This window comes from Cupressus sempervirens, chromosome 10 (assembly GCF_028749045.1).
Source record: "Cupressus sempervirens isolate cs-2001-9-10 chromosome 10, ASM2874904v1, whole genome shotgun sequence".
Classification (NCBI taxonomy): domain Eukaryota; kingdom Viridiplantae; phylum Streptophyta; class Pinopsida; order Cupressales; family Cupressaceae; genus Cupressus; species Cupressus sempervirens.
Genome location: NC_143127.1, coordinates 789,224,209 through 789,368,387, shown reverse-complemented (window position 1 = coordinate 789,368,387; position 144,179 = coordinate 789,224,209). Strand labels below are relative to the sequence as shown.

The following is a 144,179-nucleotide window of genomic DNA, read 5'->3' as shown; positions in this document are numbered from 1 at the left end:
AGTATCTTCTTCATCTAAATTAATAGTAATAGAATCCAAAACATGAATATTCATCTCATTAGTATGATTAACTTCCTCAATAGGCATGGGCTGATGAGAAGCATTCATACAAGATTTCGCACAAGTCTAGTGGTTCTTTTGACATTCACAAGCATTTCAGTTACGCTTAGTTTTATTAGAGACTTTTTGAAAAAGGATCAACATCCATAGGTTCCTTACCTTTCAATAGCACAAGAGGAGTATTAACAAGAGGCTAAGAGGTAGAAGAAGGAATCACACTAGGAGAAGCAACCACACTAGGAGAAGGATCCTGAGTAGAAGGAACCATAATAGGATGATTAGTAGATGCAAGGGGTGCTTGACCATTGGAATTAGAATAATCAAAATATATAGGAGAAGAAGATATAGGTAAAAAACCACAAGAAATATCCCTACACATACTTAACTCAAAAATCTTTCGACATTTATGATCTTGATAAGTGCAAAAAATATAATTCAAATAAGTGGGGGATGTAGTATGAATAGTAGGCCAAAAGAATTTAAGAGTACCAAAATGTCAAGGTCTAGAAGGATGATAAAGACTTTGATTGATCATCTTAATCTCACTATCATAAGGAAATTGAATGCATTGATCAATAGGGGAAGAAATGTCTTGCATCGAAATCAACCAAGGTAAACTAGCTTCACTTGAAATTGATCAGAAGTAGGAATGACAAAAAAGGTACTATTCACCACTTTACGACATAGTTCAATAGGAAAATAAATAAAACCTTAAGGAGGGTGCAAGAAACCATTACAAGTTTGAATCCAAGCATTAGACGAGTCATAGAAATGATAATGTTTTTGCTTAGCATATAAATATTCCTCGGTAATAATATTAAACATGGAAGTAGGATCAAAAAGACACCCATAAGAAGGATATTTAGAAATCCAAGCAGTAATATAAAGAGGACCATCAGGAGACTTGATCTTATCAGCATTAGTGAATGGGATAACAAGGGATCTAGGATACTTATGATTCAATTTAGGTTTAGGTTTATCATGAGATGAAATGGAATGTCTTCCTTAAGTGGAGGTGGAGGTTGAACTACACATTCCACAATAAAAATAGTATTATCATTCTCTCGTCATAAGATATCATAACAAAAAATTAATTTAGGAGGAGAAGAAGGAGGATGTTGACCAATAGTAGTAGTAGCAGTATGTTGAGGTAAAGGATTAGTATAAATTTGAAATTTTTTATTAGGAGGTGCCATAGATTTATTCCCATTATCTTTACTATCAACACACAATGCATTAGAGTCAATCAAATCTCAAATATTATGTTTCAAAGAATAAGAGGCCTCAGTACCATATCTAGTCTGGTGATGAAATTGACAAAAGGATTTCCTATTAGAAGAAATAGTTTAACAAGAGGAAGTGTAAGCATATTAGCACTAACCAACCTACTCATAACAATATTATATAACTCGAAAAGAGGAGTAAGCTTATGACTCAATCAAAAAATAGAGGAACAAGTGGTGACACCTCGAGATGCAATAGCTACTTGATCATCTACTATATTTGTGGCTTTGTTAATCTTGATGTAGCTATTAGGTTTTTTATATTTGTTATGATTATGTGAAACATCACTCTTTTTAAATGGTACTGGAGCCATTAGAGTGGTTATCTCGACTAACTCACTTGTAATTGATAATGGTGAAGTGCTACACAAATTTGTGAAAATGAAGTAAACTTAGTATGTAGAATCTTACCTCTAATGCCTTTTTGTAAATTCACAATAAACATATGTTGAATATCAAGATCAAGCACCGGATAAGAAATCTAAGCATGTAAATGCCTAAAGCTACTAATAAAATTAATCACTTTCTCCTTCTCTAGTCATTCTTATTGACAAAAACAAGGAGGATAAAATGGATTTACTAAACAATGCTAGGAATAGTCTTTTGGATTATTTTAGGTCCATCAAGTGGTTGTTTCATTAGTTCATTTACTTTAAGGATAGGATGGGGACTATGGAAGGGAAAATTGATGCTGATAAGATTCAAGATGTTGCTGAGTAGGTGAAACCTCCTATGGGTTCTCTAATTGACATGACTACTTTCTATAGGTTGGAGGCCCAGGTACAATAAAGTGAATGGTATTGAGAGAACCCTTAGAAATATAGCAAATCAAAGCTGTAAAATCCTCAAATTCTCCAATGAGAATGTCAAATCCTCATTAGTAAATTGGAAGCTAGTCTGTGGGAGAAAGTCATTGTCGTTATTGTTGAAGATCAAAGTGTTTCTTTTGATAACAAGGAAGGGACCAGGAGGAGGACCAGAGAAAGCACTAGAAAAAAATGAGTGTTGGGGCCTCTTCAAATATTAGCCAAATTAAAGAAGTTGCAGAGAAGATGAACTACTTGGAGAAGCAGGCGGCTGAGTTGATCAAGAAAATGGGTTAAGTCCCATTTTTTGTCCTTCTTTCTTTTCCTTTGTGTCTTTTTGTTCCTACCTTTTGTTAGTCATGTTGTCTTTTTGCAGCTAGATTTGTTTGGGTGTCGAATCTGTCTCTTTTTTATATGTTGTATCTCTAGACTTAATGTTATGTCTTTAATATATTTTGTATAGGGTTTCAGGGCCCCTTCAAAACTTAATTTCCTAATAAAAACAAACGGACCAATATTATTATGAAATTGTTGTATAAAGGCATTAGCAAGTTTATGAAAAAAATCAATAGAATAAGGTGGAAAAGAGAAATACCATTGCAAAGCATTGTCATAGAACATGCAAGCAAACAACTTAGCTAGAATCTTATGGTCATGAGCATAATCACTACATAGAACTTGGAAAGTCTTAAGATGTGTCACATGATCACATTTACTATTATAAGTGCCAAGGAAGGGCATATCAGCTTATTGAGGAGGAGCGATATGAATAATGTCAAAAGATAAAGGACTAGCCATATCACATGTAGTAAAATTAAACTTAGATTGAGTGAAAGAAGCAAGTTGTTATTGTAAAGAAGACACGGGCAAGACTAAGGATAGTGGAATCATTAGAAGAAATGGATGGCATAAGTGTATTTGAAACACTAGGAAGGGTGTATGAATTGGCTAGAATAGAAGAAACTATGGGTGGAACACTAGGAACCATAGTAGGAGGATTATGATAAGTGAAAGGCACACTATTGTATGAAGGCTATGAAGCAAGCAATGAAACAAGTGGAACACTCATGGGCAAAGAAGGCATGTGAAGAATACTGAGAGGATTACACATGTGAATAGAAGTAGTCACAATAGGAGGAACATAAGTAGGAATACTAAAGATAGGTACATAAATAAGTAAAGTAGGCTCAAGAGTAGAAATAGGTGGAGTCATCCCCACTTCAGAAGCAACTTGAGTTAAAGGCTTAACATGTGTATGGACAAGGTGAGTAAGAACACACAAAATATTAACACTATGTTCATTATTATAGATCACCTTCTTATGAGAATAAAAGGCAACAATAGTTTCAGTATTGTGATTTTCTTATAAAAGTTAATCATGCATTTTATCAATCTTAGTAGCAAGTTTGTCAATTTATTTAGGAGGAACCATTAAAACCTCATCCTCATCATGAGATGAGTGGGAAGAGTCATGCTCCATAGAATTATTAGGGTAATGAGAAACCATAGGGCCACTAAGGCTTCCATGACGAGGATAAGAGGAATCCATATCAAAGATAGTCATGAGTCTACAACTTCTCCCAACATGGCAAGAAAACACAAATAAATCTAACATTATGATATGAATTCAAACTTAATGTAATGCAAAATAATATATAAAGCATGCAAAGATAGACCACAAGATAATGCAAAGATGTACCTTTGAATAAGAAATCTAACACGAAATCAAAAGTGAAAATGTTGTATGTTGGGTTCACCAATAAATGTGCGGGTGGAAATGTGAATCAAGTATAAGAGCCTAAGTTCATCACATAACCCCATACATATGCATATGCATATCCATAATAGAATTGGGGAAGTCAAGGAGATGTGTCCCTTCAATCCCAATTCTCAAGAACTAGGTCTAGAGAGATTAGTGCTACCCAAACAAGTTAGGAACACTATTGATAATTAGGTCTAGGAAGAATAAGGGAAAGATATCCAAATCCTTGAAAATATTAGAGAATGTAAGAAATTAGAGTTATGTGCGAGTAAATATATTGAAAGGACAAAGAAGGTAGACAACACACCTTTAGAATTTATTTTTAAGCTTGTTGTCTCGATCAAAATGAATGGAAATCATCAGATTTGGGCTTGAAACTGTACAATGGACAAAACTCATAATTATTTTGGTAAGTGTTTAGGGGTAAACTAGATCTTCAAGGATGAAATGGAGCTTCAGGGGTGCACTATGATGCTAACTCTGATTTTTTAGTTCTGAAGAAAGTTGAAAATGGTACTCAGATTTGTAACCTATTCATTGATTCAATATTCACAACTTGCAATAAAAAAGAGTTTTGTTGTTGATGGGGGTTTGACTCAGTCAAAATCCAATTTAGGAATTAACCTTGAATTGATATAATTGCAATAGTATGAATGCAAAGTAAATATATGAATTCACCTTATAGTAGCTAGATCTCTTGAATCGAATGCAATATGCCTACTTCTCCAATTTATTTGGATCAAGAAGATGCATATGAATGGATGTAGAAGATGAAATAATGGATCTTGAATAGATTAAATAAGATCTTGAAGATAAACTCCTTCAATTTCTTGAACAAATTCTTGAAGACTTGAAGGCTTGAAAAGTTGGATGCGTGAATGCTAGAATGCTAGAGTGCTTGAGCATGTAGATTGATGGATGCTTGATATGAGATGATATGGGAAATGGATCAAATGGAAGGGTTTATATAGAGCTTAGAATTTACTAACTCCTTCAAGTTGACCTACTTAGGAATTAACACCCCGAAGGTACTCGAACATGGCACTCAAAGAGGAGACCTAAAATAGGTCTTAATTAGGGGTGCATTGTGGCCCTAATTGGCCCATCATGGGTGCACTATACCCCTAATTAGTCAGGGGTGCATAGAATCCCTAACAACTAGGTTTTGAAACCTTTGGGATCACTTCAAAATCCCAAAATAGGTCTCAAATCTCCAAAATCAGTTACAAAATCTGAGATATAGCTATTACAGTGCAAAGAGAAAATTCCAAGTGTATAGATGAAGGGAAGAGAGGATCTAGGGGGATAGATCCTGCTTAGAGCTTAATGCAATAAAAATAGGAGCTTTAAAGAGGATCTATTAGGTTTTACCCCAATTCCACTTAGGAAGATGGACATAAGAGGGAAGACAAAAGGAAAGGTGTAAGGATATTGATAATCTCACATTAAATAGGTGCTAAATCTTCATTAAATTAGAGTGCATTCAATTTAAGATGACACAGTTACATATAGTGTTTAGTAGCTAAAATTTGATATTCACCATTTATAATGCCAAATAAATCCAATATGATCAAGCGACTATTCATACAGTGTGTGCTTTTGTCATAGCTTTAATGTACTATTTATTCCATTACAATCGATCAATTGAGTGGTATTGGAATCTCTGTAACATTCACTTACATTGTCACAAGAATTAAATAGATCATTAATGATAGGACCATGCAAAACTACTCATAAATAATGCCTTTAACTTTTAGAATTCATTTCTTCTCCTTTGTAAGTATTACTTGATAGCCTAGTGCTTGAATTTTGTACATAGTCAACACATGTTATACTTTTGAAACATACAACTTGTAGTTAAGAAGTTCAAAAATTGTCATTTGCCTTACTATTTAAAATGTTTGTTTATTCTTCCCTCCTTTGAATACTTTCCCTTTTGAACCATAAAATTGGGGCATTGATGAATAATTTTTCTTAGTTGTTTGAATTCTTTGCTAAATTCTTTGACTTTCCAATTTGTTGATTATTTTCCTAAGCACATGCATTGTGTGGTGCATTTAGTTAGGATTGTAATCACCCAAAAATGGTCATCTAGACTATGATCCCCCTTTCTAACATTTTTGCTTAATTTATCCATTGTTTATCTTTGATCAAACTATTGCTTTGCTATTTGTTTGATTATAACCTATGATTTGACCAACTTATCCCAAATCTTTTATTTAATTGAAAGAACTTGCTCCCTTTTAATTAAATAAAGTCCCAAAAAATCTCACTTATCCTAAGTGTGCACATGAAAAACATTATTCCTATTTAAAAATAAAATAAAAGAATTTTTTTCTCACATTAGGGGCACACTTTCCAAGGTGGGTGGAATCTTTATTCCCCTCCACACATCTTTTTCCTCTTAAACACATTCATTGATCTTGCTTAGATGAGATTCTTGTGCACATGGATCACTCAAGCCTCATTCCCCACCCTTGATTTTTCCTCTTAATTTCTATCTTCCATTATTCTTTAAAAGGAGGCTCTCTCCTCAGTCTCTCAATCTAAGATCTTTGAGACTCTCATGCTATTGTTTTGTTGTAGGTTTTCTTGGTTATTTTGGAGCACCTGGAGCATTCTTGCATTCTAGCTTAGTCTTCATTTTGCTTGCATCATGACATACTTTTTAGTTTAGATTTCCTTTATGCTCTAGCTTAGATCACATAGTTTAACTAGGGGCTTTGTAACTCTTCATACTTGTTAGATTACTCTTGCATTTCATTTAGAATTGCTTGTATTTGGATTGCACTTATTGATTATTGGATATTGGAATTCTTGTCTCTACTCTTTGAATCTTTCATTCTATGGTGCACCTTGCAAGGGTTCCTTAATCTAGGTTTATTTAGGAGCCACCATCTCATAGCTCTTACATGTCATAGGTATGAAGCTATAGGCCACCTCTTGAGATGCTCTTAATCATGGGCATTCTCAAGTATAATGATCTATAGAAATATGAGCATATTTTTGACATACAAGAATATGCATCATCAAGTAATTAAGGAATGTGATAGCCCTTCTATCTTTTCTTTTCTTATGGTTCGAAAGTTACAAGAGTTATTGGTTTCCCATCTCTAACTTTAATGTTACATTAGTCCCATATTGGATGTTGGGATGCAATGAAGAACTTAGTATTTTACAAATTTAAAAGTGCTGCTCGTTTATATTAATTTATATAATGAAATTCAAGATATTGTTGACTATAAATCTTTATAGAATTTGTGTTATTAAAGAACTCTCCCTTCCAAGAGTTGGGAAGTGTGGCTCATCACCAACAATCTTCTTGGAAGACAACATCAAAATGTACTTGTATGATTTTTTAAGACCAAAAATAATAGTTATTTTCACCAAAAATTGATTTCAAACCTCTTTTAAGATTTTATTTGTCATCAATTGATGAATCTTAATCATCATTACTGAAATTAATTTTTCATTAGTCTATTTTTTATCTTGTTTCTTTGGCATGGTTGTTCAAATTAATTTTTTTAAGAAAGAGTCCATTATCTCATTTATATGATTGTACATTTTCAAGCTTTATTTATGCCATTTGCAATTTTCAATAAATTTCAGCACAATCAAATTAGAATCCATCTAAAAAGTCTAACGGTTGTCTTTTTTAAATCACGACTTACATTCTTTGATAGGGAAACTACTTATCAAGAGAAAGCAAGTGTGATAACTTGGTATTTTTCAGTATAGTGTGATAAAAGAGTTAGAGTTGGTAATAATACTTCATCAACATCATGGTGAAGAATGAGGGCATTGATTTTGTTACGCTAATTATTGTGTTAGAATGCGGAAAATTGGAAAGAATCATATTGATGGAATGATTTAAGGTGAGAATAATTCAATTAGGGTTTCTAATTTGTATGATCCCAAGAGCCTCCTTCAATTAGATTAAAATGATATACAATGAAGTGAATGCTTCCTAAAAAGAGGAGAAAATGATCTCGCTTTTGTCTTCTTTTTGTTTGACGAATTTGACTTTTTCCCAAACATGGGCAACAAGTTTTGTTGCAACAAAAACATGTTGAAGAAGAAATCCATTGTGTGGATCAAAAAGGCCCAATCAAAACATTATTCCATGATAATAGGAGTGCAAAAAGAATGGGAGCTGTAAAGAATGCTCCATCAACATTGGGTAGAGGATAAAACAATTGCTAATAAGAATTGACACTGCATGTTTCAGTTGGTAATGAAAAATTTGATAAATGCTTCAAATACCATTAATTTAGGAAATGGTTTTAATGATAACCCAATAATTTTGTACATGTATTATTTCAGAGGTAGAGAAAGATTGGTTATAGTCAAAGTTACAACAGAAGTTTAGAAAGAATGTGAGGGTTGATATTATGCAATGCAAGGATTGATATGAATTGTTATTTATACAACAAAGGAAAGAGAATCGCGTTGGTTTTAAGAGCCTAATATTTTTTTCAAAAAGATGTTCCATGTGCAATTTAACATTGTAATTCATCATTAAAATCAAATGAGTAACTATCATTTAACAATGTTAATGCTCTTTTTTATTAATTTGTAACAAATAATTATCTTTATTGTGCATATTTCTAAAATATTTGAAGTTCTCCTTGATATAAGTAATTATTAGTGCTTGCAAATTTGAGTAAAAGCTTGTTTAGAGGTAGGCAACAACCTACAACACATTGATAAATTATGAACCTCTCATTAGGGAGGTCTTAGGTTTGAATCTACTCAAGATTAACACATAATAATAATTAATCATAACAATAATAATAAATGAATAATAATTAATATAGGCTCCAAACCACTACGTGTTAAAAAAAATGAGTTTGTTTAGAGGTAGTGCATTTTATTTTATAATTCTAGATTGTGTATGTAGAATGGGAAGAGAAAGTAAGATGTAAGAAATTATAGGTCAATGGTGATAAAATTATTTATATTTTATTATTTCCATTGCATTTGAATTTCCTCTTTGGAGCTTGTTTTCACTTTTTATTACCTTTCTATGTATTTATCGCTTCTTCCCATTTATTACTCTATGTTTCCCTCCAAAGGGAAAATAATCCTTTCTAGAATAGTTATATACAAGCAACTCAAATAAATTCTAAATCACTTTGGTTTTCTCATTGTCTATGTAGTGAAATAAATTTTGTGCAAAATTTGCATCATTACAGATCTTGGTTTGTTGTTTAGCTTAATACAAGGGATCATGCCCCATTCCAATTCACTTAATCAAATTCCAATGCTAAAAAGTATAGCTACGAAAATTTGGGAGGTAAGGCAATAGATAGTCAAATAAGAAAAATGATACTTTTTGGTGAATAGTATTTTTCATACTTAATCATTTCTTTTAAAATGTGAGACATTGATAGGGGGGATTATTTGACATGTTCTGCTTACAATATGGTAGACATTCATAGGAGTACTATATTACATGTTCTCTACCAATAAACTATGATAAGAGTAGGGGCAACAAGCATGTTCAATGATGCCCATAATCATATCAATAATTATACAGCCTCTATATGAATAGAAAGCATCTCAAGCCTCAATAATTAGTCCTATAAATGATCTATTGGATCTTGTAATAATCCAACAACAATTGCATCAACAAATAAGTCTCAATATACATGACCAAAGAAATTATAATACCCAATTGAAAAATGAATCTTATTAAAAATATTTAGATCATTAGATACATAACATGGTTCATACCAATAGATCCACCATTAAGGTCTATAGAAAAAGTGTAGCGTCTCTCGTGTTTGCATTTTGTACCTTGTTATATTTTGATTTTGAGAGATACTTTGGCACTTATGTCAGATGACATTTGAGATGACCTAATGGTTAGATACTATATTTTGATGATTACCAATATCATAGATGTTAGATGCTATGTTGTTCAGTTTGATCATATCTGCATGATAATGCATATTGATGTGACATAATGATTTATGATGATATTTGGTTATTTGTATTTAGACATATACTCTATTTATGTTTATATGATGGACTTATTGGATTTTGGATACTTGGATTTGATGCTATGGCTATTTACTTCATTCTTGCCTTGTGATATTTTATGCGGAAGTGAGTGATGTAAATGGATTACTTTAGTGCATTTAAATAAATGGTTATTTAAAGAGATTTAATGCATTATCACTTCAACTATATTATTGTATGCAATTGTTCTTGATCGTGTTGTTTAATGTGCATGATTTATGGCCCTAGCAGTGTCACTTGGAGTTAGTGATTCAGTTGTTCATATTTAACCAATGTTGTCCTTGTATGGTTGATGTATCCTATTTAATTGTTTAAATTAAACCCTTCAATGATTTAATAAATCCATACTCATTTGCATTATGTGATTTGACCCGTGAGTCTATGCATTTAGAACCTTTCACATTAGTTGTGAAAGTTATTAAGGAATTATGTGATTTTGGTTTAAGGGAATTTTGGGCTTTATCTTATTTAATTTAATTCCTAACAGCTTTGTTGTATTTGAATTCCAATTACTTGGAATAGCCTATTTCCGTTTGGGTTGATTTAGGGTTTAACTAGGTGACCTAGTTAATTACCCTAATCCTTTATGTTAGTTTGTGGTGACTGATTTTTTGAGCCCTATTTTATTAAGATTTTGGGCTAACATGTAATTATTAATTATAACCCTAAAACAATAAAAATGCTTGTATAAAAGGGCTTAGGGTTAAGGATTGTTTTATTGTTGTGATGCAAAAATTAGTTATCGCAGTGGTATTGAGTTGTAAGGGATTACGGATTGTAATCAAGTTGTAATCACTAGATCCTAATAATATCGGACTTTTTGTTTGGGTGATGTAGCCTAATAATATCGTGTTTTTTTCTCTGTGATCTATTATTTTCTAAAATTGTTTATATTTTCATGTAATTGTTATTTCTGTCTGTGGTTTAATTTCAACATGTGGTATCAAAGCAAGACTGTTCTTTCAGTTATCCTCTACAGGAAAGTCTCATGGTTGAATGGGAGTCTCACAGTTGAGTGGGAGCAATGATAGACAAGGGTAATTTGAGGTTTGACAGGTTTAATGGGCAGAACTTTCAGTTATAGAAGATGCAAATGGAAGACTATCTTTGTCAAAAGGATATGTGGAAGTCTTTGGAAGGCAAAAGCAAGAATCAGGGATCTATGTCAAATGATGACTAGGATCTTTTAGACAGAAAGGCACTTGGAAGCATTTGATTATGCCTAGCACCATTGCTAGCATTTAATATTATAAAAGCAAAGACAATAGAAGAGTTGATGCAATCCTAGAAAAACTGTACGAAAAGCCCTCTACTTCAAGTAAGGTATTTCTCATGAAGCATTTATTTAATATGAAAATGACAAAAGGTAGATCCATTGTAGATAATTTAAATGACTTTAACACTATTACTAGTCAGTTATCTTCTATGAGTATAAATTTTGATGAAGAAATGAGGGCTCTCTTGATTTTGTGTTCTTTGCCTGAAAGTTGGAATTGCTTGGTAATGGTTGTGAGTAATTTTGTTCCTAGATCTAGTACCCTAAATATGATGATGTGATTGGTTTTATTTTGAGTGAGGAAACTCGTAGGAAATCCTCCAATGGATCTACATTAGGAAGTACTTTGAATGCACAAAGCAGAGACAGAACAACTGAGAGAGGAAGTAATTATGGAAATGGTGTAAAATCAAGAGGAAAGTCAAAGGGGAGGAGGTCTTAATCGAGAGGACCGAACGACTACTCGTACAGTGGGAAATTGGGGCATAAAAAGAAAGATTGTTGGACTCAAAAGAAAAATGAAAGAGATAAACCAAATGGAGAAAAGGAGGCAAATGTGGTAAGTAACAAATCTGAAGAGGATGCTTTGCTTTTATCTTTAGAAAGTGTTGATGATTCATGGGTTTTAGATTCTAGTGCTTCATTTTATGCTACACCTCATAGAGATTATTTCATTGATTATGTCTAAGGGGATTTTGACTTGTTTATTTGGGGGATAATGAACCCTGTCAGATTGTTGGAAAGAGAAAATTTAAGATTAAGTTATAGAATGGGAATCATTGGCTACTATATGAGGTAAGACATTTTCCAAGGCTGAGTAAGAATTTAATTTCAGCAAGGAAACTCAATGATGAGGGTTGTGTAGTTACTTTTAATGATAAAAATTGGAAAGTTTCAAAAGGTTCCCTTGTAGTAGAAAAAGGTGTGAAAGTAGGCACCTTATATCTTTGTACAAGTCATATTGTTCCTTTTAATTTAATTGTTTCAAAGAAAAATGAATGTTCCAGAATAGTTGCTAGAGTTGAGTAGGGAGAACAAATAGCTATTGTAAATTCTAATACAGTGCTATGGTACAATAGACTTGGGCACATAAGTGAGAAAGGTATGCAAGTACTTCATTCAAAGAAAGTTTGAAATGTGTTAATATGGATTTCTATGAAAGTTGTGTGTATGAAAAATAAAAGAGAGTGAGTTTTGTGAAGACCGAGAAGGAAAATAAAAACAAGAAATTAAAGCTTGTGCATACCAATGTATGGGGACTGGCTCAGGTATCTTCCCTTGGTGGCTTTCACTATTATGTTACATTTATTGATGATGCAACTAGAAAAGTATGGATTTATTTCCTTAGAAATTTTTGATGTATTTCAAGCTTTCAAGAAATGAAAATGCTTGGTTGAAAATGAGACTGGTAAGAAATTAAAATGTATCATATCTGATAATAGTGGTGACTATTATAGTCATGAATTTGAAGATTATTGCTCTGCTAATGGTATTCGTAGACAAAAAATTGTTCCAAGGATTCCACAGGAAAATTGAGTGGTTGAATGCATGAATAGGACTATAATGGAGTGCGCAAGGAGCATGAGGTTGCATGTTAAGTTTCCCTTACACATGTGGGTGGAGGCTATCAATACTATTATATATTTGATTAATAGAGGTCCCTCTACTCCTTTCGGTTGTGGTATTCTAGAGGAAGAATGCACTCGTAAGAAGGTGAGTTATTCTTTTCTCAAAACCTTTGGTTACGAAGCATTTGCTCATATAGATTCTAAAAATAGAACCAAGCTGGAAGCTAAGTCAAAGAAATGTGTATATTTTGGATATGACATTAATAAATTTGGTTATAGGCTTTGGGATTTTGAAAATCATAAAATTGTAAGAAGCAGGGATGTCATATTCTATGAGAAAGTGTTGTACAAAGATCTGTTACAGCAATATGAGAAGAAAGAAGATGATTATGTAGTGTTGGATGATACTTTAAAAGATGATGTTCCAGCCATTCCTCATGATGTGCAACAATTGCAACAACAAATACCACACACACAAGTGAATATTAGATGGCCAACAAGGCAAATTAGACCTCCAAAAATATTTTCTCCCTCTTTGTATTCTATTTTAGTGACACATGCTAGTGAACCTGAATGTTATGATGAAGCTATGCAGGTGGATACTAAGATTTAGTGGGAGTCTAAAATGAAAGATAAAATGGACTCTTTGCTAAAAAATAAGACATGGGATTTATGCAAGTTTCCTATAGGTAAAAGGGTTTACAAAATAAGTGGGTTTATAGGTTAAAAGAAGAGGATGGAGATAAGAAAATATTAAAATCCAAGTTAGTTGTAAAAGGATTTGCATAGAAAAAAGGCAATTATTTTGATGAGATATTTTCTCTTGTTGTTAAAATGACTTCTATCCATACTATTTGAAGTATTATGGCTATTGAAGATTCGCATTTAGAGTAGCTTGATGTTAAAACAACCTTCCTTCATGGTGATTTAGATGAAGAGATATATATGGCTCAACCACAGGGATTTGAAGCCAAAGGTAAGGAGAACTTAGTGTGCAAATTGAAGAAAAGTTAATATGGCTTGAAGCAAGCATCTCGGCAATGGTATCTAAAATTTGATAGTTTTATGCATGAGCATGGATATAGTAGGTGCCATTCAGATTGTTGTGTTTATTTTAAAAGGTTGGATGATGATAGCTATATTATTTTATGTTTATATGTTGATGATATGCTTGTAGTTGGGTCTAACATGGATCAGATTAAGGGGCTAAAATGTCAATTAGCACATGCATTTGCTATGAAGGATTTGGGGGCAGCAAAAAAAATCCTTGGTATGAAGATTTGTAGAGATAGGAAGAATAGAAAATTGATGCTATCTCAGGCTAATTATGTTGAGAAGGTGTTGCAATATTTATCTATGGAGAATGCTAAACTTGTCAGCACACCTTTACCTAGTCATTTGAAGTTGACTCAGGAGATGTGTCCCAAGATACAAGAAGAGGAGGATAAGATGTCTAAGGTACCCTATGCTTCAGCTATAGGAGGCTTGATGTATGCTATGGTATGTACAACATCAGATATTGCACATGCAGTGGGAGTTGTTAGTAGGTATATGAGCCATCTAGGAATCGAGCATTGGAATGCAGTGAAATGGATTCTCAAATATTTGAGAGGAACATCTACTACTAATTTATAGGGCTATGTTGACTAAGATTTGGCAAGGGATATTGATTTTTGGCATAAAGGTATTTTCCATTAGTGACAACACTCATTATGCAGTCCAAACCGAGCGTCGAAGACACAGTTCAAACCGAGCGTTGAAGACATAGTTCAAACCGAGCATCAAAGACACAGTTCAAACCGAGTAAAGTTGCACTTAGTGTTAACCGAGTGGAGTGTTAACCAAGTAAAGATAGAAACAATGTTAACCAAGTAAAGATGGACACAATGTTAACCGAGTGAAGAAGGACTCGATGTTAACCGAGTAAAGTTAGAAGCAGTGTTAACCGAGTAAAGATGGACGCAGTGTTAATCGAGTGAAGATGTACTTAGTGTTAACCGAGTAAAGATGGACTCAGTATTGACCGAGTGAAGAAGGACTCAGTGTTAACCGAGCTCAGTCAGTTAACAAAGAAATTAGTTTTTACCGAGTGACACTATATCTACCGAGTCACCAATGGTTATCGAGTTCCAGGCAACGTTGTATGACTAGTATGAACCGAGCCCCTACCTCTACCGAGTGCATGACAATGCCATGTAACGTAGTGGATGCCGTGTATCAGAAGGTCATCAAGTCTATCTGAAGAACCTGAGTTTATTTTACTATTTGGCCGACTCAGTTATATTTTGTTTACTTGTGTTCAGCGGACCTTGCATCTATAATTACTGAAATGGTATATATATATGTGTATAATATAGAGTTGTAATTGTTATAATGGATAAGCGACATGTATGAATATGTACATATTGTGATACAAGAGACAGATGCGAATTCAGCAGCAGAGCAGTATATTAGCAAGGTTCACAAGGTACAGTAAAGATTTCATCAATCACAAGAGGTGATTATTGCAAAGGATCTAATCAAGGTATATGTAGATCTGATTGGTTCATCCTAACAGGTGAATCATCTAAAAATCCTCTAACAAGGTAGACTTAACTGTCTTTGTATAAATCTCCTAACAGAGTGCATACTTGTAAAGTATGTTTTAAATCCTTTAACAAGGTGGATCTAGCAATCCTCTTTGCTCCTAATAGGGCAGATCACCAGAAGTGATCATTATATGCCTTAACCGGCTAACTTCCTACTGTAGAAAAGAAGCTTTGTGGGTTTCATCCCCACCCCAGTTTTACTTTCTATTTTGGAAGGTTTCTGGGTCACCAAAATCTCTGTGCATATGTGTTATGAATATTTATTTATCTCTTGCATGCATCAGATTAGGTGAATGAATGATTTTCTAGTTTATGCTATATTAACTTAAAAGTTGTATTGTTACTGATTCACCCCTCCCCTCTTAGTAACTTGTTATATCTTGAATATTTCCAACAATTGGTATCAGAGCTATTTGGTTCTTAGGACAAAGCTTGACAGCTTGAGCAAAGATCAAAGTCAATGGAGATATTCAGACTAGAGAAAGTTATAGAAAATGAAAAGTTAGATCTAGAAATGGCCATGGTTCAACTCAAAGAAGCAAAGGAACATCTTTCTCAATCCATAAAAAGAAGAAAGGAACTTGCAAGACAAATGAATGACCATCTTTATGTTGAAGAAAGGATTGAAGATTTGTTACCATCAAGTAATTCAGAAGAAGCTGACAAAGCAATCAAAGAACTTCTAGAAAAGAATGGATCTCTGCAAGAAGAGGTAAGAAAGCTTAAAAGAGAGCAAGAAATACAGTCAATCAGGCTATGTGAAGTTTTGGAACAAAGAAACAAAGCACAAGAAGAATTGGAAGATAGAAGTCATGAAATTCATAATCAATCCCATCAGCATGAAGATCTTATAGACCAACTCTCTAATGCAAATGAAGAAATCAGGATTCTCAGAGCACAAAATGAAAGAATAAGGAATGATTTAAACATTGAAAAGCAAATCAATGAAAGTCTACAGAGTGACTTAAGAACTGAGAGAGAAATCAATGAAAGCTTGGAAAATGACCTAATCTCTGAAAGGCAAGTCAATGAAAGAATGATTAAATCCCAAATAGATATAAATCAATTAAATCAACAAAATGAGGAAAACCTTCATAGACAAAAGGGTAAAGCTGGTCTTGGATACAAGGAAGAAGGTGAATCCTCCAAACAAGGTGAACAAAGGAATAAAAGACCCACTTGTAATCACTGTGGAAGGTTAGGACATACATCAAACAAATGCTGGAGCAATGGGAAAGCAAAATTCAGTGGCAAATGCTTCAATTGCAATCAGCATGGTCATAAGGTAAATGAGTGTAAAGAAAAACCAAAATTTGAGGGCAACTGTCACAAATGCAAAAAGCATGGTCACAAAGCATTCCAATGCAAAACCAAATCATCCAATCCAACTAAACAGATTGTCAAAGCCATATTTGGATGGGACTACAACACCTGGTGTAGATGTCACTATTGTGGAGAATATGGACATTCTGGCATAAATTGTGCTAGACATCACCTAAGGAAAAACGACACTACAGTAAGATGCTATACATGTACAAAACTTGGTCATATAGCTAAAAATTGCATGAATATCAAAAGAATTGAAGATGAGAAGAAAATCAAAGCAGACAACATTCGGAAGCAAATGAAGCAACAGTGGATTCTGAAATCTACCGAGCAAAATAAATCAAGTAATGGAAATGTCACTCAAGAAATGGGTGATTCCACCATTTCCAATTAATATTCATAAAAGAAAGATTGGAACTGCATCCTCCAAGATTTATCCTAAGCAGCTCCAAAGGAAGAAGGATGATCAAATCAGTATTTCAGATACACTTTGACTTCAGGACGGTTCAAGACTTTACCGAGTTCGGTCGGGTGTAACAAAGCTTCATTAACCAAGTAGCAACTACCGAGTTAGGTCGGTAAGAGACTTTACCAAGTTCGTTTAGGTGCAACAAAGTTTCATTGACCGAGTTGTGTCAACCGAGTAAGGTCGATTCGTGACCTAACCGAGTTAGGTCGGTACTTCAATGTTTTCATTTGATCGCCGAGTTGATAATATCTACCGAGCTAGTGGACGACAACCTATCATTTCATCTACCATCATACCAAAACATTTATGGTGAATTTTTTGTCAAAAGGGGCAAAATTTGATCTCATTTTTCACTGCGAACAAAGAGCTAAGTTATCTTCTGCGATTCCAGAGCGAGCTTAAAGCATTTTCGAGCAATTTTTTTCAAAAGGGCAAAGAATCTGTTCAGAATTTTTCTACACCTACCGAGTAGCAATGGCATCCAAAAGTGGCAGCTCCAAGACAAAGAAAGGTTCAGAAATGCTAGTTAGAGGAGAGGAATGGAAGACCCTAAACTTCAAATTGGCATCGGCAATTGCAGAATCATTGGACCCTAACGGTGCTCAGTCACAAATCCCTCCAAAGGTACTTCTTATTAATGACATTCACTCTCATTTCAAGTGTTCCATTCAAGAACTTGGAAACCTAGAAATTGACAATGCCCTAGGTGAAATGAGCATAGATGGAACCTTGAAACTCGAACATAAACATCTTGAAACAAAAGGGTTAACCCATATTTCACATTTGCCAAGGAAATTTCAAGTGAAATGGGTTAGGTATGTACTCAGTCAGGTTCACAATGGCCAATTGTGGTTAGAGCAACCAGTACCTATCACTAAGAAAATGATTAGCAAAATTACTGGACTCCCCATGTTGAGCAAAGCCAAGACTACCAAAACCCTAGGTCGGGAAGAATTGCAGAGACTAACCCAAGTAGAATGGGATGGCAGAGGACTTAAGCTCAGTACAGTAACTGACGTTGAATTGAGATTTGGCATTCACGTCATTGCTCATAAAATCTACAGTTCAAGCCGACCAAACAGTGTATCCTGTGAAGCTGTGGATTTGGCATATAAAATAGTAAAGAAGAATGTAGAGTTTGATTTATCGGAATTGCTTTTTTCCCAATTCAATAAAAATATGGAAAGCATAAGGAATTCCAAGAACAACTCATGTAAATTTGGTTCACTTTTGATTTGTTTGTTTTTCTATGTTCTAAAGTCATTTCCATCTAAAGGATCAATAGTATGGGAAAAGGATATCCCAATTCTTTATCAAATTAATGAATTCATCGCCGAATTAGGTGAAAATTTTGACAGTGTTTTGGATAGTTATTTTGAAGAATTTAAGGAAAGAATGAACAATAGGTTCTGAATTCCTCCAAGACTTGTTGAAGAGTACAAGGAAGATGTATGTTTCATGGTAGACTGTGACAAGGTATACATACAGGCAGTTAGGCCTCGGGTAGCATGGGTGAAACCTCTTCCCTATGAGGTAAATATTGATGAAACCAGGGACATCATAGAAGCACTGGTAAATGAACTTGTAGACCCAAGGCAACCAATTTTTGGAACATATGATGAAGCTAAGGCCAGAATTGAGCTTCAAATTAAAATCCCTCAGGCCATTATCAAAGGAAAGAGGAGCATAGCCAAACTGAAAACAGATGTTGGCCCTCTCATGATAACAGAAGGGAGAGGAGAAGATGAAGAAGAGGAGGAAACCGAGTCTGAAAAATAAGAAAAGCCTCAACGAAAGAAAGGTAAGGTGACTATCACCAAACCTACAAAGCAAACTACTGCAGTGTTCTCCAGGAGAACAAGACAGGGAAAGAAGGAACTTGTACTTGTTAAGCCTTCACTCACCCTTGAGGCAAGACTGAAGCAATTAGATGCAAGAGCTAGCTTCACAAACTTCAAAGCATTGAAGTTTGAAACCAGAACAAAATAGGAGAAAATGCAGATTGAGGAACTGGTACTGAACAAAATGGGTAAATGGAAATACTCCTCGGACCAGATAGCTTCTCAGATCTCCAAAGAGCTATTGGAGAGGTTGCAACCAAGATGGGAAGCTGCAACCAAGACTGTCAAAGACATTTATGAGCAGACCCTGAGGAATCTCCTGCCGAGTCTCACTGATGCTGAAGTGAAGAAATCACTGAAAGACCACGAAGGTAACATGATGATTAGATTCCACACTTGTTTGATACTTGTCAAAGACATTGAGCATGTAGTAAATGATGCAACAAACATGTGGAAAAATATCTATCATCTACACAAACCTAGTGATGATACTGTTGAAATCAAGGACAATGACAACAGTGATGATAATGATGATGATGATGATGGTGATGACATTGAAGACATTCCAGAAGACCTGCAATCATTAATGTTAGAAGTTGAGGAAGAAGATCCACTAATAATTGCAGCTTAAGTCATTGCATCTCTTCCTCACTCTCCACCTAAAATAGGTACATCGACTGTGGAGATAGCTTCTACTGGTGAGATTGTGAGCTCAATAGCCTCATCAATTGATCAATCTTCACCTGTCTCCTCTCAGCTCCGGGTACCATCTATGCAAGTGTCTACCACTTCATTAACCGAGCTGTAGCCACCTTCTTTGACCGAGTTATCCTCAATCACAACAGTAAGTTTTTCAAGTATATCAACTTCTACTGCAGAGTGTACAGTAAGTATACCTACAGGTACTACAATTTTGACTTTTCCTCCAATTTTGGCAACTATTAGTTCTCCCACTCCATCCTGTACAGCAATGTTGGGAGCAACACCAATTTTTGATACTATTAGCACTTCTCTCAATCTTTCTCTAGTTAGTCCTATTCCAGTTTTGTCAGCTAGTCCAGCATCATCAACTATTGTTTCAATTTCAAAGGGCAAAGGTGCAGTCACTGCAGAAAAACCAAAGAGATACATGTTTTCCAGTAAGGCAGTGGATGAGGAAATAGATCTGGATAAGGACATTGTCATTCTTAAGATAGATCTAGATACTGCATCAGTTGATGAAATGAGAATTCTCAGTCAGCTATTAGAGCAGAAAGCTAGGCAAAAACAGCTGAGGCATGAGAGAGACTAGGAATATAGCATTATTGAGAATGCTAAGAATATCATAACAGATGCTATAGGTGTTGAAGTAGATTCTACTCAACACATTTTGATTCAGTTAGAAGAGGTTGTATATAAATTTAATGAGGACAGCTCCGGCCAAGAGAAATTGATTGAAAAGGCAGAGAAGAAATTTGACAATAAGGTGCTTGAGCACATTGCTTAGCATATTGCAGTAAAACAGGTAGAATTGTCTACAATTTTGAGTAATTTTGAACATTCTTTTAATAATGTAACTTCACTTTTTGGCAAACTCTGTGATGTTACCGAGTTTACTAAGGAAATAAGAGAAAAGTTGAATAAAATTGATGTGGATATGAAGGTCAATGCCCAAATGCTGCAATCTGACCACAGTGCAAGTTCATCCCATCATCTGAGAATAAGGTTTTTGTCAGAGAAACAGGCAGAATTGCTGAGAGAGGAAGCAAGGATCAGGTCTACTCTGATTAACATCCAGAATATGATCCTTCCTGTCATGGACACAATGTAGAAGCATATTGCTCATTCTAAAACATTGATCCATGACAACAACTTCTCTATTACAGATCACATGATTGAACTCTCTGCAGAAGTTCAAATTGCACTCTCCACCAGCAAAATTTTGCAAGAAAATTGGGATAAGACTTTGGCTCTTATTCTCAAGGTACATTCAGAATTTATCTCTCATTTTGGAATCTCCGTGTAAATATATACTATTTGGCATTATTGTCAAAAAGGGGGAGATAGACTTCAAGAGCTAACTGTGCAAAAGATATATGTATTGACTTATAAATATTGTACATATTGTATGGGGGAGATATATGTAAATGAAAGGATATGTGTTGCAAGATTTGCAAAAAGATCAATTTTGAATTGTATGTCATTTTTATTTTGCTCATAAACTTTGATTCATAATTGTTTTTGTCACTAATGCCAAAGGGGGAGATTGTTGGCATAAAGGTATTTGCCATTAGTGACAACACTCATTATACAGTTCAAACTGAGTGTCGAAGACACAGTTCAAACAGAGCGTCGAAGACACAGTTCAAACCAAGCGTCGAAGACACAGTTCAAATTGAGCGTCAAAGACACAGTTCAAACTGAGTAAAGTTGCACTTAGTGTTAACCGAGTGGAGTGTTAACCGAGTAAAGATAGAAGCAATGTTAACCGAGTAAAGATGGACGCAGTTTTAACCGAGTGAAGGACTCAGTGTTAACCAAGTAAAGTTAGAAGTAGTGTTAATCAAGTAAAGATGGATGCAGTGTTAACCGAGTGAAGATGTACTTAGTGTTAATTGAGTAAAGATGGACTCAGTATTGATCGAGTGAAGAAGGACTCAGTGTTAACCGAGCTCAGTCAGTTAACAAAGAAATTAGTTTTTACCAAGTGACACTATATCTACCGAGTCACCAATGGTTACCGAGTTCCAGGCAACGTTGTATGACTAGTATGAACTGAGCCCCTACCTCTACCGAGTGCATGACAATGTCATGTAACATAGTGGATGCCGTGTATCAGAAGGTCATCAAGTCTGTCTGAAGAACCCAAGTTTATTTTACTATTTGGCTGACTCAGTTATATTTTGTTTACTTGTGTTCAGCCAACCTTGCATCTATAATTACTGAAATGGTATATATATGTGTATAATACAAAGTTGTAATTGTTGTAATGGGTAAGCGACATGTATGAATATGTACATATTGTGATACAAGAGACAGATGCGAATTCAGCAGCAGAGCAGTATATTAGCAAGGTTCACAAGGTGCATTAAAGATTTCATCAATCACAAGAGGTGATTATTGCAAAGGATCTAATCAAGGTATATGTAGATTTGATTGATTTATCCTAACAGGTGAATCATCTAAAAATCCTCTAACAAGGTAGACTTAACTGTCTCTGTATAAATCTCCTAACAGAGTGCATACTTGTAAAGTATGTTTTAAATCCTTTAACAAGGTGGATCTAGCAATCCTCTTTGCTCCTAACAAGGCAGATCACCAGAAGTGATCATTGTATGCCTTAATCGGCTAACTTCCTACTGCAGAAAAGAAGCTTTGTGGGTTTCATCACCACCCCAGTTTTACTTTCTATTTTGGAAGGTTTCTGAGTCACCAAAATCTTTGTGCATATGTGGTATGAATATTTATTTATCTCTTGCATGCATCAGATTAGGTGAATGAATGATTTTCCATTTTATGTTGAATTAACTTAAAATTTGTATTGTTACTGATTCACCCCTCCCCTCTCAGTAACTTGTTATATCTTGAATATTTCCAACAATTGATATCAGGTGGAGTACTAAAAGTTATGTCTTTACTGTTGGTGGGGCAGTCATGAGCTGGGTTTCTAGGTTACCGAAGGTTAATGTTTTATCCACTACAAAGGCAGAATATGTTGATGCTACAAAGGTAGCCAAGGAGATGATATGGCTTCAGTTCCTCTTAGAAGAATTGGGATACCCTTAGAAGGATAATTGTTTGTTTATAGATAGTTAGAGTGCCATTCATCTTGCAAAGAATTCTACTCTGCATTCAAAGACCAAACACATATAGTAGCAATACCATTTTATTTAGTCAATTTTAGATGATGGACAATTAAAGTTGGACAAGATACATATAGATGACAATCCAGTAGATATGTTTACAAAAGTAGTAATCAAGGAGAAGTTGAACTCCTCTTCAACTTTGGTTGGTCTTCTAGACTAAATATGAATAAAAGAATAACAAAGTCTAGGGTGGTTTGATCTAGTGGGAGCCTCATGGAGCAACGACATAGCTACAGGATCAGTCTCCAAGTTAGAGATTGTTGTTTAGTGTGGAGCTTGATCAATCCCCAAGTGGGAGATTTTTAGTTTGTGGTGATTGATTAGGAAAGTACTGTACATACTTCACAAATTCTTTGGGGCTCAGGGCATTGCCCTAAAAAAAATTTGAGCCCTATTTTATTGGGATTTTGGGCCGACATGTAATTATTTAACCCTAAAAAGGTAAAAATACTTGTATAAAAGAGATTAGGGTTAGGGATTGTTCTGTTGTTGTGATGCAAAAATTGGTTCTTGTGGTGGTATTGAGTTGTAAGGGATTACAAATTGTAATTAGGTTGTAATCACTAGATCGTAATAATATCAAACTTGTTGTTTGGTGGACATAGCCCAAGAATTGGGTGAACCATGTTAAATCTTAGTGTATTGCGATCTTTTCTGTGTAATCTTTTCTATGTGGTCTATTATTTTCTGATATTGTTTATATTTTCATGTAATTGTTATTTATGTTTGTGGTTTAGTCCTAACACTTTATTCACTTGAAAAGTGAATAAATATCCAAAAAGGAATTTTATTCCTCACTTCTGACTTTTGGAAATATAAATTTGAGAGCAAATTTCTAAATCCTCTTCTATAGGATTGAGTGTTTGTTCACTATAGGAGCTACATGCATGAGATCATAATGGGATTGGTCTCATTAGATCCAACTTAGGGAGACCTTGGATTTCGTGATTTTCAACAACTTCTGAGAGATTTTTTATTTTGTTGTTCAAATTCCCATTTTTTCCATTTTGGCTATCAAGTAGGGCTCTCCTAGTTTTTTGTTTCAGCTTCCGTTTTTGGTAGTTGTATGTTAGGAGGTTGAGAACTATTGTTCCCCTTCATTTTTGAGTGCTAGCGCTACCTAGTTGGGCAGGTATGAGCATTTCCTTATTTTTCGAGATGAGGGTTTGGGGTTTTGCACTGTTATGTTGGTCATTTTTGCATATGGTATTCAAACCCAATTTTTATTGGATTTTTGTGGCTCATTTACCAAAGGGTGGAATGGGTTTTATTTTTGTTGATTTTTTTCAATGTTGAGTTTCTGAGGTTTTCACCTCGATTTGTCTACTGCCTACTTTTCTCGAGTTTTCTCGATATGGTGTTGGTCATGGATTTGGATTATCCCTAGGATGTCAATTTGATCACATTTTTTTTGCATTGGGATGTGTGTCACATATGTACTCCCGATCTTATATTTAGTTGAGTATTATTTTGCTTGTGTTCTCATCTAACCCTTGTTTGTATGATCTTTGTGTTGTTGGTGTGCCCACACACGATCATGTGTGCATGCATTTGTCAGGTTCTTATGAGGCTTGATCTCTCAATTATCATCAATGGAGTTATGTTCATTGGGGTTGGGTTGGGAATACGCATTGCCTATAGACACTCATCATGTGATGAGCATGGGTATATAAGGTAGAACCATGGAGGGGCTTCTCTCATAACCTCGGTGACTATTTCCTAGAGGGTTGACATGAAGAACTTTCTAAATAAGTGATAATTAAATAAATTACTAGCTAATAAATCTAAGATAATTAAAAATGTGAGCACCTAGAGTTGATCCAAGGACACTTAAAAATGTGAGCACCCGAAGTGATCTGAGGACACAGTGTGATGGCCTCCCTAGGGAGTTGATTACGCATGATATTTAGCTTGGGCTTCATGATGCCAATTGAATAACCCTCCATCGAGTCCCTACATAGTTGACCCATATAGTGTCTAACCAGGACCTATTGTACTTGCATTATCTCATGATCTTGGTTGCAGTCCTCCTTAATCTCTGGTGTGAGTGTTAGCCATGGTTGTTTATTTTATGTAATTTTTTGGTTGGATCATTATCTCCATCAGCACAATGAGAGTGGACCTAGGGGTTCCACATTTTTGGGAGGCATAGCTACCTATACCATTTATGGGGACTAGTGTACAGAGATAGTTTATTTCCAATTGAGACCAATTCTTGATGTTTCACTTGGTATTTTGATTTTTCAAAGTATGTTTCCTAATGCTTTATGCTTTAATTGGAATGCTTAGATATCATGTTTAAATGATGTTAGTTTCATTTGATGCATTCCTTTAGTATGATGTTATAGCATATTTTTGATGATGTGATTCACTACTAGTTGGAGTATCTATGCTTTGATGGATTAGTATCTTAGATCTTTTGTTCTTATGATGTTACTTACAGTGTAGTAGTAATGCCCTCATAAGGCAGCTCCAACTATCTGATGTTATACTCATGGGATGGCTAGGGCCTTTGAGGCCTCATGATGCCATTACGATGGGAGAAATCGAGCATGAATTTTAGATGTTTTGGATTATGAACCATGTATGCATATTTTGATGTTGTTTTCTACATGTTCTTTCATATATTTTTATGGATTAGATGGATAGATGTTTTCTCCTTCCTATTGCATGGTCTTGTATTTCTTTCATTTGAGTGTCCAAGCCTCGATTTTGTGGATCTAGTACTCCCCAGTGTAGAGGTTCTAACTCTTTTTCCCCTCTGATTGTTCGTCAGAATGTTTATATGCATTCCTAGGCGATAGTTTTTCAGCATTGGGCAATATTGGTAAAGTATCACACACCTTAAGGAGATATGTCATACAACACTGGAAAGTATCACATGACAGTTATAAGTTTTGTCGTACAATACTAGACAAGTATTGCTTGGTTGTATTAACGTATCGCCTGGCTATAGTAAAAGTGTCACTTGGGTCTATGAGTAGACCTACTCAAGTAACAAGTGGGCACTTTTTGACTTGACCAAAACTTTTCAAGAGGTGTTTTGGCTACCCTTTATGGAGTTCTTGAACTCTAGTGTTTGATTTTTTGAATTCGAGATCTTTTAGATTTGAATGTGTTTGTGACCTCTCTGTAGCATTGTCATTTTGGTTAGTAGTGTTGCTTGGAGATTTTTTGGTTGTCTGGATTGGTTGGTTAAGTATTCCATTGCAATCTTATTATTTATTACATGTTGATGTTATTTAATTCCATGATTGTTATAAAAAAAAATTGGCTTTTGTTTATCCTTGTTCTAAGGATCTCGGGGTGAGGCATTACATAGAGGGAAAAATAAGTAAGAAATTATGTATTGGTAGCATCGAAATTCTTTATATACCTTATGTGCTCATTCTCTATGCATCTCTTTTAGACCTTATTTCTACTTTTTATTACATCTCCTCTTTTATCTCTTTTGGCCATGGATTCTCATGTCTGTCTAGTTGTCACCAAAGAGAAAATGTGCTTTGTGGGAGAAGTTACAAGTGAGTCATCGAAAGCAATTTTTAATCACTCTAGTTTACTCATTGTCCATGTAATGATAATTTTTTGGTGAAATTTATATTGTGGTAGATAATACTTGTGTAAATTCAACATGGACATCATAACAATATTTTTTGCCATAATCATCTTAGTTGAGCATGCTAAGGTCTCTATAAGTTGAGAGTGAGTTTATGGGTGATTTTGTTGTTGTATTAATCAATGTTGACTAGAATTGTACAATTCCCTTGCCAAAAGACTATTTTTTCATTTGACAAGGGGATTAAGAAGTCATAAGGTTTCTTAAACTTTTTGATGAGCCCATGAACTTTTTTCAGAATCAATGCTTGAAGACTCTCGTAAGCTTATGATTTCTACAAAATCTTGTTGGTGTGAAGTTCACTAAAAATGGAATTTGATCAAGGTATACCTCCATGAAGAATTGTTTGACATAAAACTAGAGATGGAGCCCTTTGGCATTGTAATTGCAGGGGATATTCAAGCTAGGAAAGATAGGGAGGATGAGAATGTTGATGTTGGAAAAAGTGGAGATGTTGGAAATGATAATGTTGGTACAAGTAGGGCCACTGAGGGACTATTGATTCTTTCATTCTCAATGGCTCTACGTCCTCTACAATCATTTTTAAGTGTTCTTATTCTCTCTCTTGACATATTTCTACATTATAAATAAATAACTTTAATCTATGTCAAGTTTGAGTGGGATTTGGGTCATTTTGGAGAAATTTCCCATTTTACTAGCCTTGTTCTTAAAGAAATTGATGGGGTTTACTTTTTTCCATGGTCCTATAATATGGCAACTGTGTCAAAGGGAAAGTTTGCATTTTTCTTAGCTTCCATAAATTTGGTAGTTGGCATAAAGATATCATACCCTCTATAATTGAATGTATTTACATTTGATAATATTAAATATTTTTGGATCTAGATTGTAACTGTTCAAGCACTCTATATAAAGATGCACACAACTATGGATTGGGCTTATGTTAAGTTACTAAGGCACAAGGTGATAAAAGATCAAATGATGTAATCATGTAACTATTCTTTAAATTATCAATTTTATGTGTTCTAAATAAGTAACTTAAGGGAAATTCCCACAATGTGATTCAATGAAGTTATTATTGTGAGAGTAGTAGATTACTATTAAGTTATGACATGTTGCAAACTCTACAAATGACATGTTTTTGCAAATGACATGTTTTTGACATGTTGATGTTAGAAAAAGTGGAGATGTTGGAAATGATAATGTTGGTCCAAGTAGGGCCACTAAGGGACTATTGACTCTTTCATTCTCAATGGCTCTACGTCCTCTACAATCATTTTTAAGTGTTCTTATTCTCTCTCTTGACATATTTCTATATTGTAAATAAATAACTTCAATCTATGTCAAGTTTGAGTGGGATTTGGGTCATTTTGGAGCAATTTCCCATTTTACTAGCCTTGTTCTTAAAGAAATTGATGGAGTTTACTTTTTTTTCATGGTTCTATAATATGGCAGCTGTGTCAAAGGGAAAGTTTGCATTTTTCTTAGCTTCCATAAATTTGGTAGTTGGCATAAAGATATCATACCCTCTATAATTGAGTGTATTTACATTTGATAATATTAAATATTTTTGGATCTAGATTGTAACTGATCAAGCACTCTATAAAAAGATGCACACAACTATGGATTGGACTTATGTTAAGTTACTAAGGCACAAGGTGATAAAAGATAAAATGATGTAATCATATAACTATTCTTTAAATTATCAATTTTATGTTTTCTAAATAAGTAACTTAAGGGAAATTCCCACAATGTGATTCTATGAGGTTATCATTGTTAGAGTAGTAGATTACTATTAAGTTATGACATGTTGCAAACTCTACAAATGACATGTTTTTGAAAAAGAATACAAAATAAATTATTGTGCTTGAACAATGCTAGTGTTCTATGTTTACAAGCCAAAGAGGGTTCTAGAATAAATGGAAGTTACAAAGTGAGGGGATGCCCAATTCAATTGAATAGCTAATTGTGATGTCGACGTAGTATTTGAGGCCACAAATGCTCATATAGGGATTAAGAGGTGAGATGAATTATGTAATTGGAGGAGAAATATAGAAGCACATAGAAGTAAATACTTACCTCAAATTTGAGCAAGTTTGAAGGGATTATATGACCAATATTCAAATTTAGGTGTACATTTAGTGGAATTATGAAGTCATGTTATGTAATCTATAATGAGAACACAATAAAGTAGGTGATGAGAAATCACAATGTTATAGACCACTTAGGTGCTAATAATTTATGATGGTACATTTTCAACACAACCTTACAATCTCAATTCGTTTGCTAGTTCAGAAATTCAATAAATTTTTTATCACCTTATTGTGCTTACAACACAAGTTCCTACTATCAGTGGTCTATGGTGTTGATCTTCTTGTATTTTCCCATTCAATTGATATTAGAGATTGCATAATATTTTCTTTGGATGGTTCAAGTAGCCAACAAATGGCGAGCTACCTTTCTTTATTGAGTTCCCAATGTTTAGAAGTAGTCTTTTTTAGGACTTACAAATTAAGATTAATTAATTATTTTTCACTTGACAAAAAGAGTGGAAATGTACTTTTGTGATTTTTTTACATAAATAACTCATCTCACAAGCAAAAAATGATTGTACATGTTCAACCCTGATTGAGTTTAAATGGGGGGATTGGAAAGAATTGGAGTGGTGGAATAAGTTAGTTGGGAAGCCTTGCAATAGGGCTTCTGAAATTCATACGATGATGGGGTGGCTTACTTTCTGCATTATGTCTGCACTCTAATCAAATGCATTATTATTGAAAAAAGTAGATAATTCCACTTTACTTTTCTTAATATTTCACATATTGGATTTCATCAAAGATGTATGTGACAAATTTCTTGCAACAACAATTGGCTAAATAAGAAGGGCATTGTGCAACTGGCAAAACTAGAGTCATATCCATGGTATTGAACTTGTTACGATGCTTGTGGAAAATTTTGTGGTAGTAATAACACACTCAAGAATAATGATGCTTTCAAGATTTCGAAGTTGGAGTCAAAACTATATCAACCAATACTAAAACAAATTAATATATACACTGCAACATTGTAATTGATTATTAATACATAACAAATTATTTGATAATGTAGTTTGATTTCTCATTTTTTCTCTACATTTATATAATCTTTGAAGTTATATAATTATTGAAAATTCAATTACACATTCAAAATGTCTTCATTTTTTAAGCTTGCCATAATTATCCATTATCATCAAAATGTATATTAAGTTCCATATCTCTTTTTCCTTGGTTATGACTTATATTTGCTTTGCATCATTATTATTCTTTATATGTTGCCCTCTGACTATAACCTTGAAACTACATCTTGAATGGTTAAAGATTACAGATGACTAACACTTGAATGTAACCAGACTAATATAAGAAATGAACAAAAGAAAATATGAGGTGGTTTAAAAACTAAAAATTATTATACTTAATAGAGTTATAAGTCTTAACTTTGTTCTAAAACAACTATCTAATCCCAAAACATAGTTTTAAACTTCATCTCCTTATCAAAACTAAACTTCTAACTCCTTATCTTAGTGTAGCTTTTAAAATTTAAAAAAAAATTAAGGAGACGTGCTCCAAGTTTAGTGGATACTATCACACTCCATAGATTGAATGGAATCTAAGACTCTTCATTGGATACTCTCACACTGCATAAGATTGAATGCAAACTAAAACTTGCATATAAGTTATAAGTTAAAAAAAATGATGCAACTACTGTTTAAAACTAAATAACTATTTTAATTTTTTTATGTTTGTAAGTTAAAATAAAAATGATGCAAGTATCATTTTAAACCAAAGAAATATTTTAAAATTTTAAGTAATCTCAGAATAGCTAGTATACAAGGTCTAGTATTGGCTAATAGATCTTTGAAACATGATATACTATAAGAAAATTTCATGACAAATAATTGCATTGAAATTAACAAAGACCATAACTTTTCAACTATTCAAACTCAAGTTCTAAAAAGAATATTGAATACACTATCAAAGGGAGTACATTTAACTACAATCGCAACAGATTATAGGTTTAAACTATAATTTACACCATTAGATATTCAAATCTAAACATGTGTAATACTCATGTTAGGAACACAAGACTTGAGATTAAAACTGGGCATCCTTCCATGGAAAAGAGGGCACATTTAGGTGATTCCTATTAACAATTGTGAGAAAAAGTTAGGTTAAATATCAGGTAAATATGAGAATATAAAAAGAAAAGTATAAAAAGAGTTTACCCACCTAGTTGGCTAAATAACTACGTAGAAAAGGTTGTAGTATGTGGTACAATTGACATAAACAGTACAAGGGAAATTATTCCATCTTTCTCCAATTGCATTTTATTAGCTAATTAGATATATAAAAAGCTTAAAACCAATAAATTAAATATTAGAAGCAACATTCAATTTGGTTGGCAATGATGGGTTTGTGCAATTAAAACATCATTTATGTCCAATAGGCACCATCACGAGTACTAGCAGTCAAATGGATCATAATAGAGCTTTTTAATTCTCTATAAATATTTTTAGGAATTTATTATATAATGCACTGACATATTTCACTAAAAAAACTTCATCAGCATTACAACATAAATTGTGAACCTTAAGCATCATGTAGAAGGATATCAACAGAGTTTCTGAAAAAAGGCAAAAACTTAGTAGCATCCTTGTTCTTATATTAGGAACTATCATTCATAAAATTGAAATTTATCAATATTGAGAAGTTAGAATTTATCATCACACTTGAAATAGATCAACAAATACTGAGGAGAGTTGATCTCAATAAGCTAATAGCACTAATTATTTTAGGAGAATTTATGAAATGGACAATTAGGTTCCTATAAACAAATTCTACATTTTTTACAATAAAAAATAAGAAATCAAGTTAAAGACTTGTGAAATATGGTCCCAACAAAATTCATGAGCGTGGAACCCATATTATCAAACAACTATCCTACTCAACAATGGAAAATAAATTTTTAAAATTTCAATTCAAAATCATCACTTTTAATATAATAATATAAAACCTTAAAACTTAAATCTATCTAAGTGCAAATAGTAAAACTAAACTGTCAAACACACAAGGTTTTTGAAACTTGTCATTCCTCCATCCAAATGTTTCATACAACAAGTTGTTAAAAACAATTTATTTTTCATGGATAGCTAAAAAAATTAGTATGACCCTAAATATAATTATTCACAACAGAGATGAAAGCTATGAATTGAAAATTGAATGAAAGTTCTTTTATCAATTCAAATGGTAATTAATAATTTCCTAATTAGGGAATGTACTAGGATTTGTTGGAGCCAGGAAACAATAATTTGGAATATGAAGGTCATTTGATGATCTCTACCATTTTAGCATGGTTGTCAAAGTTTGGTTGGTGCACTTCTAAATATCTTCTAGTTATTGTGACAAACTATTGGAAATATAAGAGGAGTAATTGAGAGGGGAGGGGTGAATCAGTTCCTACTGTAATAAATCTCAGATCCCTTAGATGTTGGTACAAAAATACAATCTAAAAACTGAATACTGGTAATGCTCGGTAAACATACATACAATGTTGTAACTCTGTAATTACTTAATGTACTCGGTAAATGCTTAACATGCAAACTTTAGATGTTATCTGTAATTACCTTTACTTTAACTTAGTTGCAAACACATAAAGAAAATAGAATGAACACATTTGACACCAGGATTTAACATGGAAACTCAATTTGGGAAAAACCCACCAATTGCAATTAGTTACTATTTTCACTCTTCTAAAGTGAGCCCTGTTAGGAGCCAACCTTATTAAAGGTTGCAAAACACACTATTAGGTGTGACCTTGTTAAAGGATTTAATCACCCTATTAGGAGTGGCCTTGTTAGAGGTCTTGAGACAATTCAATAGAACTGCCACCTTGTTAGAGGATTTACAAATAGTTGTTAAGCCAACTCTGTTAGAAGATTTAGATCTCTACTACAATGGTTAGAGAGTAACAATGAGATTACCTGATTTGAAAGAAATTGAATTACTAATTACATATCTTTGTTCTAGCTTGTACTTGATCCTTCTTGATCGAATATAGATTTTCTACTCCACAAGGATATTCTACTTATCCTTCAAATTCTCTTCCTCTCTTCATCATTAAATCTTCAATACATTCATCGCATCTTCACTTGCACACTTTTTGAATCCACAACTTGACCTTGTACTTATATCTTTCATATTGTCAAGTCAACTCAAATACAAATTAGAATAATTAATATTCATCACCTCAGTCAACTAGAACCAATAGATAAATCAATTGAGCTTAATATGCCAAAATAAGAAAATCCTTCATTAGCCTACCCAACTTGCTAGAAACTAACTTAGAAGTGATTTCCTGTGTTAACCAACAAAAGCTTAGTTGACTCTACAAAATCACGAAGATCCTTTGGCAACTAAGTGAACTTAGTTAGCACTGGTTCCATCCAACTTTCCTTTGTTAACTGAGTGAGCTCGATTAATACTCATCTTTTGCAGACTTCCCTTTGATGCCTAAGTGTACTCAATAGACATTGCCTTCTGAACAAGCCAATGACAAGAATTCTCAATAGACACATAAAACTATCCTCACTACCCCAATGAGCTTGGCATATACTGACTAATAATGATATGACATTTGTGTAACATCAAAGACAATACAAAATTAATCAATTATATCCAACAATTTTCCTCTTTGGCATTGATGGCAACACAACATGTCATAACACAATAAAATTTTGGATTTATTCTTAAGAACTCCCTCTATTAGTATGAGCTCTTCCTTTCACTAGATTCTTCCTTTGTCTACAACAACTTCTGCCAAGTTCATTCACAAAACTTTCTCCCTCTTACAACAAACTTCTCATTCTTTGGAATGACAAAAATTTCTATGAGATATGACAATAAACTTCTCCCTCTTTGACAACACATGCCAAAGATAAAAACTTTGTTAATATCAATGTACCTTAAGTACTGATTCATTTGCAATATGCCATTTTCAATTTTGCACCAACTGATTGATCTTCAACTTAGCTATTGTTGATGCATCACTAAACTTTGTTTAGTGAACTTCACATAGGGGATTGACCCCTAGCTTACCTCTTAGATATAGAAATGCATCCATAGGTAATAGCTTGGTGAATATGTCTACAATCTATTTTTTTGTATTCAGATATTTCAATTTGACTTCTTTATCCTGCACCAACTCTCTTAAGAAGTGATATTTTATAGCAATGTGCTTTGTTTTGGTATGCATCACTACATTCTTTGATATATTGATTGCATTGGTGTTATCACAGTATATGACTATTGGATCCTTGATCTCTATCTTCATTCCTTCTGACAATTGTTTGAACCAAATAATGTTAGAACAATTAACTGTTGTTGCCACATATTATGCCTCTACTGTGGATTGAGAGATGCAATTTTGTATCTTTCTTGTCCAAGACACTAGTCCTTTACCAAGAAAGAATGCTCCACCACTAGTGCTTTTTTTTTGTCATCAAGACTTCCTATCCAATCAGCATTAGTAAATACTTTCAAGTTTAAATTGCCTCCAAGTTTATACCATAAGCCATAGTCTTCAGTACCTTTCAAATATCTCATGATTCTCTTGATTTTCATCATGTGATTTTCTCTAGGATTTGCTGAGAATATTGCCACCATTCCAACTGCTAGAGCAATATTAGGCCTTGTATGTACTACATACTACAAATTTTCAATCATTGATCTATATATGGTCTAATCTACTTCTTTGGAATCATCATTCTTGGAAAGGTTATGTCTAGTAGACATAGGGGTTCCAACTAGTCTTAAATCTTCTATTACAACCCTCTTCAATATCTATTTGATATACTTGGATTGAGTGATGTAGATACCATTTTTGTTCTGTTGTATCTGCAAGCCAACAAAGAATTTTATCTCACCAAACATGGACATCTCAAATATTTACTCATTTCTTCTGAAAATGCATTGCACAAGTCATCATTTCCTATAAATAGAGTATCGTCAAAAAATATTTCTACCAACACAATCTTCTTGTCTAATCCTTCTTTGATATACAAACTACTATTATCATTTGTTCTTTGAAAGCCAATTTGTACCAAGTAATTATGAAGTCTTTCATACCAAGCTCTGAGAGCTTGCTTGAGGCCATTTAATGCTTTGTGTAACTTGCAAACCATGTCTCTTTTGCTAGGATCTAAAAAACCTTCTAGTTGTTTAATGTAGATTTCATCATTAAGAATTATATTCAAGAATGCATATTTAACATCCATTTGATACACTTTAAATCATCTATGTGTTGCATATGCTAGTAAGTTCTAACACCTTCTAATCTTGCTATAGGAGAAAAAGTCTCACCTTAATCAATACCTTCTTCTTGAGAATAACCTTTACATACCAATTTTGCCTTGTTTCTTGAAACTTTTCCCTCTTGATTCAGCTTATTTTTGAACACCCACATTACATTCTTATCTTTGGATCTAGGAACAAGAGTCCAAGTTTTGTTCTTTTCTATCTGTTATATTTCTTCATTCATTGCTTCAATCCAACTTTCATTTTTCAAAGCATCTTTAACATTTCTAGATTCAAATTCAACAAGTACACATGTACCTTTCAATTTATTGTTTGTCATTGTTCCATCAGATTTATCTCCAATGATCTAATTAGGTGCATGATGCCTTCTAACATATCTTGCTAACATAGGGTCTTTGGGTTTTTAATGAGTTCCATTCTCTTCATCATGAACTTTAGTATCAAGCTTAGGTTCCACTGTCTGTGACTCGGTTCCATCAAACTCGATTTAAACTAGCTTGGTAGCCTTTGACTGTGACTTGGGTTGCAATATCTGCAACTCGATGACTGTTGGAGATTTTGGGGACTCAAGAGATGAAGCCTCCTTTCTTTCAGATAGGTTTGGTAGGGTATGAGGTTCATAGTAAACAAATCTTTTGTAATCTTCTAGTTCCTTGTTGCTTTCTTATTCACTCTTTTTTGTAAACTCGTCAATTATAACATGTGCACTTTCTATTATTTTATGAGTATACAAATTTAAACATTTGTATGCTTTACTTCTGTAGGAGTATCCTAGAAATATATCTTCAACACCTTTTACATCAAATTTTCCTTTTCTAGGTTCTTTCAAGATATAACATTTGCTACCAAATACTTTCAATTAACTTCCATTAGGTTTGCAGCCATACCATAGTATATAAGGAGTTTTGTTTGACTCTTTCTTCAACTATACTCTATTCAAGGTATGAACCAACAATGTCGATAGCTTCCTTCCAATATTTGAGAGCAACATTCTTTTCAATCATCAATGTTCTTGCACAATCCACGATAGATCTTCTTCTTCTTTCATCTATACCATTCTATTGTGGTGTACTAGGGGTTGATACTTGTCTTTTAATTCCTCTTTTAATGCAAAAATTATTAAATTCATTGGAGATAAATTCACCACCTCTATTTGATTTTAAACATTTCAACCTTTTACCAATTTCTTTTTCTACTCTTGTCAGATACCACTTGAAATTTTGAAAGGATTCTAATTTTTCTTTTAGATACATTACAATCATCATTCTAGAATAGTCATCAACAAAAATAATGAAATACTTTTCTCCATTGTAATTCTCTATTCCAATAGGTCGACATAAATTTGTATGAACAATTTCTAAGACTTCTTCTGACTGATAGTTTTTGCTTTTGAAATTAGTCTTTCCCATCTTACCAATTTGGCAATTCTTGCATAAACCCATATCAGGCTTCTTCAAACTAGGAATACCTCTTACTCTTTTATTTTTGCTTATCTTAACTAGATTAGTAAAGTTTACATGGCATAGCCTTTTGTGCCATAACCAACTTTCTTCTACTCGAGCAATAAAACATGAATAATCACAAAGATCAAGATAAAATAGATTACTTTTTCCATCCATAATTTGGCCTTTCCATTCATGAATTCTACCTTGAATCCAATGTTATTCAATTGTACCACACTCAATATATTATGCTTTGGTCCTTCAATTCAATACAGATTGTCACATACAAGTTCTTTAGCCAATAAAATACATCCTTTTCATTTTATGTTACAAGGTTCATTGTTTCCAAATCTTACACTACCTCCATCAAAATATTCCATGTGCTCAAATTTTGTTTTGTCTTTAGTCATATGATGTGAACATCCACTATCAATAATCCATATATCATTTTTGCTAACATGAGAGATAAGTGTCATCTTATCTTCATCATTAGATTCATCTTTTACAATAATATATACCATTTCATCTTCACTCTTATTAGAATCTTTAGCTATAAAACAAGATTTCTTACCTTTGTCCTTATAGTTCTTGTAGTTCTTAGAATCCTTCTTGCCTTTGTGCTTATTGCTTTTCTTTTCATCTTTGATCTCTTTATTTGGACACCTTGCAACAATGTGACCAACTTCTTCACGAGAAAAGCATATCAGAGGAACTTTACCTTTATACTTTCCTCTACCTTTGGAATACTTCCTTGTAAGTAGGGCTTCAAAAATTTAAAGATCATTGTCTAAAATTTCTTCTGATTCTTCTTCTTCACTTCCTGATTGATTGGACTTTGATTTCTTATCCTTTTCTTTGAGTCAGAGTTTAGTTTTAAAAGCAAACTCAGTAACCTTTGAACTAGGAAAATAGTTATCAAAGTTATCTAACTCAAAAGTTGTCAACCTTCCAACTAGAGCATCCAAAGATGTTTTATTATTTGGATCAGATCTCATCTCTTGAATAGCAGATACCCTAATTGCATAAATAGGAAGAAGAGTTTTAAGTACCTTTCGTACAACTATTTTCTCATCAATCTCCTACAGATGCTTTGGTTGCACTTACACTTGCTTTGATTCTTTCTATATATTTTGCAATGTTCTCATCTTCTTTCATTTTCATATGATCAAAATGACTGAGCTAACACTTTTAGCCTTAGTTCTTCTTACGTTGTCATCTCCTCCATATATGTCTTTTAGTTTGATCCACATCTCATAAGCTATCCTGCAGTCTTTGACTTCATCAAATTTAGCATAACTAAGAGTAGATGCAATATCAATCATCATGATGTTGTGATTCTTCTTTTCAGCAATATCTTCAATAGATAATGTTCTAGTGGGAGTCTTGTATTCAGTGTCAAGATATTTGCATCCGGAGTCATTGATAGTAGCCAAATGTAACCTCATAAGTCCTTGCCATGTTACAAAATTGTCTCTGTTCAACTTGAGGATCTCTCTTCTGTAAGAAATCTTGATCTTTAGCTTAGGTCCTTGAAACTTTCTTTGCAAGCACCAAAAGCTCTAATACCAATTTTTGGAAATATAAGAGGAGTAATTGAGAGGGGAAGGATTTATCAGTTACTACAAAAATAAATCCCATATATTGGTAATGCTCGGTAAACATACATAAAATGTTGTAACTTGGTAATTACTGAATGTACTTGGTAAATGCTTAACATGAAAACTTTAGATGTTATCTATGATTACCTTTACTTTAACTTAGTTTCAAACCCATAAAGAAAATAGCATGAACACATTTGACACTAGGATTTAATGTAGAAACCCCATTTGGGGAAAAAACACCAATTGCAACTAGTTACTATTTCACTCTTCTAAAGTGAGCCATGTTAGGAGCCAACCTTCTTAAAGGTTACAAAACACATTGTTAGGTGTGACCCTATTAAAGGATTTAATCACCTTGTTAGGAGTGGCCTTGTTAGAGGTCTTGAGACAATTCAATAGAACTACCACCTTGATAGAGGATTTACAAATAGTTGGTAAGTCAACTCTGTTAGGAGATTTAGATCACTGCTACAATGGTTAGAGATTAACAATGAGATGACCTAATCTAAATGCAACTGAATTGCTGATTACAGATCTCTGTTATGGCTTGTACTTGATCCCTCCTGATCAAATATAGCTTTTTGCTCCACAAGGATATTTTGCTTATCATTCAAATTTACTTCCTTTCTTCATCATTAAATCTTCAATACATTCATCACATCTTCACTTGCACACTTTTTGAATCCACAACTTGACCTTGTACTTATATCTTTTATATTGTCAAGTCGGCCCAAATACAACTTAGAATAATTAGTATTCATCACCTCAGTCAACTAGAACCAATAGATAAATCAATTGAGCTTGATATGCCAAAATAAGAAAATCCTTCGTTAGCTGACTCAACTTAGTAGAAACTAATTCAGAAGCAATTTCTTGTGTTAACCAACAAAACCTTGATTAATACTGCAAACTCACGAAGATCCTTTGGCAACCGAGTGAGCTCGATTAGCACTAGTTCCATCCAACTTTCCTTCATTAATCAAGTGATCTTGGTTAACACTCATCTTCTGCAGGCTTCCCTTTTATGCCTAAGTGAACTCGGTAGACACTACCTTCTGAATTAGGCAATCACAAGAACACTCAGTATACACAGAAAACTATCTTCACTGCTCGAGTGAGCTTAGCATATACTAACTAATAATGGTATGACATTTGTGTAACATCAAAGACAATACAGAATTAATCAATTATATCCAACACAAACAAGATAGTGCTTTGTCATTTCCTAATTAGGGTTTTTGAAAGAAATTGAGTTCAAAAAAAAAGACAACCACAAATACCATGCTACTAACCATAGGAAACATTTACATTGGGCCCCAATTTCCCATTTATATTGTAGGCACTACTATAATTTTTTGTGCACAAGGTTTCATCCACATTTGTTTCTTTATAGGCTTTTCAACTGCAACTTTTGTTTCATGCCAACTCTTGATGAGATTAGTGTTGAACAATAATTTGGAATATGAAGGTCATTTGATGATCTCTGCCATTTTATCATGGTTGTCAAAGTTTGGTTGGTGCACTTCTAAATATCTTCCAATTATTGTGACAAACAAGATAGTGCTTTGCCATTTCCTAATTAGGGCTTTTAAAAGAAATTGAGTTCAAAATAGAAAATGACCACAAATACTGTGCTACTAACCATAGAAAATATTTGTATTAAGCCCCAATTTCCCATTTATATTGTAGGCACTGCTATAATTTTTTATGCACAAGGTTTCATCCTTATTTTTTTTCTTTATAGGATTTTCAACTTCAACTTTTGTTTCATGCCAACTCTTGATGAGATTAGTGCTCAACATTGAGTTGCACAAATAGATTGACAGGAGGGTAAGGAGCAACACAACGAATGATGCTTTTGGTATATGATTTGATTCACAAGTCCATAGGCTCCCCCATCTTCACAACATGGTGTATTATGTTCTACATGCCTAGAGTGATGCTCAACTTGGGTCTATTCAGTACCACCATCACACTTGGATTTGCTTGGATAGAAGATCATGTTATTATGTAGCCAAGACAAGGACAAGGAATGAAGAATCTTGAACATTTGAGTCAATTATTTCTAATAAATCCACCTCTTACTTGTATGGAAAAAATGAACATTAAATTGTTGAATGTTCATCCATGCATTCTCTATAGGGACAATGAACTTCAAAAACTAGTAGACAATGTTTCCTGTGCAATTTTGTAGAGCTTGAGGCAATGTCTTAAAAGGAGTGTGTTCACTTCCATTGGGAACATATAAATCTTACTTGACATTCTGCAACCATTAATGCATCCAATAATAGTATATTATAAAACTTTAAATTAATATTGTTCTTAAAGAGCATGCAACTTCATCCAAGGAATAAGTAATTATAGAACAACTATAAGAAAGAGCTAAAATACAATTGGCTAGTGATATTTAGTTTAATCATCAATTAACATGAAAGCCTCCTGCCATAGTTCTTGGAACTAATAACAAGTAACTTAATTATTTATACCATAATTATTGACTTTCCTTCAAATATATAAAACCAATCACTATTTGTTAGGAACAAAAGCATAACTCCTAAGAAATAATTAGTTACTCTTTTATCATCATTATTATTAGTCCCTGTTGCCTAAAGGCAATGACTAATGTTTTCACCCAACTTCTTCCAATAAATCTTTGCTTAGAAATCGTGAAACTACAAAATCAATCCCATAAAAGTATGCTCTCTGGCTATTTTCTATTAAAATTTATTTTTTTCTTTAAAATTTCTTGTCCCATCATTGGTTCACTATCATTTTATGGGAAGTATTTTTTATTTTCTCTACCCAAAATTGGGAAAAAATAGTTTTCCAGGTGGCTACAAGCAATGGCAAGAAGTCCACATGCTCTTTGTGCAGCCCATATAGTAGGTGGATTCTGCATGTTGTATGTCTCAGAAGGTCGTGGCAAGTAGTGGCAACATATCTACTTGTTTTTTGCATGGCCCATAGTAGGTGTCTTCTGCATTTCCTTTTCTCATGTGATTATACCCTTGCAATGCACTACCCTGGCAACTTTTGAATTTATATTTCTTCAGCTGGTGCCTACTATTTACCTATAGTTTCTATTGCTCCATACCTCTATCAATGCCAAACATTACATATTTTTATAAATGTGATTTTCTATGACTTTGAATCAGTACATAACTGATGCCCTTTCCATTGCACAAATGCCCTTTTCACTTCATTTCTTTTATCTACAAAATGGACATCATTTCTTTTCAAGAAATTTAAGAAAACGAGTTACAAAATGCGTCATAAATTATCTTTCATTAAGAAGTATTTTTATTCTACTCAAACATTATATCTTTTTTTTTAAAAATAGACAAAATTATTTAGGCTAATAAACATTATTGGTATAAGATTGAATGCATGACTGGAACCAATTAGTAATATTGTTGTTGATGTAACAAAAATATATTAATTGTATTCAGAAACTATTAAATTTGGTGAACTATGCCAACAAATTTGATTACTAGGCTGAGAAATAACAGAATTCATCTTGTATGTATGATAATTAGTCATCTAAATTATCTAGATAATGGGGACTTTGAGCTTCATTTTGACACGTGAGGAAGAATAGGAGGGATTAGAGGCATTATAGAAATTGTAGCACAACTCACACATGGGAGAGAGACACATACTATCTTCTCATTTTCAGGTATTTATAGAAACTTAATTTATATTTTTCAATATATAAGAGAAAAGAAAAATTGGCATGAGAAGAATCTCATGCCTGGATTTTAGAGTACAGGTTTGTAGGATTTGATTTTCTTTTTGCAAAATTTAGTTTCTTAGCTAATTTTTATTTAATTTTTCTTGGTTAACCTTTGGGGAGGTTATAGGCTAGTTTGGGAGTCTGTTTTTGGTACATTTGAATGATTTGTACATTGTATATACAAACCATATTTTATTATTTATAAAAAGCAATACAAGAAAGCAAGACATTATTGTTAAACACAAGGGGCATTCCTATTGGTGTGAAATACTGTGTAACTTGTTACACAAATGAGAGGATTGGAACCTGGGTTATAATGACACAAGTAAAAGTAGACTTTGGGGGTCAAAGTGAGTTTATTTTCTATGTGGTGATTGCTGAAGTTGTTTTTATTGATTTTGATACTTCTTTGCATTTTTTTTACAAAGAGTATTTGTATGTTTAGAAACTATTTCAACTATGTATTTTATCATTAAGTTTTGTCTCATGCATGCTTTGACAAAATTTCAATGTTTGTAAACAATACTAGTACTTGAAACAAGTAAAAAATATGGATCAATGAAAAGTTTGAACCTCTTGAACCACTTAGCAGAATCTTGAGTTGTTGAGGTTTACCACAACATTTTGAGTTGTTGACTTTTACCTAGTATCCTCTTTTTGAGCTTCATTTTTCTCTCTGGTGTTATGTCTATTATTAATATTCTAGCTTCATTTTCCAATATAGGTTGAAATATAGATGTCATTAGAGTTTCCTTCTCATTATCACCAACTTAACTTACCATCCTGGCAACATTTTTTGTATATTGAGAATTTCAACAAAACTTGGGCTGGACATTTCACAAAGTCAATGAATCCATAAGACACAAAGTAATCAAAGCAACTTCCTAGAAGTTGAGAGTATAAGTTTGCTATGTTCCACCAGCAGAATACAAAAATCTTCATGAGGAGTAGCCAAACCGAAGTGTTCCAATGCATGTTTTGAATATTATAATGACAACAATTAGCTACACTAGAGGAGGATTCAGATAGTGGTAGTCTCGGTGAAATTCTATATTTTGAATTTCTTAGGTGTGCTTGTAAGGTAAATAATCATGTGAGCTTATATGATTGAGTTATCCATCTATGCAAAGGTTTCCAACTGAGTCTCATCCACATTTGTTGATGTTGATCTCAGATAGGTTTTGACTAATGAGTTTTTACACACTTAAGTCATTTACTTAGTTCATGTCGAACAAGTGGTACATGTCGAGCACAACATGTGTAAAATTGAGCATGTTGAGTCCATAGTGAGTGTCGAGTCACTCATGTGCCAAGTCACTCAAGTGTTGAGTGATACAAGAGTCGAGCAAGTAGTGCATGTCGAGTTATTTAGATGCTGAGTCATAGTGCAAAAATTAGTATATGTCCAATATCAAAGACTTTAGATGCCAAGTAACACAATTTTGTCATAGTTGTTTATAATGGCACAAACTACTATGTAAATCATTTTTGAGCTAACTTAAAGATTGAATTATGATATTTTGGTGATAAGGACAAATCTTAAGTTGGAATCCCTATGAAGGACATGCATCCAATCAAGTAAATGGAAGGTTGAAATGGAAAAATGGATGAAACACAGTCGTTGATTCACACCTAACCCTAAGTCACCAAGGTCTTCTTAAGGAGGACAAACCCTGACCTTCATATGTGTGTGGAAGGAGTGAAGAGAGAAGTTTGCATGTGCAAACAAAGCATTCATGGTGACTAAGGAATTGTGATTTGAAATTGCATTGTAGAATCATTTTAAACAAAAATAGAGAAATGGAAGAGTGAATAGAAGAGAAGCATCTGATCAAGAAGAATCAAGGATATATTAGTTTAGAGGTGATCTATCATCAAGCAATTGAGTGCTAACTGCAGGATCAATGTCGAGTCATTCTAATAGGTGAATCAGTTAAATCCCTTAACAAAGTAGTCCTAATAGGTTGTATTGAAATCCTCTAACAAGGTGCTCACTTAATTATGAGTTAAAGTCCTTTAGCAAGTCACACTTTTAACAAAGTGTTGAAATCCTTTAATAGGGTAAGCCTTGACAATCTTTGTAAGCCTTTAATGAGGTAGACCTTTCACAGGGTAGATCATGTATCATGATCAAACATGTAACCTCCATTGGATACACTTTGTTATTGTAGTAGTGAAGATTTGTGGGTGTCATCTCCACCCCATTTTTACCTTCTCATTGGAGGATTTCTGGGTAATCATATTTGGTGTCATATATGTGTGAATGCTTACTTTTTTACATGATTTAGATGTGCATCCTTTACATGGTATTTTAGTTTACTTATTGAATGTATGACATGGGTGTGTGGTAAATGTTTTATGGGTCAAAGTTTGAACTATTGATTCATCCCCCCTGGAAGTTTACCTTTCCTATTGTAATTCCAACAATTAGTATCAAAGTTCAGTTCTCTAAAAGAGAAGCTTTGCAACTTTGAGGAAGGATCTTAGAAATGGAAGTCTACAAGTTGGGAAAGATCATTGAGAATCAGGGAATTGAAATACAACTCATTCTACATCAACTAGATGAAGCAAGAGAAGACTTAAAGAAATGAAATGAAATTGCTATTGAGGAGAATGACACATAATACAAAGAGACAGACACTGCTAAGATATTTGCTAATGGAGACTCCAATGAATTTTTTGTAGTAGTTGCAGATCTAATGAGAAAGAACAAAACCCAAGTTGAAGAAATCATAAATCTCAAGTTAGAGCAAGAATCACAAGCTATACTACTGTGTGAGGTGACTAAACAGAAAAAGAAAGTTGTGGAAGGCAAAGTCATGATTGAAGATGACAAAAGATTTTTGACCAAAAAACTGGAAGAGAAATCATTAGAGCTAAGATTTCTAACATGCAATTGGATACTTTGAGTCAAATGATGAATGTAAACTATGAGTTGAATGTCAAGGACATTGAGATAACAACATTGAAGTTGTAGAATGAGCAATTGATTAACGACCTAAAAAAGGAAATGGAATTTGGCAAAAGTTTCAATAAACCAAGTGAAGCCATCAAATATTTTGAACAATTAATGAGATCCCCTAAACTTGATAATGATACATCTAGACTGGGATACACAAGTACTAAAGAAGGAGAGTCATTGAAAAGTGTGGAAGAAAGGAGTAAGAAAGGTAAGAACTCCAAACCTACTTGTCATAATTATGGTAAGAAAGGACACACTGCTAATGTGTGCAGGAGTAAGACTATAGATCAAAATTTTAAGCATAAGAACATGGTTCATTGTCATAAGTGCAACAAACAAGGTCATCAAGCACATGAATGCAAAACAAAGACCATGCACACGTAAAGACTTAAAGGATATTGTTATAATTGTCAGAAGTATGGACATAGAGCTTTTGAGTGCCGATCAAAATCTATGTGGCCATCAAATAGGCAAACAAAGGTAAAGAACTATGGCAACTCTTATAACTGGGATTATAATACAAGGTATAGTTGTCATTGTTTTCAAGAGTATGGACATGTTCCTGAGAATTGTATTAAAACGCACTTTAGAAGTGACTACAAAAGGTGGTTGAGTCAAACCACATGTTTTAGTTGTTTGAAGATTGGTCACATCAATCGATATTATCGAACAAGGTCAAAGGCACCAAGTTATGAGTTCAATAAAGGAAAAGGCAGGGCAAATTGTAATGCCCCGCCAAGGGACCCAAAAGAAATAACCTAAAGTTTTACTAAGTTTGGTGACATATTTTTTTAAACATGAAATATAAACCATTCACATCAAACACACAGTAGTGGAAGCAATAAAATACATCAACTATAAGCATACATAACAAGTTACATTCCTTAAGGATCCCATGACGTTGAATTACATATAAATCTAATTAACACTAAGTCTAACAACCACCACATCCACATGAAAGAATAATTATAGAGTCCAAAGTCCATATTATACATTTATTCCAAATGACTCTTGGAAAATTAATTTGGAATGCTCAATCATCCACTGTACATGTCACAGGGTATGAAGGGCTAAAAGAATATACATATGTAGAAATAAAGATACATCATCCTCCTCAAATCCATGTTACAAAGTATAGTAAAATAAATGAAACCATCCACTATACATGATACATCCATCTATCATAAAAGATATAACATCCAACATGAAATACAACTATCCATCATAAAACACAACTAACTAAGTGTGTGGTTCCTCCCAACTGTTAATAGCATCATTAGACCATCATTGGCCCTAGCCATTCCCTGTGCGTAACATCCCAAGCCATTAAATAGATTGTTGGTACTATAGTAATTAGGGACGTCACTCCTAAACATACTACAACATAAGCATAAGGAAATCTAACATACAAGAATACAACATAAGATGATCCTACAAGCACATGACATCACCTATCACATGCTATTCATCAATATGAAGAAATTCATCAATAAATAACATCACTTGAACATGATAAACAAGCATCCCAAGAAGCTCCAGTCATGGTGACTATGATGGATCTCAATGGTAAGAGTAAAAAGCACTATCGCCCGACTGTGTGGAACCTAAATGGCCCACTCCCACCGCATTGAGGAGTTAGTCCCAAGTCCCAAACATGATATCAAACCACATAACACAAGTACTCTCTAAGTCCAAGAAATCTTAAAAGCAATCTAACTCAAAGGTTCCAACATAGATCGACATCTAGACCCAGAGGCACACAAGACACATAGGAATCTACCATGTAAGCGGGCAATTGTCATCACATGAATCATGTAGAAGTTACCCTGGCAGTTAGCATAGGACTCCAGGGTCCTTAGTGATCCCTATGCGGCCATTAGTATCCTCTTGTACTGATAAGGCATACTATGAAATGCAAGGTCGCAACCAAGCATTCTCTCTACTCCCATCCTAGTTTATACTAGCACTTGAGGCATGGGCGAGAACATACAATTATCTTATTAGGTTCATTTTAATCCCCATTTAGTGTAATGCTTTCACTTATTAAAACAACTTACAATGAGTTACCCTAATAGCCACTTAGGGCCCCAACCCCCATTGCAAGCCACTTCCTGATGCTACAAGTAGATAACCTACCGTAGGCTCATTAAAGCACAAATCAATAATCATATAAATCACCTCAGTCCTATACAATTGACTAGAAAGCATCATAAAGAGAATCCATAATAATCACACCAATTCTCCGCGAGCAACTAGAAAGCACCAAAAGATAATCATAATAATCACAATAGTTCTTAATGAGCAACTGAAAGGCATCAAATGATTACTCACAATATCCATCGGTTCTCAATGAGCAACCATAAAGTATCCCAAAATAATACTGATCGAAGACTCCAAAATGGTCAAGTCAAACATGTCACAACATGACATCATCAAGAACAAATCAATCAAATTTCTAATTTGAAAATTTTCTTTTATTTCAAATTCTTCCTAAATAAACAGGCTAAAATTCTTTAATCTACGAAAGGGGGTTTCAAATTGAATTTTCCCTTGATCTCTTTGCACACAGAAGGAATCAACATGCATATTAGGATTTCCAAAAAATTACAAGATTGAAGGATTCATTGTAATGATATATAAACACTCAAATTCACAGTCATGAAGAAGACATAATTTATTTAAATAACATAATTCTAACTGGGTGCATAAAACTCAAGAACCTACCTGGTTCTAATGCTAAATCATGATGCCTAGAAGATCTGTGAAAGAATTCTCTTTTGTCCAAAAACTTCTCTTTGAAAATTTTCCCAAAATTCTACTTCTAAAATTCGCTTCCAAAACTTGTCTCCAAGTTCCTCCAAAATCTTCCCTCAAAAATGAATCCTTCAATTGGTGATAAGGAGTTCTCTCCTCAAATCAGGGCATTAATTGTGTGTTGACCCAAGAGGACTCCTTGCTCCAAGACTTAAACTCTAAATCAACTTTTATTAATCTTTCTTTTATCATTTCCATGCACGTTAATTGCATTATTAAATAACTTTATTAAATTTCCACTTGACTTCATTTTAATTAATTAATTAAATTTAATATCATGCACACATTATGCAACTCTTATTAAATTTACTTGTTGTATCTTATTAATTAATTTATTATATTTTAATCTCGTGCATAAATCATGCAAACTTAAAACTTTTTATTATATTTTCACTTTTTAATTAATTTTTTAAACTTAATTGATTAAATATTTATTAACTTAAATAATAATAATATTTAGCATTAATTTAAAAATGAACTCTAAATATATTATTATTAAATTAAATAAATGTTATCACGTTCTAAAATTTATCCTATAACTTTTATCTTCAAATTTAATTCTTTTATTTAATTAATTTTTCAATTAATTAGATATAATTAATTTTTCAATTAATTAGATATAATTAATTATTAAAATATCATAATAATTTTCCATTAAATTAAATCATTAATTTTAACCTTTTAATTAGACTTAATTAATAGAAAATAGACCAAAGACTCATATAACAAAATACGAAAAACCCATCATAGAAAACCACATACAAAATCAAACTAAAAGGTTATAATCACGAATTGACATCAGTCAACACATTTGGAGGGCACTCAACTCGAATACTTGTCCTAATTTTCAATTAGGACAAATGGCTTAAAGGTTTAGGATTTGGACTTAAGAATTTATCTCCTCTCTTACCATTGAGATAATGCAATAGGGTATGCTCATCCTGGCAATTTAGAAAAGTTGATACCGGATACCTACAACCTACATAAAATCCATGCATGTACATACACAATATATACTAAGCTAAACATGCAATGGTAGGAAGTGGTGCATCGTGTAGATCCTGACTAGCAGGTGACCATGACTCCCTTCCTTAACCACATCAGAAACACCATACATAAAGAAAAAAAATATGCACACCGTACACATGCAAGTATGGGGTAAGTATCCATAAGAAAATACATAGGATAATAAACCATCTAACTAATCATCATCAATAACTGAAAACACTGAATAATCATGAATACATATATGAAATATAGAGTACCAAGTAATCTCATCATATAATCAACTGAATGTAAAACAATATCTGATAATCTGAAAGTAATGCTACTAAACATCGAGCATAAAACTGGCCTAAAAGAATTCAACAATGATAACAAAAATGTGAGCTAGGGGCAGGCACTACATAGATGTTGAAATGTCAAAAATGAAATGAACAAGACATAGAAGAAAAAGGAGGATTGAAACACATCAAGTGGACAAGGGATCACTTCACCCAATGGGTTAGCTGATCACACCTCATCAAACTAAACAATCAAGAGGTATGTGGGACTGATATTTAAAAGTTATATCATACATCAGTTCCAAAAAAGATTTAGTACTGAAAATATTACATAACCATGAACAATGATGCAAGATGTTATTAGGAATCAAGGAAAAATCTTTAAGTTTTTCATGTTACTGCTAAGCATGAAAAGTTTTCTATGGTTTCTAAGTGAAATGCTTGACGATGCTAAGCTAATAGACTAGATAGTTGATGTCAATCTTGTAATGGTTGCCAAATGAATGAAAAGACTAGTGGATGTCGAGTGAGCTAGAAATTGGTTGATGCTGAGCTTACAGCTGTGTAAGCAGTCAACATTAATTGTAGTACTTTAAAGGGGTATTTGATTGATTTTATGCTCATTTTACATAATTCAAAATTGAGAAAGAACAAGGAGAGCTAAAGGCAATCAAAAAATTCCATCCAAAGCAATTACAAAATATTTTGAACAGCTATTTGACATCATTTCGCCAGATTTTACAAGGTATTTATCGATTGTCAAGCTACATTGTTTCTATTTTCATAAACCCTAGTTTTGCATCTTCAAAGGCAAAAGAAGTAGAGGGAAAGGGGTTTTGAATGTTTAGTTGGTCAGCAATGAAGTAAAACAACCTATTTTCAAAGCCATACCAGACATTGCATACAAATAGGATCCCTTTGGTGCGCTATCCATGATACCACTAAAAGTTCTAATGATTCAGGATGTTAGAAGGTGCTACAATTATAAAATTGGGAGTATTGGTGACATGGAAATAAGAGAAGCATATGATAAACTATGTAAAAATGATGTGTTAAGGGAAGAATTTAAAATTATAGAGAAGAAAGGGTTTAACTCTTGCGCTATATTTTCCAATTGTTTTCAAAATTGAATGGATCAAAATTGTTTTGAGTAGGATTCATGATAGTTCACCATGTTTAGACAATGGGCCAATGAAAATCATCAAAAGAATAATCCATAGGGTAAGAGGGTATCCAACCCTAGATTGGCCTAAGACTTTGAGGAGCGAATATAAAGATGTTATTGAGAAGAACATAGGGGTTGTATGGGATAAGAGGGGGATGACAATAGATACCATCATAGATCCTCTGATAGAGTTTAAAGTAAGGGTAATTGCACATAAGTTTTACCAATCAAGCTGATTGAATAGTGTACCCTATATTGCAGTAGATGTAGGTTACAAGATTGTGAAGAAGGATCATACATATGATCTTGTCGAGCTATAGCTACGACAATTGATTGAAAACCTAGGAGCAATAAGGAGAACAAAGAGTGCTCGGTGCAAATTTGGATCTATTTTGATATGTATGTTCTTCTATGTTCAGAACACATTTCCTACATTTGGCACTATGGCATGGAAGAAAAACAAGTCTATGGCAGTTCAAATAGGAGAGTTCATTGAACAATTAGGTGAAAATTTTGAGTTAGTAATGACCAAGAGATTGAGGATTCTAGTATCATTAGTGGAAAAACATTATGATGATGTTTGTTTCCTAGTTGATGTTGACTATACATTTGTTCAAGCAGTAACTCCAAGAGTAAGATAGCTAAGGCCATTAGGATATGAAATTAATGTAGATGAGGCCTTTGCAGCAATAACAACATTACTTGTAGAAGATATAGATAGAAATGCCAAAACATTTGGTAATTGTGAGATGGCCAAGTCTAAGATTACAATAGAACTAAAGATCACTTCTATCATCAAGAAGAAGGAGAAATTAGTAAAGAAGTTGAAAGAAAAATTTGGTGAAGGTGTTGAGCAAGAAAAGGATGAAGAGGAAGAGGATGAAGATGAAGAAGACAATCAGATTCAAGCACCCCTTACATTGACACAAGGAAAGGGTGAAGATTAGCAAGAGGAAGAGACATAAATTGTAGAAGGTGTCGAGGAAGAAGAAGCCAAGGAAGCACCTTCTCTTACTGATAAGAAGAAGAGAAAGGCTAAGGCACAAACAGTCATAAGATCTAAGAAGGTTGCTAAACCTAGCCAACCCAAACCTACAACACCTACCACAAGGGCTAGTGCATGTGTTACGACACAAAAGGCTAAAGAGAAAGCCAAACCTATAGAGCAGGAAGGAGGAGCATTGAAAAGACCAAGGAGAAAGTACATTGCTCAAGTTGAATCTGACGAGGAAAGAACAAAATCTGATGACAATAGCCAATTCCAAGTGGTGAGTCACAATCCATCTTTATAGACAACCTATGTGAGAATGTTAAAAATAATGCAGATTTATTAGGATTTTCTCACATTGATTTTGATAATCTTGGAAAAGTTGAAAAGAATCAAGTGGAGGAGGTAATATATGCGATGATCAAAATTTTTAAGAAAGCTCCACTAGAGATTGCAAACTCTATGCCTAAAATTTTATATGAGAAAGTGGAACAAAAATGACATTATTGTTTGAAATTAGAAAGACAAATTAGAGAGACATCACTTGCTCAAGTTATGCCTAAACTTAGCAAGGAATAAATTTCCAAAGCCATAAAGAAATATGTTGTTAGATTTGTTCCTAAATATAGAGCCTTCAACATATTACAACACAATATAGAAGATGTTGTAAAGAAGACTACATAGATGTGGAAAGTCACATATGGGATAGCTATAGTAAAAGAAGGAGAACAAGAGCCTATTGAGGTTAAAGATGATAAAGAAGATGATAATAATGAAGGCATAGTTGAGGGAGGTACTAAAATGAATATAGATGACCATGCAACAACTAAGAAAGAGCAACAAGAAGAATAGTGTGTACAAGATACACAATTGCCAAATGTCAACCCTCAAAAAACAACAAATGTAAATATTAAAGTAGTTATAGTAAATGATGTTTATGATCTCATTGCTTGGAACATAATTCCCCAATAGAGTAAGATTTGAAAAAATAGTTGATCAATCTACACTATAGGCTAAATTGTGTGACAACCTTGTATTAGTGAGTGTAGATGCAATTCATAAATTAGTAATTGACACTACAAGGGAAGAGGTGAAAACACTATAACCACCTACCATCACCCCCCAAGTCACTAATGTACAACCTTTAGATAAAGTACTAGAAGTTTTATTAGAAAAGGTTGATATAGTTAAACAAGATAAAGTGGAAACTCAAGCCACTACTGATATGCATAGTCAAACAAGTCATATAAATTTATCTGCACCTCCACTAGAAGTTCAAGGTGCAATTCAAGGCATTGTGGTAGAAAAGGACAAGCTTGAAGAGACCAAGTTAACACCTAAGCTGAAGGAGCTTCCAACAATTCAAGCACAAGTAACTTTTCTAGAATCTAGCACTCCTTCTAGTCACACTCTTTAGAAGTAGAGCACAAATGCAACACCTTTACAATTCTTAGTGTCGAGTCCAAGTTCATCAAAGGCAGAAGAGGTAATAACATATGGAGATGTCAGCCTTGATGAAGAAATTGCTTTACCAAAATTTGATTATGTCACAATGACAATAGAGTAGATGGGTATACTTCAAGAAGCCCTGGCTAGAAAAAAAAATCAAGAATTGGTTAGAAGGGAGCATAGGCAGAAGCAAGCTTTGCTTGATATTAAAGACATCTTCCTAGATGCATTCAATGTACCTACTCTAGATGAAACCAAGCCACTTATTGAACAATTGACAAATATAATGGTAAAGGTAAGTGATACAGACCTTGATACTAATACAAAATTATTAGAATGGTCTAAAAAGAAATTTTAAAGTAAAGTGAATGAGAAAATATCAAGTGATATAGCACTTACACAAGTTGCATTGGCAACTAAGATAGAAAGTGTGAAGAAGGTACTTGAGAACATTTTCTCATTATATGCCAAACTATGTAATCCTATACTCTTCACACAAGAGATAAGAAGTCATATTTTGAGCTTGGAAAGTAAAATTAATGCATCAGGTGCAAAATTGCCTATGACTCTAGCTCAAAGTGAGAAACACTTCAGAACCTTATTGCAAACCTAGAGTCAGTTAGTAGCATTATCTGTAGATAAAGCCATCATAAGGGCCAAACTAATTAGCATCTAAACCACATTGACTGCTCAGATGGAGATTTTGCACAAGGAGTTAGGCTATGTAGAAACTCTTATGAAGAAAGACCCCAATCTTTCTACATTAGACGACCTAGTTCACCTTGCTGTCGAGCTAGCTATCCAAATTAAGTCTTTGGAGGTAGCTTGTGACAATTGTGATGTAGCTCTTAAAATTATTCTTGAGGTCCATAAATTTTTCTTGGACAAACACACTATCAGTATATAGCCCATTGACATTAGTGTCGAAAAGGGGGAGATAAAAGAGAGTTAAGCAAAGGGGGAGAAAGTCAGCTTAGCAAAGGGAGAGAAAGAGTATCAACTAAGATAGAGTAAGAGCAGAGCATGGGGGAGCAAGAAAGTAAAAGAGTATCTATTGAGACATATCTACTCAGTAAGAGTATAAGATACAGAACCAGATCTAACAACTCAGGGGGAGTATAAGATTTTGAGGTATAAGATGTTACAAGATTTTGAAATTTTCTACATAAGTCAAAGAATAAGGATATCAATGCATGACCAAGTGTTTTTGACACTCATGTCAAAGGGGGAGATTGTTGATCTCAGATTGGTTTTGACTAATGAGTGTCTACACACTTAAGTCATTTACTTAGTTCATGCCGAACAAGTAGTACATATTGAGCACAACATGTATAAGATAGAGCATGTCGAGTCCATAGTAAGTGATGAGTCACTCATGTGTTGAGTCACTCAAATGCCAAGTAATACAGCAACTGAGCACACAATGCATGTCGAGTCATTCAAATGTTGAGTCATGGTATAGAAATCAATATATGTTGGGCATCAGAGACTTCAAATGCCTAGAAACACAATTTTGTCATAGTTGTTTGAAATGGCACAAACTACTATATAAACCATTTTTGAGCCAACTTAAAGATTGAATTACAATATTTTGGTGATAAGGACAAATCTTAAGTTGGAATCCCTATGAAGGACATGCATCCAATCAAGTAAAGGGAAGGTTTAAGAGACAAAATGGATGAATCATAACTGTTGATTCACACCTGACCCTAAGTCACCAAGGTCTTCTTAAGGAGGACAAACCCTAAACTTCATGTACATGGAAGGAGTGAAGAGAGAAGTTTGCATGCGCAAACAAAGCATTCATGGTGACTACGGAATTGTGATTTGAAATTGCATTGCAGAATCAGTTAAAGGAGAATAGAGGAATGGAAGAGTGAATAACATATAGGCATCTGATCAAGAAGGATCAAGAATACATCAATTTAGAGTGATATGTCATCAAGCAATAGAGTGCTAACCACAGGATCAATACTGAGTCATTCTAACAAGTGAATCAATTAAATCTCTTAATAGAGTAGTCCTAATAGGCTATATCGAAATCCTCTAACAAGGTGCTTACTTAATTGTGAGTTAAAGTCCTTTAGCAAGGCACACTTTTAACAGAGTGTTGATATCCTTTAACAGGGTAAGACCTAATAGTCTTTGTAAGCCTTTAACAGGGCAAATCTTTCACAGGGTAAATCATATCTCATGATCAAACATTGTAACCTTTATTGGATACACTTTATCACGACAGTAGTGAAGATTTATGGGTGTCATCCACACCCCAATTTTACCTTCTCATTGGAGGGTTCCTAGGTAATCATATTTGGTGTCATATATGTGTGAATACTTACTTGTTTACATAATTTAGATGTACATATTTTACATGGTATTTCAATTTACTTATTGAATGTATGAGATGGGTGTGTGGTGAATGTTTTATGGATCAAAGTTAAAACTACTAAGGTTTACCTTTCCTATTGTAATTCCAACTGTTGGTTGAAATTTATGTTCCCATTTCTTGGTGGAATTGTGGGATGCCAAGTTTGTAGACAGGCTTATGTCTATAGATATGCATAGTTTAATTAAAGTCACAGTACTAAATCACTTAAGAAGTACATTTCCAAAAAGTTGAAGATGGAGGCTTTCAATCTTTCAAATAGAAAAATATAGATTCTTATCATTTGTCTAAGTCTCCTCTCATTAGTTTGCATTAGAGTATATCATCGGTATTTTAACTCAAATTATATATTGCTTATTATTTTGGCCATAAATATTAAAGGTAATATGATTGTAATAAGTGAGCTAGGCTTTGTAGAACTAGTTAGACCTCTAGCCCAAGATGATGTTCAATCCATTCAAAGTTATTCCTTCTGTGTGAGATAAGTCTCTTTTAGAAAATTTGTTATACATTGTCTTCTTGGTATGGTAAAAAATTAGGCCCTATGTTGTGGAATATTTGATAGGTGATCTGGGACATTTTGTTCCAAGGTTTCTTGGTGACAGTCTTAGGCTTGTTATTGTTCACTTTGGTATTGTAAGGTAGTTTTTGGTTAGTGTATCTTTCTCAATGCAATTGGTGCTTTTCTAGTTGGCATAGGTAGCATTTTTGTATCCATGGATGTTCAAGGTATTCCCTCTTGGATTCTTGCTGCTCGTTTGGATTGCAAGAGGCTCTATCATTTCTAGTTAGCATTCATCAATGTTAGCTTAAGTGTTGGAATTCTTTAGAACAATTGAGAGGGGGGTGAATTAGTTATCCAAGGTCTAGATGTATTATTAAAACTTTTCATAGCTTAGTGAACCTATAAAACATTTACCATCATGCATGCATCCATAAGATTATGCAATCACTTAAAACTTGTAGGTTACTGTCAAATCAATCTGCAAAAATATAAATATGAAACATAACAGATTCAATAACACACTTGACACAATGATTTACATAGAAACTCAATTTGGGAAAAACCACTAGTAACATGCTAGTCTTTCTCGCTCTTTTGAAATGATGCCCTGTTAAAGGTTACAATACACATTGTTAAATGTGACCATGTTAAAGGATTTCAATCACCCTGTTAGGAGTGATCCTTGTTAGAAGACTTTAGACCATTCACTTGGAATGTCACCCGGTTAAAGGGTTTACAAATGACTATTAGGTCAACCTTAATCCAAAGGATTTACCCTAGACTGATACAATTATTAGAGAGTAATAGTAAGGCTTGATTTGATAGCAACTTACAACTCCATTTACAAATTACAAATCTCTATTTTAGTCTTCCATTTTGCTTGGCTTTCACACACTTCAGCTCCAATAGCTTGTTCACCCTTCAAGCATCCATACCCTTAAGCCTTCTTGCTTAACTTGCCAATGTATATTCTTCTCTTCGGTCATTGAATGAAGCAATATCCTAGACTCTTTGTCTTCCTTAGGTTCTCGCACATGATAACCTTTGCTTCTAACCAACCATCTTTATAAATAAAGAATTAAGATATTTTGTCGTTCATTCTCCATCATCCAATTTAGGGTTAGGACAAATTAGGTAGGATTCAATGAATCTACCCTTATTTCATTTCATTCTCTTCTAGAAACTTCTCCTTCAATCGTCTTTGAATTTTCCTAAAAATGGTTTACAATGAATTATGTGCCACCAACTCATCAATCTTATCTTCCACATGATTCACATAATCTAAGAAATCAACTTTGACAACTTAGATCCATCGAATTCACGATCTTTCTTATAATGTTGACACTTGACATTAACTAGCTTCTCATGCTTGACACATACTACGTTGCTTGACATCCATTGAAAAATCACTTGGCACAAACTAAAGTTTACTAGTGCTCAGCATCAACTAAACTTTACTTGACATTAATTGTTTCACTTGGCTTCAATTGTTTCACTCAGCTTATACTAAAATAGACTTTTTCTCAACTCCAACTAATTTTTTGCTTGGTTTGCACTAACTTTTCTTTGCACCTATTGTCCACTCTGTCAAGCTTGGGAAACAAACTTTGTTTAACTTGTTCTTTATAACTTTCTCAGTGTACCCAACCTTGGCAACCATAAATACATTATCAATGCACTATAATATCATTGTCTTAGTTGATCCTTGTACTCTTTTTCCATATTATAACTCAACCTTTCCTCTAGGTGTTATTGTTACCTCATTTGATCAAATTCTCTTCATCAATCAAACAATTGATAATACTTAAACCATATAAGCAGTTGTCTTACCAACAAACAACAAGTTTGACACCAATGATAGAACAATGATTGATCACATTTATCATACTTGTATCAATTATTTTCAGCAATCTTCCTCTTTGACACTGATGATAAACCAAACTAATCAACCAAAATGACTAGGTTTAAATAGTAAGATGAATAAAATACCAAAAAGAAAATAATTTATTGTATTGAAATATCTCCCTCTATTAGCAAATTTCATCTTCTGAATAGGTTACAAATCTCTTCCTCTATCATCAAATTTCATCTTGTAAATAGGTTACAAAATTATGTTTTGTTCTCATCATCAGACAATCAACTCATCTTTATAACTCCCTTTGAATTACTTCTTATATCTCCCTCTACATTATCTCCCTCTTACCAGGTAGATGTAGTCAGTAGATACACTTTCTCTCAGCAGTTAGAATTTCTCCATCATACTGTGTGTTAGGGTTTGTCCCTCTTTATTTAATTTTTTTATGTGTCATTAACAATGTTTATCTCTCTCATAGGATTCTCCTCTTTCTTCAATATCTCCCTCTCACAGGTTTCTGTTCAGTTATATCTCCCTCTTTAACAATAATGCCAAAGACTCATCATCTTAATATGCAGATATGAACAGTTTTAGTTACTCCCTCGGTCACCTTGCTTGTGATTGATTTGTAGTTACAACTCTTTGATTATCTTAGGCAGCTCCTAAAGTAAGATCTATTGCATCAATATGTAACATATGTCTAACAACTTGTTTGATGTAGGGCACTTCTTTTGTTTAGATAGCCTTTGTTAGGGGTATCACCCCTAGTTTACCTCTTAAATACTCATGAGCATCCTTGGGTAATGTTTTTGTGAAGATATCAACAATTTACTCTTTTGTGTTAACATATTCCATCTTCGCTTCTTTATCTTGAACTAATTCCCTCAAGTAATGATACTTGATTCCAATGTGCTTGGACTTTGTGTGCATCACAAGTTTCTTTAATATATGTATAACACTTGTATTATCACAATAAAGTATCATTGATTTAGTGTTCTCTTCCTTATTTCTTTGAGTAGTTGTTTGATCCATATAATGTTTCTACAATTTATAGTAGTAGTAACATATTCAACTTCAACAGTAGATTGAGAAATGCAATTTTATTTCTTGTCAGTCCATGTAACTAGCCTCTTGCCTAAGAAAAATGCTTGTCCATTGGTACTTTTTCTGTCATTGATATTTCCAACCCAATAAGCATCAGTATAGCCTCTTAATTCAACTTTCTCATTTTTCTTGTAGTATAGACCATATTCCTATGTTCCTTTCAGATATCTCATTATTCTCTTTACAACCATCAAATGGTTCTCCATAGAATTAGTAGAGAATCTTGCAACTATCCCTATAGATAATGCAATATCAGGACTACTATGTACTACATACTATAATTCACCAATCATAGATTTATATAATGTTTGATTCACCTCAACTGAATCATCAGTCTTTGATAATTTATGTCTTGTCACCATAGGTGTACTTACTGGCTTGGAATCCTCCAATCAAAAAGTTTTCAATATCTCCTTAACATACTTTGACTGAGTGATGTATATACCAAATTTCATCTGATGTACTTGTAAACCCACAAAAAACTTTATCTCTCCAAGCATAGAAATCTCAAATTCTTGCTTCATTTGATTTTCAAAAGCCTTACATAAAGTATCTTGACCTCTAGATATGATATCATCAACAAAAAATTTAGATAACAAAATACTTTTGTCTTTCTCTATCTTCAAGTACAAATTGTTGTTATCATCAGTCCTCTCAAATCCAATCTTCACAAGATAATTATGAAGTCTCTCATACCATGCTCTTAGTGTTTTCTTCAAACCATATAAAGCTTTTTATAATTTACATACCATGCTTTTATTGTTAACATCAACAAATTCTTTTGGCTATTCTATATAAACTTCTTTCTCTAATACACCATTAAGAAATGCAAACTTAACATCCATTTAATAAACTTTGAAACCTTTGTATGCAGAGTAAACAAGAAAAGTTCTCACTCCTTCCAATCTAGCAACAGGGGAAAATGTTTCTCCATAGTCAATCCCTTCTTCTTGTGCATATCCTTTACAAACTAATCTTGCCTTGTTCCTTGTGACTTCACCATTTTAATCTAACTAGTTTCTGTATTCCCACTTGGTGCCAATCACATTTTGTCTTCTGGTCTAGGAACTAGAATCCATATTTTATTTTTCTCAATTTGTTCAATCTCTTCTTCCATGGCTTTACTCCAGTCCACATCTTCTAAGACATCTTTCACTATTTTGGGCTCTTTCATGTTTAGCAAACATGTGTCATTTCTCAACTTGTTCCCTATCATTGGTCTAACATCTTTATCTCTAATGATTTGTGCAGTAGGATGATGTCTCTTCACATATTTAGACAATCTTGGTTCAACTCTAGTTTCTTCATTTGGTCTCTCAACTTCTGAATCACTATGTACATCTCTGTCAGATAGTTCAACATCTCTTTCATGTACACTAATCTCAAAATGTGCCTCAACTTCATTCTGTAACTCAGCACTTGAATGCAAGTTAGTTCCTAAATGCAGCTCAACATTCATAGTATGTGACTTAGTAGTCACTGAAACTTGTTATTGGCTTGTAACTTATTTTGCAACATCTTTTTCAACAGGCATACCTTCATAATAGTATATAAATGATTTGTATTCTTTTGGTTTCTTCGTAGGTTCAACCTCATATACTTTTGTATATTCATCAAATTTCACATTTTCACTTTCCACAACTTTGTTAGTGTTCTCGTTCCTTCATAGGTTCAACCTCATATACATTTGTATATTCATCAAATTTCACATTTTCACTTTCCACAACTTTGTTAGTGTTAGTATTTAAACACTTATAAGCTTTACTTCTTGTGGAATAACCTAGAAATATACCTTCTTCACTTTTTGCATCTAGTTTACCATTCCTAAAATCTTTGAGAATATAGCATTTGTTTCCAAATACCTTAAAATATTTTACATTAGGTGAGTATCCATACCATAGTTCAAAAGGTGTTGATTGAGTACCTTTCTTGACTTGCACATGATTCAAGGTATAAACAACTATACTTACAACTTCTCTCCAATATTTTAAAGAAATGTTATTCTCCATCATGAGTGTCCTAGCACGATCCATTACAGACCTATTCCTCCTTTCAGAAATTCCATTTTGTGGAGGAGTTCTAGGAGCATATGTCTATCTTTTGATTCATTTGTCATTATTGAACATCTCAAACTCATTTGATGTAAATTCCCCTACTCTATCAGATCTCAAACATTTCAGACTTTTACCTATTTCCTTTCCAACTCTTGCTAAATACCACTTAAATATTTGGAAAGCATCAATTTTTTCAAAAACATAATTGTCATCATTATAGAATAATCATCAACAAACAATATAACGTACTTATATCCTTTGTAGCTTTGCAATCAATTGGTCCACACAAGTCAGTATGAACAATCTCTAGTATTCCTTTAGAGGTATGAGTCTTACTCTTAAAACTTGACTTTGTCATTTTGCCTAACTAACATTGTTTGCACATTATATTGTCAGGCTTCTTCAACTCAGGCAAACCTCTAACTTTTCTCATGTCACTAATACTGACCAAGTTATCAAAATTAACATGACATAACCTCTTGTGCCATAGCCACACATCATCGAATTCTACAACTAAATAAGTAGCATCCTCTATATCAAGGTAGAATAGATTACTTTTAGTTTGATCACCCTTTCCAATTAGTTTTCCATTATTATCATATATCTTAGCAATCTTGTTTTCAAACTCAACCTTACATCCTAAATTATTCAATTGTAACATACTCAACAAATTATAGTTAAGTCCTTCAACATAGTAAACATTGTCACATAAAATCTTTTCTGTGGGTTTGATAAAACCTTTTCCTTTTAACAAACATGGTGCATCATTACCAAATCTTACACTATTTCCATCGTAGCAATTCAAGGTAATGAACTTACTTTTATCTCTAGTCATATGATGTGAACACCCACTATCAATGATCCATATGTCATTCTTGTTCACACAAGACACAAGTGTAGTTGCCTCATCTTCATTAGATTCATCCGTCATTGAAACACACACCACTTCATCATCATGATCATCAGATTCATCTTTTGTTTCCTCTTCAGCAATGTAGCAAGATTTCTTGCCTTTGTCTTTGTAACCTTTGTTGTCTTCGTCTCTTCTACTATTGTACTTGTCACCACCTCTGTAATTCTTCTTCTCTAGACATCTAGTAGCAATATGACCAACCTCATCGCAATTGAAACAAATGATAGGTAGTTTACCTTTAAACTTGCCTTTACCTCTATGAAATCTCCTTGCCAATAGTGCTTTAAGTTGATTTACATCTTCCTCATTTATATCACTGTCACTGGACACATATTTTGTCTCTTTCTTCTTCTTCTCATTAGATTTTCTTAATGATAGCTTAGATTTGAAAGTAGATTCAATATTTTTAGGTTTGTAATTATCAAAATTAGATAGCTCAAAAGTAGTGAGCCTACCTACCAAACCTTCAAGAGTTAGATCATTCCCTGCTACACATCTTAGTTCTTGTATTGTAGAAATTCTAATAGCATAGATGGGTAGCAGTGTTCCCAAAAATTTGCTTAGTATAGTATCATATTTATTTTACCAGTAGCTCCTCTTATTGCATTAACAACATCTTTTATCTTAGAGCAATATTGAGCAATATTTTCACTTTCTTGCATTCTTGTATCATCGAACTTAACTCTAAGACTTTTAGCTCTGGCTCTTAAAATATTTTTGTAACCTCCATAGATGGTGTGTAGAGCATCCCGCATTTTCTTTGCACTATCACATCCTTTGATATCATCAAACTCAACATAACTTAGGGTAGAGACAATCTCCAACATTGCCTGGTTGTGTTTTTCAGATCTTCAACAGTTAAGACTCCACTAGGATCAACATGCTCAACAAAAATGGTACATTGTGTATGATCTCCAAGTCCTCTAAGGTGTAGCTTCATTAGACTTTTCTATGCAGCAAAGTTATCTCTATTAAGCTTGGGTACTTCTCTTTTTGACATTTTCATCTTTGTGCTTCTAGTACCTTCAAACTAGTCCTCTTAAGCAAATGACTTTGATACTAATTGTTGTAATTATTTAGAATAATTGAGAGGTGGGGTGAATTAGTTATCCAAGGTTCAAATGTATTATTAAAAATTATCACAACTTAGTGAGCCCATAAAACATTTATCATCATGCATGTATCCATAAGATTATGCAATCACTTAAAACTTGTAGGTTACTGTTAAATCAATTTGCATAAATGTAAACACGAAACTTAATAGATTCAATAACACACTTAACAAAATGGTTTATGTGGAAAACCAATTTGGGAAAAACCACCAGAAACATGTCACTCTTTCTCACTCTTCTAAAGTGATGCCTTGTGAAAGGCTAACCCTGTTAAAGCTTACAATACACACTGTTAAATGTGACCCTGTTAAAGGAGTTCAATCACCCTGTTAGAAGTGAGCCTTGTTAGAGGACTTTAGACCATTCACTTGGAATGTCACCCAGTTAGAGGATTTACAAATTACTGTTAGGTCAACCTTAATCCAAAGGATCTACCCTAGACTAATACAATTATTAGAGAGTAACAGTAAGGCTTGATCTAATAACAACTTACAACTCCATTTGTAAATTACAGATGTTTATTTCAGTTCTCCATTCTGCTTGGCTTTCACACACTTCAGCTCTGATAGCTTGTTCACCCTTCAAGTATCCATACCCATAAGCCTTCTTGCTTAACTTGCCAATGGAAATTCTTCTCTTAGGTCATTGAATGAAGTAATACCCTAGACTTTTTGTCTTCCTTAGGTTATTGCACATGATAATATTTGCTTTTGACCAGCTATATCTATAAATAGAGAATTAAGATATTTTGTCATTCATTCTCCATCATCCAATTCAATTTCATTTTATTTCATTCCCTTCTAGAAACTTCTCATTCAATCCTTTTTGAATTCACTTAAAAACAATTCACCATGAATTATATGCCACCAACTCATCAATTTTATCTTCCACATGGTTCACATAATCCAAGAAATCAACTTTGACAACTTAGATCCATCGAATTCATGATCTTTCTAATAATGGTAACACTCAGCATTAACTAGCTTCTGATGCTAGGCATATACTGTGTTGCTTGACATCTATTAAAAAATCACTCAGCACGAACTAAAGTTTACTGGTACTTGACATCAACTAAACTTTACTTGGCATCAATTGTTTCACTCGACTTACACTAAAATAGACTTTTGATTGACTCCAATTGATTTTCTGCTCGACTTGCACTATGTTTGCTTGACACCTACTGTCCACTTGTCAAGCTTGGTAGACAAACTTTGTTCAACTTGTTCTTTTGAACTTGCTTAGTATAACCAACCTTTGCAACCATAAGTAGATTATCAATGCACTATAATATCACTGTCTTAGTTGATTCTTGTACTCCTTTTCCATATCATAACTCAACCTTTCCTTTAGGTGCTATTGTTACCTCATTTGATCAAATCCTCTTCATCAATCAAACAAGTGACAATACTTAAATCATATAAGCAGTTGTCTTACCAGCAAATAGCAGGACTGACATTAGTGACAAAACAATGATTGAAAAACATTTGTCATACTTGTATCAATCTATTTTCAACATTAAGGTTGCTTCTTTATGTGCTTGAAAAAAAAAATCTCACAATATTATTGTTGGTTTCATTGGGATCATTGAGTTACGGTTTGTGCTTGAAGAGATAAATGGAATTCCTTCCTCGATTTGATCACAAGGACCTTTTCTAAAATAAAATACATTTTTCATTTTAGATCTTTGGTTTTGAGATTCATTCAAATATTAAGATTGGTAATACCATGATAAGAGAAATTTGTAGGGGCCATATAAAAATGGTAATAACTGCTAATGTGTGTCACAATTTCTCTTTTGGAATTCTTGTCATCATGATTAATGTCTCAAATTAATTGTCATTCATTGAATATCCAGGGGAAATGATTGTATCTCCCAATAAAAACTATATTCATAAATAAGATATCAAGTGGCCTATAGCTACAACATGCTCTAGATTGTGAAGCACCTTCAATACTTTGCCCACATTGTGGAGGTCATTATATTGGTGTTACTCCTCCAACCACCACCAAACTAATTTGACCCTTTTCATGACATAATCTTAATACATCAGAAGGGCATGCTTCAACAAATACCCATGTAGGAAATGTGAATTGCTCAAGGCATTCTTCAACCAAGAATCACTTTTAATGAAGTGAAATTAACAAATGTGGCATTGAAAGTGTCAGATACAAGAAGCCAGGTACTTCTTAAATATTATGATTAGCTGATGGAGATAGAAGAAGAGAGAAAAATTGAATTATCAAGAACAAGATTGTGAGGTAATAGTTATTAAAAATGACAAAAATCAAAATAGTGTGGTTTTCACCCATGTCAACCATGTAATTATTTGGGACAAAATATTTCATACATTTAAGAAATTGGATTTTTTTGTTTAACTCAACTTTATCTATAAACAAACATGTATGCAGCTTGTAAAGTTATTGTTCACTTTTCATTCATTATGACTTAAAATTAATTTTTTAATTTTAATTTTTTCTTCTTCTCTTCAAATTGCACGTTTATGATATATGTTAATGTTTGAGTTGTCTAGTTTGCGGTGAGCTATGTCATTGACCATCACTTAGTAATCGACATCAACTATAAATTTGGCCTCCTAAAGACTTGGCACCCTTTGACACAATCAAGGGTAAAATCTAAGGAATGTGTATAGTACACGTATCTGGTTATTGGTATTTTGTTGACAAATATTTAAAAAAAATTAGATTGCTGATGCTATCATAAAATCATTTGTTTCAATTGACATTCAATAGGCATTGTAGGTGCCATGTACTAAAAAAAAAGTTCACTCATTCATAACTAGTTTAGAAATGACAAAAATCATGTACCACATATAAGCTTCGTAGTGATCTCGATTGTTTTGTCATTCTTTGCAAGTCGGTGTAATAAATGCAAACCTATGAGTGATAAATATTTCTCCTTATACTTTTCAATGGTTATAAATTACATTCTATTATCTTACTTCTTGTTTAAATCATTGAACATGTGTTTCCTGCCTTTTAGAAACCCTTCACAAGTCTCAATATGTATGATTTTTTTTCCTGATTATATTATTTATATGTTTTCATTAGTGGTAATCGTTTGCCATATTTTAGTTGTTTTATATATTTTCCCTTTCCAAAACCCTATAGAAGCCTCACTGTTAAGGAATAAATGACCAAGTTTACTTCTGATAAATTGTGCTGATGTGAAACCAAAAACATTTGTTTATATAATCTTTTTTCTTTGTATCTCAATTTCATTACTATTATGGTACAATAGAAATAAGATATCTCACAAGTATTTTATTTCTCCTTAGGTCACTAAAAGGATCTCTTGTTGTTTTCTACAAATTTAATGGTTGAAACACATGCCAATTTTCTCCCATGGACCATTGATATTCCTTGACGGAATGATTTTATCAATTTACAGTTTCCTAGAGACAAGTGTTTGGTCCTTTTAACAATTGGGCCTCATCATGTGATAGTTTTTGGAAGAAATGGCTAAACTTACTATTTTTTACTAACTTCAATAAATATATGGCTTGCACACTAATTTACACTCTCTGTTACCTATAACTTAAGGTACTTGGACCACCTTGTCTTGTTGTTATGATTGTTTTAAATTTCGTCTTATATCACACAAATAAGTATTTTACCCCTATACGAGAGCAATAGTTAAATTTACTTGTATGATAACTTGGCACAAGTTTAATGTGAATCTAGGCTAAGTGCTAAACTAGATTCTCTTCAAAACATTTTGCTTCTTGGAACTTGTTATTAAATCCTACCATACTAGTACTAATATATATGTTGAAGCACTTGATTTGACAGGTTTTAATTAATTAATATTATTGGAAAATGGTATTGTAATGAGAATTTGATGCAAACATTTTTCTTGGAAGGGAAGGCAACAACCACTTTCAACCTAAGAGGCCGGTGGTTTTATCACCTTGGTTTGTCCATTGGTTATGCCATTTGTCAATATATTTGATATATACAATAACTTGTTTACAAGAAGCTATTTTCGCTGGGGCCGGGTTATTTTCTCCATAAATTGCACCATTAATTAAATTTAGAAAAATCGGAAATACAATGATTTTTTTTGAAAATTTTCAAAATTTGATCTTCATAATTTGTATATGAGAAAACTTTGCTTTATTTTTTTTAATATGAAAAAAATTCAAATTTGACTTTTTTAAAAATCTTTGATACATTGTGTTTGAAGAGTAGCCGAGTCCCATTTCGGTGGTGGCGTGAAGCAGAGACTTTTTAATGGTGGTGTGATGCGGTCATCTTTTGCACTATAGTACTCCTCTCCTTTATTCTACTCATTCATCCCGCCTCACTACCAACACCTCTCGCAAATGGAGGGACTAGGTAGTGCTGCACGCAGCATTGTCATTATTATTAATCTTAATTCATTAATATCTACGCAAAGAACACACTAAAAAGATGGCATTTTATGCAGTGGAAGTTGTGCCTTCGAGCATTTTGGTTGCCACATTTCTATATAAATATGCTACGTGGCTTTTAGCATTTATTCTACGCGTCATCCTCCATTATAACTTCTCAAAATCGTACCAGTTACAGCCTGTATGCTATTCTCTATTATTATTTATACCTCGATCTTAGAAAGTTTGCTGCGAAGTAAATCAGCTTTCTATTCTGTGCTCCATTATAACTTCTCAAAAGCGTACCAGTTACAGCCTGTATGCTATTCTCTTTTATTATTTATACCTCGATCTTAGAAAATTTGCTGCGAAGTAAATCAGCTTTCTATTCTGTGCGCGCTCTGTTTCCTGAGCTTTTTTACAAACTGCAATGAAAGGAGAACAAGGAAAACTGATTGGAAGGAGAATAAGGAAGTCTTAAGTTAATTAAAACCCTTTCATTATTAGTCAATGTTTGGTGCCTCTGAATGCCTTTCACCAGGACAATCGTGTTGCTGTTTTGGGCCAAGAAGGGGTGAGCCTTCGAACAATTAGTACTACCAGTTTTAAGTTGCTTTGTTGCGTGTTATGTTTTGCAATGCAAACCCTTTCATTTCGGCAATGGCTGTTAGCCCTCAAATTCTTTTGTCATCGGTGTGGAGGAAATAATTCAGTTGAAGAAACTTTCGCTCGCCAAGGTATTTTCTAATGGCCATCGCAGAGACGTTTTCCTTTTTTTTTCTCACCTTCAATTTTGGGAAATTTTGTCCTAGAACGACAAATAAATATGTGTATAACTTCAGATTATATTGTCTATTTTTCTTCGACAAACCTATTATAAAAAGAGCTCAACTGCAACATTTTCGGTGTTGTCAACGCTTCGTTGATACGTTAAAAAAGAACACAAACTCTGTTAGAGCATGACTGTTTCAGCGTACATGAATGACAGGTAAGGATTTTTATGAATCCTTACTTAGGCCATGAAGCTTGTCAGTGCCTAGACAAATTCGCTTTCTATTTCATTGACCATTCATTCTTTGCGTTTATCATTATATAGAATCTTAATGCATGCCTGAGAAAATATTATTGAATGTAGCTAGTGGGTTTTCTTAAATTTAGTCTATTTAGATTAAAATACTGTAGTAAATCTAGTCGCCCCAGCATTTCCACTGGCTTATCTTCGCTGCCTCCTCATTCAAACTGACTTTTAGTTCTACAACACTTAAATAGTCCGTAGCTTATTATTCTGTTAGATTATGTAGTGAGGATTGGTGACAGTGTCTAACTCTGACGACTGGTGGGATTACCTGTGTTCCTATGGCTTGTAGGCGTTCGAATGTCTGGTTTATTTCTCTCCTTTCTCTATTTGTAATATCGACGTTCGAGTTCTCCTATCCTGTGCTTCTACAGTTTGAATGTTCTATGTTGTATGCCCTTTTCCTCCTTCATTCTTCCTTCATAACCTGCTGGCTCAAAATTTCTCTGGGGAAATCAAATAAAGCTTTGTAAGGGTGCATAAAAGCATATCATAGGAGACCTTTTAGGGATGCATAAACGACAAATGTATAGCAGCATCAGCAGAGTCGTATACTTTCATTATTATTAGTTGTATACTTTCATATCCATATTTTCCAGTAGTCTATTCAACCAACCAATCAAATGAAACTATTAAAATATAATGGACAAAACTGGTAAATTTCATTATTGTTTTTTATTTTAAGAATTCAAAAATATGATGTCTTTGATTTTTCATTGGTTAGAGCAATGGGAAAAATCACCTTTTTAAAAGAAAAAATAAAATAATTATTACAATGCCAAAATTTGAAAGCTTGATCGAGCTTGGTCTAGAAAAATCTAGAAATAAATGGCCAAAGTGGTGATTTTAATCGAGCAGTCTTAAGTCCTCTCTAATTATGCAGAAGGCAGAAGCACACTGAACTTCAGAACACTCTGAAGCCAGGGCCTTGGAGACTCTGGTGTGGGTGCTGTGATGAGCAGCAGGCAGATTGTGGTGGCCAACTGCGGAGATTCCAGGGCCGTTCTCTACATCGCTGACAACTCTGATCTTATAATAATAACGCTATCTGCTTTGACAACTGAGGACAACATGATCTGAGATCAACAGCCCTGCCCGCCTCCCTGCCCTGCCAATCTCCAGTAGTATTGCTTACAAACTCCCAGAAGCAATTAGCAATCAGAAATTAATAAAATGATAATAATTTATTAAACAGTGTGGTTTCTCAAAAGATGATCTTGATCATGCTTTGTTGTTTCTTCACCATCTTCTTATTCTGCCCGCCTATTTTATTATCACAAGGATGATTCCTTCCTCTGTTCCTCTCTCGTAATCACCCCATACTTATCCAGGCTTAAATAAAATCTGTGCAGAATAGAATGCGTACCCCTTGAAACCACTCAATTCTGTGCAAAAGCACCATAAATTACGCTCTAAGAACACTGTAACCCTTGTGGCATTTGAGCAGCACAATTTGTGGCACCAATCTTTTTGTGATGACTTCCTGTCAGCACTAAGTTGCAGCACAAATGCAACCCCCTGGCCCATCTGTTCAAAATGCCCATTCCATGGCATTGACCCTGAGCCACACGCCATGTAAACATGTACATGCACAATATATAAAAAATTTATATAGATGTGAAAGCCTTTAAGAAGAACGGAAAAAGTGAACATGCTTATGTTGTAATAAGAGGTAGTAAACATTGAATGTCAAGTAAAATATCTATATTGACATATATAGATTCTTAGATTTTATAAAAGTAATTTTGATCCAATTTGTCTTTACAAATTGGAAGCCCTTCTTGGCATTCGGCATTCTATTTCAAATTGACAATTAAATGTACAGCTTGTCTCAACTCTTGCCCCAAAACCCACCACATTAGAGGCAGGAACTTTGGCACCTGTGTTCCTTGTTAAATAAGTGCACAGTCGAGCAATAAATTGAGAGCAATGAAAAAGATAAAAATAAATTTAAATAGCCAAGCGATTGTGAAATTTCACTGGTCAAAATATGTCTGCGTGAACAAACAAATGAGGATCTAACAATAGGTGTCACAATGATATCATATATGAAAACAGCAACAGATAAACCCATGGAACCAAATCCTTTATTTAACTGATAACATCAGTATTGTTTTAGAATGAAATATAATACAACAAAAATTGAAACCGGCAAATGACTTATCTAAAGATTCTTGACAAATTGTGTTGTGTAGTCACCGATGTTAAAGAGAATAAAATGGGAAGAGTTTGCAGGAAAAATATTATGAAGCCCTACCAAAGCAAAATTATTTTGAAAATGAGAACTGAAATCAGTCTTCCTAAGTTGTTGCTTCAATATTTTGAATTTTCACAATAAACAAAAATTAGATACCAAATTATCAGTGTTTTAGATCTATCAGATTCCTTGTGCTGGAAACAAGATTTTTGCAGCCTTTCAAATCAAAATATTTGTTGCTGAGTTTAAATTTGGTTTCAGGTGTTAGGTAAGGAATATGTTTGCCAGCTTTTTGGAAGTGCTTTTCTAGTATGAGACAGCTTTGATGTGAAAGCTGCTAGGGTAAGAGCCCAATAACGGACAGGGGGTTCAATAACTGTGATAGTTTTGTCATAGATGCCCCCTAGTAACCACTTTTAAAAGAGCCCCCAAAAAGGAAAACACATATACTAATTGCCAATCGCACATGTATGAAAAGTCGACCATTTTAGTTTTTTTTGGTTGGTGATTAACCAATTTGTGCACCAGTATTGGGACATTTCATAAAGACTACTGGGACATTTAACCACAAGTACTAGTGTTTTTTGAGTGAGCGACTATTGGTGCATGAACATAGCGAGTATCGGGCAAGCATTTTGAAATGACACTTTTGATCACTTTGCGCTTCATGATCCTTGTAAAGAGATCCGTGAATACCCAAAAGCCGAAACCTTAGCTTTAATTTTTTCACCTACCTATAGAAGTACATCTGAAAAATCGGCAAAATCCAACTTTTGATTTAGGAGTTCTAGATGTGCGAAGTAAGCATGGGCGACTATTGTGTCTTTTTCCCTATTGTTCCCTCAAAATGGGCTCAAAACTAAATTCCAATTTTCATAAGCACTTGCTAAAGTGGCCAATATTAACAACATATAAGGTACATATTCATTATGATATCCCTATCAAGCTTCAATTGTATTATTTTTGTCAAACTCATTGACCCATTGTTTATGAGTAGCTGTTTACAAGCACTCACTGGTGAGTGAATGATGCGTGTATGTGTACATGTAGCACTCATTGGTGAATGGTACATGTACATGTAGCACTCGTTGGTGAATGGTGTGTGTATGTGTACATGTAGCACTCATTGGTGAATGGTGCGTGTATGTGTACATGTAGCACTCATTGCATCCAAGTGAATGGTGGCCATCTCGGGAGGACGACTACAACTCAAGCATGCTTAACCATGGAGTTTTCTTAAGGTGCAGATTCATTTAAAAGAACTTGGGTGTATGCACATCATCCTATACAATATGCTTGACAATAAATTTGAATTTTTATGTGTAAGTATGAATGCACATGCATGCTCTCTCTTTTATATATTTCTGTTTTTATATTGTTTTGTGTATATGTCTCTGTTTTTGAGTTTTTTTTGTAGTTTTTGTGATCCATTTGTATGTGTCATATGATTCAGGTGCTCAGGAAGCATCTTGCGGAGAATTAAGTAGGTTGTTAACTGCAATCACATTGCACCCACAAGGTAAAGAGTCTCATGCTGCCCTCTATTTTAAGAGGGTCTTTCTTCTACAAAGGTGAGGGAAGGAGCCCCCCTGCTTCATAGTCCAAGTAAAGACCTTTGAACCACAAACATTCATGGCACCCATCATATTCATGACCCCCTGCTTCATAGCCCAAGTGAAGGCCTTTGAACCACAAACATTCATGACACACATCATATTCCTTTTTCTTTGAAGTCATAGATGTGCAACTCATGAACCAAACAAGCATTGACAGTATTAGATATACATATCTGAAAATGTCTTAGATATGCATATGTATTTGTGTTTTCAAAATATAAATAATTTCTTCAAGTTGCTTGAATTTCTTCAAGTTGCTTGAATTTCTTCACAAACATATTGTATGAGGTGATGTACATACACTCCGGGCTTTATTTCCCCTATACTTTACCCTCTAGATATATGAGGGCCCACCAGTGGTTGAATTGAAAGATAAAGACACAACATTGTTTGTTCAATTTGGCACAAAAGAGATGGCTGAGTTGTGACCAATGTGATTATGCCTCATCATCATTATTGTTATTATTATTATTATTATTATTATTATTATTGAGGTTGGGAATTTGGGTATATCCGACATATCTAAAGCTAATTGTTGGAGTCTCCAAGTGATCTTTTGGAACTGAATTTGCACCTCACATGTTTGGAAATGTGAGCCACACTAATGAACAACATAGAAAATTCTAAGGAACTTCAAATTTCAGTCAAAGAAAATTAATTTCAATTTGAAAAGAGAGAATTTGCATATAAATGAATCTTTATTAAATTTCGTATATGAGTATTTGTGAAAGCTGTGGTGATTGGAAATGACACTTCCAATTTCTGATAAGAATCCACTTTCAATCTTGCTTTGATGATGTCCACCCTCTATTCCAAAGCTCCAATTTAATTACAGGCAGATAGGATAGGTTGAGGAGTCTGGCTTTTTAGTATTTTACACTTGCCAGTTTTGTTAAGGCATTTTACCAAATAGTTCACATGCCTTGCCTATGTTTCCACTTCTTGCATGCATGTCTACCAGGGCACATTCATCCTTTATGCTTTTGATGGATGTCCATGGCCTATTCCAGAGATCCTATATTTGTATAGTGGTTGTGGAATTTGGCTTTACACCTGAAGATTGCATTAGCTTGAAAGTTTCTAAAGCCTTTTCATGAATGTAGTACACGCATATTGTTATATTGCATGATATGACATCTCTTTGAAGGATTCTGGCAAACAGTTAATGTGCCTTGCCTATGCTTCCCTGTTTTGCATACACGTCTACAAGGGCAGTTGCAATTGCAACATTTGGAAAACCTGGCTAGGTGTTCATGCACTCCAAGCTATGTAGAATGAATTACATCTTATATTTCATGATAATTGGTGCAACACAGGTGTATGTGTGTATGCCCCAAGATGGCTAAAATGAATATAAATACCATACAGTCCCTCCCAATTGGTGTAAATGTTTGCTTACATATCTATATGTTTGTGTATATGTATAGAGAGAATTTGTGTATGCATATGTGTATGTGTATATGTGCACATTTATATGTGTGTGTCCATATGTATATCTATGCATATATGCATGTATATGTATGTATGTATATGTACATGCATCTATATGTATGTATTTGTATGTATATATATGTACATGTATGTATGTGTATATATATGTATGTATGTGTATATATATGTGTATACACATAGTTATAAATTATGGAATTCTCTCTTTGTATATATAAGGTAGAGAAAAAGAGGGAGAGAAGAGATAGTGGTCAAGGAAGCAACATCAAATATGAAAACATATCTGTTATGATAATTGGAGATTCTACAGTATCCCAGAAGTTCACTCTTTATTTGATACAGAGGAAGAGTTCCAATAGCTCTTACAGCTAACTTCATGCACCCTAATCTCCTAAAGGGTGTGTTGGGTTTTGATGGTTACTTTATCTTGCAAGAAAAACGAGTCTAGGGATCTTAACTTATGAAGAAAATGGCTCCAATTTTTCTATTGGATTGACCACATGATGGGTCAAGCCTTGCACCATTGCATTTTGGAGATTTCAACTTCTGAAGAAAATCCATTTTGAACATATCTTGCTGTGATGACATTTCACGAGTTGACATGCCTTAACCATATTTCACACGCCTTGTATATGCTTCACCATTTTGCATGCATATTTCCCAGGGCATTTGCATCCTTTATCTTTTTGATGGATGCCCATGCCGTGTTCCTGTTGGCACAGGGAGGATGATGCTAGGAAAGGATATGGAATTTGGCTTAAAACTTGGCAAGTGTGTTTGCATGTAAGTTTTAAGGGTTAATCAACAAAAATATGTCATGCACATCGTACAATCATCTCTTTTCATGAGATGATCTCTCTTTTATAGCATTCTATGACTATAACACAGTTCATGAACCTTGTCTATGCTTCCCTATTTTGCATACATCACTTCTACAGCAGTTGCAACGAAGCACTCCAAGCTATCTAGAATGAATTTACATCTCGGTTGTATGTGTGGGTATACACACAGACACATATCCACATATATTTATATACAGAGAGAATTTGTGGGTGTATATATATATGTGCCTGCATGAATGTATGTACACACACACATACATACACACACACACACACACACACACATGTATGTATGTATGCCAGAAATTCACTCATTTGATATAGGGTTTAGGGCTAAGGGTTTCTGTGGCATTTGTCTAAGATTTATCTAAAAACCATTGTTCTTTGGACCATGAGTAAACAAGAAAACATTATATACTAGCACTTGCACCTAAAGAAGTTCAAGGAATAAGCTGATAGGAAATTATAATTTGAATTAAAATAAAAATTGCATTAAAAAAAAAGATTTTTATATGGACACCCAAAGTCTGGTTCGGTTCTTGCAGAAGTCTGGTCCTTATCATATTGTTGCAGAAGTCTGCCACAGACCTTTAAATTCTGCACAAATTCTGTCAGAATAATCAGGTATGAATTTCGCCATTTTTATGGCAAATTTGCAAATTGGTAGATTTGAAAGTAGGCAACTTGTGCAGGGAAGGGAAGGGCTACAGAGTCTGGGGGACTGTTGTTGTCCACTGCAGGCCTGGAATTTGATGGTCGTATTGGCCATGTTTTTCACTCACTCACACACACACACAATAGGTGTATATGTGGGTATACACACAGGCACAAATACACATATGTATATACGAAGAGAGAATTTGTGGGGGTGTGTGTGTGTATGTGCCTACATGTATGTATGTACACACGTATACAAACAGACATATGTACATACATACACATACATACATACAGACATACGTACATACATACATACATACATACATACATACAGACATACATACATACATATATATATATATACATGCATGCATACATACATATGTATGTATGCATGTATGTATATATATCTATGTATATATATATATATACATATATATATATATATATACATATATATGCATGCATGTATATATATATACGTATGTCTGTATGTATTTACAGACATATATGTATGCCAGAAATTCACTCAGTTGATACAGGGTTTAGGGTCAAGGGTTTCTGTGGCATTTGTCTAAGATTTATCTAAAAAAAATTGTTCTTTGGAAGCTAATGAACACCATGAGTAAACAAGAAAACATTATATACTAGTACTTGCGCCTAAGGAGGTTTAAGGGATAAGCTGATAGGAAACTATAATTATAATTTAAATAGAAGTCGTAAAAAAAACAAGATTCTTATATAGACACCAAAGTCTGGTCCGGCTCTTGCAAAAGTCTGGTCCTTATCATATTCTTGCAGAAGTCTGCCACATACCTCTAAAGTCTGCACAAATTTTGTCAGATTAACCAGGCATGAATTTTGCCGTTTTTATGGTGAATTTGCAAATCGACAGATTTGAAAGTAAGGCAAGTTGTGCAGGGAAGGGAAGGGCTACAGAGTCTGAGGGGACTGCTGTTGTCCACTGCAGGCCTGGAATTTGATGGTCGTATTGGCCCTTTTTTTCACTTTTGAGCCATATATGACTGGCTAATTATTTTTTGGACCGTATTGATTGACAGGTTGATTTTTTATTGAACTGTCAAAACTAATTATAGGCAATAACAATTAAAATATTAATATGCAAAAATATAAACTTAGAAACTTTCTTAAGTAGACATATATTGCTAATCTATAATTGTTTTGTAGAATTTTATATTATCTTATAAAACATATGAATTTAGAAACTTCCAGATATGAGATTTTTGTAAATATTACTAATTTATACTTATATATTGATTAAATATTAAAATTTAAAGGAATTATTAAATGATTCAGAGAAAAAAATGATAATAAAATATTTATTTTAACAAGGCGAATTTGGCCAAGAAATGGATTTTTTTGACTTTTAAAAAGTTGTTTTTGGTGTATTTGAGTCAATCCAACTCTCTAACCTCAAAACAGATCGCTAAAAGGGTCAAAATGGTAAAACCATAAAACATGTGTCATCTGGACTAAAACATCAAATATATAGGGTGGTGTACTTCGCTATGTTGCTTCACTATTAGCACAGTGGTGTATGAACTTATTTGCTGCTACATATATATACATATATTTTTTAAAGAACACGTTTTTGTACGGACAAACCCATCTTTTGGCACAGGGAGGAGGATGCTGGGAAATGATGTGGAATTTGGCTTAACACCTGGCAAATGCATTTGCATGAAAGTTTTAAGCTTTTATTAACAAACACACGTCATGCTCAACGTGCAATCATCTCTTTGCATGAGATGATATCACTTTTATTGCATTCTATCATACAGTTCGTGTACCTTGTCTATGCTTCTGTATTTTGCATACATGACTTCTACAGCAGTTGCAACAAAGCACTTCAAGCTATCTAGGATGAATTTACATCTTATGTTACCTTCTAACTGGTGCAACACAACTGTATATGTGTGCATATATATCTATGCATATACCCCGGTCTGTCCAGATTGAATTTACATCCTATATATTGTGTAGTAATTTGTGTATATGTGGGCGTATATATCTATATATCTATACATATACACTGTACCCATGTGAGTATGAAAGAAGAATTTGTGGGTGTGTATATATATGTGTGTGTCTGTCTGTATGTATGTACACACACACATATATTTGTGTGTATATCTATGTGTGTGTATATATATGTATGTATTTATGCAAGAAATTCACTCATTTAGTATAGGGTTTAGGGTTTATGTGGCATTTGTCTAAGATTTATCTAAAAAATTGTTCATTGGAAGCTAAGGAACACCATGATTAAAGAAGAAAACATTATATAATAGCACTTGCACCTAAGAAGGTTCAAGGGATAATAAGCCGATGTATAAAAAGTTAAAAACAAGATTTTTGTATAGACAACCCCAACTTCTGGTCTGGTTCTTGCAAAAGTCTGGTCCTTGTCATATTCTTGCAGAAGTCTGCGGCAGACCTTTAAAGTCTGTACAAATTCTGTCAGATTAACCAGGCACGAATTTTGCCATTTTTATGGCGAATTTGCGAATCAAGCTGAATTTGGCCAAAAACTGGATTTTTTTGACTTATTTTTTAAAGTTGGTTTTGGTCTATTTGAGTCAATCCAACCCTCTAACCTTAAAACAGACTACTAAAAGGGTCAAAAAGGTAAAACATATGTCATCTGGACTAAAACATTAATATATAAGGTGGTGTACTCTACTATGTTGCTTTACTAGTAGCACAGTAGTGGTGTATGAACTTATTTGCTGCTACATACATATACATATACATATACACATACATACATATTTTAAAGAAACATGTTTTTGTATGTGGGGAACTCAAAACAAATCCAAACCCCAAGAAATTTGAATGAATATCCAACCCAAATCTTGAATCCGCATCCAAGCCCAAATGCGAACCAGCAACTTGGCATTTCTGTAGCAATTAGCATCAGGTGCATGAACTGATTCTCACCCAGCAGTGTAACCTTCGGAACAAGTTAATAATTTATGCATAAAATTCAGTAAAGAATGTATTTTGCAGCAATTCTCACTTTGATGATTTCAAAAAAGTAATAATTTTCTTTGAAGTTAAGATTGTATTTGATGGGATTTGAAGTTCCCTGTTGTTTACTACTGCATCATGTTTGAGGGAGGTGTGTATCTGCTAACTCACTGAGAGTCTGAGATATTCAGATTGATATTTATGATCATTGATAAAAATTCTGTTGAAATATCTATACAAAATGTATGTCTGGTTCTCTTTTCTATTCTTCCCTCTTCAAGAGATTGAATTCTTCATTTGAATTTGTGCTTTGAATGGTTTTCTGAAAGGAAGCTTTTGTTTGGAAACTGTAAAAGCGAGTCTAACACCTTCATCATGCTATCATTATTTGCAGGCTACTTGAACTGAAAGGCAAATTGGCCCTGGGTACATATTAAGAAAACTGGTCCAGTTTCAGTATTGGATTGCCCACAGGGTGGATTAAGCCTTGCATTCTCATATTTTCGAGATTTCTTGATCTTTTGATGAAAATTGGAGGAACTATTGCATTGGTGTACTTGCATCTTGGTTTGTTGTCAAATTGTTGCCACTATTATAGAGTATAGATGCTTGCAAAGAGCAGAAAATCTGATTAAGCATGACGGGCTCAGGATTCATGAGTGACAGGTAAGGATTTTTATGAATCCTTGCTTAGGCTATGAAGCTTGTCACTGTCCAGACAAATTCATCTTTTATTCGATTCATCAGGCATGCACTCTGTGTACCATTTCATATATTCTCAATGCACCTTGTGTACCATTTACATATATGCATTTGATATCAGAATGTGAAAAGTACATTAATGCCTGACTAAATTTTGCTTCTTGTAGTTGGTGAGGATTTTAAAATTTGGTGTATTTAAATTAAATACCTTTGTAAATTTACGCATCCCCAGCTTCCTCTGGCTGCTTCCTTTCTGTTTTGTCATTCACAAGTGACTTCTAGTTCTACAGGCCACAAGCGAGTATCTGACAGTAACTTATAATTCTCTTTAGATTATGTAGTGAGGGTTGGTGACAGGGCCACAACTCCTACAACTAGTGGATCATTGCTTTTTATGTGATGTTTTTCCACCGAAACGTTTATCTAGCCTCTGGGATGCTGGATTTATGAGGGTAACCTATGCATTGGTGCATTCAAGGGGCCAGGGGCTGCTTAGCCGTTTCTATTGTCCGATGGGTATACCGTTGGACTTGCAAAACTGTTACTTGTGTTCCGACAATTTCTATGCCTACAGTTTGATTGTCTCACTTACTTCATCTCCCCTTTCTCTATTTGTAGCATTGACTTTCAACTTCTCTATTCTTTGCTTATATAGCTTAAATATCTTGTCCTTAATCATCTCGTACACTTTTCCCTCCTTTCACTCTTACCATCATCACCTGCATGCTTAAGATGTTTGTGGGGAAATCAGATAAATCCTTACAAGGGTGCATAAAAGTAGATCATAGGAGACTGGAAACCACGAGATGAGTGCCACAAATACCGTCTTCACTGTATGGAGAGAATTCTTCTTCGCAGTTACAGAAACCTGATACTTTATGAATAGAACTGCTAGTCATGTTTAGAACTGCTTGTAAAAGGATGTTCAATATTTGCAAATTGATGCAAAAATATGTTACGATAATAGATAGCCTCTATCATCATCTATTATTATTTAGTTAGCTTTTAGTTGGTTGTTAGTTAGAATAGAATGTTTCTATTCTTTACGAAACGATCATTTATTCTTGTGCATATAATGATTTATTGATCATTGTTAATAACAAGCAAGTATTTTATCAATTACTCTGTAATATAGTATAGTATCAGAGAAAAATACTTAAACAAAAAAATAATTTTTAAACCTTGACTACTGAAAAATGTTTTTCTTGGGCTCTGTGCTTTGAAAAACTTGAACAGGGTTTCTCTTGGGCGTCGTTTTTCATTTCTGGGCGTCATTTTTATCTAGTTTGTGCATTTTTCCTGCATCGTTTTTCATTTCTGGGCGTCATTTTTATCTCGTTAGTGTGTTTTCCTGCATCATTTTTCATTTCTGGGCGTCATTTATGTCTGGTTCTTTTGCACGACCATAGCCCCTCTATTTTTGTGGCCTTCTGTCTGCAAAATACATATGTATTGACACTATCTTTGGCCATGTTTTGCAGCGAATCCGAGGGTTCGTTTTTCCAAATCAAGGCTGGTTATTTTAGCAGAATTTTGACCCTCTTAATGTCCATTTTTTGCTCTATTATAGGCGTCTACAGTTTTTAACCAATCTCTGGTGTTAATCCCCGCCCAGTTCTTCCTGATCCAACAACAAATCTGCCATTATTTTGAAGCGTTTTCAGCCCAGGCCTTTTTTTAAAAACCCTAATTTTCTCCACTTGATCGATTTTTTTAATAAAAATTATAGATTGTTGGTGGGTTTTTCAAGACCTCAATTGGGTGCTGTCCAGTTTTCTAGGTGCCTCGATTTTTGAGCCAATGGATCTAAAATTTGACAACATATTCCTTCTAAGTTTTTCGAGCTCTTCTAGGTACCTCTTCATTTTTTTTGAATCTTCTGATTTTTTGCCTCAAGTATCTGCCTTCACAGACTCCACAGATTTTCACTGAAATATTTTTGGGTGCCTCGATTTTCAAGCCAATGGATCTAGAATCTGACAACATATTCCTTCCAGATTTTTTGAGCTTTATCTGGGTACCTCCATTTCTTTTTGGGTCTTCTGATTTTTTGCCTCAAGTATTTGCCTTCACATTATCACTGAAAAATGTACTTGGCATCTTCGACCTTTGACTAATATTTTGCTAGAGGGAAATTAGAAATGCAATGGTTTGAATTATGGCTTGTGGAAACAACAAATGTTAACAATCTTTGAATATTGGAATATTGATTAGATTGTTTTGGGTGTTGCACAGCATTGGTATTGATCAAGATACATAGGATCAGAATAATCAGGAGACGGTGGTGCTTCTCAAATTATTAGTAGGTGATGATCAGCTCCCTCAGATTCCATCTGGCAAGACAACAATTACCGAGATATAGGATCATCTTAAGAAACTTCATGAGACTTTAATCAAAAGTAGAGCCTTTATTCTCAAGAACTCCTTGTTTTCTATTCTCATGGATGAGTGGAAATCGCTCCAGGAACACTTGAATAAGATTCAGGATATCCGTAATTAGTTGCTTGCCATTGGACACAAGATGGAGGAAGAGGACATTGTGGTAGAAACTCTCAAAAGTTTACCTAAATCCTACAGGCATTTTATTGAGACTCTCAACATCACTTCTATTACAGATCTTTGCACACTTCTGTTTTAGCAAGATTGGTGGAAATAACAGTTCGGTAGTAGCTCTAGCTCCACCTCCAACAAGAAGCCTTTGCTGCAAAATTGTTTTAGAAGGATAAAGGCAAGTCTCATACACAATAATCCTCTCAGCAAAAATTCATCAGAAGGCTCTAAGAAAAAGAACATTCAATTGCCATAATTATGGTCACATAAAAGGTTGAATGTTGGAAACGCTTAGCTGCCCAAGCTAAGCAATCTGGTTTGTAGCCCAAAGTGGACAGCGTAGAGCACATTGAGCAGGTATAATATGCTTTTTACACTTTCAGGGCTAAAAGTCCTATAGATCATGGAAAGTTGTTTGCTTGGTACATTGATTCAGGAGCCTCTTGTCAGTTTACCCACCATAGACACTGGATCATTGACTACTAGCCTTTTTTAGATTCAGTGATTTTTGGTGGCGAGGAAGAGTACAATGTTGTCGACGAAGGTAACATTCAAATTTAGTTTGTTGGAAGGAATCTCATTTTCCTCGATATGCACTATGTTCAAGGGATAGAACTCAATCTACCCTCAGTTAGTCAGAGGCTGCAACACTCTCCAAGGTTAGAAATCACCTTTAGTTCACATCAATGCACCATCATTGAAAGGGATACTTAGTTTGTTGTTGCAGTTAGCCTTGAGGATCATGGTCTTTTTAGACTTGTTGATTCTAGTGATTCTTAAAACCTCGCTATGGCTGCTTGGGTCTTTTGTTAGCTCACTTTGGCATCAATGGTATCAACACTTAAATGTGCATTATCTCTCTTAGCTTGTCGGGGAAGGGTTTGTCCTCGTTTTGCTAGAGATTCAGACTCAACTTGAAGTTTGTGTTGCATGTGAGGCTAGGAAGCAACATCGCTCTCCTTTTCTCGTTGGTGATTCATGGCGCGCTTCTTAGGAACTTCAGCGTGTTCATGCTGATATCTGCAGCTATATGGCTTCTCCTTTTGTTCTTGGGTCTAGGTATTTTTTGTTGTTTGTTGATGATTTTAGTAGAAAGATAGTGAGTATATTTTCATAAAAAAGAAATCAGATGTGTTTACTATATTTCAGAAGTGTAAACCTCTAGTTGAAAAAGAGTTTGGGAAATCTATTATTACTCTTAGGACAGATAAGGGGGAAATCTTGTTCTACTGAAATCTCTAGCCTTTGTGATATCATGGCATCAAGTGCCAATTAACCATACTCCGTACACCACAGCAAAATAGTGTAGTTGAAAGATAGAACAAAATAATCATCGAGATGGCTTGATCCATGCTCGAACAAATCTTGTTCTATTGAAATCTCTAGCCTTTGTGATATCATGGCATCAAGTCCCAATTAACCATACTCCGTACAACACAACAAAATAGTGTAGTTGAAAGATAGAACAAAATAATCACCGAGATGGCTTGATCCATGCTCGAACACAAACATGTTTCGAAGAAGTTTTGTTCAAAAGCAGATAACACTACAGTCTATCTTTTGAACTGATCACTCACTGTGGCGGCCAAAGGTAAGACTCTGGAAGAGGCCTGGTCACAAACCCAAAATCAGTCACTGGAAGGTAGTTGGCTCTCTTGCCTATGTTTGGAGCCTTGATGCCTCACACACCAAGTTGGATGGCAAGAGTCAAAAACTCATGCTTGTTGGATACACAGCGTTCACAAAGCCCTATCGCTTGATTGACACTAAGATATCTTGTCCCTTATATAGTCGTGATGTAGTCTTTGATGAATAGCGAGTACCATTCATGCCTTTTTCTCTTGTCCTTGCTCCAACAATTCAGCTTGTGAAGGCTCATCATTTGGGGGTTTGGCTAACATTAGGTCCACCTGATGGGAGGGCTCCAGCAACTCCAGTTCTACCAGTGATTCCTGTCCAAACACCTTTGATTTCTCTTGTAGGATTACCCAAATTTGTAGATGCTTCACCTGAGTTTGATCCAGATTCTTCTGATGAGGAAGTTGATCATAGAGCATCTCTTGATGCTAGTGTTGGTCCTTCTCCTCTCCGGCCTAAATTGTGGGCTAGGACACTTGCTGATCATCTTCGAGATGATGAGCTCAACGACGAATTGCTTGAAAAAAGAGAACCTACGGAGTCAATCAATTTTACTCTTATGGCATTCTAGAGTGGGAACATGCCATGAATCAAAACACTAAAGCTTGTTGATGAATCATGCTTGGGTTCTTTTTGATCCTCCACCAGAGACAAAACCCATTGGTTGTAAATGGGTTTACAAGATAAAATAACAAGTTTGATGGTGCTTTTGGTAAGTATAAAGCTTGTTTAGTTGAAAAGGGCATTGATTATGAGGAGACCTTTGCTCCTACAACAAAGATGAGCACTATCAAATTAGTCCTAACCATGTCAACATAATTTGGCTGGAAGGTCCATTAGATGGATGTTAAAAGTGTTTTTTTGAACAGTGACCTACAAGCAGAGGTCTTCATAACGTAGCCTCTTGGTTTCAAGATTGCTTGTAAAGAACATTAGGTTCTCAGGTCAATGAAAGCTATCTATGATTTGAAGTAGGCTCCTAGGGGATGGTAGATGTAAATTGATGAGTACCTTGGTCATCAAGGCTTCTAGAGGAGTTCTTTAGACTCAAGTTTGTACATCAAGACTACTGATAATGACATCATCCTTTTGATCATTTATGTGGATGATTTGATCATCATTAGCAATTTGATGTCTTTGATTCAGTGAATTAAACAAAGTTAATGCTAGTCTTTTGATATGATTGACTATGCATTATTGCCTAGGTGTTGAGATTCGGCAACAATCTTCTTCATTTCTCAGTCCAAATATGCCAAGGCTCTATTAGACGAATTTCCTGTGTAGGATTGCAATCCTTTGTCCACACCCATTGAGAAAGGTCTGAAGTTATCAGCTAAGTCTGATTCTCCTCCAGTTGATGATACTACACAGAGATAATGAGTAGGCAACCTCATCTAGCTATCTACTACTAGACTTGATATCAACTTCGCATTTAGCTACATCTCACGTTTTATGACAGCTCCTAAGGCTGATCATTGGATGGCAACAAAGCACGTGTTTCGTTATGTGAAAGACACTATAGATTATGGACTTCTTTACTCTCAGAGTTTTAATCCTAGACTCGGTTCATAGATTCAAGTTGGGCAGGTTCTGTTGTCGATAAAAAGTCAACTTTTGGATATGTGTTCAGTTTGAGATTCGGTGCCATCACATGTACCAGTAAGAAGCAGCAAACAATTTCTCTCTCCTCTATAGAGGCTGAATATAGAGGGACAATTAAGACAGGTTGTGAAGTTGTTTGGCTTTGTCGGATGCTTGGGGATGTGTAGATGTCACTAAAAGGACCAACCACTTTATTGATAACGAAGGTGTTATCAAATTAGCATGAAATCCAATCTTCCATGAACAAACCAAGCATGTGGATGGTCATTGTCACTACATATGACAGCTGGTTGAAGATATGAAAATAGACTTGCAGTATGTTCCTACAGTGGATAAGACTACAAAGATTCTCACCAAGCCCATTGGTCTTGATAAGTCTCTCAAATTCAGAGGACAGCTTGATGTCGTGGATAGGTTAACCATTAAGGGAGGGTATTACGGTAATAGTTAGCCTCTGTTATCATCTGTTATTATTTAATGGTTATCTATTTATAATCTATTGTAAAGATTAGAATGTTTCTAATATTTAGTTAGCTTTTAGTTAGGTGTTTGTTAGAATAGAATGTTTCTATTCTTGACAATCGTTTATTCTTTTGTATATAATGATCTATTGATCATTGTTAGTAACCAATTAATTTGTAATAAAATAGACACTTGTCACCCTTGAATTCTTCTGTGAGAAGATGTTCTATCCAATGTGGCACTCCTATATTTGTCTTTGAAAGAAAGAAAGAAAGAACATACTTATTTTGATGTTGATGAGGCTAAAGTTTGCCTATGGTGCAGTCTGCTGACCCTTTAATCTTATCCAACAGACTGCGTAGAGATGATCTCTAAATTGTGACACCCCTTTTTCTGTTAAAGTAACAGTCATGTGGTTTCAGGAAATAATACAATAATATCAAAAGTGTATTGGTGCCGAATTGGAATAGAGACCTAATTGAGTAACCAACCATGTGGAGAATTTATCCATGTGGAAAATCAAGCTGTTTCAGTTATGCAACATAATCTTGAAAAAATTAGTCATTTGTGCCGCAAAAATCCTTTGTATTTTAATTTGTGGTCGTGAAACTATGACAGCCTGTAGAATGTTATGAAATTGTGAAGAAAAGTACTTACTGCTATTCTTGGATTTGACTATGTGCGCTTTTTTACATCGATTTTTCAGATCACACTTCTAATTCATCTTCAGGAAGAAATTTACTGTATGATATATGAGCTTCGTGAAAGATGCATCAATTTTTTAACATATGAAGATGATCTCATCTCTTTTATTCTTGCCGCATGAAATAGCTTGGGCATCCATTGCATTTACAGCATCAGCAGTAGCTGCTATACTTTCAATACTAAACGATTCTGCCAGGAAAGTTTCACAAAAAAACCTCAAGAGCAATGAAAACAAAATAAACAAAATTTTTACACCACCAAATGAATGTAAAATTCATTTCACAATTCAAAACATGTCCATGTGAAGAAACAAATAAAGTATCTAATACTAGGTATCGCAATAATATTGTATATGAAAACAGCCACAAATAAAACCACATAACCAATGCTTTCATTAAACAATAGAATTGTTTTAGAATTGAAATAAAACACAACAAAAGTGGTCTGGCAGTGCATGTGACTTATTTGAAGATTCTGCTCAAATTGTGTCACGTTCTCAGCAATGCTGATGAGAAAAGTTTAGGCAGAGTTTGCAGGAAAAGTACTGCGAAGATCTATTAAAGAAGTTGCTAATGCAGATCTGTAAATATGGGGGTTCTAGAGCTAGTAGATTCTTGAGTTTGATACAAGATTTTCGGAGCCTTTTAAATGAAAATAATGGTTGCAAGTTGAAATTTGTCTAAAGGCAAAAGGGGGAATGTTTCAACTGTCTGAAGTTGTTCGGTTCCAAGTGAGACTAGCTTACATTTTGATTGTCTATATGGCTGATTTTCAACTTTTGAACAGTATATGGCAACTTAAAACAAGAGAGACAGATGTATGTTGGAGCTTGTTTTAGAGATGTAGTGGATGCACTTTCTTTTTGAACTTGTTTTAGGGATTTAGTGGATGAAGCACTTGGTTTAACTTTTAAGCATTAGTGTATACATGTGTTAAATGCTTGTGTAGATAGGAACACTTGATGCTCAATTGTCTCAGTTTGAGTTGTTTTATGTTGTTCAATCTAGAACACCTTATAGGAGTAATATTCCGTGCACACAATATCTCAAAGCCAATTGTTGCACATTAAATGTCAAGGCTAATACCTACATTACATGGGCTTTTCGCCTGAGCATAAAATTAAAAAGCAGTCAGTATACTAGTGGTAGAGCATGTAAAACTTAAATAATAAAAAAAGTCAATTTCACGTGCAAAACTTCAGTAGATAGGAAAAACGAATATGTCAAAGACGAGAATCACCTTAAAGCGCAGATGGCCAAAACAATCTAGCCAATGACATTGAACTTCTGATGCCCAGTGTAGCTTTCATTAATGAGGACATGTTCAAGTCATCTAATGTTATTGAAAAGATATTGAGCAAGACCTAAATAAAAACATCTAATGAAATTCAGTTTTGCATAACCGCATATAAAAGAAACGACATTGAGCAAGAACTAATTAAAGACATCTTATGAATTTCAGTTTTGCATAACCACATATAAAAGAAACTTAACGTTCCTTATTGAAAGAATCAGTTACCTTGTTGAGATTTCTCATATCGATAAAAAGAGAATCATACAGCACCAATTGCTTCCAAGACTGGAGACGTCAACTACATCCAAAATATTTCCCACTAGCCTAATATTCTGTCATGCCCAAAATACGAGGGCAAAAACACACGAATACGGGGCAAAAACACACGATTTGTGTTTATTTTAAATCAATTAATTAAATTAACAAACTAATTTCAATTAATTAAAAGGCCCACACACTTTATAATTTTTAATTACTCTTTAGACATTGCATCCTTATAACAATAGTAGAACATAATTTACAATAAATTTAAGTCTTATTAACTTTGATCAATAATAAATTTATTAGGCAAAATATCAATTAACATTATAACTAATTGTAACTAATTGATTAGAATGTTCAATTAAATAATATCAAACTAATTATTCGAAATCTTAAATAAAAGAGCACACTCACTAAAGTAATGTTTCTCATAAAATTTCATCTATGATTCATAAACAAACATTTTTAATAAAGATAATAATATAACTAAAATTAAACAACTAAATATTTAAATAAAAACATTAACACCACTAACTTAAATAATAATCTACTATAATTAACAATTAAACTTTATTTAAAAACAAATAACTTTAAACAAAAACTATCATATAACCATTAACACACTAATTACACTCTACTAACCCCTTAACATTACTAACCTAAAATAAAATTAGAAAACTATCATATAAACTAAAACTAATTTCTAACTAATCTACAATCTAAAAACTTTTAATATAAACTACCTACTAATCTAAACTTTATTAACATTCACTATCTAAAATGACAAAACAATACTAAACTAATCCACTTGGCAAGTGGATTCCCTTCCCCACCTACCATACCCACCCCTATACCCCCTCTCCAACAAGCCTGGGGCAGATTCCCAAACTCCCTCACGCAGACCAAGGTCTACAAAACACAGCCCAAGCAGACGTGGCCAAGGTACGTGGGCAGTACAAGGACAGGTCATCAAATCAGCACCTCCTTCCATGGTGATTAGTGAATGTGAAGGTTTTGACTTAATGCAACTTTAAGCAGTCACTTTCCTCAAAACATGCAACGACCACGATGCTGAGACAAGGGGGAAATGACGTCAGCCATGTTATGATGGCACTTCTCTCATTAATGACCAAGTTAAAAATGCAAAAGAAAGAGGGCAGATGGGTTCTAGGAAAAGGGGTAGTTATGTAAAAAGATTTATAGGTGAGACATAGGATAAGATAGGATATAAGAAATTTGAATTATGTTTCTTTAGTTATTAGTATTTATTTTATTGATTATTTCTTTTTGAATTTAAATTTGAAATAAAGGATCAACAGAGAATATTCTCTGTTTCTACAAATGTTTTAATTCTCTAGGAGTGTATTATTATTATTTTTGTCATATTTTTCTAAGTGTTGAAGTTTTAAGAACAAAAGGCATAAATATATATATATTTATCTAAGTATGAATTCCAAAATTTATCTATTATTCAAGGGAGGGTATAGGGTATATTTTTTTTATACTATTGAATTTTGCTAAAACATATTTAAGCCAAGAAATTGAATAACTTCTTTAAACTTCTTTAAACAACATTGCAAGATTTATCCTTTTCCTATTACTACGAAATTGAATCAACATTCGATACATAACATAATATCATTTATTTACTTATTTGTTAAATTGCCTTAACATATTTGCACTTAAAATTCGCAAAATTGAACATCATCATTCTATCTTATTTTGATATTCATTCCTATCATTGAAAAGAGAATACGAAAACCTCATAAGAATGATTATCACTCAAACACTATTTTTTTATTGACAACTTGATTCAAAGGCTCCAATGGGAAAGAATCAGTAAGAAAACCCGACATCGTTGCCACTACAACAAAAGTTTTAAATACAATTTACACGGGATTTCAATCTCGAAATTTCAACAATCAAATTGAATTTCCTTCATGGCCTTTAACAAGGGACCCATTTCATTTTTTGTAATACATTGCTGAGATCGTGGAGGGAACGTAAACTGATTAGGTGACAAACAAACATAACAAGGAACAAACACAATAGGATTCAACATTGAATCAAAACTAGGGAAAGGTGGATTTTTCCAACAGGAGATGTAAGACACCACCAAAATAGGTGCCCAATCGGGGCTATAACTCAAGAACTTTCGTTCTTCCATTCTTACATGCCAAAACTCATACGTGGTTTGTGCTGACAGGTAGGGGCCCATAACACCCTACCCTCTCTCTCTCTTTTCGTCTCTACACTGTTGGAGTCCAACTGAAGACCTTTTCCGAAATTGGCCACTTCTGCCCTATCCGAGGGTGAGTAATGCCAAAACAACCATACAAGAAAACTTTGAAATTCAAACAAAACATGAAGGAAAAACATTGAAGAAAACATGATTTCAATCTTTCCCAAGCATACCCAACATACATACAAGCATACCAATGAACACCACAATAACATAAGCATGAACCAAGCATGAAACAACATGAGCAATCATGAACAACATAAACAACATGAACAAAGGAGATGAAGAACTCCTACCTTCACAAAAGGTTATGGTAAAATGAACAAGTTGAGAAGATTTTTTCCTTCCTTGCCTTCAACTTTTCAAGTCCTCTCTCTAAAAGTAGAGATTGGGTAACAACCAAAACTACTAAAAAAAGAAACCTCTAAATAAGATCCAAACTCAACCACCTAAAAAGGGCAATAACTTCCCCCACTTGCCGAAAAATCTAGAGGTTTCTAACTCAACCAAACCTAAGGTTAACCTCTAAGTGGAGTTGAGGTTATTCAACCCATGGTAACAACTTTCAATTTTCGCACTAAGGCAAAAATAGACTTTTTGAGTGACCATAAAAGTCAACAAAAAGGGCTAAGGGGGTGGAAAATGCCCCCAACCCATACCCATACCCCTTGGATATTAAGATTTCATGATTTAAGGCTTTAGGAATTGATTTGGGACCAAACAAAAGTTAGGAATTTTTAAGACTATCTGACAACTCCAAAATGTAGATTAAGCACTAATCCGGATTAGGGGTAACTAAACTCGATTAAAAACAAATAAGCAAAAAGGACACTAACTTAGTTCGACTTAGGTTCAAAGGTTACACAGTTAACCCTAACTAGTATGCTGAAATGCATAAACAATTCATGAGTGTCAAGCGACACTATAAAAATACTACTACGAAACATTAACATTTACTAAATTACAGAAAGATACATTCATACATCTCACAATACAATTAAGACACGAACAACGGGGTTTCCACAATGGCACAAAGGGTTCAGTTTCGTTTCCCCATTAAGTTCCTCGGCTAAAATACCCTACACACTCATTGCACACATCAGTAGCTCTAGAAAATCACATGCATATATGTAAATACGTATAAGGGAAATCACATAAATTAAAACATACATCTTTCAATTATTCAGGGTTTCTCTCGTTCTATTCATATTCTCAATCATTAAAATTTCATAATCAAAATGTTAATTTTGCATTCACTTACTTCATCAATATATATATATATATATATATATATATATATATATATATATATATATATATAACTTCATCAATATATATATATATATATATATATATATATATATATATATATATATATATATATATTCATAAATCATTAAATGACGAAATCAAATATCTGGAAGTAAAACATCACAGAACATGAAATAACATAACATAATATGTTGAGTGTATCCGATAGTGTCTCGACGTATCGAGTCATAAGTATCAAAATAATAAGGTATCAACTATGCTACGAAGGGTCGGGGCAAGGCCTCACATATTTTGACAGGTAAAATAAAAAATACTAATCTTCGCTTGATTTGGGATGAAAAGGAACTTCACCATTTGAAATGAGGAAAAAATATTTTTGAATGAGAATGAACCGTCAATTAAACTGAAACAAGAGCTAACAAGTCGTCAACGTCATTTGATTGAATTCAATATAAATATTGAAATAGTTGGAGATGGAGGAGGATGGCCCAATATGTTGAAGATAAATATTGAAATAGTTGGAGATGGAGGAGGATGCCCAATATGTTGAAGATACCTAGGGAACAAAAGAACCAAAATCTTAATGGCAATATTTTGTAAGTACATAGCATTGTCATGAATAAAAAATAGTTCATTGAGAGGGTGCTGACCTCAATATTGTAATGTCCCCTTTTTGAAATAGGATTAAATAATAAATAATAATATAGTTAAAATATAAAAACAAACAAATAGGTAAATAATAATAAGATATAATTTAATATAATTACAAGTTAATGAAATTAATGTCCCCTTTTTGAAATAGGAATAAATAATAAATAATAATATAGTTAAAATATAAAAACAAACAAATAGATAAATAATAATAAGATATAATTTAATATAATTACAAGTTAATGAAATTACTAAAAGGTCAAAGGATACATAAAGTTGTCTCCTTCGACATAAGATATAAAAGGGGGGAGAGTTCATTGGAAGGAAATGAAGAAAGAAGGGAGCATGGGAACTAAGGATTAAAGAAAGAGGATTGGAATGGGAAGATTTGTTGAAGGGTTGCAACTCTTTCAAAGGGTGGTTTCATCAATAGGACCAGGATCAGTTAATCCAGAAGCTACGCCATTTAAATTGTATGACGGGCCCCTACTATCTAAGTGAAATTAGGGGAATTATGGAAGGTTGTCTCTTTGAAAGACATGAATGATATGAATGATGAAGGATGATTGTGATTCTTTCATAGGGCATAAATAATGAATAGCTGTGAGTCTCAAAAGGTGGTGACAGTGAAGGGTTGCCCGTGTGACCAAAGGGCAGCTAACAGTTCTCTTTTCTATTCTTATTCCTTGTAGAAAAATAAACTTTTTAGTACTCATAAACACTGAAGTAAATCAGAAAACTAAATGAAACATGGTACATAAATATTGAGGAATATTTTTCGTAGTTTTTACTTTTACAGCATAACATAGAATCCTTATGTTCTGCCAAAGTGAGACAAGTTGCATTCCTCAATGCCACTATAATGATATTATACAATTTGGGACAGTAGGAGAACTTGATTTGGTCTAAAGACAAAACCCTCAACAGCCTAGGAATTATTTGCAGCAAGCCCTTCAGCATGTAGAGCAGTAACAAAATTCACATATCCCGTAAATTAGGACCAACATCGGCAAAGATGAAAATTTAATATGAGCCAAACATGCTTCATAAGGAACCCTTTTACCACCCTAATAAACAGTAAATTATTGTCCATATATATAGGTTAGAGGCTTTGCTAGTCATTGACTGTTGTACGGGAAGAGTTCAAATATTTGGTCCTTTTTTCAAAGGATTGGGCTTTATGGTGACCACAGCGTTTGTGCCTGAAAAAAGTTTGGAAAGGCCCTGCAAACAAAAAGGGGATTTTCTGCAAACCCTGTGAGGACAACTCGGGAAATATTTTCACTTGAATGGCAAATTTGAGTAAAGATTGATGAATTCAGATGGAAAATGCTGTGAACTGCAATAAGAGCAAAACTTTTAAACTTGTTTCTTTTTCCCTTTCAAGTATTAAGTTATAAAAGTATCTGAACTCATCAAAACAGAAGCCCTCTGTAGGCAATTTCAGCACTCAAGATTTCAAGATATCAATAAATTTGACTAAAGAAGGCAGGAAAACTGTTTGAGGAAGTGCAATAAAGCACTTTATTGACAGGGAAAAAACACAATACATGGCAAAAGTAGAGGAAAATGAAGGCTAGCTTATTTTCTGCAAAACAACAGGGAATTTCAAGTCCAGTGACATGAAATTACAAAAAACTTCAAAATAAATAAATTTGAAGCACATTTTCTCCTCCATAGATGTGATTTTGCACTTTCCTCGCTGCCAACCCAAAGGAAAGCAAAAGAGAAAGTAACTGGGCAGATGCACCTGCTGTGACGAAAAAGGTGCCCAAAAAAAGGCTGAGAAAGAAGTAAAACCATATAACAAATCAAGTTCTTATGAGTTGTTCTTCTTCTTATTATTATTACAATGATGATGATGATGATGTCCACATGCAAATTATGTATGCATATGCCATATATATATAGTGTTTGTGATTCTTATTATTATTACAATGATGATGCAAATTATGTATGCATATGCTATATATATATATGTATATATATATATAGTTTTTTTGTACTGTTTGTGATCCATCTGGGTTTTTAAATAATTTTACTTTGAACATATCTTGCAATGATGGCATTTTATATGGCAACATTTATTCGAGGCAGTTGACCAAATAGTTAATATTCATTCCACATTTTGCATAGCGTATTTGCATTCTTCGTGCTTCTGATGGATGCCCATGCTCTATTCTAAAGCTTCCATTTTGGCACATGCAGGGGGATGCTTGGAACATTGTGGAATTTGGCTGTACACATGCCAATTGCATTTGCTTGAAAGTTTCTAAAGATCTATTTACAAATCTATTTTGTGCATGTCGTGCAATCACCACATTCCATGAGATGTCATCTTGTTTGAGGCATTCTCTTAAGCAGTTTATGTGCATTGTCTATGCTTCCTTGTTGCATGCATGTCTGCCAGGGCAGTTGCAATGGCACATCTGAAAAACTGTCAAAAAGGTGTTCAGGCACTCCAAGCTATCTAGACTGGAATAACGTCTTATAATGACTATACTATATAATTGGTAAAACATAGGTGTATATCTATGCATATATAGATATATATATGCCAAGCTGTCTAGAATGAATATACATCCTATCTTTTGCTTGGCAATTGGTGCATATATATATCTACACAGAGGCGCACACAGTCGGTCACATATAATGTGAGAATTTGTGGGTGTGTATGTGTATGTGTATGTTTACGTGTGTGTATTTATGTTAGTGTTTCTATTTAGATATATACATTTACATATATATACATATATGCATGCATATATAAATACATATACACAGTACATATATGGATGCATACTGATAGAGAAAGATTGTAAGGAAATTACGAGCATTAAATACTAAACTCTAATTCATACACAGCCATATGCTTCTCAAATTAAGGCCCATGCATAGCTGAAGGACGGGGTAAATACATGTTTAAGTAAGTAATTGTGCATCAAGGTTGCATGGGTACTTGTACCCACACCCCTGTATTCGTACCCACGTAACCAAGTACCGGGTATTCAGTGGAGAGTATCATAGCTAAGGACCTTGATTGAGATTTCTGATTATTTTTTTTCAGTTTTTTGTTTGTGTATCAGCTCGTTGTTTATCAAGCTTAATTCAATACTGAATCAGTTTGAAACTTTGATAGAATATTGATTAACAATAAACTTTATCACTGTTCAAGCATAAGTTTATCATTTCCAATATGTCATCGTCATATGATTTATGATCTTGTTCATGTTTAAAGTTTTCCTTCTCTGTTATTTGTTTATCAAGCTTAATTCAATACCTAATGAGTTTGAAACTTTGATACAATATTGATCAACAATAAACTTTATCACTCTTAAAGTCAGAAATTTATCATTTGCAATGTCATTGTCATATGATTTACTGTTAAAGCCGGAAATTTATCATTTGCAATATGTCATTGTCATATGATTTATGATCTTGTTCATGTTTAAAGTCTGCCTTCTATGTTATGCATCTAAACATTTACCATAAATTATTATTACAAACATATAACAAATCTGAAACTGAAAACAATACATTACATTTGCAAACTTTATCACTGTTCTTGATTTGAAAAATCATTGTCATCACTCATAAATTCAGATTTTCTATAAATATATAAGTATAATTAAAAATAAAGTTTGACATATCCCAAGTACCCCCGTCCCCTATTATAAAAAATAGCCGTACCCATACCTGTACTGGTACCCTAAGTAACCCAAGTACCCCATCCCTGCGCAACCTTGTTGTGCATGGATATGCATGCCAAATATTCCTGTATCTATATGTCGGCTAAACTTGGTGGGTGTTGTATTTATTATGTATTTTTGCCCTCAAATACAATAACCTCTTTTGACTGTATCAAATGTATTATGAGATTTTTGGCACGCGTAAAATTTCCAAGTATCAAATCTTTAAATATACCTAGTTAATGATGTTTTCCTCTTTTCACGGTATATGCCTTAGCATCCAAAGAAAAAGTTTTCTTAGACAAAGCTTTTAAGGAATAAAAGTGCATGATCTGCATTTCTCTAGTGCTTAATATTTGGTGCACAAACTGAATCCCACTCAGCAGCAATCAGCCATTGCTACTTCTGATCAGCACAACGTTAACACCAACTTAATGTTAAAAATTCAGTAAAGGAAAAATTATGCAGAAATGCTGACTTAATTATTTTAAAATATGATAATGTTTCTTTAAAGTTAAGATTGTATGAATGGGAATTAAATTTTCCTGTAGTTTCCTACTACATCATGTTTGACGCAGGTGTGTCTCTACCAACTTACTGAGATGTGTTCAGATTCATGTTCATTGGTCATTCATAAAAATATTGCTGAAATATCTATACAAAATGAATGTCTAGCTCTCTGTGCTATTCCTACTGAAAAGTTCATTTCTCTTAAAGAATCTGAATGCTACATTTGAATTGAGCTTTATGGTTTCTTGAAGTAAGCTTTTGTTTGGACACTCTCAAAGCGAGCCTAACATCCTCAGCATGCGATCATAATTTGCAGGTTACTCTACCTTGTAAGACAAGTTAGCCCAATGTCTCTATGGGATTGCCCACATGGTGTGTTGAGCCTTCAACCATCGATTTTGGAGATTCCTTCAACTTCTGAAGGTAATTGTAATACGCATCTGAAAATTGGACTAGCTATTGGATTGGATTAGATACATCCTTGGTTTGCCGTCAAATTAATTGCTCCATTACAGGGTATGTATGCTGAACAACGGAGTGAGTGACCATATGCCTTTGACGATGTCTCAATTGCATTCCCCATCCTTAGATCCAGCATTTGTCTTACTATGACTATAAAGTCAGCTTTAACACCTGTGAAGGGAATCACAAGGTTTGACCCGAGCTTATGTTATCTGTGACAAGTTTGGGGTTTGTCTGCAGCCTGTTTTTATGAGGATTGGGTGGGTTGATTGAGTTGATTGTTTTTAGTCTCCTAAACTTGATAAAGATTATAAGAGCAAATTTCAAGAATCATATGCATCTGTTTCAGAGTCTGCTAAACTTGTAAATATTATAAGAGCAAAATTTAAGAATCATAGGCATTTAAAAAAAAAAAACTCTTTCTTGCTTTTGAAAGATGTCATGAGTATTATTTCTGTATTTTCTTCAGGTAAATCTAAAGCATGACGTTTACGAATAGCTTTGAACAAAATTCTAGAGGACACTAAATGACATTCCATTGCTTTTTTCCGTCATTTGTCTTGGAGTTCGAGAAGAAAATCTGGTATTTTAAAGTTGACGATATTATCTTTTAGGACATTAACTTTGGCATGATTTAAACAAATTTTCATACTCACTCTTGTTAATAATTCCACGTGGTTAGCAAAATTCAAAGTGATCAAGGTAATGATTTTAAAAAGTGTGAAAACGAGAGCATATGTGAATGGGGATGTACAAAATGTTACGATTAGTGTTAAACGTTTTCCAAGCTGGATGCAAATTCTTATAAAGCAATTACACAGTGGTGCGTAAGTAAAATGCTTAGTACCAGAGATATAATGCTTTCGTCACGTTTAGGTTAACATTATAATGTTTTGGCATCACACTTTGTTGTGTTGCTTCTTTCTTATCGTTTGTGCTTGTTATCTAATTAATAACCAGGTCTTTATCAGTTTTGAGGTTTGGTGAACATTTATAAAAGCTGGAAATTTGTAGGATTGTCATGCCCAAAATTATAGGGCAAAACACAACTAATTTTTTTGAAAGATGAATTAAAGATAACATGTATGGACCTTCACTATGTTCTGAAATTTTTATCGAACTAAGGGTAGAGTATCGGAACATCAAAATTCATGTTTCTTGAGGATGTTAGAATGTTGCAGATTTGATCGTTGAATTGGCGACGATCAATTTTAGTTGATGTGTGAGTTTATTTTGTGTTTTCTACATTCGTTTGAAATTCTAAATTTTATCATGAAGGCTAGAAGGTGCTATCACTTTGAACTCCACATCTTATCCTTGAATTGAGACATTTCGTATATGATGTGACGTTCAAATTCTGCATCTATGAGGTTATAATGATCCAGTAATTGCGGATGTGAATATGTTTATAATTGTTCTAGATGTTTCGATTATAGGTCGCCTTACCATATATTCATACATAACCTTAACTTGTCACATTCTAGGTCCAATTCTATTCTAGTTGATCATGATATAGGTACATCTGTTTTTAAGAAATTTCTCGTATGGACTTCTACCAATTTGATGTCTTTCTATTAGGTATTTTAAGTTGATTTTCAATTATTTATTTTATTTCACATTGCTATAATGTATTGCTTTCTCATATCCCCATCATCAATAATCACAATATTAACTTTAATCATTTCTAGCATTGGAACCAATTAAGTGTATGTTAGAGCTTATAATTTTGTCATATCCTAGCAAGTTTCGGTCCCAAGTCTTCTTGTTGAAGTTGAAGTTGAAGTTGTAGTTTACTTCAACCTCAGGTTCAAGGTCTCATTAGCTTGCCATGTGATAAGCGCACTTTGTTTTCTTGAGTCGACCTTTGTAAACTTGGAGTCAAAGTTGATGTTGAAGCTCGATCACACAACACTTCAAGTTCAGTGTTGGCTTTGCCTGCTAACGATTTTTGTATGCAGATCAAAGATTGTCGAGCCATTCAAAGGTGGGTCCCAGCATAATATTTTCCCAAAGCATTTGAAGTCATAAGCGGAAAAATTTAAGGCAATACGTGTTCAGGTCTGGCAAGATTTGATGGAGTATTAACAATGTCATTTCATGATCACTTGTTATGGGAAAATACGTGCGGATTTGACAGGGTATTTAAAACAGAACACCTGCGGTGCCTTTTCCAATGAATGTCACACGAACGAGTAATGATGACATTTACTTGCTAAATTTGTCCTGCGAGCCTTTGTGCAAATCATTCCTTAAATACATGCATTTTACCCTTTCCACTCATCTCATCTTCTCCAGAGAAATCTCGGCGCTTTTGGGTAAGAAGGCGAATTTCGAGCTGTCTTTGCCAAACTGTAAGTGCATCTCCATCCCCCTTTGCATTTTGATTGTGCTTTGCTTTGTTTTGAAAGTATTTCAAGCCGTGTCCTGTAGACTCGTTTTTCATAGCGATCATGACACTTTTTCGGCCAAAAATGTCCAAGTTAGAAAAGTCGCCATTGCTCAGTTCCTTGCTTGAAATTCGAGATACATTTTTGGTTAATAAAAATTTATCTGAGGTTGTTGAAAGAATCAAAAACACCTAGTCGAGTCCCATCTACCAAAGGCTAGTTGATATTGGTTTATTAGAAGCTGTCGCCTTTCCCGCTGCAATTCCATACCTAGAACTCGTCCTCGAATGTGCAAACCATTATGACCTTGTTTCAAGATGCATTAAGAAAGCCTCGGGGGAAGTTGTTGTCAAAATCAACAGAACTAGTGTCAATTTCGCCCTCAGGATCCCTCATAAAGAACCCTACGAGCCATGGACGTTCGAAGAAGTTGAGCACCTGTATGCCGCAAACAAAACTAGCTACGACACTAAGATTGCTCAGTCCTGGCTCTTGAAGCCTGCAGAGGGAGGTTCTAGGTTACCTAAACCATTGACCATCGAGCATTTCATCAAGGAATTTGCAGACATTGTACGCCTGCTGAATAGAATTAAGGGAAATGAACATGCTTTCCACTGGGAGTCTTGGATGTACTTCTTCATACAGAAGATAGTTGAAGGTGTCAAATTCATTGATTGGTCAGACCTAATGGCAGAGAACTTGCATAAGGGCTTGATAGATGTTACCAATTGTGTTTCGTTTTTCTTGTCCTCTTATTTGATTTACACCCTAGTGGCATCTAAAGATTGGGACTATCTTCCACATATACCTTGGGTAGATGACATGCCTATCTACCACTCTTATAGAGATCTCTAGGAAGACATAGCATGCAAAGAGTTTAAGAAGGTCAATGATGTTTTTTTAGGGAAATTGGTATTTGAACTACAAGGTCGAGAAAATGATAGGATGTCAGAAGAAGCCATGCAAGGTGTGCAAATTTATGGTTGTCATTTCATTCAATTTTTTAGATTTACATATATCAGAGTGGGTGGTTTTCCTGGTGAACCTTTGAAATTACCACGCTATTGTTCAGATTCTATAGCGTTGTCAGAGATGTATAGGCAGTTTGCTTCTCTTGTTGAGTCTTTTCAAATTTCCAAAAAATCCACTTCAGTATTCTTCCCAATTGAAATTGGACATTATAGATGCCCCAGTTTGAAAGAAGCCATATTGTTAGCTAAATCATTAACTCGCTTATGTCTTAAGTCTTTCACCTCTCGGTTAGATTTTGACTACACTGGCTTTATTAGAAACAATGTAAAAAATGCGGCCTCTCTTTCATCCCCGCAATTAGAGGATTTTTGGACGAATTGTCATAATGAATTTGAAGTGAGGAAGAGGCTATGGTCACGCTTGACCATTAAACAGGTCATCATGTTTAATGTGGAGTTAGATACCTATGGGCTGAAAGAAGATGATTCTGAAGATGTACTTGATCAATTTTACATGGACCAGATTGAATACATGCCTATCCTTGAGATCGATTGGGAGAAAAGGGAAGAAAATGATGTATATGCTCGTACCAAAGATGTAATAGTTAGAACTGCCAAATGGATAAAATCAAAGGCAGCGGCAACTCCAAGCTCTTTTGAGAAGTCTTCAAGAAGCAGAGATAAAAGGACTATCCATAAGCAAACTAATCGAAGTGTCCCTGATTCTGTTGCAGGTCCACTTGAAGTTGAACTTGAAGCAGTTTTGGAAACACTTCAACTTCAAGTTCAAGAAGAAACTCCAAAAGGAAGGAGAGTAACTTGCTCAAGCACGAAGAAGGCATTAGCTGTCAAAAGTAAGAACACCATAACCGTGGACTTGGAGACAGCAGAAGACCTATCTATGGTGGATAATGTACCTGAATCCCAAAATTTTCCAATGGCTATCGAGAATCAGGAAAGTAATCTCCCCTTAGTTAAATGTTCCCCTGCTACCATAAAGGATCAAACTACTCCTAAATGGCTGGAGACATCAATGGAGAAGAAGAGAAGTATAGTCCCAATATCTATGCCTATTGACGATCTGGTCAGTAAGTGCCTTGGTAAGGCACCCAAAGTAAAAAAAAGCAAGGATTGAAGCAAGAATCAATTTTGACAAAAGTTCAAGTCGATGGGCAACAGAGATAGCTACACCACCTGATGGAAGCTCTCGTGATTCTGTAGTGCCTCAAGATTTCCAAATAACAAAGGTTGATTTGGGAAAAGGAAACTGTGAAGTAGATATGGAATTCTTTGAAGTTTCTAACAAAAAGATCGCGCACAGAGTATGGAAAGATGGGCAAGATAAGCAAGAAATGAAGGAAACAATAAAGAATATGGCGCAATACATTAACGCTATCTTGCATCCTGAGGCAAAGCCAATCCGTGAGATGTCAGCCATTATTGATGTATCCTCCGCGACCAATCAACAATCATTGGAGAATCTGCATAAGTGCAAAGCAGTAGCCAAAGTAGCAGGTGAATGGGTCCAAGATGTTCTGCTTAACACCGTAAAACACATTGGACATTTAGATCATGCTTCAAAGGAGATATCAAACATTGCTAAAAAAGTGGAGGTAAGTAATGAAGGATACGAAAAGGAGAGAAATAACTGGGCAAAAGTGGTAATATCGCTAGAGGATGTGCAAGAATTTGGTTTACAGAAATTCCAAGCCGAATGCCCTATAGCCAGTCTTAATGAAAAAGTCCTGTACGTCATCAAAGATTGCATTGAATGGCGGAATGAAGCACTGGCACAAGGGGTATCTGAAATCAAAGAAGCATTACAAGAACTTAAGGTTATACATCAGATTATTCAAAATGACCTTAAGTGGTTTGTAAAACAGTTCATGGAAAGAGAAGATGACTCCGTTGCCCAATCAGAGGAGATAATCAAAGAAGTCCAAAAGAAGTTTCAAGAATGGTAGGACAAGAAGACACCAGCTAAGCAGGATTTCTCCAACGTGGCGCACACCGAAGCTATGTTGATTATCAATCTGAAGCACTTGGAAATGCACGAGGAAAAGGCTGTTGAACTGAAGATGAAAGAAATTTGGAAGCAACGACTTGCCTACATTGGTCTTCCACATCAATCCGTTATTTTTGCCTTTTCAACTGCCTACGAAACGTGGAAGATGTCGAAAGGTGTGGTTGGTGGAGACAACGCAACCTGATCAAGAATTGCTTAGCTACAATTTCTTTGCCGTTTTGTTTTCTTGCAATTTCAGTTATCAGTTATTTTAAAAAGACAATTAACTCCTGGCAGGGTAATTTTGGGCTTGAGTCCAGCCCCATGCCTATAAATGTAATAGTTAGTATTGTTTAAGGGGTTAGAATTTCTCCAGCAGACCGATAGACAGAACTACTTTTGTTTATGGTTTTATTTCCAGTTTAGAAGTAACATTTCAGAATTTCAGCAGATACATAAAACTCTACAGTTTGATTTTGGGTTGAAAGCTTTATAAGTGGATACTATTATCTGCTTATTTTTCGGTGTTTCTATAGATACTATTTAAGCTTTTAGCTGTGCCTGTTATTGATTTTGAAATTGTCAACTCTGAATTTGGAAATTCTGTAAGCAATTGGTTTATGAAATTTGCCTGCTCGATGATTTAATTTTAAGTTATGTGGATCATTTTGATAATTAAAATCGAGTGGTTCTTTTGCATTAAAGTTTGTTTTGTATTGATGAGATGAAATAAGTTGTTTCAACACCTCCAACAGATTACATTCTTGGAAAGTTATTTTGTTGAGTTTATTTGGTTAAAACTTTCACTGCAATAAAGGTAGCTGTGCCTGTTTCCATTGAAGAAATTTTAAGCAGAGAATTCCTAAGTTCCTTGGATAGGAATTCATTTGTTAGTTTACATTCTTTTCTTTGTTTTGATATATGAACATTTATGGGAAAAATCGTTCACTAACAGTGTACATGTGCCTAAAAAAATTTCAAAATCCTTTCATTAATTCACAACTAGCTTAACTCCTAATTTATCTTAACTTACCAACTTAATTGATTATTTATCCATTATCAATTTATCATTTCTTACTATTTATATTCAAAGGTTTTAAATAACACATTGTATTAACTATATTGCCTACTTAGTTTTTTAAAAACTACTAGGACTTAGTACTAACCATAACTTAATTTAAAATCTAATTTTCATTATTATTATTAAAAAAAACTTTTCAACTACCCATTTCCCATCTAACACTAACTTACCTTAAACTTGCTAATAACTATTCCACAAACTTGCTAAATACTAGCAGTCGCATGCTTTTGTACATGCAACGAGTGCATTGATAGGAGATGGGATTTAAGAGAAAGACGTAGAATGAACATTAAATAATGTAAATATAAGTTTTTTAAAAATTAAAATACAAAAATAAAAATATTGAAGATTAAAATATAGTTATAAAATTTACAATATTCAGAAAATTTGAATATTGCTTAAGAAACATGTTCAATAATTTCAAAATTTGGCAATTAAATTCAATTTATCATATATGAAAAAAATAATCATTAAAAAAAAACTCATCAAAAAATTTATTACGAAGAAATACAAAAAAGAAAAAAGAAAAATAACGACATCTCTAATAAATATTCTATTAACTAAATAAATTATAGAAACTGAAAAAATAATATTTAAAGAAAAACTAAATTAATATAAAAATAATAAGTTAAAGTAATTTAAAAACTAAAACTTGAAGAAGAATTTGGAGAAGCGTTGGCTGCCGGCTGGGCTAGGGTTTTTCCCCTAGCCTATTCTTGGTGTTTGATCTTTACTATTTTTCTGTTCTGTTTGGATTGCTAGCTACTAGACATAATTTGCGTTAATTTTTTTGGAAATCTTCTGCAGTCAATTTTGGATTGGGGTTTTATTGTTTGCATGGCAGGGCCTGGGATTTCTTCTCCGTTGGTGAGAACAGATGGTTCTTCTCCAACTATGCATGCAATGCGATCTGAATCGTTTTATTCAGGGGAGAGCTCCAAGCTGAAAAAAGTTAATGGTTGTTTTTCGCGTAGCCAAGATCGCCCTGTTCTGGTTATTCCTCCAATGGCTGTAATGGAGGACATTGATTATTGGACCAAGCATGCTTTGATATGCAAATTTCTTGGAATCCGAATTTCCCTATCTGCTCTTGAGGCATGGATCCGCCGCTCATGGCAGGTGGAAGGCGATATGGAGATTATGTTGACAGGGAATAGTTATTTTTTTGTGGTATTCTCTTGCATGTCTGATCGTGATCGTGTTTTTGAAGGAGGCCCTTATTTCTACAACCATGTGGGGTTATTTGTCAAACCTTGGCATTCAGGTTTTAATTCTGCTGAGGATCTCCCTTCAACAGTGCCAGTTTGGGTTCGCTTGCTTCGTCTTCCCTTGGAATTTTGGCGTGAAGACATCATTCGACAAATTGCTGCTTTGTTGGGGAAGCCGACTGCGATCGTACATCAATCCCTCGATAAAAAGGTTATTTCTTATGCTAGAATTTGTGTTGAAATTAATTTGAATAACCCATTACCAGATTCTTTGGAAATTTGTCTGGGGGATTCTTCTTGGGTGCAGCAGTTAGATTATGAATCCCTCCCTTTCCGTTGCCGGATTTGTCATGAGTATGGTCATTTACAGCGTCAGTGCCCCCCTAACTCGAGTTTCAAAGGAGTGGATGGTTCTACAACTGGCAATGCTAGTGGTTTGGCAGATACTACAGGGAAAGGACAATCTCAAATGGCTAATACTACCAAGGGGATGAATCCGCAAGATGCTACAGGTAAGGGTAAGGCTCAAATGCAGGATAAGGATGGATTTACCTCTGTTCGCCCTCGAGCTAAGGGACGTGGTCAAAAGAGGCCTTTGAAAGAAAGATTATCTGATTCAGGTTTTAACCGCTTTGAGGTGCTGGATAGTATGGTTCTAGAGGAGGGTATTCCTCCTCCTATCTCTTCTGATCCAGTTTTCCCAGATGAGAGATCTGTTCCTAATGATGCTTGTGGGGCATCCCAAGTTGTAGTATATCAAAACTGTGAGGTCCCTGTAGCTCCTGTGACAGAGGCTTTGGTGACTCCTGCAGTGTTGGAGGATAATGATGTTGTTTTGGCTGACTTGGTTAAGGATGTGCTACCATCAGGTAAGGGCAAGGGATCTCCTCTCCCCTTGGGGTTGATGCCTCGACCCTTTAAGCGGGCTTCTTCTACTCCCCCTCTAAGGAGTGGGCGCAAAACAGACCAAGAGAATATTAAACTCACAAGAGATATATTGATTGAGTCTGGTTCAGTGAAACCTTTGGATTCTCATTTTCCCAATTCTACCCAATGATGATTATTCTCTCATGGAATGTAAGGGGGTTGAATAACATCCCTAGACAAAAGGCTATTCATAACTTGGTGGTTGATCATAGTCCTGATGTTTTTTGTATCTAAGAGACTAAGCTCTCTGTGGAGTCTATGGTCCAACATGCCTCTAGTATTTGGTCTCGTGGCCAATGCCAATGTGTTGGGGCAACAGGCAGTGCTGGTGGTTTAGCTATATTTTGGGATCCTCAAAAAATTTCTCCTCTTGGCTGGATGTCTTCTCGCTCAGCTCTCTCTATGGTAGCTTCTGCTCTAGACTTAGGAGAGGTAATCATGGTTACTAATGTGTATGCACCTGTTGATCTTGTGGGAAAGGAGGAACTTTGGGAACATATTCAATATGTTAGAAATTGTCATCCTTATCATCATTGGGTGTTAGCAGGGGACTTCAATTTAGTTTTAAGTGTGGAGGAGAAGCATGGTGGTTTGGCTAGATTGGGGCCTTCTTTTTCTCTTCTTTGGTAACACATATCTCTTTTGCATCTCTCTGATGTTAAGCCTTCTAATGGTCTCTATAACTGGAATAATCGCAGGACTGGTGTTGCTGCTATCTCAGAACGTCTGGATAGATTTCTTGTTTCCTTCTTCTGGGTTAGTGGCACCCTTACTATCTCTTCAGAAATCCTTGATTGGAGGGGTTCAAATCATTGGCCAATCAAATTTTTCGCCATAGGGGCTTATGTTTCGAAGCATCCTCCTTTTAAGTTCCAGTTGATGTGGCTTCGTGACTCCTCTCTTCATGATTTTGTTTTTTGTTGGTGGAAAGATGGTGCTCCTGCATATGGTACTGCAATGTTCTCATTTTCTAAAAGGCTTCAATATGTTAAAAGGCAGCTCAAGATATGGAATAGGGAATGCTTTGGGAACCTTCACTTTATGAAGAGGCTTGCTCAAGAAGATCTTGATGTCATCACAAGGGAGATTAGAGATCGAGGTTTCTCAGAGGATCTTGGCAAGGCTGAATCCCTTGCTTCTAGAGCTCTAGAAGAATGGGAACTTCGAGAGGAAATTTTTTGGAAGCAAAAGGGTAGAGTTGATTGGTTCCAGGAAGGTGATCGAAACACTGCCTTTTTCCATAAAACAGTGCAATCTCGCTGGAATCAGAGCACTATCTCTTCTTTGGTTAATTCTCAAGGTATCCAACTGAATTCCTTGCCAGCTTTGTTCTAGGAGGCTATTTGGTACTTCTCTACCCTCTTCTCTGAGGACTCTCCTCCTGCTGATAATAAAGAAAATATTATTTTGTCCTATATTCCTTCCCTTATCACTCAGGAAATGAATGATTATCTCATGCATCCTATCTCTTTGGAAGAGCCGAAGGAGGTGGTCTTTGGCATGCCTAAGGGGAAGGCTCCGGGTCCTGATGGCTTTCCAGTTGAATTCTTTCAAGAATTTTGGAACATCATTAATCATGATTTGTTGGAGGTGGTTAAAGAATCCTATGCTAGCAAGCAGATGCTTCGAGCTTTGAACTCTACATTCTTGACTCTTATTCCTAAGAGAGAGGGTGCTAATCAATTGGAGTTTTTTAGACCAATTGCCTTATGTAATGTGGTTTACAAAGTTATTACTAAGTTGATTGCTGAGAGACTGAAAAGGTGGCTTCCCATTATTATCTCAGAAGAACAAGGTGGTTTTGTTGCTGGCAGACAAATTTTGGATGGGGTGGTTATTGCTACTGAGGCTATTCACTCTATGGCTACTTCAAGGGAGAGAGCCATGTTTGTTAAGCTGGATATGGCTAAGGCCTACGATAGAGTTAAATGGCGCTTCCCAAGGAGTATTCTTCTTTCTTTTGGATTTAGCTTTGACTGGGTGAGTTGGATTATGAGTTGTGTTACTTCTGCCTCTTTTTCTGTTCTTATTAATGGTCAACTTTCTCAACTATTTGGTTCTTCTAGAGGCCTCCGCTAGGGTGACCCTCTCTCCCCATATCTATTCATCATCATGGCTGAAGGCTTGGGCAGATTCATTAAGCATTAGGTGTCCCAAAATTCTATTCAAGGCTGGCGGTGGGTAATGGCTTACCTTCTCTTTCCCATCTTCAATTTGTTGATGATTCTGCTCTTGCCGGTCTTGCTAGGATCAAGGAAGCTGAAGCCTTTCGACATGCTTTGGACGTTTATTTGGTAGCTTCAGGCCAGAAAGTTAATGAGCACAAATCTTCCATTTACTTTTTTAACACTCCTGATTCTATTCAGCACAGGATTGTTGGTATCCTACGGTTTCAGATAGGATCACTTCCTTTGACTTATCTTGGCATTCTTATTGCTGTTTCCAGGCAGCCACGTCTCTTCTGGAAAAATTTGATTACCAAGCTTCAGGATAAGGTAAATCATTGGACTCATAGATGGCTTTCTACTGCTGCCCGGGTTACTCTTCTTTAAGTTGTTATCCAAGCTCTTCCTACTTATAGAAGCATGGTTCACGCTGCACCTATTTACTTTCTCAAGGAGTTTGATGCTCTTTCTCGACAATTCCTTTGGAGTGGTAATTTGCGTAGTATTAAATGGAGCTTGGTTAATTGGGAAACTATTTGTAGGCCTAAAAAAGAGGGTGGTCTTGGTCTTCGATCTGCTCTATTGAGTAGTCAAGCTTTGGCTGCTAAACTTTATTGGCGATGGTGCTCTGGACAACATCAACTTTGGGCTCGTATTATCACTCATAAATATTTTCATGGTGCTGATCTTTGCTCTGTTTTTGCACTTCCTCTTGAAGGTCGTGGCTCAATGGTTTGGCATACTTTGAAGATAGGTGCAATGTTGGTGAAGAGGGGTCTGTTCTGGATATGTGAAGGAGGTTCTCAGGCTCTGTTTTGGTCTAATGCTTGGGATGGATTCCCTTCCATTTTATCCATATACCCTCATCTTCAGCCTCTTTGTGACTCTTTTCTTGCCACTGGATGGGATAAAGTGGCTCATTACAAGACTCCTTATCAATTGGGACCTGTTGTTGGTTACAGATGGAAGCATTCTTCTGATTGGCCTCCTGGAGGTACAGACATGGATCGTCAAGAGCTTTCTCAAATTCTGGCTTCTAGAGAGTGTTCTTCTTTGCTTGGTCCAGATGTTTTGGCTTGGGGCGGTACCTTGTCTGGTAAATATCATGTCTCTGCTGGGTATCAGGAGATAACTAGACAATTATTTGGGGATGCTAAGGTCCCTTGGTGGAAGCAAGTTTGGAATAAAGTTTCTTGGTCCAAGTGCAATTTTTTCATGTGGCTAGTGGCTCACAACCATTGTCTTCCCTTGGATAATTTTTGTAAACGTGGATTTCAGGGCCCCTCTTATTGTGTTTTGTGTGGTAATGGAGAGGAGTCTGTCTCCCATCTGTTCTTCCATTGCTCCTATTCTACTCAGATATGGCACCTTTGGTGGAGCGCTTGGGGTTGCTCTTGTCGGCATGCTTCCTCTTTGCCTGAGTTCTGGGCCTGCTTGGGTAGTGCTCCCTCCAAGTCTTCTTCTCTCCATGCTGCTTGGATTGCTGGCCCATCTTTCATGCTTTGGCATATTTGGTTGGAGAGGAATCGTCGCATATTCCAAGATGTTCAGCTTGGTGTTTTGCATCTTTGGTGGAAAATATCACATTCTCTTCAGGAAACTATTCTTGTGAAGTGTGAGCTTGATGGGGGTATGGATCCGGTTGATCTTGCTATTTGTAATCGCCTCAATTTTCATCTGCAGGATGGGGTTGTAGCTCATAGGTTTCCTTCTATGTCCAGGCAACTTCACCATCAGAGGAAGGGTCGGGTTAACCGGGATGGGCACTGGACGACTCCTCCTTGTGGAGTTCTGAAAATTAACACGGATGGTTCTTCTCGTGGGAATCCTGGTCTGGCTGGTATTGGCGGAGTGGCTCATTGTAGTTCTGGGGATGTTAAATTTTTCTTCTCAGTTCATAAGGGTGATTATACTAACAATCTCATGGAAGCTCAGGCTATTTTATATGCTGTGGAACAGTGTTGCTTGTGGGGATGGAGTAAGATTATCTGTGAGTCTGATTCCCAGGTGGTGGTGAACATGCTTTCTTCGCAAGAGCCTGAGGATGTTAGTTGGCAGCTGGCCACTGTTGTCAAGCAGATTCTTTTCTTCTCTTCCTCTTTTCAGTTCATTAGGTTCACGTATATTCCTCGTGAATGGAATAGAATTGTTGATTGTTTAGCCAAATGGGCTTCTAGTCATGATCCGGGTTGGAATATTAGGGATAGGAGGCAACTGTCCTTTGAGATGGTGCAAGAATTTGATGATCTTGTTGCTCAGGATCGAGCTCCTTGTTGAGCTCTCCTTGTTGTATTCCTTTCTGTCTTAATAAATTTTTACCCCTCTTTTTGCAAAAACTAAAACCTAAATGAATTTAAAAAATCAAAAGTTTAATAAATAAAGATCACAACATAATCTAATGTGGAGATCACAAGTAACTATTTTTTAAACAAATAAGAAAAGAAAAACAATAGTTAAAAGTGGATATTTAAAATATAATCTTATGTGAACACATTAGAGTTTTAATAATTTTAAATTTAAATAACATAATATTTATTAATTTTTTAAAAATAGATTAATAAATATTATTTATTCAAATTAAATTTATCAAATATCATTTAAAAAACTATCAAAAAAGTTATTATGAAAAATTAATAAGAGAAATATAAAAATATAATATGTCTAACAATATTCTATTGACTAAATAAGCTATAGAAATTAAAAAATAATGCTTAAATAAAAAATTAAATTAATATTAATTTAAAAAAAAAAATTAAAAAACTAAAATCTAGATCAATTTTAAAAATCAAAAGTTAAATGAATAGATCACAACATGAGCTAATGTGGAGATCACAACTAATAAATAGAAAAATAAAAATAATAGTTAAAAGTGGAGATAACAACTAATAAATATCAAAACAAGAGTTAAAAGTGGAGGGAGATTAAAAAAAAAGGCTGGTAAATAATTAACAGGAAGAATTTTCAATTTTTCGGCCAAACTGACAATTTTTTCGGCCAACTTGCAAATTTTCTGTCAAAAAATTAAATTTCTAAGAACAAAGTTTCCACAAATAGCCTATCGGCTATATTAATATAATTGAACTTACCTTAAACTTGCTAATAACTATTCCACAAACTGGCTAAATATTAATATAATTGTAAATCTTGCATGAATGAAAGGACACTAAATATCCCTTAACCAACTTAATTAACCTATCCTTTTAATCACGATCTAACCCCCTTAACCCACTTGCTAACTACCCTTAACATATACCCCCACGCATATATTTGATTCTAACATTACTCTTAAACAAAACCTTCCACTTTATCTAGTGCCCAACTTTCCATGTCAAGACAAGTTCCCTTCCTTTGGTCCCCTAACGCCTACCCCTAGGAGACCACACTATGACATGTACTAGGATCAAGGTGGCAGCTTTTCCCCTTTTCCCAAGTGTGGAAATGACTTAGGAGGGAGTCTTCTGATATGTACTCCATGTTTTCATGAGTTGGGAAGTATTTCTCGGCAACGGCTATCTAGGCAGTTCGTTCGACTGCCCGGATGCTCGAGTTTGTTCAATCCCGTATTCTTGTCGTGCGCGTTGTCAGAGAACCATGCCTTGTCAGACAGTACCTGTCATAACCTATCGTGCATGCTGTCAGACATACTTGTCCTTTCCAAATGGTAAGTGTATGTGTTTTTGTTTTATTTTAATTTTAATTTTGTAAGTGTTCATTTTTACTTTAATTTTAAGTTTATATATACGTTCATAAAATAGTTTCTAAGTACTAATATTATTATGTTTTTAAATTTAAAATATAAATATATTTTATTAAGAAGTAAACAAAATATAATTTTAAAAGTAAATTGATGATTTTTATATACATTGAAAAGGTTGCCTTTTAATTTGCTTCTTAACTTGAAATTGATTTAATGGAGAAAAAATGTCTCTCAACATAATTTTTAATGCTAATTTTTTAATAAAATTTTGACATAATTTTAAATGTTAAATTTATTTGGGTAATATACTAGTTATTTTTTATATTTTATATTATAAATATTTACAAGATTCTTTTATGAAAATATTTAAAATAAATTATATGAAGATAAGAATAAAAGAAAACAAAGCTATAATTAAAATGTACTATAGACAATTAATAAATGTATTTCACTAAACAATAATATATATTTTTGTAATAATTAAAAAATGAAAATAATAAATTAATAATTTTGAAAATGTTTCAATATAATTATGCTATTTTTACCAATCAAATTATTAATATAATTTTTCCTTTTCCAAAATAACTTTTACTTATATTTAAAATTTTATATATAATTGATAAAATTTGAATTTTACATAGAATATTTTTAGTTTATTGAATTAGATTTATTGATATACTCATTTTTATAAGATTTATTTTATATTTTAGATAAGTATTTATGTATTCTATTATTATTCAATTGAAATTAAAGCAATAATTATTTGTTTTGATTATTAAATTAGATTAGATCTATACATTTAAAATTACATATAATATGATCGATCAATTTTTTTTTGCATTTAATACTTATTATTTTTGTTTTTTACATTCTATTAAATAAAAATATATATAATAATCTTGTTTTAAAATATAAAATAATTTTTTAATATTCTATTATAATTATTTTATTAGCCAAATTTTATTTTCTAATGATTAAGAATATATACATAAATAAATTAAAAAAAATAAAGTTGAAAATATAAATTAAAAAATATATATTAAAAACTTCCATTTTCTTAAAAAAAGACATTACAATTCTTTAATATTTATTAACCAAATATAATTTATTTTCCAAAGATAATCAAAAACCTTCATCCAAGAAGAAATATCCAAATTGGTATTCCTAAAATTAAATGTTTTAAGTGGTTATTTATTCTCAATATGCTGCCTATTAGGAAGTCCTTCTCTGATATTAACTATTGCATCATTTGTAGAACCCTAGAAACGAGAAAGCATATTTTCTTTGAGTGCACTTTTTCCAAAGAGATTTGGTTAATGTTTGGTATTTCTATCCCTTCTAATTTCACTATTTTTGAAGTTATTACTGGCTTTATCTCTAATGTTAGAAAAGATGTTAATATGTTTTGGGATATTACCTCATCTTACATTTTATGGCAAATTTTGAAGTGCAGAAATGAAGAAAGGTTTCAAAATATCCCCAGAATGCTTACTGAGGTTTTTTGAAGTCTCACATATTTTAAATTTTTTCCCAGATTCAGATGACCATGAAAATCAACAAGGCTAAATTCAAAAGGCTGCTCAAGGACAGTCATGCTACTTTTTTTGTGAATGAGGTTAATAATGGATATTTCTGGAGGCTGCACCTGGATAATATACATGTTTTCAATCAAACCTTCAGTAGGTTTAGCAAAGAGATTAAAAGAAGACCTCACAATGCTTCTAGTGAGATGGTTTACATGCAGAATCAAATTCAAGATCTGAAAAGCAAGGTGTGGATGGATGGCCCCTTGGGTTGGGTGGCTTGGGTGGACACCTAGGTTGATGTGCTTTACTTGGTGTCATGGTCTATGATTTTGTTCTGTTGTTTCGTTGTATATACTTGATTTTTGATGGTGTGAGGCTTGGCCTCTGAACTTTGATACTCTGAGATCTCTTGTATTTTTGATCTCCTTATTTCTAATATAAAAAATATAATTTATTTTAAATATTAAGTAGTTGAATGATTTCATAAAAGATGTACTTATCAATTAAGAGTTGAGTAAGGAAAGGACATATAATAAGAAATGAACAAAAATAATAATTCAATAGATTTTCATAAAAGAATCTTGTAAATATTTATAATATAAAATATTAAAAAAACTACTATATTACCAAAAAAAAATTACATGATCAATTATGTCAAAATTTTATCCACTACCATTGAAAGCATATTATAAAATTATAATTTCTAAGTTGATATTAAAGGGCAAACATTGAAAGACATTTTTTCTATTTCAAGTGAAGAAACAAATTTAAAGACAACATTTTTATTTCAATTTAGTATAAAAAATCAATTATTTACTTAAAAATGATATTTTGTATTTTAATATTTAAAACAAAAAATTACTAGTTCTTAGGGAATTATTTTATGATATATATATATATATATATATATATATATATATATATATATATATATATATATATATATATATATATATATATATATAATTAAAATTAAAATTAAAGTAAAAATTAGCACTTACAAAATTCAAATTTAAGTGAAACACTTACAATCTGAAGAACTAAGATTACAAAATTCAAATTAAAATAAAAAACCATTCGGAAATGACAGGTATTGTCTGACAAGGTAGGGTCGTTTGACAACGCGCATGGCAGCAATACGGGACTGAACGAACTTAGACATCCAAGCAATAGAACGAACTGCCTGGATAGCTGTTGTCGTATTTCTCAAGCCCTTTGATGCCTAGGTGGGGTTCACTGTCTTTTACCAAGTTTTCTTTTGAACAAATCATCCCATCAACCTTGGGTGAGGCTGCCTAGGCTTTAGTAGATGTTTTTTTTTGAATTTTGTTGGTTTTGATTTGTTTATAAGAAAATTTATTTTATTATTGTTTTGTTGGAGTGTTTTTTTTTGTTTATTTATTTATGGGGTACTCCCTAGTGTTACGTAGTAGGTGTCTAGGCTCCATTATCATTTTGATTTGACATAGCCTCCTTTTATATATAATTTTTTAATGTTGTTTTCTAAAATGATGACCCAAGGGTCACAGGATTTATATGGGCTTTCTTGCAAACAATCTAGGGAGTACTTACAATGAGTACATGTATTATTATTTTTTATCCTCCAAGCACGAGATTCTTAGTATATCTTTTCCCATACATTTTCTAGAGGCTTAATGTGTACCTATAGGCTTGTCCCTTTATGGGTTTTGAATTATGTATTCATTCTCAAGCTATTTTTTGTCCTATCCTACCATGGTATTTTAATGAATATGTTTGAGGATGTAATGGTGTCACCTACCCTATGAATTTATTAGGACTTGGAAAATCAAATGCACTAATTTTCATACACATGAAATGGACTATCAAATATGATATCTTTCTTCCATTATAATGAATGCATAACATATACATTTACACTACAACCAATTATGTATTGAATTAAATCAACCTTTTCAAGAAAAATTACAACCTCTATGAAATATTTACACAAATTGAATTGAAAGGAGAAGTGTTTCATTTACATGATTTCCCATATTGCATCAATCACATAATGTAAAGACTTACAATGAATATTTTATTACAATTAAAACTTCTCAATCTATCCTTACTCCTTTTAAACAATATACAATAATATGAAAATTTCATTTTACATCACATTGAAAGCACAATGGAGACTTGAAATCACCACACATTTGAGATGATATGAAATATTGGTCTCTCTTTACATGCTTGATTTTTTTTCTTTTTTCAATTTTGTCAAGGGTGAAACCCTAATATCTTCAAGGGATCCATCTTCATAAAACTTGCATACACACACAAATTAGGAACCATGGAGGCTCACCTCCCATCCTAGGCTCCTATGAAGCCACCCACCGAGCAAGGGAAACTAGATCCAAATGGGATACACATACACCACATTTGATAATGCATGAGAAACATACGAGACAACACATAACACTCGCTTCCAAGGTTTTCACATTGATTCACCATTGGAATCATTATCACAGTGGGTGAAGGTGGGCTCTTCAAAGAGGAGATGCCATAACCAAACATAAACATCATATTGCAATTGCATTTTGCCTCTCAAGGCCATCGTAACAATCTCTTCTTTGTTACATAGAAAACCCCTTGTATCTCCCAAAACAATAAAGGTATATGGCTTTAATGGAGCCCATACTCCATGAAAGAAAAACAACTCCTCATCATGAAGTAAATTTTCTCAACTGCAATGTTGAGCCCAACTAATCCCTTCACCCAAGGCTTCTCTTCCCTCCCAAGGGTGAGTGAAGCCTTCACACCCATGATCACATTCAACATCCAAAGCGATAAGAAAGTTCAAGAAAGAAAACCAAAAAATTAACAAGAAACACAATACACATTTACAACACCACAACACAATGCCAAATTCTTCATTACAAGATGCACAACAACATAGCATGAACCCATAACAATATCTCCATATTTGCAGATTCATTATGCAATACTAAGAGAAAGAAAATGAACATGGTTTGGATCACCAACCTTGGTCCTAGCTAAAGGAAATGATATTTGCTGCAAAGCTCCCTTAATTTCCCTCCAAACCCTAATTGTCTCTAAACTTAGAGAGTGGGTGAACAACCCACTAGTTTGTCCAAGACTCTCTAATAAGGCCTTCTTACTAACTATTTTAGCAAGGACACCCATCCACTTCCTCTTACAACTTCTCTCCCTCTAAATTTGCTATATTTGACTTAGTGGAAACATGGGAGAAAACACATGTCACAACTCCAATTTCGAATTGATGGAATAATGCATGGGTAAAGGCCCCCCCCAGGCTATCTAGTCACTATCATGGTCAAAATTAGGTCCCTAACATGTTATACTATCATATGGGTAGCTCATTTTCACATAAAAGACACTTTGGGACCACACAATGACCCTTCAAACCCTTGGTCAAGTCTAAATTCGAAATTCCTTGTGATAGTGACCCATCCTACCCCTTGTCAAGTTGGGTTTATTTAATCACTAACTAGGTAATTAGTTTTAGGGTAACATGCTACCATGACCAAACCCTAGATGACATGTCATTAACACATAAGATTCGCAAGTGTCAAGTGACAGATAAAAGCACATTCCACATCATCATGACATGTTCCTAATGCATCTTCGAGATAACAAAAAATTTCACACACAACCAAGCTTACATTTACGAAAATAACATACATCACAATGAGGTTTTTGAATCTTCCAAAGATTTGCCTTGGCTATACTGGGTTCACATAAGTTTGGAATTGTTTCCCCCAAATATTTCCATGGTTCCACTTCCTCCACACTAAACTCGAGCATTAGTAGTTCAAGGAGGTCATATAAAGTATATATCATAAATGCATCTGAATTCAATGTTACGTAATTCATATTAACATAGTTTCAATGGAATCATTTCAAATAAGACATAAATGCATACGAATTCAATGTTATGTAATTCATATTAACATAGTTTCAATGGAATCATTTCAAATAAAACATTCAAAACGTTAAAATATCAAAATCTACACATCAATTTTAACATACTTCAATTCTCATAATCAAATTTTATTTCTTAATCATTTTCATATAAAGCTTTTGAAATGTTAAAATGTTAGAATTTTCATATCAACATTAATTTCCTAATCAAATGATCCAACTAACATTCTGAACCACATCCTAATCCATTTCCTATCAAAATGATGAAATGTTGAGTCTATATTGCTTAATCAGCCAACATGAAAATTAGTTTCAATTACATACCTTAGGTCAAAACCACCAAAATAAAATCATCACAACTAGTATACTTGATTCAATTAAATATATTTTGATTACTAACACTATCTCATTATCATTATGAGATATTACATGATAAGGCTTATGTCTCAAAAATCACTGATGTCAGGGAATCAGGATGTTTTCATAATCATGTCTACATAGGTTCAAAATTAGTCATTAGGTAAACCCATTATATCTGTTATTCAATATTATATAACTTCATCTTAATCATCATTCACTGTAGCCTATCCACTCAATACTACTTCTATGACAAATTGACTTATTATATTTACATCATGTTGACCTCTACCGAGTAGGCCTTATCTAAATTGATAACAATTTTTGTTTATAATTATTATTAATACTTGCAAGGGTGGGTGTTAATTCATTTTTTTCACAACAGACTCCTAATTTTTTTATCCTAATAGATCATAACATACTATGAACCCATTGACACCAATTTCTAAGTTATAACATCTCGAATCCTTATTTCATAGGGTCTTAGCTTACCAACCTGATAAAATTTTGAATACGATACCTATGACAATAATGACTACAATTTCTATCAGTCTTAATAAGATATTAGGTCCAATATTAATGAAAGGATGCCAATCATGACATGTCTAAATCTCGAAACCTACTTATCATCATTCTATCATAAGGTGTATAGTAACAATCTATAATTCACATACCATGCATGAGAGACAAAGATATGACATCTCACTTCCTTACCTTCCTAGTTTTGACCATATTTGTGTAATTTAGGGTTTATAATATGGTACCAGGGAAGGGGTCTTACAAGGATGAGCATTGCATCATGTTGGGATAATTTGGAATTAGAAAAGTGAAGAGATAGGGTGGCATAATCAAGAGCCGTCCGTCAAGATCATACAATGCTAGGTGGGTTATCAATCATGATAGATAGTGTTTATAGATCTCTAGAAGTTTTACTCACTAGTCTATTATCTTCTCGTTCTTTTGGTGTGAGAAACTAGTAGAATGTTAGGATATTGTTAAGCATTTTGCATGATGGAGTAGTTCATGTGACCTTAGAGCCTGGGTTGGGATAGTTGCAAAATCATGTCTATCAAGTATTGAGATTATGGAGTAGGTAGTTTATGGTTTATAAGATATTAGGTGTATTTGGTAGGAGTCCCATGAGTTGTTTTTATAATAATAGATTGATTTTTTAGCTTGTAAAATAAATGGTTGGACCATTAGTTCAAAAGCAAGGTATTATAGAAATCGAGAAGTATTTTAATTCATCAGTCTTTTTTTAATTCTAAAATTTGTTGATAGCTTCTTGAGTAAACTCACTTCATTTGATCAAATCTGGATGACATTATATAAGCACTAAATGAAGCCATATAAAGATTTTGGAACCCCTAGGCAACATGTTTATGTCTAAATAAATAGACATCCTTTTTCAGTTTTAATAACGAATAATATCCATCTTGAAATCGTAAATATATTCATGTACATAAAGGTGAAATTGTTTTTGTGTGTTTACATACCATATGGAATAGATGGTGTGGTTAATTTTATATATTGCATAATAGATATTTGTTATTGCAAAATACTTATTTGTAATAACATGTTATATCTTTTGTTGGGACATTTTGGCCTTAACGTTCACGATTTGTGCACAATAAAATATGAATCTCGAGGCAAAAATGAAGGCAACATCTTTATGCCAAAATAAATAGAAATCCTTGATCATTTTTTTAATAGCGAATATGCATATTTATATGACACAAGGATTTTAATTTTGAGGACATTAAAATGATAATGTACAATTGATTAGGTACAAGGATTTCAATTTTTAGAACATTAAAATGATAATGCATAATTGATTAGTGACAACAAAAAAATAATGTATAACTAATTAGTTACATAGAAGACATTCTACTTTAATAAATTGAACATTTAAAAAAATTAAAAATGAATACCTAATTCTTTTGATCATTATAAATTGTGCTGTGGTCATTAATACTTATTATTTCTTCTTGCCTTTAAATGCAAATACTAAATAGCCTCACATTCCTCCCTATAGAGTATGAATCAATTTTTAATGTTCCCTTCAAAGTCATTTGCAACTTTTTCAAGTCCAACCTAATCTGGACACATGCAAAGCCAACAACCACTAATTAAACAAAAAATAACAAACAATTAAATAATCCTCAAAAGAAAAGATACCTAATATTTATTTTATCTAATCTATGATACATGGCAGTTTAAAACTGAGTATTCCATGTAAAGTACGCAGAGAAATATTTCAAAATTGTTAAAGGGCCCTTGGTCTATTGGTGAAGTTGAATGGCTCATAAAGAGCCCACTAGGGATCAAGTCTTGCTGAGTGCAAGGTACAAAGACATCAAAAAGGGATGAGGCCAGGATCGTGCCCCGAGTGAATTTGGCAGCGTGGATGCTCCTCAGTCCTTGGCTCTTAGCCGAAGAGGTTTCAAGCACGTGTGGGCCCGTATCGGGTACCTAAAACATCTTTGTGGATGACCTCCATCAAAAAAAAAATTCCAAAATTCGGCGGATAGATGTAGATGAACAATAGATACTGCAATTAATAGTAAATAATAAATAAATGGATGAGCAAAGAAATCTAGCGAAATCTTTAAGCATTGATTTTTATTTACTGGACCCACTCTACATGCTACAGATATATTGTACGTCTTAAAGAAACCTATCTATCTGATGTGACATTTTAACTTTCAGTAAATTAAAAATTTTAAATCTAGTTTTTTACATTGCCTTTTTAGCTGGCAGCCAATACAGTTCTAGATAAATGCTATTATTTTAATTGATTAAATAAGTTTTAATGATAAGACTTTATTCTATACAAATATGTCCTACAATTCTTAAATTTTATTGGTGCGTTGAAAATAACTATAGATTAAACAAAAACAATAGTAACCTGCCTCCAACAGGAACGAATAATAATAGTCATGTGATATGGCAAGATTGATTTTACATGTCACATATCATATGGAAAGGATAATAGACATTTGTATTTGCAAAATAGACATCTAACACTTTGACTTTAAAAAGCTCACAATTTTTGCACATAAAGTATGAATTATTCTTTTAAACATTGACAAAAATAATTATATGTATAGGGTAAATATTACTTGTTTGTATATGTGCAACAAATGGTGTCATAAAATTATGGTGACCAGGGAATAAAGCTAGATAGAGCAAGGAAGATCAAGAATCCCTTGGGAAAAAAAGAGCAAGGAAGATCAAGAATCCCTAAAGGTAAAAAGAAATCCCTTGGGTTAAAAAGGAGTAAGAAAGATCAAGAATCCCTCAAGGGGAAAAGATAGAAAGAAGATTAGAGGAGGGAGCAAGGAAGATCAAGAATCTTAAGGGAAAAAAATAGAAGATTAGAGAAGGGACGATTGATATTTTTGAAGGTGGAAGTTTATTCACCAAATGTTGAATGTAATGAAATTTGGATGTTTTAATTGTTGAATGTAATGAAATGATTACGAAAAATAGAAATGACATTGAGGCAATTTTATTTTTCTATTTAAAAAAATTAAATGTCACATATTGTCAACCATCAACTCCAATTGCACAACTTAGATAATTTTTATTTTTCTATTTAAAAAAAACTAAACTGTTATTTTGATTATTTAAGAAATAGGATTTGATATTTTAAAATTATATATTATATTGTAATTGACTTTTAGACTTTAGACTATAAATAGATGAAACATACATAACTCATAATTATTAGGTCCTACTTATGCAATTGTTAGTGCAGTTAATAATAATAATAATTTTCTAATTGAAACTAAATTGTTATTTGCATAGCTTAGATAATTTTTATTTTTCTATTTAAAAAAAAACTAAATTGTTATTTTGATTATTTAAGAAATAGGATTTGATATTTTTAAATTATATATTATATTGTAATTGAATTTTAGACTTTAGACTATAAATAGATGAAACAAACATAAGTACTAAATCATAATTATTAGGTCCTACTTATAGCAGTTAATAATAATAATAATTTTCTAATTGACCAATAAGAATAAGAACAAAGTATTTTTCAAGACATGACTTTATTATATAGTTGCAACTTTTTAACAGGTTTTTAAATTTTAGAAATTGAGAATTCTATTGGTTAAACAAATGAAGGTAGTTGAAAATGAAGCTACACAGATTTTGAAACCCTTAGGCAATTGTGAATTATTGAGGATTCTATAGGTTAAATAAAAGAAGGTACTAAAGGTAGTGTATAGCATAGGCAACAAGAGTTCTATTTGAGCTAGAGTCCTTACCTTTATGGAAAGAGAAGAACCAGGCACTTGTTTTCTATGGCGCAAATTAAGATGGATTCAATTTAAATATGTGGATGAAGTCTATTGGTTTCGATATAGGTGTAAAGTCGGGGTTTTGTTGAATTTTATTTGAGTGGACACCCCTCTATATTACATTAATTAATATTGAGAAAAAAAGTATATATTGAACTCGATTACATTAATTAATATTGAGAAAAAGTATACATCGAACAAGATGAAAAATAATATGATTATATTTTAATATAATTTGATTATAATTGTTGAGTTTTTTAAAAAATATAATAAAACCAAAAAAAAGAAAATATTATTTTTAAAATATAAAATTTAAATTTGATTATTAAAAAAAATATTGACCTCTAATAAATTATTTAAGAAATTAGTTATGTAATTAGTTGATAGGGTTTTAATGTGAGATAAGAAAATGAACTTTTAATTTAATTTTATATATCTTTTAATGAGTTAAATAGTTATTATTAAATATCTTTTTTATTAATTAATTTGAAAATTAATATAAACAATAACATTGTATAAAATAATAAAGATAAAATTAATTGTATAATAATAAGTATTTTTAGATAAAAAAGACATGTACATTTTTTTGATAAATTATAGTATAACAAGTTTATTTCTTCTTTAATTTAGTTGCCCCTTTCTTTTTTATTAATCAAAAATAATAATATTCTTAGTGAATAAAATAAAAAAATTATAAGTACAATGATAACATTTAAAGAAAATACATTTTAATAATATATTTTAAAAACTTTAAATAGTAAATTTAAGATTACTTTTTATATTAAATTTTACATTAAGAATTAAACAAATATTTTTTAATTTTTTTTTTCTTATGAAAAAAGTATAATCTATTTAATTAATTTAAACAAACTTAGTGCACTAAAGTTAAGATTTTTTTTTTATTATAAAAAACTAAATCAATATTTATTATTATCATAAAAAATAAATAACTTATATTTAATTAATTTAAAAAACCTTCATAAAAAATTTATTAACAGAAAAGGTATGTTGGTTTTTAACTTAAATCTTTCTTATTATTCATTTTAAAAATTAAAGTAAATAATAATATTGTATAAGATTAGATAAAGTTAATTGTATAAAACTTAAAAATTATACCTTTTTTTGGACAAAAAGACATGTATTAATCAAATAAAGTATTAAAATTGTAAAAATAAATAAATCAATAATCACAATGTTCTAGATTTGAGATTCACGATCTCAAGAATCATTAGTGCTGATAGATACTCTCTTTAGATGCAGTCTTTCTTCTTTTGCATCTTTTTTGTATCGGGCAATGACCAAGTTTTTCTTTTCTAGTTCTTTTATTTGGGAACCAATTTTGAATCAGTTATTATTGATATAAATATAAAGCTTTGCTAAAAACAAAAACTCATTAAAATAACATCCTCGATGAATAAAACAAAAAATCTAAATACAATGATAATATCTTCACATTTAAAAACATAAATTATAAGAAAATTTGAAAAAAAATATATACTAAATTTAAAATTGCTTTTTATATTAACAATTAAATACATATTTTCTCAATATTTTATTTTCATAATAGAACAACTTTTATCTATGTAAGTAATTTTTTTTTTTGAAAAAGAGGATAAAAATTTATTGAAACTAGAAAGAAGAGAGTTACAAAGAAACCAAGGCCAACTAAATCACTAGCCCCATAACCAACCTACTAACAAAGACAACCTTAACCTCCAAGATGAACATACATATATTTCATAACAAGATATTCCAACAAATCAGAGTACTCACGAGACAAATGACTCCAGTCCTTGACATCCTAGGCTCCTATGTGCTTAAAAGCCCATTTAGCCAAACAGTCTGCTACCTTGTTCCACTCCCAAGGGATGTGACAAAAGGTAACCTGATCTAAAGATCTATTCCTTTCAATAATTTGGTGGACCACACCCACTAGTTGCCAACTCTTATCCTCTATCACTCTTTTATTCAACATATCAACAACCACTTGCGAGTCAAACTCACAAATGATCTTTTTCCTTCCCAGAGCACAACACATCTCTAGGGCATGAAGGATAGCCAAGGCTTAAATAATATTTTTAGTGTGATGTCCCTTATAGGTTGAAAATAAAAAATTAACAACCGTAGAGGAATCTCTAGCAACACTGGCAATCCCAGCATGCCCAGGATTTCCTCTAGAGGAGCCATCCCTATTAACCTTCAAGACCTCATCAGGGTGGGGGGTAGTTTCCAACAACCCTCCTAACTAACCTTTTTCTTGGCATGATGAATCACCCGAGAAGTAGAGCAATGAGAGCTACTGCCCTCCAGTCCCAACTTGTGAATAATAGGCAGGTCACCAGGATCCACTTCACAAGGTTTATCACACTTAGCTAAAAGGGTTTCCTAAAGTCCGCTAATAACTCACATCCATATTTTATGACTCATCATACTCTTATCTTGAAAAATTCTTCTGTTCTATTCTAGCCAAATCTGTCAAAGAATAAAAATAGTGCCAAAATGCCAAGCCACATGCAGAAAATAAGCTTGAGTAGGGGGATATCCCAATCAGTCCCAAAACTCTAGCCAGGTAGAAACATGAAAACAAGGCCTACTCCGAATTCCCCACCAACAATGCCAAATTTCTCTCAAGAATGGGCACAAGAAAAAAAATGAGAGGAGGTTTCTTCGTTGCCCTTACACATAACACATATAGAAGGGCCCTGAAATCCCTGCTTGCATAAGTTATCCCAAGTGAGACATCTATTCTAGACCACCAACCACATAAAAAATTTGCACTTAGGCCAAGACAAGTTTCTCCAAACTTGCTTCCACCAAGGCACCCCAACATCCCCAAAAAGCACCTTAACAAGCTCATGATATCCAAAGGCAACAAAGAATTTACCTTTCAGGTTAGGTCCCCAAGCAAGCTTATCCCTATCTGACGAAGGTAAGCTCTAATACCACTAACAAAGGGCCACGCCACCCTTACCAACTCACAACTAAGAATGCAACAATATGGAGACAACGAGATGACAAAACAATTTTATTACACTTGAAAATCCAATAGTAATTACAATAACATTTTTGCAAGATCTCTCAAGATCTAATCCAAACCCAAGCTAGTCCAGATCCATGCTTTGGTAGAAACCTCTGAGATCTCAACTTGTGCTCGCAAGCCACCAAGCAACCTTCTTGTTTCTAAACCGCAGCCACTAGCTCTCCTCACAAACTCTATCCAAGATCCAAGTGTAAACTGCCTCACATTCGGTGCTCTGTCTATACACTCACAACTCCATCACAATCTTGCTGTAAACTACCTCACATTCGGCGCTCAGTCCACAGACTCAGGAAAACTCACTCTTCACTTCCTCCTTCTCTTTCACACCTTCTAACTTTCTCACCTTGAAGCTTTTCCTTCCAAAGCTTCACCTTCCACAACTTCTACTTCTCGAGCTCCTTCTTGAGCTTCCACTTCTCAAGCTTCTACTCCTCAAGCTTCGCTTTGAGCTTCTCCTTCTCAAGCTTCTCCTTGAGCTTGATTAGAAATGCTCATATGCCTTGCTTAAATAGGCACTTACCACCCAATACATGACTTATCCACAACCTTCTAGAATTCTATCCACACACCTCGATAAATGGAATGACAACCATTTATTTTATTTTATTTTCTATTATGCCACCTATGCACCTCGAAAATAGAAGTCCCATTTTCCTTTCTCTTCTCCTTTTTTCCACTTTTTATTTTTTTAAAAATTATTTCTCCTCTAATTTTCATCACTTTCTCTCTCCTCCACAAATTTTTTTTTTTCAATAATTTTCCCATGCAAGATGCTCCTGCATCAGACTCCCCCAGTAGATAGAAAAGTGTGTCCCACACTTTGATGCCAAAAAGAAAGGTCTACCACCATCTTCATCTTCACCAAAGGTTTCCACCTCAACGGGGACAAGAAAACCACCATGCAAATCTTCCACATCTGCATTACTCTATCAAACACTAGAATCTCAACCATCCAATTAACATGCTCATTCCCAAGAAAAAATTGAACATAATTCTTCATCAACAAACCCTCATTCACATCAGCAACTAGTGAATCCACACCAGTAGCAACAAACCCCACATCAGCAACAACAAACTCCATATCAACACCAACATGTAGATCTCCATTAATACATTCCAAACTAGCAATATCATTGCTCACAACAAGATGCTCTGCAATACATAACTCACCTCCAACAACAACCGGATCATCCATGACCAAGTGCTCTCCAACATACAAGTCACCACCAACATCAACTACATCATCCACGACCAAATGCTCTATAGTTTTCATGTCAGACTCAACCAACTGATCATGAAAACCAACCTCCATCCCAACATCAGCAAGGTTAGGAATATCCTTAGCAACAACCTCTATTTTCTCTATAGGTTCTGCATCAGGCTCCACAAACTGATCAGCAAAACCAACCTCTTCCACCTTGACCTTCTTAGCTTGATCAACCAATCTAGCATCCAATTGAGAAATCATCTTAGAAAAATTCCTCTCCACTATGTCATGGATTTTTGCAATCATCTTAGGGTCCAATCCTCTTGGAGCCATCTCCCAAGATCTTCGTAAACCCTCTGCAACAAATCCTTCCCACACTCCTTGTGACAACCTCGAATTGTTTGCAAGTCAGATTGCAACCTGTCACCTCGAATGAACAATCAAGAACCACATCACAAGTCTAGGACGACGGATTTGCAATCCACCAACTCTCCACAATCATGCCTCAACAAGTTCAGTCTTCCATCTCTGCATCCATCAATCAATTTGCATGTCCTCCCAAGGTCCTGGTGCAAACTGCCTCAGCTTCGGCGATCTATTTACACGCTTAGGAATTCCCACTCTAATAAACTTCACCCAACCAAGGTCCTGGTACAAACTACCTCACACTTCATTGATCTGCTTGTACACTCAGGAACTCCTGCTCTGATACCACTGATGAAGGATATGCTCTAATACCACTGACAAAGGGCCACACCACCCTTACCAACTCACAACCAAGAATGCAATAATATAGAGACAATGAAATGACAAAACAATTTTATTACACTTGAAAATCCAATAGTAATTACAATAACATTTTTGCAAGATCTCTCAAGATCTAATCCAAACCCAAGCTAGTCCAGATCCACGCTCTGGTAGAAACCTCTGAGATCTCAACTTGTGCTCGCAAGCCACCAAGCAACCTTCTTGTTTCTAAACCACATCCACTAGCTCTCCTCACAAACTCTATCTAAGATCCAAGTGTAAACTACCTCACATTCGGCGCTCTGTCTACACACTCACAACTCCATCACAATCTTGCTGTAAACTACCTCACATTCGGCGCTCAGTCCACAGACTTAGGAAAACTCACTCTTCACTTCCTCCTTCTCTTTCAAACCTTCTAACTTTCTCACCTTGAAGCTTTTCCTTCCAAAGCTTCACCTTCCACAACTTCTACTTCTCGAGCTCCTTCTTGAGCTTCCACTTCTCAAGCTTCTACTCCTCAAGCTTCTCCTTCTCAAGCTTCTCCTTGAGCTTGATTAGAAATGCTCATATGCCTTTCTTAAATAGGCACTTACCACCCAATAAATGACTTATCCACAACCTTCTAGAATTCCTCCACAACCTTCTACAACTTCCATGACCTTCTACAATATTCATAACTTTCTAGAATTCTACCCACACACCTCGATAAATGGAATGACAACCATTCATTTTTTTATTTTTTCTATTATGCTACCTATGCACCTCAAAAATAGAATTCCCATTTTCCTTTCTTTTCTCCTTTTTTCCCCTTTTTATTTTTTTAAAATTATTTCTCCTCTAATTTTCATCACTTTCTCTCTCCTCCACAATTTTGTTTTTTTTTGTTTTGTTTTTGTTTTTTTTTCAATTTTTTTCCCATGCAAGATGCTCCTGCATCACTATCCCTTGAGGAGCTACACATTCTTCCAATAAGGATTTTTGCCAGCTCCTGACGCTTCTCCTCATAGCCTCTTGGTGGCCATTCCTATAGCTCTTTCCAGTTAAAAACATTAATTTGTCCCAACTACCATAAGACTTTGTAGTCTTCCACTTTAGTCCATCCAACTTCTAGAAAAATGTTACTTAAAGGGCAAAGATGTGGGTACTCCGAAAGAAGAGGTGGGAATCCATCCCATGAGTCAGTCCAGAATAAAGCCTCAGAGCCTTCATTGTAGATTCAAAATAATCCCTCTTTGATAAGCTTGGCCTCTCTTTTTGAGGGTGCACTAGATAATAGATCCTTTACCCTCAATCTTGTATGGGGGATATCATAGTTCTCAACCTCCCCCCCCCCCCCAAGTACTTAGCTATGATAATTCTAGCCCAATCCTAATCCTGATGACAACACCACCTCTAATACAACTTGGCTGCCAAGGCTTGATCCATGAATCTAGTCTACCTAAGACCAAGGCCCCCTTCTTGTTGAGTTATACAAGCTAAATCCCACTTTACCATACTCCATTTCTTGGTCAATCAATTACCAGCCCATAAAAATTGATGAGACATGGAGTCAAATTCTTGAATGAAGCTAGATGGGGCAGGTTGCACAAGACACCTGTAAATAGGAAGAGCTTGAATAACAGACTTCAAAAGGGTCATTCTCCCAGCCAAAGATAACCACCTATAAGTCCAATGGGAAACCTTTTTACGAAGCTTATCTAGAATTTAATGCCAAAACTTACTTGGTAGCGATCCAACAACAATGGGAGTACCAAGATGCATAAGAGGCAGAGCTCCAACCTGAAAGTGTAAAATTCTAGCAATTCTAATTTGTATAGGCTTAGGAGTGTTAAAGAAAAATACATAGGACTTATCTTCATTGATTCTCTATCTAGAAGTAGCCAAGTAAATATCCAAGGGATTCCTAAAGTTTTGAGCCTCACTAACTCTGGCAAGACCCATTAGAGCGGTTTCATCAACAAACTGTAAGTGATAATGAGGGGGAAGTCTATCTCCCCAACTCCATCCATGAATCAACCCTTGATTCATTCTATCCTTAATAAATCTCCCCAAGCCTTCATCCATAAGAATAAAGAGTAGGGTGAGAGGGGATCCCCTTTCCGAAGACCACGAGAAGCTCCGATGAGTTCAAATGGTTCACTGTTAATAAGAACAAAAAATGACACAGAGGTAATGTAGCTCCTAACCCATTCCACTTAGAACTGAAGCCAAAGGCTTTTAAAATCTTCAGCAAAAAAGACCACTTGACTCTATCATAAGCCTTGGCCATGTCCAGCTTAAGGAACATGGCTTTCTCTTTAGACAAGTGCATAGAATGAATAGTTTTAGTAGTAACCAGGATCTCATCCAAAATCTGCCTCCCAACAAAAAAACCTCCTTGCTCCTCAAAAATTAAGAATTTAAGATAAGGCTTGAGCCTCTCAGTAATCACCTTGGTCATGATTTTATAGACAATGTTATACAAAGAAATCGATCTAAATAGATTCGCAAAATTAGCCCCTTCACACTATTCACAGACAACATTACCTCCATCTCGCCCTCTAGATTCCAGGTCCTCCAATCCCATGACTCCAAAAAAGACAGTGAAACTCGAAACCCATGAACTTGCAGATCAGACCACGATTAGTTAGGTAGTTAACATCCTCTTCGACAGTCTTTAGATGAATAACAAGAACCGGTCTTTGATCACTTTAGGCTAAACATCCACTAACTTTTGAGGGCTGAAATTCCATAGATTGAGAAGGGGAACCTCAACCACCCCTGTTATTTCCTTTAGATTCCATAGTAACATGCAGATTGAGAGAGGAAGAGCCTCCCACCAAAGGATGTAAAACTACCAAGCCCATCCCCACAGAGCCCCCATGTAGATCCATATGAGGTCGTACACCTCCAACACACCACCCTCCTCACACACAGAAGAATATTTGAGCACCGATTTAGAGAAAGTCGTGACATGTAGGAAAGATCTCCAGCATGCAACCCAAACTAGGCAGGAGACAAAGAAAAACCCTAGGCATAGGGTAGAAGTGAGTAGAAAAAAGACCAGAGGAATAGAAACCCTCCTCCTGGCAGCCAAAAAACTCCCCTCACATACGCACGGTTGACATAGGACAAGGAGGGAGCTAGGACACGAGCGCCCTAGCTCACCCTAAACCTAGTCTATGCAGGCACCATCACTTTCATTCCCATCTATTTAAGTAATTTAAACAAATTTAAATTTTTGATTTTTTATATATTAAAAATTAAATAAATATTTTCTCAATATACAATTTTTTTCTCTATTTTTTAATAAATAAAATAATCAAAATAAATTATCCTTTTTATAAAATAAAAATATCTAGAAAAAATAAAAAATAATAAGATATATAAACCTCGAGAATACTAAATAAAATAGATTTGTATTAATTGCAGCAGGAGGAAGGAATAAGATAGATACAAGATGAGGAGGAGAGAAGGCTCAAGCTTGCTCAAATGCAAGTAGTTAAAGCACAAGAGCCTCCAAGGCGTAAATTTTCTAGCTTCAAACAGTGCAGTCCTCAAATTTTTATTTCAAGCTTCTTAGATCCTCAACCTACACTTCAAACACCTCCCCATATTGATTATTTTATGCCTTTCTCTAACCTTTGTCCCTCCTTCATTATGGAATAAGAGAGTGTGCTACCTATGAACCAGAAGGAGGATGAGGTTCCTATCCTTGAGGAACCTATGTTGTGGGTCAAGGAGGAAAAGAAAAGGGAGGTTCCTATTCTTGAGGAACACAATTTGGCTTTTGAGCTTATGATGGAGCCCAAGGGCCTATTGGAAAAAGAAGAGACCAAGTGTTGCAGTAGGGGTTCTCCCATGACATGCTTGGAGAAATAAACATTACTTAGGCTTCCCCAAGTACATGAGGTACAGGTTGCTACTCATGAACCACTATATTCTCTAGAATGAGAAACATCATTGCAACAACTATAAGCACAGGTAGTTTGAGGTAGAGCTTTCAAAGAAATCAGAGGCCCAACAACAAGAGCACGAAGCAATTCTTGAAAGGGAATTTATTGCACAAAAAGAATGATGTGAGAAAGAACTACAAGTGAACATGATAAGAATGTTGTATGCTACAATAGAGACATCAAAGGAGACACAACCTACTCTTTTGTCTACATCACAAGAGCTTGCACAAGTATAGGAGGTGCAACCCCTTATTTTCAATGATTCACATGGGCTAGAGGAGGAACACATATTGCAGTTGCAACATGAGGAGACATCCGTGTTACCAGTCATATCATCAAAGCCAACTCTTGTTGGACATAAGAAGGTTGTAGAGCACAACCACATGGTCAAGGATGATTCCTTTGACCCAACACCATCAAGAGGATGCCCCATAAGGTATCTAGCACTACAAAACAAAAAGTCACCCCCTGTCATGCTTACTTTTGAGCATGAGGGTGAGTTACACAAGAGTGAGCAAGTTGGTCTTTCTCAAAATCAAGATAGTGTCCCAATGTTGGAGAGTTTCTTTGTTCTCAGCATTGGGAAGATGATCCAAATTGTAGAAGTATGTTTGTCATGCTTCTTGTTCTGTTTAGTTGTCCACACACATGAAAGGAACAAAATACATGTGAGGAAGGGTAGCTACTTCAACAAGTCAGTTAATGGCTTTGTTTGATTTATTTTATTTGTAAATACTTATACATAGTAGAGTAGATGTTTTCAACTTTCCAAGAAGTGCACATTTATACTTGTTCTCTTCTCTTGGAGCTTTTTGGAGCTTCCCAGAGATTTTTGTTTTTTGTTGGTTGCAAATTTTTGTGATGTTATAGGTGGGCTAACATGTTGTTTTATGCTAGTGACTCCATTCCCAATGGATTTCTTAAGGCCACTTATTTATTCTTAGCGAGCAAGAAATTTGTTGAAACACAAAAAATGTTGGCTATTTTCATCCCTATTCAACCCATTATGGATAATTGATTTGAGAAAACTTCAATGGGCTGAATTCTTTTGTAGAGGGTTAACATACTAAAATCTACGAAAAACATTTCATGTTACTGGTATTTTGTGATGACTTTCCTTTGCCTTCTTGTGCAATTGCGACATTGTGCCAACATTAGATTCAAATCTCTTCTTCATCAATGGTTGGGTTTTAATTACTTATTGAGGGATCTTGTGCAACATCTGGGTTGTCCATTTCAAATAGAAAGATATTCATCAATGACTATCATTTTTTTTTGGGAAAATTAGATCTTTTCCATGCGGGTCAACTGTACAAGTGTTTGCAGGTGGGTTAACATTGCGTGTTATCCTTTCTTGCATTTTTTGACAATGACACAATATGAAATAACCCTGACAGGTTATTGCTTTTTTAAGCACTAAAATTTTAAAACTTCAAAGGTTCGGTATTTCGTCAAATAGTTAGTAAAGCTCAGTCCTTACTGAACTGAAACACTAAGTAACTATACTGGAAAGTGATCAGAGTACTTGACATGAAACAAGACCAACCCTTATGCAATAGTTAATGATAGAAAGAATGTCTTAACAAGATGGAAGTAATATTTGCCATGAATAATTGAAGCTTCAATAATTATCAGTCACTCTTATTGTAATTTGTAATCAAAGATAATAGCAATCCGCTCTAATAGCATGACCTTTAACAGTAATCCAATTAAGAATAACAGCGTCAGAACTGTACAATTAGAGCAATATCAAAAACCTGGAAATTGTCGTTCCCCATGGGTGGTCATGTGCATGCACACCAAGACCGCACCTTCCTGAGCCCAACTGCTGATCCTGTGAATGTTGAAGTTCAGTTGGAGATTCAAATGGTTTATATCCTGCCTCTATAGTAATTGCACACGCATTAATCAGTATGGAGATCGCAGGTACATGAAACAGGACGTCTAGCCAAATTTGCATACAAACAGGAAATGCTCCCCTTGATTATAGTTCGGCAGTCTGGGTCATTACTTCATCCGCAATCTTTATCCAACTGCCAAGCATGAGAATGATTCTTCGTGCCTTATTTGTTGCCTTATCAATTCCGGATCGAAGAGCCGAGCTACTGATATCGTGGATGCTAACAATGGATCCGGATTTAGTTTCGCTTCCCCTGCCAAGTGTATCGCATGCCCGTCTTCAATCTTCCGCTGAAAGTTGGTTCCGGCACTTACAATCTCTTTGCCCTTGGATGACGCCCGACTGCGGAAAGATTAAATCCACTTCCTTGGATTTATGCTGTAGCTGAGTTCCCAAATTGGGTCATAGAAAGCGCTGGCGGATACGCTATTTCCCCTTAGATATTTTTACTGGGAGTAATTGATTCCAGACTTATTCGAAATTGGGGTTCTGAAGTAGCTGCCGACTCAGTAATATAAATTGCTAAATCCGTTAGCTCCTTCAGTCTTGTTTCAGAGATAATGCATCTTCAATAATTAATATGGATCGACTAATATATACACTTCGAGTGCAGCAGTCTCCATCTAGTGATCTGACCTTAGGCCCATATCTATGTGCTGATGTAATGACTGGAGCTCGTCTTCAATACAAATGCCCACAAACCTTCAATCCTATGATATCTGCTAGGCCTCAAACGATGAAAGTATCTTGAGAAAAGATGCCCGTCTCAGGTGACCAAAACTTGCTTGCTGGAAATAAATCGTTGCTTGTAATTTCCTTTAAAATTCAAACCCTCTTGACCTGTTGATCTGAATCGGATCCTTGTCTCTTTAAACTCTCTTCCCGACTTCCTTCCGAATTTCCTCTAATACTGCAATGATTTGTGTAAATGACAATTAATTCTGCTCTAGCTAACCTTCCAATAGTCAATGATCCTCAGATTTGGCCTTAGGCCACAGATTCTGCCCCTGACGAAATGACTGAATGTCACCTCCAATCTGCAATAATTCAGATGATATTTCACACCCTCAAAATTGCGTACCTATTGAGAGTTATCGTTCTCAATGGCCAATTGTGACAATTGCAGAAAACCCTAGGTTCCACAATGCACCTGTGATTGAATCACAACCTGAAAACAAAGAGAGATAATCAACTGCTTGATTCGAATGGAGCCCCGGGGTGCCTATTTATTCTTTTCCCTCCATCCTCTCCAGAGACTTCTAGAACAATTTTGATCTTATCCCTCAAGTGACTTTATTAAATACTCCAAGTCACTTTATTAAATATAAAGTTACTTATTTAATAATTATTTATTTAATTAAAATAACTAATTAGTCGTCCTTGGACAACCATTAATTAAATTAATTAAATCGAACTGTCACCAAAAATTGGGGACATGACAGTTCGTCCTTCCTGAAATTGCTTGTCCCCAAGCAATGGCTGAACCATGAACCAATCAGTCTTCCTAGATCCCAAATGTAAATCTGTGTATCATCCCAATCCTCATCATACTCCCGTGGAGAAATCATCAATACCAGTAGCTGAGAAACTATGCTCAATATCCAAACAACTGACAACTCTGATGGAATCATCTGAAAACCAACTCTAGATGTCGATAGAAGAAACCGTTCTGCGGAACTTAAGCCAACTGAAACATCGACTCTATCAAAACTCAAGCCCCCGTCAGAATGACACTTGCACCCAACTGCACTGTAGATATGACAACAGCTATAGGTACCTGAATTACTGCCAGCAAATCCAATCTCTGAAAAACTACTCTGGGCGTGTCGATGCGGCAAGCCGAGTAACTTGCTACTACCAGTTTTATCTTCAAAAGATGGTGCCAATCTATCCCCTAATGGATGGTAAGAAACTGGAGCCAATCTACATCTGCGTGAAATAAAATCCTCTATCTCTGTGTCAAAAGAGAAATGATGAGCGTACCCTACCGTATAATGCCAGTAAGAACCTCCAAATTCTGCTGCTAGCTCATCATCACTGAACTGGTAATCAACATATGGTTCCATTTTCTAACTCCGAGTGACTGTAGGTCGGATAGGATCCCGTGCATTCTGCTCAACAAACCCTTCCTCGAGATCCTCGTGAGGTAGCATAGTAGAAAGGACCCCTATAATCTTCTCAACCAATCTGCAAATAACACTAGTATCATGGATGAGAACACCTTCTGTCACTTTATACGGGTCCAAATGAACACATGCACTATCCAACAAATACTCCATGAACGGTTTAGTGCAGTATAAATTATACGAGGAAGCATCAATATACTTCCCTGCACACCACAACTGATCCTCCTGTGAAGGTGGCATACTCCATTGTACCACACTATCAACTAACTGAGAAGAATCAATCTGGAAACTTGACTCTACCGGTATCCCGAACTCATTAAAACCAACTTCTTCCAAACCCTGAACATGTATGTCAGTCTCAACAATAAGCTCCTCAAAAGCTACTGTAGGAGTGTACTTACCGTCATCTACCTCATTAGACAAATGAACTGGGTCTGGGGCTGGTTTTGACCGCAAATGCTCCAACTCCACGGTCACCTCCTTCAAGTGAAACTGCGACTTTTGTAGATCCCGCTGTGTGTCCTCTAACACCTCAGTAGTCGCTATGAGCTCCTGGGCAAGTTCACTCACCTCCTCTTCACGATCCAAGAGTGCCTCATATGCTATACTCCCCCATTCAACCAAGTGATCACGGTCGGCTACCAATCGTAAATAATCCTGCTTCAATATCCGAACAGCTTCACGCAAGGCATGAATCTCTGCCAAAGAAAAGTAACCACCGCTGGACTCATCTGTCATAGAAGAACCCCAACCAGTAACAACCAACAACTGATGAGCAGTATCAAAATGCTCACAAGTGATAGCAATGTCTCGCTCACTAACTTTCAACTGGCTAACCACATGATGGCTCTGGCTAGACTGTCTTCTATAAACTCCCTCTGACACATTGTCTGGAGGAATGTCTTCAAAGATACTGGTCTCTGGATTATTACCATCTATATTTTTCGAATCAACTTCAAAACTCATATCAACATCCAGAGTGTCAAAATCTGTAGTTCTGCTATCAAGCTCTTCTGTACCTAAAGAAACTGTCAAGGAAGCTGAATCTTCAAAACTGTTCACTTCATTCTCCCGGATGTCATCAAGGTCAAAACAATCTTGGGACTCATCTGTACATGCTTCCAAATATGAAAAATCTTCAACACTTTTCAGCAAGAATGGTCGTCTACATATATGAACCAAACCCAATACCGGTGTATAAAAACTAATACCAACATCGGATGTTCTGCTGGCACAAGGGAAGATAACACCGTATATTTTGCTAATCAAATCCATGATAGTACTCAAACAATCATGGCTATCATAAAGTGCTAAAGATCTTCGGTTGACTGAATCCCAAATGCTACTGAAACATTCCCGAATCCATATGCAAGAAACAACTGGTAACTCAAGCAAACTACTTACCTCAATACCAATTAACTTCACATACCTGTCTGCCATTGTCCTTGTATCCTGGATGTGAATGCAAGATGAACTCGTAACATTATCAGCTACCATATATGATTCCTCTTCTGTCAAAAACTGAGTGCAAGATGATCTTAAGCTCAGCTCCATGTCGTGCTCTTGCCCTTGTTTCTCCCAGTCCTGTAATGCCAAAATTGCTCGAGTGTCCTCAAGCTCGCAAGAAAGCTTGACAACCTCCTCCTCCTTCCTCCTCAAGGCATCTAAATAGTCTTTGGCAAGGCTTAGAAGATGGTCACGATCTGATAGAAGATGCAAATAGCTCAGCTTTGTCATCCCCATTCCTTCACCAATTGCATGTAAGTCACAGCAGGAAGAATTTGCCTGAACTCCCTTATGTCTTCCTTGTAACTGAATCATCTGGATGTGTTCTTCTAACATCTCCCGCATCCTGTCATGATGAGATAAAGAAGCCACAATACTATCTTTGCTTACCTTCAGCTGGCTGGACAAATCATGTGAAGTACTGCCATTCTCATCCGCATGTGACGAAGCATCTAACTGAGCCTGGTACTCTCTCTCAGCAAAGTCATAAATGCTCGATGTCTGCTCATTTTCACCAGGTATCTCATCACCATGCACAATGACATCATCATCATCTGAACTCACCTTACTGTAATCATTGCTTGTCGGAACCAAACTACCTTGAGTATCTGAGACATCACCCTTGGAAAGCTCGTATTCAACTGTCTCAACTTGAGTGTCAGGTTGACAGTTACTATCCATCAGAGTAATGTCCTTCACCGCTTCTTCCTGTGACCGAACTGAAGCCTCTGACTGGTTGCACACTTGTTTCTCGAACTCCTCATTAAGGTTCCTTGTAACATCTCTCATTGTATCTGTCAACTCTTCATGAGAAGATTTGCCAAAATGAAATCCAGTTGATTTACTCACCTTAGCTGGGACGGACAGCCTGTCAAGCATACGGTGGTGTTTAACCAACAGTTCAGACATGTTATGTTTGATCTTTTTGAGCTCATCCTAAATACCTGAATAGTCCTCCCTTCCACATTTCTGACTCTGAATACTCTGTCTATTACTTGTCCGAGATTGTGTCCTTGGAGACTTTGTGTTGTACCTGTCCATCTTGGTTGAAGTAGAGTGCTGATCACTTATGTAAGTCGGTTCTCACCCCACAGGATGGCAAGAAAACCGCTCTGATACCACTAAAATAACCCTGACAGGTTATTGCTTTTTTAAGCACTAAAATTTTAAAACTTCAAAGGTTCGGTATTTCGTCAAACAGTTAGTAAAGCTCAGTCCTTACTGAACTGAAACACTAAGTAACTATACTGGAAAGTGATCAGAGTACTTGACATGAAACAAGACCAACCCTTATGCAATAGTTAATGACAGAAAGAATGTCTTAACAAGATGGAAGTAATATTTGCCATGAATAATTGAAGCTTCAATAATTATCAGTCACTCTTATTGTAATTTGTAATCAAAGATAATAGCAATCCGCTCTAATAGCATGACCTTTAACAGTAATCCAATTAAGAATAACAGCGTCATAACTGTACAATTAGAGCAATATCAAAAACCTGGAAATTGTCATTCCCCATGGGTGGTCATGTGCATGCACACCAAGACCGCACCTTCCTGAGCCCAACTGCTGATCCTGTTAATGTTGAAGTTCAGTTGGAGATTCAAACGGTTTATATCCTACCTCTATAGTAATTGCACATGCATTAATCAGTATGGAGATCGCAGGTACATGAAACAGGACGTCTAGCCAAATTTGTATACAAACATGAAATGCTCCCCTTGATTATAGTTCGACAGTCTGGGTCATTACTTCATCCGCAATCTTTATCCAACTGCCAAGCATGAGAATGATTCTTCGTGCCTTATTTGTTGCCTTATCAATTTCGGATCGAAGAGCCGAGCTACTGATATCGTGGATGCTAACAATGGATCCGGATTTAGTTTCGCTTCCCCTGCCAAGTGTATCGCATGCCCGTCTTCAATCTTCCGCTGAAAGTTGGTTCCGGCGCTTACAATCTCTTTGCCCTTGGATGATGCCCGACTGCGAAAAGATTAAATCCACTTCCTTGGATTTCTGCTGTAACTGAGTTCCCAAATTGGGTCATAGAAAGCGCTGGCGGATACGCTATTTCCCCTTAGATATTTTTACCGGGAGTAATTGATTCTAGACTTATTCGAAATTGGGGTTTTGAAGTAGCTGCCGACTCAGTAATATAAATCGCTAAATCCGTTAGCTCCTTCAGTCTTGTTTCAGAGATAATGCATCTTCAATAATTAATATGGATCGACTAATATATACACTTCGAGTGCAGCAGTCTCCGTCTAGTGATCTGACCTTAGGCCCATATCTATGTGCTGATGTAATGACTGGAGCTCATCTTCAATACAAATGCCCACAAACCTTCAATCCTATGATATCTGCTAGGCCTCAAACGACGGAAGTATCTTGAGAAAAGATGCCCGTCTCAGGTGACCAAAACTTGCTTGCTGGAAATAAATCGTTGCTTGTAATTTCCTTTAAAATTCGAACCCTCTTGACCTGTTGATCTGAATCGGATCCTTGTCTCTTTAAACTCTCTTCCCGAATTCCTTCAGAATTTCCTCTAATACTGCAATGATTTGTGTAAATGACAATTAATTCTGCTCTAGCTAACCTTCCAATAGTCAATGATCCTCAGATTTGGCCTTAGGCCACAGATTCTGCCCCTGACGAAATGACTGAATGTCACCTCCAATCTGCAATAATTCAGATGATATTTCACACCCTCAAAATTGCGTACCTATTGAGAGTTATTGTTCTCAATGGCCAATTGTGACAATTGCAGAAAACCCTAGGTTCCACAATGCACCTGTGATTGAATCACAACCTGAAAACAAAGAGAGATAATCAACTGCTTGATTCGAATGGAGCCCCGGGGTGCCTATTTATTCTTTTCCCTCCATCCTCTCCAGAGACTTCTAGAACAATTTTGATCTTATCCCTCAAGTGATTTTATTAAATACTCCAAGTCACTTTATTAAATATAAAGTTACTTATTTAATAATTATTTATTTAATTAAAATAACTAATTAGTCGTCCTTGGACAACCATTAATTAAATTAATTAAATCGAACTGTCACCAAAAATTGGGGACATGACACAATATGATTGCTTGCATCCACAACACAATTTCAAAGTCATTTCTTTAATGCTAGGAAATATTTTGGACCTTGTTGCATGACACCAATATATTCCCATGCCTCTTTATTGCTTGTAAAGATCTGATTTTTTCAAATTTATCCTTCTATGGCTGGGTACATTCCTTTTGGTTTTCCTACTTTAAATGGGAAAGTTGCACTTCAAGATCATTTTTTTCATTATTGCTTCTTTGTAATATAACTCCATTTTGTTGGGGTTTGAACTTCAAGATTGGATCTAAGTTGTGCCTGATCTGTACAGGCAAGTTTGTAATTATTTTTTGGGGTTCTTCTTTGGTTCATTACAACAACATTATGCTTTGTATATTTAACTTCCTTTTTCGTTTCGTGAATATAAAACTTGTCTTTTATCTTATCTTGCTAATTTGATATATTGTGCAATCTCTTTCCTTGTATGAATTATTTCTTTTCTATTCTTTCAAATTCATGTGTTGTGTTTAACTTACTATTGACTGTTGTATTGTGAACTTGTTCCTTCTAGCAATTCATTAGTTTTAGCTTGCATGTGATTCCTTGAAAGGTAGATTGGAATCAAGATATGTGTATTTAGGAAATTTATTCATATTTTGTGTAATTATAGGTAGAGTTAGTAACCATGTTTCAATCTGGTGCATCACCCCCTTTCATTTCAAAAATTTAATTTTATGCAATCCTTCTCCCTTTTACTCAAAAGTTTTAGTTTAGATGCATCCTTATTGTAAGGAAGTTGACCTCCTCTAGAGATTCAACCTCAGAGCTCAAGTCCCACACTCGAAGGTTGTTTCCATGTTTTATGAGGTTGCTTGAGGGTCATTCCCTCAGCAGTGGTGCATACTTTTGTGTCAACAGGAAGAATCCCCCACTTTTATATTCCACCATCATTTAAACTCATTCAAGAAGTTAGGATGATGGAGCTACATCTTCTCTTCTTAAATATGAACGAAAAATTTCTCCTCCCAGTGAAAGAATCAACAAAAAAAACTAGAGTAAAATGCTTAGAAGCAATCTTGGGAATGTAAGATAATGAATAGGAAAAATTATAAAACCAAATCATGCATGACCAAAAATCTATCAAGATGAGCTTGAATACACTAAAAATCTACTCTCTTGTTACTCTATCTAAAGTTGAGATCTCAGAGTTCCATATCAATCAACGCTTGGTTAATAAAATCTAGAAGGTCAAGGCGAGCATCCGTCTCACACAAATTTGCCCCCATTTTTTAAGCCTCATATATAGGAGCATTAAAACCCCCCATCAAATTCCAACTACTATCTAAAATAGAACTTTTGAAGTCTGCTAGCTTGTCCCAATTTTTTTTTCTAGGCACTTAGTGTTTGGTGCATAAATGTTTACCAGTATCCGAGAGAAATTATATTTGATATGATGAAATATCAATGGTCATGTTATTATTTGAACTTATGACTTTACCATTTAGGTAACTTTGGTTCCAGAGGACCAAAGTACCCCCAAATGCTCCATCAGAACTACTTGCAGCAGCACCACAATTTTTAAAAGGTCTAATCTTTTCTGCTTTCACCCTATCCATTAGAGTCTCTTGTAAAACCAAAATATCTAGTTTATGATCAGAAACTAAATTTATAACCATATAAACTTTAGGGAGGTTCTTTATTCCCCTAATATTCCAAAAGATCAGCTTGATTTCTTTTTTTTTGGTGTGTATTCCAAAATAGTAGCTTTCTTTCTATGGGCTATATTCTGTAAGCTCTTTTGTTCTCTCTTTTATTTGGTAGGTTATTTTCATTTCTTATTTGGAGAACCAACATCCACCTTCATTACTAGGGATCCAACATCCACTTTCATTCTTCTTGTAGAAACCCTTGAAGTTGAAGATGAGGAGAATCCCCCTTCCTTTCTATATCCTTTTCTTATTTCCATACTTTGGGATTTATCCCTAGCTTCCCCTTGATTCCCTCTTTTAGGGTCTTTCTTACCTTTCTTTGAAGATGATTTAGTGTTGTCCTCAAAGAAGGTAGACATAACCATTTTAATATCCTTTTCCTCTGATAGAGAGAAATCTTATAGTTGGCTTAGGCTTCTTAGAACACTTCTTCGCCTAGTGTCCCACCATTTTGTAATAAAAGAAAGCATTTAGGAGATCCCCAAAATCAAATTCACGATTCTATTTGCCAAGTTTAGATACTATGCCAATCTTCTAAGGTAAATCCTTCAATTGATGAATCCTGACCCAGATCTGGGCATACACTAACCTTGACCTAGCCATCATCATCAAATCAATAGCCACCAACTCCCCAAATGACATAGCTAGACCCTTAAGCACATCCTCATGCTAAAAATTCAATGGAAGACCCATGAGTCTCATCCTTACTAGAGTTCTAAGGAAGAAATAGTCTGATAAATCCATTTTTGGTTCCCACATTTTTATAGTTAAAGTACTTTTTCCAAATAAGCATGGTCCCCCACATAAAACCAAATCCTAATCTTCCTTACAAGTAAAAAAAGAAGAAAGGAATCCTTTTGACATAGCCACTACGTCCACTTGACCACAGAGAGAACATTTCCTCTTGACCATTGATCTAATGTTCTCAATGTTGGGCCTTATCCCCATTTTTCTAAAACTAAGGTCAAATCCAGAGCATAAATTGAATGACTCACAATTAGATCTAACACACAAACTTGATCCCCTTTATCCTAGCAAGACTTATAAGTGATAGGAGGAAACAATGACTTACCTGCAATTTTTTTACCAAAGAGAGATGACCACCAAAGAGCGAGCTCAGGTCCCACCTTACCTGTAGTACTAGAATCATGTGGAGGCAACATATCTTGAGTTTCTCAATTGCAACTCCTTTTTCTAGTGGGCCCTAAGAACCATCAACAGATTCAGATGATTCAACAAAGGAATCACTCAAATTTCTAGCACCTCAAACTTGCAATACCGCTTGGTTGTAGTTCGAATCACTGTGACTATTTATTGCACCTTGGTTCCCTCCCAAACCTTCCATTTGAATAATGTAGCAAGATATTTTGCTCAAATTATCCTCATAGTGTATGTTGTATGTTGACTTATTCTAGGAAGAGTAGAATGTCTAGGAGTGAGGTGATGAGAAGAGGCTCCCATGAGGGAGAGATGAACACTTGGACCATTTGGCACTAGACCTAATGGTTACTCCTAGTGCATTAGGAAGAGTGAAAAAATGAGTGAACATGTAGTGCATCTCCCTTTTGATTTCTATAAGTTATTTGGAAGGATGCAACTTTGATGCTCGTGCTTTTAGTGACCTTGTTAGGATCCATGATTGGTCTACACCCTTGGGATGATTTGATTATGTTATTGTATTAATAGGTTGATTATGCTTATTCCTTGTTTATGGGATTATGATGGGTGAGATGATTTTAATGAGTTTACCTATATTTATATGGTATCACAATGTTGCTTTGTGAGTACCCTTGAGATAAAAATGGTGGTGACACTATGTGCTTTTAGCTATTTTGGTGTTTGAAGTTTATGATATTATTTCAGGATGATTATTCAAGGTCATGTATTATATTGTACCTTATCTATTGTTGAGTAATTAGTTATTATTTCCACTATTAAATGCTTAGAATAGTTGGAAACAAGTTATCCATATTGGATTCATTGATTAACGTGTTAAAAATATTTATCTTGTTCTTTTTAGTAGACTTATGTAAATGGATTATTTAATGATAATATAAATGAGATTAATTAAATGGTTTATTGCGTGATTTCACGTAATTTTTTCTTCGACTAATATATTATGCATCTACACTTGATTGTGTTCATTTACTGTACATGACTTATATCCCCAACAGTGGCACATGGAGTTAGTGATCGTACCTTTCATGTTGAGCCAATATCATCCTTGTATGGGCGATGCATCTTTCTATTGATTATTTTAACCATCTGGTAATTGGTAATTTTGAATTCATTATGCATATGTCTATATACCTGTGAGCATGTTTGTACATTTAGGAATTGACAGTGGTTGCATAAAATGTTATTTAAATGCATAGTTAATGGGCTAGAGGGATTTTATTTATTTGATTTGATTTATTTTATTTCCTAGCTGATTTTTCCATAGTTGAAGTTTAATTTAATTGGAGCTGTCTAATTTAATTTGGGAAATAAGTCAAATGGTTATTAAGTTATTTGAATAACCTAAATTATAAACTTCACTTTGTAAAAAGTGCTTATATTGGCAAATGAGAACTTCATTTTTTCTTTTTAATTTCATGTTTCAAGAGCAAAATGCTCAAGCTGTCTTTGGGCTGAAATGATGATTTGTTCATAGTGGGAGTTTAGATTAGCGGATCTTCATGAGAATGGTGTCAATGGATTCATATCGGGATCACTTCTTTATGCCAAAGGTTTAGTTAGATTTGGTGGCCCCATTATTTTACGATGGTAATTCTTGTTTTTCCCTTTTGGTTGTGAGATAGGGATTTCTAGTTTTATTGTTTGTAGCTTGTTTTAATCTATTCTTTTTATTGTTAAATGTTAGGGGGTGAGAACTAGTGTTCCTCTCCATTTTCATGCAATTCCATAACACAGTTGGATAGATGTGCACTTTTTACTATTTTAGCATGTAGGTTTATAATTTTTCCTATTTTTATGTTGCTAGATTTTTGTGAAGTGTTTGGGTCCAAGATTTTATTTTAATAGTGTGACATTGGGTGGATTTAGAGTAGTAGGTTTAATTTCATCGATTTATTTGATGTTCAAATTTTTTTGTTACTAACATCATCCCATTTTGCATGCCATCTAGTTTTTTCTCATTTCTCTATTTGGCTTAATTAGAGATTTGACCTTGTAGCTCTTTCCTTAATGATTAGGATCATGGAATCTAAATGTCTATAGGTCATTCTAGGGTATTTTATTTTCTGATATGAAGTCATGTCTTCATACTAATTTTTTGTGGACTTGTGACTTTGTTGGATTTGTTGGATTGTGAATCTAAGACTATTTTATGAATTTTATTGTCTACCCTTGATCTTGTGACTATATTCTAGAGTTGGGGTCTTAGGTTTTTTATTATCTAAAAATTTTGAATTTTGGGCTTTTATTCTTGCCTTATTTTGTGCATCACCTAAATTTTGTTGGCATTTTGGCATTGTCTTCTTGGATTATGGAAATGAATTTTAATCCATGTGCCCTTTCATGTTATGGTCTTATTTCATGGACATTGGGATTCATGTCCAATCCACACTCCCAGATTTAGGATGATTGAGTGAGTTCATGATACTTTCAGAATTTGGTGCCTTATTGGGATTCAGGATGAATCCATACTCTTGACATGATTCTTGGTTGAGTGAGCTTATTGTACTTATTTCATTTACTACATTTCTCACATCCAACCCTTATGTTGGTATTATACAATTATATTCATGAAGTTGGTTGTGACCACACATGAGCACCTGCGTGTGTGTTTGATAGGATCTTGTGAGACCCAAACTCCCAAATATAGGCCAGTAGAGAGAATGTTCATTTGGGAGTTGGATTGGGAACTTGCATTGCCTACAAGCACTCATTATGTGATGAGCATGGGTATATAGGCTAGACAGGTGGAGTTCTTTCTCTTTCACACCTTGAAGCCTTCACACCTTCCCAAGCTTCACCTTCCACAACTTTCACCTTTCCAAGCTTTCCTTCCAAAGCTTCTACTTCCCGAGCTTCTCCTTCTCAAGCTTCCACTTCTCAAGCTTAAGCTTCTACTCCTCAAGCTTTCACCTTCTTCTCGAGCTTCTCCTTGAGCTTCCACTTCTCAAGCTTCTCCTTGAGCTTGATTTAGAAATGCTCATATGCCTTGCTTAAATAGGCACTTACCACCCCATGCATGACTTATCCAAAACCTTCTAAAATTCCTCCACAACCTTCTACAACTTCCATAACCTTCTACAATATACATAACTTTGTAGAATTCTACCCACACCTCGATAAATGAAATGACAACTATTTATTATTATTTTTTAATTTTTTTCTATTATGCCACCTATGCACCTCGAAAATAAAAATCTCCTTTTCCTTTATTTTCTTCTTTTCCCCCTTTTTTATTTTTATTATTTCTCCTCTAATTTTCGTCACTTTCTCTCTCCTCCACAATTTTTTTTTTTTTTTTTCAAATTTTTTTTTTTTTCAATAATTTTTCCATGCAAGATGCTCCTGCATCAGACTCCCCCGGTCGATAGAAAAGTGTGTCCCACACTTTGACACCAAAAAGAAAGAAGGATCTACCACTATCTTCATCTTCACAAAAGGCTTCCACCTCAATAGGGACACCAAAACCACCATGCAAATCTTCCACATCTGCATTACTCTATCAAACACCTGAATCTCAACCATCCAATCAACATGCTCACTCCCAGGAACAAATTGAACATAATGCTTCATCAAAAAACCCTCATCCACATCAGCAACTAGTGAATTCATACCTGTAGCAACAAACCCCACATCAAAAACCACATGTAGATCTCCATCAACACATGCCAAACTCTCAACACCAACCATCTCATTACTCACAACAAGATGCTCTACAACATACAAGCCACCACCATCAACAACTAGATCATCCATGACCGAGTGCTCCACAATCTCCATGTCAGACTCAACCAATTGATCATGAAAACCAACATCTATCCCAACATCAACAACGTTAGGAAT

At 34.5% G+C, this 144,179-nt stretch overlaps 2 long non-coding RNA genes across 9 annotated transcripts; one reads left to right on the top strand and one right to left on the bottom strand.

Moving 5' to 3' along the window:
* Positions 1-45,681: 45,681 nt before the first annotated feature.
* LOC149536273 (uncharacterized) lies at positions 45,682-86,646 on the bottom strand. Of its 4 annotated transcripts, XR_016357253.1 has the most exons (4): positions 86,514-86,646; positions 86,235-86,358; positions 84,948-85,184; positions 68,220-69,140 (listed from the first exon to the last, which is right to left on the bottom strand). It is a non-coding gene; the product is annotated as an uncharacterized LOC149536273 (long non-coding RNA). The 4 variants fall into 4 exon arrangements; XR_016357254.1 differs by lacking the exons at positions 68,220-69,140; positions 84,948-85,184 and adding an exon at positions 45,682-45,812; XR_016357252.1 differs by lacking the exon at positions 84,948-85,184.
* On the top strand, positions 66,420-95,803 carry LOC149536272 (uncharacterized). Of its 5 annotated transcripts, none has more exons than XR_016357257.1 (4): positions 66,432-67,243; positions 67,391-67,494; positions 77,731-78,002; positions 95,230-95,803. It is a non-coding gene; the product is annotated as an uncharacterized LOC149536272 (long non-coding RNA). The 5 variants fall into 5 exon arrangements; XR_016357256.1 differs by having other exon boundaries at positions 67,349-67,494; XR_016357259.1 differs by lacking the exon at positions 67,391-67,494 and having other exon boundaries at positions 66,455-67,243; positions 95,230-95,336; positions 95,429-95,803.
* Positions 95,804-144,179: the final 48,376 nt, after the last annotated feature.